Raw genomic sequence first — 144,179 nt, 5'->3', positions numbered from 1 at the left:
CTACTGCCTTCTCCCCATAGCCTTCCATGTCCTGCATAGTCAAGAACCTATTAACCTCTGTCTTAAACAGCTGTCTGTGGTAATGAGTTCCTGAGATTCACTATCCTCTGGCTAAAGAAATCCCTCCTCATCTTCGTTCTAAGTGGACGTCCCTCTATTCTGAGGCTGTGTCCTCTGGTCATAGACTCACCCTCGATAGGAAACACTCTCACCACATCCACTCTCTCCAGGCCTTTCAACATTTAATAGGTTTCAATGAGATCACTCCATTCTTCTAAATTCCAGTGAGTAGAGGCCCAGAGCCCCCAATCGCTGCTCATCTATTAACCCTTTCATTTTTGGAATCATTCTCGTGAACCTCCTCTGGACCCTCTCCAATGCCACAACATCCTTTCTTAAATAAGGCCCCTAAAACTGCTCACAATACCCAAGTGAGGCCTCACCAGTGCCTGATAAAGCCCCAGCAATACATCTTTGCCTTTATATTCCAGTCTTCTTGAAATGAATGCTAACATTGCATTTGCCTTCCTCACTCTCCAAATCATTCTACAAACATTTGTTTAAGAATCCTCCATGAGGATTCTCACGTCCCTTTGCACCTCGTATATTTTAATTTTCTCCCCGTTTAGAAAATAGACTATGCTTTATTTCTTCTACCAAAGTGTGTGACCATATACTTCCCTGCACAGTATTCCATCTGCCACCTCTTTGCCCACTCTCCAAATCTGTTGAAGTCCTTCTGCAGTCTCCCTGCATCCTCAACACTACCTGCCCCTCCACCTATCTTCATATCATCCATAAACTTGGCCAGAAAGCCATCAATTCCTTTACCCAAATTGTTGACATACAGCGTATAAAGACACATCCTTGTGCAACTCCACCAGTCACCACAGACAATCAGAAAAGGCTTCTTTTAATCCCGTTGTTTGCCTCCTGCCAATCAGCCAATGCTCTATCCACCCTAGCATTCTTCCTGTAATAACATGGACTCTTACCTCAGTAAGCAGCCTCATGTGCTACACCTCGTCAAAGGCCTTCTGGAAATCCAAGTACACAACATCCACCCATTCTTCTTTGTCTATTCTGCTTGTTATTTCTTCAAAGAATTCTAACAGATTTGTCAGGCAAGATTTACCCTTAAGGAAACCATGCTATGGCCTATTTTAGTCCCCCTGACATTAACCCTGTTTTCCTGTTTATAAGTTCAAAACCTCTGTGACATAGAAAGTCTACCTATTCCTCACCATTGACAGAAGAGAATTAATATCTCCATAGTGTTAACCGTTCCAAATCAAACTACAAATATACACCTGTTTTGCAGGTAGCTGTTTTGGGACACGTGCACCCTTCTCAAAGACACTCTCCCAGTTGAGAGCACACACACAAATGCGGCCCACTGCTTACAGTACAGGGTAGATAAAAGTGTGTACCTTCTCCCTGACGAAGTTTAACCTCAAAATGTAATTTCTTATCTATAATGGGCAGACGAATGTTATGAAGGTGATGTGATCCCAACTGGGTAATGAAATTGTGTGTTCACCAGAAGCAAAGAAAGCAGGGTTGGGGAAGGTTGCTGCGGTAACCAAAACCAGAACAATCCACCCGTCTGTGACTGCAGGCCGATTCTTCACCTTAGGCACTGGTTGCAGAGGGAGAGAGGGGGGGAGAGAGACAGGATAGGGAGGGAGAAGGGGAGAGGGGGAGGGAGGAGGAGAGAGTGGGATGGAGGGAGAGGGAGGGGAGGGAGAGAAGGAGGAGAGGTGAGGGAGTCAGAGGCATGAAGAGAGGGGAGGGGGAGAGGTGGGAGGGAGAGAGAGGGAGGGGGAAAGAGAGGGGGAGGGGAAGGGGATGTGGGAATGAGGAGAGAGGGGAGGGAGAGGGAAGGGAGAGGGAGAAGAGAGGGGGAGGAAAAAGGGAGAGAGAGGGGAGGGAGATAGGGGAATGGTGGGAGGAGGGAGAGAGAGGAGGGAGAGAGAGGAGGGGGAGGAGAGGGGAGGGAAAGAAAGTGGGAAGGGAGAGAGATAGGGAGGGTGGGAGGAGGGAGAGAGGGGCAGAGAGGAGGAGGGTGGGAGGGGAGAGGGGATGGAAGGAAGGAAGGAGGAGGGAGTGAGAGAAGGAAGGAGGGAAGGGATATAGAGAGATAAAGACAGACAGAGGGGGAGAGAGAGACATAGACAGTACTCCTCAACGAAATGTCAATCAGCCCTGCAGAAACAACAGTGGGCACAAAAATACTGATGATCCTCCCCCACCGAATGATTCACAAAATTCTGCACCTGCGAATTATTTCATTGGCCTGGTTCAGATTGCAAGGTAGGTGAGCTGGAGTGGGGCGGGGGGGAAGCAGAGGGAAGATGGGTTCCATGTTGGTCAATAGAAACCAGAAAAGAAATCCCAAAGCCTTCAATAAACAACACCAGCGGAAAAGAAACTCCACGCTTCGAGACTCAGTATTCCAGACGTAAAGGAGCCAGGCCAGTTCACGACCTTGTCCTTGAAACAGAGAGATGAACGGGCAGCTATGTCCCTACATAAACACAAGAAATTAGGAGCAGGGAAGGCCACTCGGCCCCTCAGACTGGTCCACAATTCAGTACGATCACATAACATCAACTGTACCAGTGACTCCTTCCTAACACTTTAAGCAACTTCAAGGCCTGCAACACTACACTGGCCACAGACGCTGCCCCTCCCCCAGGTGATCAGGCATTGTCCATAACAGCAGCAGATGTGAAACGGACTCTACAGAGAGTCAGTCCCCACAAGGCAGCCCGGCCTGACCGCACCCCAGGCCGAGTACTCATGGAGTGTGCACACCAGCTAGCGACATCTTCAACATGTCACTCACGTAGGCTGCAGTCCCGCATGATGATTCAAATCAACCACCATCACATCTGTACTCTACACCTCTGGAGCTAAACAACTACCGCCCGGCGCCACTGACTCCAGCCATTATGAGATGCTTTCAACAGATGTCGTCTATTTGTCCAGCTTCATCTTAAATAAATCGAGTGATCTGGCTGTGATGTTACCGAAAGAAAATCCTCTCCAAACCTACTGTCGGGGGGAGAGGGTTGTTAGCTACAGAGACACAACATTTATAACACTACCCTTCATGATCATGGCTACAGCCTATTAATGAGGGTGTAGAATTTTTATTTCTCTTGCTGGTTAACTTTCCTATGCTTGCTTATAATTCTTATTTTATCACCGATATACCTGTAATTGTTCAGGAATTTTCCAGTAATTCCTCCAAGAGAAGCACAGCCTTGTCGCAGGGTTTGGAGGCTTGTGTGCCTCAGTGACCCGCAGAGCTCTGTTGATGGAGTCAGCGCTTTATGCTTTGGCTCTTGGTAGGGTCACCCATGCCAAACAGGTCAAAGGGCAGAGGCCAGACTAAGAGGTCCACTAAGAGGTTCAGGGGTTCGGCTCAGGGCTAACAACTGTGACTGGTCAAACAAAGCTGTTACAGAAACAGCAATGAAGTATCCTTCCACATCTGAGTGGCCAAGGAAGATGGAGGACCCAAAATGCCAGCAGGCATAACGGGCAGTAAGTCAACAAGTTTCCAGTAACTGCAGTTCAGCTGCATCTGTATTTTTCTAAAAACTTCGTAGTGTTTCTGCAGCAGGTGTTAAGCCACTTGAATCTGCCTACATCCCTGCAATATTGTCATTTCTAGCTTGAGTATCAGGTGACTATAACTTCTTTTTCAGATTGCGGAGACATTAATGATGATCTTTCAAGAATCGATAGATTCTGGCATTGTACCAGATGACCGGAAAATTGCAAATGTTACTCCACTATTTAAGAAGGATGGGAGGCAGCAGAAAGGAAACTATAGACCAGTTCACCTGACGTCAGCGGCTGGGAAGTTGTTGGAATTGATTGTTGGAGATGAGATTACGGAATACCTGAAGGCACATGACAAGATAGGCCAAAGCCAGCATGGTTTCCTGAAAGGAAAATCCCGCCTGACAAACCTACTGCAATTCCTTGAGGAAATTACAAGCAGGGTAGACAAAAGAGATGCAGTAGACGTGGTGTACTTGGATTTTCAGAAGGCCTTTGACAAAGTGCTGCTCACAAGGTTGCTTAGCAAGGTCAGAGCCCATGGAATTACAGGGAAGTTACTAATGTGGGTGGAGCATTGGTTGGTCGGTAGAAAACAGAGAGTGGGAATAAAGGGATCCTATTCTGGCTGGCTGCCAGTTACCAGTGGAGTTCCACAAGGGTCATTGTTGGGACCGTTGCTTTTTACGATGTATGTCAATGATTTGGACTACAGTATTAATGGATTTGTGGCTAAATTTGCCGATGATACAAAGATAGGTGGAGGAGCAGGTAGTGTTGAGGAAACAGAGAGCCTGCAGAGAGACTTAGATAGTTTAGGGGAATGGGCAAAGCAGTGGCCAATTAAATACATTGTTAGAAAGTGTATGGTCATGCACTTTGGTGGAAGAAATAAACAGATAGACTATTATTTAGATGGGGAGAGAATTCAACATGCAGCGATGCAAAGGGACTTGGGGGTCCTGAAGGTTAAACTCCAGGTTGAGTCACTGGTGAAGAAGGCGAATGCAATGTTGGCATTCATTTCTAGAGGTATAGAATATAAGAGCAGGGTTGTGATGTTGAGGCTTCATAAGGCACTCGCAAGACCACATGGAGTATTGTGTGCAATTTTGGGCTCCTTATTTTAGAAAGGATATCCTGCCATTGGAGAGGGCTCAGAGAAGATTCACGAGAATGCTTCCAGGAATGAAAGGGTTACCGTATGAGGAACGTCTGGCAGCTCTTGGGCTGTATTCCCTGGAGTTCAGGAGAATGAGGGGGGATCTCATAGAAACATTCCAAATGTTAAAAGGTCTGAACAGGTAAGATATGGCAAAGTTATTTCCCATGGTAGGGGAGTCTAGGACAAGAGGGCACAACTTCAGGATTGAAGGATGTCCTTTTAGAACTGAGATGCGGAAATATTACTTTAGTCAGAGGGTGGTAAATCTGTGGAATTTGTTGCCACAAGCAGCTGTGGGGGCCAAGTCATTGGGTGTATTTAAGGCAGAGATAGATAGGTTCTTGATCAGCCAGGGCATCAAAGGGTATGGGGTGAAGGCAGGGAGTGGTGATGACTGGAAGAATTGGATCAGCCCATGATTGAATGGCGGAGTAGACTCGATGCGCTGAATGGCCTGCTTCTGCTCCTGTATCTTATGGTTTTATGGCCTTTTTCTTTCTCCTTCTGGAAATAAAAACCCTCCCCTCCCCTCTTCTTCTATTCCCTACTCTGGCCATTTATCTCTTCTCACCTGCCTATTCCCTCCACTGTGTCCCCTCCTCCTTGCCTTTCTCCCATGGTCCACTCTCCTCTCCTGTCAGATTCCTTCCTCTCTAGCCCGGTATCTTTCCCTCCCTACTTGTTTCATCTATCACCTCCTAGCTAACCTCCTTCCTCTACCCCTACCTTTTTATTCTGGCACCTTCCACCTTTCTTTCCAGTCCTGACGAAGGGTCTCGGCCTGAAACACTAATTGTTTATTCATTTCCATAGACGCTGCCTCCAGCATTTTGTGTGTGTTGCTTTGGATTTCCAGCATCTATAGACTTTCTTGTGTTCATTCCTTTTCTGTCTGTTTTATTGTTCATTCTTATATTGCAATATTTATCTACTTGTTGATTGATTACTTGATTGACCTAACACGGTAAATAAAACGATTGTAACCGCCAAGGTTTTTCTTGACTCCTGAGGAACCTTTGGATCAGTAATGCAGATCCAACCCTCCTCGGCCGGAGTCCGGGGGTCAGGCAGCATCGTGGACTGAAGAGACCTGTGGGTGTTGTAGATCAAGTCGCTGCATTGGGACTGAGAGTGGAGAATGAGTCACTCTGTAAAGGGGAGAGGGAGAGGGGAAGCAGTGAGACAGGAGTCAAGGTGGCAGGTGAACCGTGGTGTGTGAAGGACGATGGTGAGATGGAATCAGGGTGAGTGTGTGGTGAACTATGTGCCTGTCTGGACACGCCCCTGCTGACTGCTCCTGTGGCTCCTCCCACAGGCCCCTGTATAAAGGCGATCTGAGGCCTGACGCTCGGCCTCAGTCTCCAGGACGTAGTATGATGGTCACTCACTCCTGGTTCCTTCTTCCAGTCAATAAAAGCCGATATCTCGCCTTACGTCTCAGTGTGAGTTATTGATGGTGCATCAGAGTGTGACGATGAGACGGGGGTCGATGATCAGTGACATCACAAAGGTTACAAGTGTTGGGATCTGAATGTGTTCTCTCCCTCCTCCAGTCCTCCTATTAATGCCCCCTTTCCCATATCACCCTCCAGGCCCTCAGCACCTATTTTTCTACCCCCCCCCCCATTTCCAAATTACCTGCAACTCTGAGAATTTACCTTCTGATTCCCTCTCCCTCCCCCCATCCCAGCCTCACACAATCTAATTCCACCTACCTTTCACCAACACCTCTACTTCCTCAGGAGACAGGAAAGTCAGTATAGATTTTATTGATGCACCATAGAAAGCATCCTGTCCAGATACAACTCAGCTTGGTACGGCAACTGCTCTGCCTGTGATCGCAGGGACTGCTCAGCTCGTCACAGGAACCAGGCTCCCTCCCTCCCTGTCTACACTTCTCACTGCCTCAGTAAAGCATAATCAAAGACCCCCCCCCCCCACCTCCCTCATCACCTCTTCTCCTATCCCCCATCAAACAGAAGATACAAAAGCCTCAAGGTACATACTACCGGGCTCGAGGACAGCTTCCGCCCCCACTGTTATCAGTCTCCTCGTTTGATAAAATGGACTTTATCTCACCAGGATCCTGTACTTCATTGTTTACCTGTGGTTTGTCTGTAAATTGTACACCTTATTCTGCATTATTATTATTACTATTGTTTTATCATGGTTCTTTAAGGTTGTTATAGCCAGGGATATTAATGCTCCCTTTGCCTATTAAATGCTCCCAATGGCCTGCGTCTCAAATAGCCTCTGACAACCAAGTACTGCTCCTGGGCCTTCACATGTGGCTTAGCTACTGAGCCCAACAGAACTGTTTCTACTGACAGGAGAAGAGGCAAAGGTGGGTCACTGGCACCTTAAAACCAGTCACTTCGGGCAGATGGGGCTCGTCAGCCGTGGTTGGCAGCTCATCTAGGAGAAGGAAAACATTGATCTCGAACCTCTGCTGCCTTGTGGCTGAACCCACTCAACAGGAAGGCCAGGAGTAAAGCTCAAGGAAAAATCCGGAGTTGGAGTCCCTAAGGCAGTCCTACGTTGACTGGCAGCTTCAGTGATACCACTGATGTCAAATGGTATCAGTCTCTGCCGTTCCTTAGGATTCATCAGCACTGTAGAGACAGGGAGCCTGCTGTGTGGGCAACAGCTTGTTTTCCGTATCCTACTGCCCAGGCTTGTGTATCTAGCCAGCTAGGACTCAAAATCCATGGTCGACCCTGACCGAGGGAAGCTCTTATCATGCCATCTTGATTTACCTTGTTCTACCTCAATGCACTGTGTGATGATCTGATCTGTATGAACTGTCGTAAGACAAGTTTATCACTGTATCTCGGTACATGTGACAACAATAAACCAATACCTCTTCCCTAATGGCTCCGGGTATTAACTAGCAAGCTTATCAGCTCCCAACACTACAGAAACACAAGAGTGAACATCACGAGCAAAGTACACAAAATGCTGGAGGAGCTCAGCATGTCAGGCTGCCTGATCTGTTGAGATTCCAGCAATGGCAGCCTTTCTGTTCCACATCACCCTCTCCAGCAGCTGTCACAACCTTCTCCTTCCTCATCCCTACCGTCCTCCATCCTACACCCTCCTTGGTTCACGACTTACCCTCTGGAAATCCCGCCCTATTTGCCTCCCCCTCCCCCTCCTCACTAACTCCCTCTGCTGAGGCATTGGTCAGATCACACTTGGAGTATCACAAGCGGTTTTGGGGCCATTAACTAAGGAAGGATATGCTGACATTGGTGAGGTTTGCAGAAATGGTCCAGCAATGAAAAGGTTAACATTTGAGAAGCATTTGATCGTTCTGGGTCTGGCCTTGCTGGAGTTTAGAAGATTGAGGGGAGCTCATTGAAACCTATCGAGTATGGAAAGGCCTCGATAGAGCGGACGTGGAGAGGATGTTTCCCATGGTGGGGGAGTCTAGGACCAGAGGACACAGATAGAGTGGATGTGGAGAGGATGTTGCCTGTGGTGGGGGAGTCTAGGACCAGAGGACACAGATAGAGTGGATGTGGAGAGGATGTTTCCTGTGGGAGGGGAGTCTAGGACCAGAGGACACAGATAGAGTGGATGTGGAGAGGATGTTTCCTGTGGGAGGGGAGTCTAGGACCAGAGGGCAGAGAGAGAGTGGATATGGAGAGGATGTTTCCTTTCGTCGGGGAGTCTTGGACCAGAGGACACAGATAGAGTGGATGTGGAGAGGATGTTTCCTATAGTGGGGGAGTCTAGGACCAGAGGGCACAGATAGAGTGGATGTGGAGAGGATGTTGCCTGTGGTGGGGGTGTCTAGGACCAGAGGGCAGAGATAGAGTGGATGTGGAGAGGATGTTTCCCATGGTGGGGGAGTCTATGACCAGAGGGCACAGATAGAGTGGACGTGGAGAGGATGTTTCCTATAGTGGGGGAGTCTAGGACCAGAGGACACAGATAGAGCTGACGTGGAGAGGATGTTTCCTGTAGTGGGGGAGTCTAGGACCAGAGGACACAGATAGAGTGGATGTGGAGAGGATGTTGCCTGTGGTGGGGGAGTCTAGGACCAGAGGACACAGATAGAAAGGACGTGGAGAGGATGTTTCCCATGGTGGGGGAGTCTAGGACCAGAGGACACAGATAGAGTGGATGTGGTGAGGATGTTTCCCATGGTGGGGGAGTCTAGGACCAGAGGACACAGATAGAGTGGATGTGGAGAGGATGTTTCCCATGGTGGGGGAGTCTGGGACCAGAGGGCACAGATACAGTGGATGTGGAGAGGATGTTTCCTATGGGAGGGGAGTCTGGGACCAGAGGACACAGATAGAGTGGATGTGGAGAGGATGTTTCCCATGGTGGGGGAGTCTAGGACCAGAGGGCACAGATAGAGTGGATGTGGAGAGGATGTTTCCTGTAGTGGGGGAGTCTAGGACCAGAGGACACAGATAGAGTGGATGTGGAGAGGATGTTTCCCATGGTGGGGGAGTCTGGGACCAGAGGGCACACATACAGTGGATGTGGAGAGGATGTTTCCTATGGGAGGGGAGTCTGGGACCAGAGGACACAGATAGAGTGGATGTGGAGAGGATGTTTCCTATGGGAGGGGAGTCTAGGACCAGAGGACACAGATAGAGTGGATGTGGAGAGGATGTTTCCCATGGTGGGGGAGTCTAGGACCAGAGGACACAGATAGAGTGGATGTGGAGAGGATGTTTCCCATGGTGGGGGAGCCTAGGACCAGAGGGCACAGCCTCAGGGTTGAAGGATGTCCCCCTTAGAACAGACAAGAAGGAATTTCTTTAGCCGGAGGGTGGTGAATCTGTAGAATTCATTGCCACAGACAGCTGTTGAGGCAATTCATTGGGTATATTTAAAGCAAAGGTTGATAGATTTTTGATTAGTCAGGGTGTCAAAGGTTATGGACAGAAGGCAAGAGTTGAGAGGGATAATAAATCAGCCATGATTGAATGGCAGAGTTTACTTGATGGGCCAAATGGCCTAATTCTGCTCCTATACAATATACAGTCCCTCTCCACTCTCAATCTGAAGTGTTGACTGCCCACTCACCGGTCTCTCCACACCCACACAGTCACTACTGGACCTGACCTGAGATCCCAGCACGTTGTGCTGCTCCAGGGTCCGCCGTCTGGCTCCACAGCGCCACCTGCAGGAACTGAGCAAAACTGCATCCCATTTCAGATTAAAGTTTAGCTTTACTTGTCACATGGGGTGAAGCCACCAGCACAGTCCGGGGATGTGCTGGGGCAGTGTGTAAGTGTCTCCACTGCTATGTAGACATCTAACACGCCCACAACTTCCTAACCCTAACCCAAACCCATACGCTTTTGGACCGTGGGAGGAATCTGCAGCACCCACAGTCATGGGGAGAATATACAAGCTCCTTTCAGCTATGTCACTGGTGCTGTAAAGCATTATGCTAACCACTACACTACCATGCCAAACCAGCCAGCAGGGGCACAGAAATGCAATGTTAGAGCATTTCGAGAGGGGGTGAGGTAAGGGGGGTGGGAGATGGAGAGAGGGCGAGCAATGTTTTAAAACTGTGTGGATGAACAAATCACATTCCTGTGATCAAGGCAGACCAACATTACAATAATTAGTTTAATTAGTTAAATTAAAGAAACGTGAAAGTGACAGAAATTACACAAAACAAAATCGCTTCCGGGTCAGTGGCTGGTGCAGTTGAACAGGGCTGAAAATGTGCTTGTAGTGTTCTCGCTCGGTGTGTAAGATAACGCTGAACTAAACACCGAGGTAAACCGTAGTCAATGAAAACAGGATCGCAGTAAGATTAACCGTTTACTGTTCACTCTTCCTCATTAACGTATGGTGAAAAGGCATTGCTTCACTATGTTTCTAATGCGTAGAAAGACAACTTTTCTCGCGCTGATCCTGCACGTGCGCCCCCCACCTTCCTGTTTCTCCAAACCGGTATTTTCCCACAAGACGCAGTGAAACCGGATGTGACGTCATCGCATGCTGCGATATATCACAGACAACGAATTTACTTTAAACAATCCTAACTTTAGCTAGAAAATGCTAACAACAACTTACTAAAGCGAAAATATTATAAACTACATAACTGCCATAAAGGCAACACACTCCCCGCTTGACCTTCGTAAGGTCACAATGAACATAATACAAAACTTCAGTCTCTAATCAGTCCTTAGGTAGAAGTAGAATGACTTCTGTAACTGGCCTTTGGTAAATTTTCACATCACCCTGGTCGGTAGTTTTCAACTCAACCTCCCTGACATGTCCATCCCTACTAGGGAATATGGCAGTGATTCTGGCCATTGGCCAGCTGTTGCGGGTGATTTGCTTGTCCCTGAGCAGGACTAAATCTCCAACTTGAAGATTCCTGCAGGGTTCTGTCCACTTTTGTCTGTGTTGCAACAAAGGTAGATATTCATGTCTCCAACGAGACCAGAACCGATTTGCCAGAGCCTGGACCTGTCTGCACTGCTTTGTGTTCAGATCCTTATCAGAGAAGTCCCCTGGTGGAGGGGGAGCTCCTGCCTTCTGCGTAAGGAGCATTGATGGTGAGAGTATGAAGGGGTTTTCCGGGTCAGAAGACACAGGTAGGAGTGGTCGTGCATTTGTCATGGCTGTGACCTCTGCCATTAGTGTGCACAGTACCTCGTGGGTCAATCGGGTACATTGCTGCATCTCAGGTTTCCTTTTCAGGGTTTTTTGCAAGGACGTGAACTGCTTGACTGCCTGCTCTTTGTTGTTTGGCAGGCACTGGCGGGGTTCTCTGAAAGGTAGTGGGGCGACCCCATTATTTGCTTCATCTCTGAAGACCTTGGTGTCCTTTGTTTTTAAGAAAATGGCGTCTTGATCTGATGGAGCGAGTTTATTATCATGCTCAGTTTAAGCGAAGACTGACTGACCCAGCGTCTCATCAGTTACTTTACGTTTGTTAAAGCCTTGTTGTGCTTCTTTAATACACGTGACACTTGTGCGGGGTTGAAAAATTGAATGGCGGCCACTCTCTAGCACATTGGTCTTGAGTGTGTTAACCGTCGGTTTGTGTACATTGCCAGGGCACACCTCTTCTATCACCACCCCGCCCAGATCCAGGCGTTGCGCAAAGGGGGCGCCATGTGGTCCATTGACCTGCTGCCTAACCCTGTGCACACGGAGAACATCTCTTCCTAATAGCAGGAGTATTTCTGCTTTTGGATCCAGTTCTGGGATGTGCTTGGTGATGTGGTGGAGATGTGGCTGGTGTAGCACCGCACTTGGCGTCGGGATCTCAGTGCGGTTCTTCAAAATCTCATTGCACTCTAAGAGTGGAGGGAGACAGATGACGACTTTACCATCCAGGGACTCGAGCTGGAAGCCTTCTGCCTTCCTTCCATAAGTTTCCACGCTGCCTGAGCAAGTTCTAAGGTAGTATGGGAACTGATTACTCTCAATGTTGAACAAGTTAAAGAACTCTGGACTGACTAGTGAGCGATTGCTCTGATTGTCCAGAATTACATAGGCTTTGATGGCCTTGTCTTTGGCTCCTTTAGGGTACACCTTAGTGAGGCAGATCTTGGAACAAGAACGGCTTGACTGAGCTTGACTGCAAACTTCTGTACAGCTCGAGCTGACAACTGTTGTCCTGGAGTGAGCCTCTCCCTCCCCGCCGTCCTGTTGTGGGGGTGAAGGAGCGCTGTCAGTTTGTGGTGACAGGTCGGGATGCATGGCCCCATCATGATTAGTGCTATTACATTCTGGACACTTCACGGCGATCGTACACTCTCTAGCAAAGTGAGAGGTCAAGGAACAGCATTTAAAACATATTCTTTTCTCCTTGAGAAGGGCCATCCTCTCTTCAAAGGGTTTTTCCCTAAACGTTCTGCATTTTCTGAGGGGGTGGGGTTTGTTATGCAATGGACAATTCTTGCGAGGGTCGTTGTTAGTTGTAAAGGCTTCAGTCTTGAGCACTGAGACAGGTTTATTAATGTTGAAGTTATTCGAAGAGAATTTATCCAGCTTGGTGTAAATTGTACTGCTTCCTGGACCCATGAGGCTAGGGTCGTTTTGCTTCTTTGCCTCCTTGCACACAAACCTAGTGAAATACTCAAAGGGAGGAAATCGACCATTCTTGTCTTCCTTGTACTCTGAGGCAACAGACACCCACCTGTCCTGCAGCCCAAATGGAAGTTTGTCCACGATTTGTCTAATCCCGTATGGAGTATCTAGGTATACTAGACCAGTTGAGTAGCCATCTCCTTTGGCGCCTTGAATCTCCGTGAGTAACTCTCCGAGCTCTCTTAACTTAATGTGGTCCTTGGCTGACACCTTAGGAAAATTTTCCAGACATCAGTATAGTGCCACTTCAATAATTTCGGGGGCTGCATAGCCCTCCCAAAGTCTCTCCCATGCTTTGCTTAAGGCTAGCTCAGATTTATTGATGTACACTGAATGTATGCGTCTCACCTGTTCACATGATTCTTTTCCCAGCCATTTCGCCATAAGATCCAACTCTTGGGTTGCTGTGAGCTGGATTCTGTCGATAGCGTTGGTGAATGTGGAGTACCATGCACGGTAATTTTCAGGTTTATCGTCGAACTGGTATAGTCCTGAAGTGACGAGATCTCGTCATGCTAAATACTGTGCCATGGGTTCAACTGCAAGTGGCATGCGGCCTGGGGAAATATGTCAGCGGGTATATGACCGGGGGCGTACCTCTGTTATGGACTTTGCTGTTCTGAATTCAGCCTTTGCCTCTCTTCTTGCCAAATCTGGTAAGTTTGGTGTCGAGAAGTACTTGTCATGAGCCCTTTCATTCTTGAATTCATCGCTGAGTTGCAAGGGTAAATTGTCTTCCTCAGATGGATGTGATGCAATTGGGCCTCTCTGAGACTCCTCATGAAGTGGGGCGTTATCGAATAAGTATGGAGTGGAAGAACGAATCTTCCGGTCTATTTGAGATTGAACATAGTCGCTTGTGCGTTCCAATCTGATCTTTTCTGAAGTAGATTTTACCTCAACCAGATCGTGCGTTTCTTCAGCATCTTCTATGAACTCTGCTTCCACCCTGGCAGCTTCTTCTTCTCGTTCCAGTGCCAGCACTTCTAACTCTGCCGCTATCCTTGCCCTTTCCAACTGGTTTTCAGCTTCTCTGGCAGCCGCTTCCATTTTCAATTTTGCTTCTCGTTTGGCGTAGTGCACTCGCACCTTGGCGGATTCTGCTTTAGCTCTTGCATGGGTGGCCTTACTTGATGATGCCCTACTGCCCCTGTTGCTGGATGGCAACGACTAGATATTGGATCGAGTTGTCATTGCAGCACTTGAAACACCTGATAATGCCGCCTTTTCACTGTAGTGTTCTCGCTCGGCATGTAAGATAACGCTGAACTAAACACCGAGATAAACTGTAGTCAATGAAAATAGGATCGCAGTAAGGTTAACCGTTTATTGTTCACTCTTCCTCATTAACATATGGTGAAAACTGTTGATAAAACAATACAAGATTTGTACAGCATTTGTTTCCTTCTTGATATTACATTTACATCGTAAATACTTGCAAAAGTAAAACTACAACAACTACATTACATTAAAGTGCAGCATACAGTCAGAATCTACCTACGCCATTGACTGCTTTAAATACACTTCAATACAAACTATCCGCAACTCTTTAACTAACGAAAACATAAACCTTATCGACTGTCGTTACTTTTAACGGAATCGGCGTTAACATTTTAAATCAACATATAGATTATCTCATGACTTACGGCATTGCTCTGACTATGTTCCTAGTGCGTAGAAAGACAACCTTTCTTGCGCTGGACTCGCACATGTCAGCCCCCACCTTCCCATTTCTCCAAACCAGTATTTTCCCACAAGACGGGGCAAAACCGGATGTGACATCATCGCATGCCGTGATATATCACAGACAATGAATTTACTTTAAACAATCCTAACTTCAGCTAGAAAATGCTAACAACGACTTACTAAAGCAAAAATATCATAAACTAAATAACTGCCATAAAGGTAACACAGGCTTTTCAATTTAGTCTCAAAGTGTGTCAAAGAAACTCTTCCACCTTCCAGCCCAGCTTGTTCCCTGTGAGCTAGTGGCACTGCCTGCCTTTGGCTCCTTTCACTCGAGACCTTCCCTAACCTCGTACGTATCTGTAAAATGGCCTGATACAGATAAAAGGCAACACCAGTGAATCTGCAGATGCTGGAAATAAATAAAAAACACGAAATGCTGGTAGAACTCAGCAGGCCAGACAGCATCTATGGGAGGAGGTAGTGACGACGTTTCGGGCTGAAACCCTTCATCAGGAGTGAAGTAACATGGGATGGTTAAGGGGGGATAAGAAGTGGGGGGAGGGATAAAGTAGAGAGCTGGGAAGTGATAGGCTGGAGGGAAATGGGCTGGGGGAAGGTGGAGAATTATGGAAAATAAAAGAGAAAGAAAGGTAGGGCTGGGGGGAGAGATTATAGTGAGGGGGGAAAAGAGAGAGGGAAAGAGAACCAGACTAAAATAATAGATAGGGATGGGGGTAACAGTTGGGGGGCAGGGGTATCAACGGAGGTCAGTGAGTTGGATGTTCATGCCGGCAGGTAGGAGGCTACCTAGGCGGGAGATAAGGTGTTGCTCCATCGACCTGTGTGTGGCCTCATCTTGACGGTAGAGGAGGCCATGGACAGACATGTCGGAGTCATCGCTGCAAACGGAAGAAGTGCTGCACCTGCCCCCACACTTCTTCCCTCACCACCATCCCAGGCCCCAGACAGTCCTTTCAGGTGAGGCACCACTTCACCTGCGAGTCAACTGGGGTGATGTACTGTATCCGGTGCTCCCGATGTGGCCATTTATACATTGGGGAGACCCGCCGCAGACTGGGAGACCGTTTCGCCGAACACCGGCGCTCGGTCCTCCAGCAGTGGCAGGATCTCCCTGGCCATACACTTCAATTCCACAGACCACTCCCACTCCAATATGTCTGTCCATGGCCTCCTCTACCGTCAAGATGAGGCCACACGCAGGTCGATGGAGCAATACCTTATCTCCCGCCTAGGTAGCCTCCTACATGCTGGCATGAACATCCAACTCACTGACCTCCGTTGACACCCCTGCCCCCCAACCATTACCCCCATCCCTATCTATTATTTTAGTCTGGTTCTCTTTCCCTCTCTCTTTTCCCCCCTCACTATAATCTCTCCCCCCAGCCCTACCTTTCTTTCTCTTTTATTTTCCATAATTCTCCACCTTCCCCCAGCCCATTTCCCTCCAGCCTATCACTTCCCAGCTCTCTACTTTATCCCTCCCCCCACTTCTTATCCCCCCTCGACCATCCCATGTTACTTCACTCCTGATGAAGGGTTTTGGCCCGAAAAGTCGTCACTACCTCCTCCCATAGATGCTGTCTGGCCTGCTGAGTTCTACCAGCATTTTGTGTTTTTTATTTGATCAGATAAAAGCCTGAATTATCTGTTTATTCTCCTCCTCAGATGCAGCCAGATCCATTGAGTTCCTCCAGCAATTCCCATGCATTCCTCAATTCATTTGAGCAATATAATTGCTCCTGCCCTATCAGCTCCTCTCCCTTTGATTTCAGACTCCCCACCCTGGGGGAAGGCAATGACCATTCCCTTTCCCTATTCCCCTCATGATTTTAAATAACTCCACGAGATCACCCCTCAGCCTCCTTCCCTGCGTAGGAAATCCACAGCTTATCCTATGACTCCTCATGAGACGCCGTGCTAGCGTAGCAGTTAACATGATGCTATTACGGTTCAGCATTCAAATCCAGCTTCCTCTGTAAGAAAGTTTGTGGAATGTGTGGGTTTTCTCTGGGTGCTCTGGTTTCCTCCTACAGTCCAAATACGTACCGGTTAGTGGGTTAACTAGTCATTGTAAACTTGTCCTATGATTAGGCTAGGGTTCAGTTCGTGAGTTGCTGGTCAGCATGGGTCAGTGGGCCAGAAGGGCCTGTTCCGTGCTGTATCTCTAAATAAATAAAATTATAAATGAGTAAACAGTCGACGTGTGTAACATCAGTTGTTTGTTCATTTTCATGCCTGCCTGACCCGCTGAGTTCCTCCAGTGTTTTGACTGTGTTCCCCTGGTATCCAGCACCTGCGGAGTCTGATGTGTTCATAATCCAGTCCTGCCAGACCCGGTCACATCCTTACACCAGGAGCAGAATTAGGCCTCTTGGCCCATCGAGTCTGCTCCACTATTCAATCATGACTGACTGATCCTTTTTTCCCCTCCTCAGCCCCACTTCCCAGCCTTCTCCCCGTAATCTTTGATGTCGTGTCCAATCAAGAACCTATCAATCTCTGCCTTAAATACACACAACAACCTGGCCTCCATAGCTGCATGCAGTAACAAATTCCACAAATTCACCACCCTTTGGCTAAAGAAATTTCTCTGCATCTCCATTTTGAATGGATACCCCCTCTATCCTGAGGCTGTGCCCTCTTGTCCTAGACTCCCCCACCATGGGAAACATCCTTTCCACATCTACTCTGTCTAGGCCTTTCAACATTCAAAAGGTTTCAATGAGATCCCCCTCATCCTTCTAAATGTGAGTACAGACACAGAGCCATCAAACATTCCTTGTATGATAACCCTTTGGTTCACGGAATCATCCTTGTGAACCTCCTCTGAACCCTCTCCAATGCCAGAACATCTTTTCTAAGATGAGGAGCCCAAAACTGTTCACAGTACTCAAGGTGAGGCCTCACCAGTGCCTTATAAAGCCTCAGCATCACATCCTTGCTCTTGTATTCTAGATCTCTTGAAATGAATGCTAACATTGCATTTGCCTTCTCCCCATTTAGAAAATAATCTGCACATTTATTTCTTCTACCGGAGTGCATGACCATGCATTTTCCAACATTGTACTTCATTTGTCACTTTCTTGCCCATTCTCCAATATAAGTCCTTCTGCAGCCTTCCTGTTTCCTCAACACTACCTGCCCCTCCACCAACCTTTGCATCTCTAAAAACTTGGGAACAAAGCCATCTATTCCATCATCTAAATCATTGATATACAGCATAAAAAGAAGTGGTCTTAACACCGACCCCTGTGGAACACCACTAGTCACTGTCAGCCAACCACACAAGGATCCTCTTATTCCCACTTGCTGCCTCCTACCCATCAGCCAATGCTCTAACCATGTCAGTAAATTTCCAGTAATACCATGGACTCTTAACTTGGTAAGCAGCCTCATGTGTGTCACCTTGTCAAAGGCCTTCTGAAGTCCAAATATACAACATCCACTGCATCCCCTTTATCTATCCTACTTGTAATCTCCTCAAAGAATTCCAACAGTTTTGTCAGGCAAGATTTTCCCTTAAGAAAACCATGCCGACTTTGTCTTATCTTGTCCTGTGTCACCAAATACTCTATTACCTCATCCTTAACGATTGAATTCAACATCTTCCCAGCCACTGAGGTCAGGCTAACTGGTCTATAATTTCCTTTCTGCTGCCTTCCACCTTTCTTAAATAGAAATATTTGCAATTTTCCAGTCCTTTGGCACCATGCCAGAGTCCAATGATTTTTGAAAGATCATTGCTAATGCCTCCACAATCTCCATTGCTACCTCTTTCAGAACCCTGGGGTGCAGTTCATCTTGTCCGGGTGACTTATGTACCTTTAGGTCTTTCAACATTTTGAGCACCTTCTCCCTTGTAATAGTAACTGCACTCACTTCTCTTCCCTCGCACCCTTCAACACCTAGCACACTGCTAGTGTCTTCCACAATGAAGACTGATGCAAAATACTCATTTAGTTCATCTGCCACCTCTTTGCCCCCATTATTATTTCTCCGGCCTCATTTTCTAGCAGACCTATATACACTTTTATCTCTCTTTTATTTTTAACATACTTAAAAAAGCTTTTACTATCCACCTTGATATTGTTTGCTAGCTTGCTTTCATATTTCATCTTTTCCCTCCTAATGATTCTTCTAGTTGCTTTCTGTAGTTTTAAAAAGCTTCCCAATCCTCTACCTTCCCACTATTTTTTGTTTTGATGTACGCCCTCTCTTTTGCTTTTACATTAGCTTTGACTTCCCTTGTCAGCCACAGTTGTACTATTTTGCCATTTGAGTATTTATATAACCATATAACAATCACAGCACGGAAACAGGCCATCTCGGCCCTCCTAGTCCGTGCCGAACTCTTAATCTCACCTAGTCCCACCTACCCGCACTCAGCCCATAACCCTCCACTCCTTTCCTGTCCATATACCTATCCAATTTTACCTTAAATGACACAACTGAACTGGCCTCTACTACTTCTACAGGAAGCTCATTCCACACAGCTATCACTCTCTGAGTAAAGAAATACCCCCTCATGTTTCCCTTTAACTTTTGCCCCCTAACTCTCAAATCATGTCCTCTCGTTTGAATCTCCCCTACTCTCAATGGAAACAGCCTATTCACAATATCTATCCCTCTCAAAATTTTAAATACCTCAATCAAATCCCCCCTCAACCTTCTACGCTCCAATGAATAGAGACCTAACTTGTTCAACCTTTCTCTGTAACTTAAGTGCTGAAACCCAGGTAACATCCTAGTAAATCGTCTCTGTACTCTCTCTAACTTATTGATATCTTTCCTATAATTCGGTGACCAGAACTGTACACAATATTCTAAATTTGGCCTTACCAATGCCTTGTACAATTTCAACATTACATCCCAACTTCTGTTCTCAATGCTCTGATTTATAAAGGCCAGCGTTCCAAAAGCCTTCTTCACCACCTTATCTACATGAGACTCCACCTTCAGGGAACTATGCACTGTTATTCCTAGATCTCTCTGTTCCACTGCATTCCTCAATGCCCTACCATTTACCCTGTATGTTCTATTTGGATTATTCCTGCCAAAATGTAGAACCTCACACTTCTCAGCATTAAACTCCATCTGCCAACGTTCAGCCCATTCTTCTAACCGGCATAAATCTCCCTGCAAGCTTTGAAAACCCACCTCATTATCCACAACACCTCCTACCTTAGTATCATCGGCATACTTACTAATCCAATTTACCACCCCATCATCCAGATCATTTATGTATAGTACAAACAACATTGGGCCCAAAACAGATCCCTGAGGGACCCCACTAGTCACCGGCCTCCATCCCGATAAACAATTATCCACCACTACTCTCTGGCATCTCCCATCTAGCCACTGTTGAATCCATTTTATTACTCCAGCATTAATACCTAACGACTGAACCTTCTTAACTAACCTTCCATGTGGAACTTTGTCAAAGGCTTTGCTGAAGTCCATATAGACTACATCCACTGCCTTACCCTCGTCAACATTCCTCGTAACTTCTTCAAAAAATTCAATAAGGATTGTCAAACATGACCTTCCACGCACAAATCCATGCTGGCTACTCCTAATCAGATCCTGTCTAACCAGATAATTATTAATACTATCTCTAAGAATACTTTCCATTAATTTACCCACCACTGATGTCAAACTGACAGGTCTATAATTGCTAGGCTTACTTCTAGAACCCTTTTTAACCAATGGAACCACATGAGCAATACGCCAATCCTCTGGCACAATCCCCGTTTCTAATGACATCTGAAAGATCTCCGTCAGAGCTCCTGCTATCTCTACACAAACTTCCCTCAAGGTCCTGGGGAATATCCTGTCAGGACCCAGAGATTTATCCACTTTTAAATTTCTTAAAAGCGCCAGTACTTCCACCTCTTTAATTGTCATAGGTTCCATAACTTCCTTACTTGTTTCCCACACCTTACACAATTCAATATCTTTCTCCTTAGTGAATACCGAAGAGAAGAAATCGTTCAAAATCTCTCCCATCTCCCTCGGCTCCACACATAGCTGACCACTCTGATTCTCTAAGGGGCCAATTTTATCCCTCACTAACCTCTTGCTTTTAATATAACTGTAGAAACCTTTCGGATTTACTTTCACCTTATTTGCCAAACCAACCTCGTATCTTCTTTTAGCTTTTCTAATCTCTTTCTTAAGATTCCTTTTACATTCTTTATATTCCTCAAGCAATTCCTTTACTCCATGCTGCCTATATCTATTGTAGACATCCCTCTTTTTCCAAACCAAGTTTCTAATATCCCTTGAAAACCATGGTGCTTTTAAACATTTAACCTTTCCTTTCAACCTAACAGGAACATGAAGATTCTGTACCCTCATAATTTCACCCTTAAATGACCTCCATTTCTCTATTACATCCTTCCCATAAAACAACTTGACCCAATCCACTCTCTCTAAATCCCTTCGCATCTCCTCAAAGTTAGCCTTTCTTTGTGTTTGGAATAGATCTGTCCTGCACCTCCTTGTTTTTTCCCAGAAACTCAAGCCAAACTCCACTGTCATCCCTGCCAGCAGCTCCTTCCAGTTTACTTTGGCCAACTCCTCTCTCACACCACTGTAATTTCCCTCACTCCACTGAAATACTGCCACATCAGACTTCACTTTCTCCCTATCAAGTTTCAACTGGGTGAATCCACAACCTTTTTGTATGCAGATAGTTCAAGGATGTAATCATGCTTCTCTTGTACTGGAAGAATCCACCTACGAATTTTCAGAGTTAACCTAACATTTCCAACAAAGCACAGCTCAGCTCCTCAAGATGGAAGGACAAGCCTGGTGGTTCAATTGTTTCAGTCTTGACAAAGGCAGCAGCCACCCTGCAAATTCATTACTTTACTTTCTCCCTTTCAAGTTGAACTCAACCATGTTGTGATTTCCTAAGGGTTTCTTTACCTTAAGATCCCTAATCACCTCCGGTTCATTACGTAACACCTAATCCAGTATTTCTGATCCCCCAGTAGGCTCAACACAACTGCTCTAAAAAGCCATCTCATAGGCATTCAACAAACTCTCTCTCTTGAGATCTCTTACCAACCTAATTTTCCCAATTTACCTGCATGTTAAAATATCCCATGACTATCATAACATTGCCTTTTTGACACGCTTTTTCTATTTCCTGCTGTAATCTGTGGTCCACCTCCCAGCTATTGTTGGGAGACCTGTATATAACTGCCATCAGGGCCCTTTTACCCTTGCAGTTTCTTAACTCAACCCACAAGGATTCAACATCTTCTGATCCTACGTAACATCTTTCTACTGATTTGATGCTACTCTTTACCAGCAGAGCCACACCACCCCCTCTGCCTACCTTCCTATGTGTGTAACCTACAATGTGTAACCTTGAACATTCAGTTCCCAACTACAACCATCCTTCAGCCATGATGCAATGATGGCCACAACATCACACCTACAATCTGTAAAAGTGCAACAAGGTCATCCACCTTATTTCTTATACTCCATCCATTGAGATACAGTGTAACACTTTGAGTATTGAATTTTGTCTGATCATCTACCTGCCCTCCCTGACAATCTGACTGCATGCTATCTTTGCTTCTTTAACCATCTGTCCTATTCTGAATCCTGTCACTCCTGTTCCCATTCCCCTGCCAAATTAGTTTAAACCCTCCCCAACAGCTCTAACAAACCTGCCCGCAAGAATATTGGTCCCCCGCTGGTTCAGGTTCAACCCGTCACTTTTGTACCAGTCATCCCAATGATCCTGCCCCCTGCACCAGCTTCTTACTCACATATTAATCTGCAAAATCATCCTGTTTCTACCCTCACTGAAGCTTTTCAGCATCCTTTCCAGATTAATGATGTCCTTGCCACAGCCAGGCAATATGGTCTCACCAACACCTTATACAGTTCTAGTGTGATGCCTCAGCTCTTGTCCTCCGCACAGACACAAGACAGTAGACACTGCAGTCCGGTGCAACACACAATCTGCCAGAGGAACTTTGCAGTTTGAGCAGCGCCTGAGGGCAGGAGGGAGGGGAGGGAAGGAATTGTTGATACTTCTGCTTTCTCCTTGCATCAGGACTCTGACCTGGTGAAAGATCTCAGCTGCAAAACTGTTTACTCCTCGCCCGTGGACGCTGCCTGACCTGCCGAGTGAACATCAACTGTTTACTCCTCGCCCGTGGACGCTGCCTGACCTGCCGAGTGAACATCAACTGTTTACTCCTCGCCCGTGGACGCTGCCTGGCCTGCCGAGTGAACATCAACTGTTTACTCCTCGCCCGTGGACGCTGCCTGGCCTGCCGAGTGAACATCAACTGTTTACTCCTCGCCCATGGACGCTGCCTGACCTGCCGCGCTCCTCTGGTATTTTGTGTGTGTTGCTTGGATTTCCAACATCTGCAGAATCTCTTGTGTTTGTGATCAGGACACTCTGCTCTGACTGATAAAGACAAGTGTGCAAAACACCTCCTTCACCACCCAGTGTGTGTCACCTTTTTCAGGGAACTATGTACTTGTAGGGCTGTGCTCTACACCACTCCATCATTTACTGTGTAAATCTTCCTGGTTTAACTCACCAAAATGCAACATCACTGCCCTGTCTGAAAAGACTCCGGTTTTATATTTGGAATATTCCTTCATTACTAGGTCTAAATTCTGGCTGATCCCATCTCAACAGTAGCCATGTGGGCTTCTTCACTCCATGAAATACCCTCTGTCCATGAGTCCTGGGGTTGACACTGAGCGTTGTGGACCAAAGTTGGCAAGCCCAGAGTCAAGGGCGATGGTCAGATACTGGTGGGGTGGTGGGGGGGGGGGGGGGAACCATGTCTGGATGTCAGAGGCTGAAGCCTTGTGAGTCCACAGAAGACTGGAAGTGCAGAAGCGGCCTGTCCTGGGATCAGTAGGTGGGAATGGGGAGTAAGGAGAAAGGGCTTGTCTTGTTGTTGTTGCTGGTGATGTTCAGCTGAATATGGCGGGCATGCTACATTGGTGCTGGAATGTGTGGTGACACTTGCAGATTGCGCTGGTTGTCAACGTAAATGATGCGTTTCACTGTACATGAGATAAATAAATGGACCTGAATCTGAAATGCAGTGGGTCACACTCCAGCTTACCATCTTCCCACGGGCTTTCAATGCTGAGTGACTAATCATCCCCACCCACAAACTAACAAACATCAGTTTTTGTAAACTGTGTTTAACTTTTGTTTTCATTCTGAATGCTGCTTACTCGAGTCCTTGTGTCTGTGATGCTGCTCCAGATAAATACGTCATTACACCTGTGCCTGCTGGCTGGCAGTTAGCAGAACGTTATTACAGTGCCAGTGATTGGTGTTCAGTTCTGCCACTGTCGGTATGTTCTCCCCACCACCATATGGTTTCCTCCGGGTGCTCCGGTTTCCTCCCACATTCTGAAGACGTGTGGGTTAGGCTGAGTAGTAAGCTGTGGGCTTGAAACGTCAGTGCCGGAAGCAGCTGGCCTCACTGATTTGATTTGATTCAAACACCTCATTTTGCTGTTTCCAATGTACTGTATTTGTGGCAAATAAAGCTAATCTTGGTGCACATGACAATTGCCTCTGGTAACTCCCCCTCCAGATCTGAGGTTTCCATGAGAATACTTCATCCTTCTGAACTTCAGTGACTATCAGGCAAACCTTTTCAATCTCTCCTTAAGAGGCCAAACCCCCATGCAGTGGATGCACTGAATGGCACCATCACCAAAGCAGGTAACCTTCCTTCCCGAGACTGAATAAAGACCAAACGGAGAAATCAATTGCTGATCAATTTCAAATGTGCTGTTTCTTCAGCTGGCTCTGAGTCTATCTGTCTATTGAGAGGTACAGCAGGCCATTCCAGCCCAACAAGCCTCACCACCAGTTACACCCTGTGACCAATTAACCTACTAACCCATACACCTTCGGTGATGTGGGAGGAACCCATGTGGTTGGGGGAAAGCACAGAGACAGCAGCGGAATTGAACCTGTGTTAAAGGTGTACTAACCTGTGTACTAACAGCTACTGTGACACATGGCCAAATGGTTAAGGCGTTGGTCTAGTGATCTGAAGGTCGCTAGTTCGAGTCTCAGCAAGGCACCTAACCACACATTGCTCTGCGACGACACCGGTGCCAAGCTGTATGGGTCCTAATGCCCTTCCCTTGGAGAGGGGAGACTTGCAGTATGGGCAACTGCCAGTCTCCCAGTCTCAGTCATCATTGAAAATCGATGGACAGCCAACGGAGAAGAAGACTAACCGCTACACTATCATGCTGCCCACAGCCACAGCCACTTCAAAGGACTGCCAACCTCTACTGCATGGATGTGGGGTTACCCCTGACAGTGGTAGGGCTCACAGCCACTCAAGTCCACCCAGTGACTGAACCTGGAACACCCCTGGACTGCAGGCACAGGCAACCCAGGTGTGGTCACCTGATACTCTCATGTAATCTCTTTGACCCACTATTGTCAGGAAGGAGGTACAGGAGCATCAGGACTGGGACTGTCAGACTGGGGAACAGATTCTTCCCCCAGGTTGTGACTCTAATGAATACCCTGCCACCACTGAGGTCTTGTAACTAGGACATTTTACTAACTTAATTATGGTAATATTTGTTTATGTGCTGTGTGTGATATATGTTTTATAGGTGACGGAGGTCTGTTGTTTCATTTGATTGTATATACATAAAGCCAGGTGACAATAAACTTCAACTTAAGAACACTCTTCAGTCATGAATTCAATTGATCCTAGCAAGAAGCATTTGTCATCATCAAATCATGATCAAAACTGACACTAGGAACAAAGTGAACACTCCCAAGCTCAGATGGCCAACAGGGACCAGTTGGCAGTGGAGGACGTTGCCACCAGAGGGCAGCATCGGCCCGTTTCTGCTGACCCTCCGCTCACCTTCTCCCAGGGGCCGACACCCATCTCGACTCCCAATCATCTTCTCCAGATTTGCCTGTTTCGCAATAGCAGTCAAAGTCGAAATGCTGATTTTTAAAAACAAACACTAAGAATGCTGTTTCTCACATTCTGTTTACTCCTGGTGCCGGGGTTAGACGTTAGAAAAGAAGTAGGTTTAGGAGTAGGTTATAAAGACTATCGAGCCTGCTCTATCATTCAAAGTCATCATCTTCGCAACATTTTCCAGCGTTGATTCCCTTAACTTCCACATACCTATCGATCTCCCTGTTGAATGATTAGATTAACTTTATTTGTGACATATATATCGAAACATACAGTGGAATCTGTCATTTGCGTCAATGACCAACACAGTCTGAGGAGATGCTAGGGCAGCCCACAAGTGTTGTCAAATCAATCAAATCAAGTTTAATTATAATTCAAATATACATACATAAAGCTGAACGAGACAGCATTCCTCTGGGGTCCAGGTGCAAAGCATTCAAAATTAGCAAGCAAACTTGAAAATAGTGAGTAAAATTCAGAAAGCGAGTACATAATTCAAAAATAGTGAGCAAAGAGGCACGTTCACTCGAAGACAAAAGCCCTGACGGTGACGGACTGGCGATGGCAGTGTGCAGACGCAGGCAGTCACCGCTCGGACACGGGAGGGCAGCACCGACCGAGAGGCCGGGCTGTGTTGTTGTGCTGAACTTGCTATGGTCGTGCCGGGATGTGTGGCGACACTTGGGGGTGAATATGTTGTCTCCCGGGTGCCAGGGTCCGGGATATCCAGGATGGAGTCCCCAGCATTCTTAAGTGGGTGGGTGAACAGCCAGAAGTCGTGGTCCATTTTAGTACCAATGACAGTAGGAGGAGTGACGAGGGTCTGCAAAGGGAGTTCGGTGCAGGATCTCCAGGATTGTGATTGCTACCCGTGCCGATGCTAGAGAGGCCAGAACCAGGAAGACTAGGCAGTTAATACGTAACTAAGCGGTAGGTGTAGAAGGAAGGGCATGCGACTTCTGGATCATTGGACTCGTTTTCAGGGAAGATGGGACCTGTACAGAAGGGGTGGCTTGCCCCTGAACTGGAGGAGGACTGATAGCCTAGTGGGAAGGTTTGTCAATGCTGCACAATGGTGCAAGATTTGGCCCATCAAACAATCTGCTCTGTCATTTCATGGTGGCTGATCCGATTTTCCTCTCAGCCCCAATCACTTACCTTCCCCTCATGCCCTGACCAATCAAGAACCTATCAACCTCGTCCTTAAATATACATCAAGACTTGGCCTCCTCAGTTGCCTATGGCAATGAATTCCACAGATCTCCACTCTCCGGCTAAAGAAATCGCTCTTTGTCTCGGTTCTAAAGGTATGCCCCTGTATTCTGAAGCTGTGTCCTCTGGTCTTCGACTTTCCCACCACAGGAAACATCCTCTGAGAAGTCAAAGCCAACATAAAAGCCAAAAAGAGGGCAAAAACTTGTGTGAAGTTAGAGGCTTCTAAAAACCAGCAGAAGACAACCAAAAAATTAAGAAGGTAAAGATGGAATAGAAAAGTAAGCTAGCCTACAATATTAAAGAGGATACCAAAAGTTCTTTCAGATACATAAAGTGTAAAAGAGAAGTGAGAGTGGATATCAATGCTGGAGAGGTAGCAATGGGGGACAATGAAATAGCAGACGAACTGAGTAAGTATTTTGCAACACTCTTCACCATGGAAGACACAAGCAGTATGGTGGAAGTGCCAGGTGTCGGGGGTACAAAGTGCATGCAGTTAGCATAACTAGAGAGAAGGTACTTGATAAAGGTCTGAAGGTAGATAAGTCACCTGGACCAGATGGTGTACACCCCAGAGTTCTGAAAGAGGTGGCTGAAGAGATCATGGAGGGATTACTGATGATCTTTAAAGAATGGGTCTGGAAGGTTGAAAAATTGCAAATGGCACTCCACTGTTCAAGAAGGGAGAGAGGCAGAAGAAAGGAAACTATGGGCCAGTTAGTCTGATCTCAGTGGTTGGGAAGATGTTGGAGTGATTAAGGATGAGGTCTCAGGGTTCTTGGAGGCACAGGATAAAATTAGCCGTAGTCAGCATGGCTTCCTCAAAAATCAACAGATCTGTTGGAATTCTTTGAGGAAATAATAATCAGGATAGACAAAGGAGAATTGGTTGATGTTGTGTACTTGGATTTTCAAAAGGCCTTTGACAACGTACCACACGTGAAGCTGCTGAACAAGCTACTAGCCCAGGCATGGGCAAACTACGGCCCAGGGGCCATATGTGGCCTGTTAAGCTTTTTAATCCGGCCCGCAGAACTTGATGGAAATTATATTAATAAACCTTGTTAACCTTTTTTCCCCACAATTCTGGCGTTTTCCCAATAGATGACGCACTCTATATACATTGACCTTTGTTGAGGTGCAGCGTATTACTCCACATTTGTGCTTTACTCTTTGTTCGGCTCGACTTATTTGTGTGAACAGGCGTTCAGCATCATGAACATCAACAAAGCCAGCCACAGATCCAAGTTAACTGACCAACACCTCAGATCCATCCTGAGAATCGCCACAACAAAACTAAATCCAGACTTTGATGCGCTGGCTAAAAAGGGAGACCAACAACACTGTTCCCACTGAAATTAAAAATAAGTTTCTTCGTTGTGTTATGTAAAAAATGCATTTGAAAATATTTTTTTCAATAAGCCTTACATGTTACATGTCATTTCTGTTAAGTGATGGACATGAGTAGTGCGCAGGTGCAGTAACGTTCTCAAAATAAAAAATGCACTCCAGATCAAATAACGCACTCCGCATACTGGCGCGCTGTCACTGTTCTGTCCTTGTGCTAGTCGTTGTTGAGTTTTGGCACAGGGGACAATTGAATAAGAAGGAGCAGGACAAGTAGACCTGCATCTCCTACTGTTTTTGAAATAAAGACAGTCAGGAGGAGAGTGATGATGATAATATCTTGAAGGATAACAGAATTTTCAGTGCTTTATAATAATAACTGTTACTATTTAAAAAAGCTGTATTTTATTCATTTAATTTTCAGTGTTTTAAAAGTCACTTCAATAAATAGCTAAATACCATGGGACTTCAAAGACAGATATTTTGTTGTAATGCATTTGTTCATTTTCAATCGAAATTAAAGCACATGTTTTCTACATATCCCATGATATTTTATTTTCTCTTATGAGGTATATTACCAAAACACTCCGTCCATCTGCTCCTGGTCCGGCCCCCCTGTCAAATTTTAGAACCATTTGTGGCCCACAAGTCAAAAAGTTTGCCCACCCCTGTACTAGCCCATAATATTACAGGTAAGATTCTAGCATGGATAAAGCAGTGGCTGACTGGGAGGAGGCAAAGAGTGGGAATAAAAGGAGCCTTTTCTGGTTGGCTGCCGGTGACTAGTGATGTTCCATGGGGGCCTATGTTGGGACTGATTCTTTTCATGTTACATGTCAGTGATTTGGATGATGGAATTGATGGCTTGGTTACAAAGTTTGCATACGATATGAAGATAGGTAGAGGGCCATGAAGTAGAGGTGTGATGTTGAGACTTTATAAAGCAGTGGTGAGGCCTCACTTGGAGTAAGTGAGCAGTTTTGTGCCCCTCATGGATGTGCTGAAACGGGAGAGGGTTGAAAGGAGGTTCACAAAAATGATTCCAGGATTGAATAGCTTGTCATACGAAGAACATTCAATGGCTCTGGGCCTGTTTTCACCAGAATTCAGAAGAATGAGGGGTGATCTCAAGTGGTGAAAGGCCTTGATAGAGTGGGTGTGGAGAGAATGTTTCCTGTGGTGGGAGAGTCTAAGAATGCAGGACACAGCCTTCGAATAAAGGGACGTCCCTTTAGAACGGAGATGAGGAGACATTTCTTTAGCCAGACAATGGTGAATCTGTGGAATTCTTAGCCACAGGCAGCTGTGCAGGTGAAGACTTTTATGTATATTTAAGGCAGAGGTTGATAGATCCTTGATTAGTCAGGGCAGGAAGGGATATAGGGGGAAGGTGTGTGCAATAGTAGGCCAATTGCTCAATCTAAATCATCCTGTGATTAGACTAATGTTGGATAGGTGGGTTGTGGGACGGCACAGCTGATTGGGCTGGGAAAACCCATTCTGCACTGTATCCCTAAATAAAGAGAGAAATAATAGATAGGCAGGCTGCCAGTCGGTGATTGGGAAGCCATCACTCTCCACAGAAGGACCGAGCTCGAGTCATCTCTCTGATGCGGACGGAGGATGTTTTCGTAATTCTGAGATTTATGGGGTTTTTGGTGTGGACTGTAGTTTATCTTGCTCTCCCTTCAGTTTTCTGTATTTTCTTTCTTGTTGGCAGTCGGCGGGATGGGGTTTGGGAGTCCGACGTCCTTCTTAGTTTTTGTGCGGGGCGGGGTTGGGGATTTGGGGCTGATGTTCTTGAGGTGTTTTTCAGTGTTTGTTGTGTGCAAGAGAGGGGCTTGGGGTTTGATGTTGTTGTTGCTGTTTTTGTTTTCCTTGTTGATTATGTCAGTTTTTTTGTGGGGGAAGGGTTCGGAGGTTTAGGATCTGATGTTCTAGCTGCAGTTTCCAGTGTGAGTGATACATTAGTTTTTTTTGCGAGGGAGGGTGTTTGGGGTTTGCAAGTTTTATTTCCTTTACGTGGGGGTGAGTGATGTCTTTTCTTTCAATGGCCTCCATGTTTTTTCTGTATTTCATAGTAACATAGAAAACCTACAGCACAATACAGGCCCTTCAGCCCACAAAGTTGTGCCAAACGTCCCTGCCTCAGAAATTACTAGGCTGACCTTTAGCCCTCTATTTTTCTAAGCTCCATGTACCTATCCAGGAGTCTCTTAAAAGACACTATCATATCTGCCTCCACCACCATTGCCGGCAGCCCATTCCACACACTCACCACTCTCTAAAAACTTACCCCTGACATCTCCTCTGTACCTACTCCCCAGCACCTTAAACCTGTGTCCTCTTGTGGCAACCATTTCAGCCCTGGGAAAAAGCCTCTGACTATCCACATGATCAATGCCTCTTATCATCATATGAATTTCGTGGCTATCTGGAGAAGATAAATCTCAGAGTTGTATTTTGCGTACATGATTTGATAAAATGGACATTTAAACCTTTGAAATAGATAAATGATAGATAGATAAATAAGCAAGCACAAACAGCACATTTCACTGTATGTTTCCAAGCACCTTTGATAAATAAGTAATATAATTCCATTGCGTGGGAATGACAGCAGAGTTAATGACAATGTCCACAACATCGATCATGAACATTCCTTGTAATTACCTCAGCATTCCCAAAGACATCTTTTACTCCTTTCATGGCTGACAAGAAACTGTATGCTGAGCAGCCGCTTGAAACTTGTACTGACTGTATTTATGCAGCTAATCCTCTGCCCAGACACCAGACATTGTTTCTAATTCATGTTCTAATCCAGTGTGAGATTAAAGGAAGCTTTCTTTCACATGATGTCTTCAGGGAAACTCAGCAGGCCAGACATCATCTATGGAAAAGAGTAAACAGTCAACATTTCAGGCCGAGGCCCTTCATCAGCACTGGAAAGGAAGAGTGAAGTCAGACGAGCTAGGGAGAGGGGAGGATGAGGTACAAGGTGGCAGCTGGTGATAGGTGAGACTGGGAAAGGGGCAGGGGTGAAGTAAAGAGCTGGGAAGTTGTTTGGTGAAAGAGGGCTGGAGGAGGGGGATTCTAATAGGAGAGGGTGGAAGATCATGGAAGAAACGGAAGGAGAAGGAGCACCAGAGAGAGATGATGGGCAGGTAAGGGTAGAAGATGTGGGAGGGAAACAAAATGGTGAAAGGAGGGGGCAATTACCAGAAGTTTGAGAAATCAATGTTCATGCCATCAGGTGCAGTTGGAATATAAGGTGGTGTTACTGCAACCTGAGGGTGGCCTCATCATGGCAGTAGAGGAGGCCATGGACTGACATGTCAGAATGGGAATGGGAAATAGAATGAGAAACCCTGCTTTTTGTGGCAGATGAAGCTAAGGCGCTCGACAAAGCAATATCCCAATCTACATCAGGTCTCACTGATGTACAGGAAGCCACATCAGAGGTACTGGATACAGTAGCTCACCAATATACAGAAACATAGAAAACCTACAGCACAATACAGGCCCTTCGGCCCACAAAGTTGTGCCAAACGTCCCTACCTCAGAAATTACTAGGCTTACCTATAGCTCTCTATTTTACTAAGCTCCATGTACCTATCCAAAAGCCTCTTAAAAGGCCCTATCGTTTCCACCTCCACCACCACTACCAGCAGCCCATTCCACACACTCACCACTCTCTGAGTAAAAAAGCTTACCCCTGACATCTCCTCTGTAACTTCTCTCCAGCACCTTAAATCTGTGCCCTCTTGTGGCAGCCATTTCAGCCCTGGGAAAAAGCCTCTGACTTCATTAAGCACTTTCACTCCATCCTTATATTTTATCTGGGTAGCCTCCAACCTGATGGCATGAACATCGATTTCTCAAACTTCTGGTGATTGCTTGCCCCCCACCACCCCCTTCATCATTCCTGTTTCCCCTCACTCAGCTTATCTCCTTACCTGCCCATCACCTCCCTCTGGTGCTCCTCCTTCTTCCTTTCCATGGTCTTCTACCCTCACCTACCAGATACACCCCTCCTCCAGCCCTGTATCTCATTCACCCATCAACTTCCCATCTCTTTACTTCATCCCTCTCCTCCCAGTTTCACCTATCATCTACCACACTGTACTTCTTCCTCCCCTACCCCACCCTCTTACTCTAACCTAATTTTTTTCACCGATCTTGACGAAGGGTCTTAGTTTGAAATAGCAACTGTTTATCCCCCTCCATAGATGCTGCCCAGTCTGTTGAGTTCCTCCAACATTTTGTATGGGTCTTGCTTGGATTTCCAGCATCTGCAGACTTTCTTGTGTTAATGTATTCAGGGAGATGTTGCTCTAACACTGGGTAGTTATTTACACCCTGTCCAAGTGTAAATAGATGTTCCTTTTAGTTCCTTACCTTTGCGTTCTATAGCCTATTGAAGAAAACGAGATTTAGAGATGCCCCATTACCATGGGGAGAGGGGGAGGTATAGCTCCCAGAGTTCAGGACTTTGGTAGTTAATAACACTAGTGCGCTGCCCAACATTCAGCCTCTGATGACAGTGAGTTGTCACCATTCCCCACTCACATTCCCTGCTGCAATACAATGAAGTATTTTGCGCTGTTCTGATAGGGACACCTGAAACGCCATTTATAAATTGTTGACAGAATACCAGATGGTGATGAGGAGGCAGACAGGAGCAAGACAGATCAGCAGGTTGAATGGTGTCGCAACAACTACCTTTCACTCAACAAGACCAAGGAATTGATTGTGGACAAGGGGAAGTCCAGGAAACATTCACCAGTCCTCTAGGGATCAGCATTGGAAAGGCTGATCAGTTTCAAGTTGCTGAATGTCAAATTCTCAGTTCAATATATTGAATCAATCGCAAAGAAAGCACAACAGAGATCATATCTCAGTAGGAGTTTGAACAGTCTAGGTCAACAAAGCTTGCAAATGCCCACTGCTGTACCATGGGGAGCATTTTACTGGTTGCACCACTGCCTGGTATAAAGGGTCAACTGTAACGGTGCTGACTCAGCTAACTTCATCAAGGGCACTACCATGAGGACAACTTCCACCATTGACCCCGTCACCCAGGACATGCACTCCTCTTGGAGAAGGTACAGGAGCCCAGAGGCATATACTCAATGTTTCAGGAACACTTTCTTCCCCACCATAAGATTTCTGAATGGACAATGAACCCATGTACACTATTTTCTTCCTTTTTTGCTCTCTTTTTGCACCATTTGTCTAATTCATTTTTATATATACTTATTGTAATAGTTTTTATTATGTATTTAAAAGTAAATTTTATTATCAAAGTACATATATGTCACCATATACCACAATGTGGTTCGTTTTCCTGGCACACTCAATAAATTTACACAATAATCACCATAACAGAATCAATGAAAGAGCACCTGCACATCCAGAGTGTAAAAGAAACTGTGTGAATACCAAAAGGAGAAATGATGATAATAATAATAAATAAATGGATAGATAAATAGATAAATAAATAAATAAATGAAGAAATAAGCAAGCAATAAAATCAGGGACATCAGATGAAGAGTGTTTGAAAGTGAGTTCATAGGTTGTGAAAACATTTCAATGATAGGGCAAGTGGAGTTGAGTTCAAAAGCATGATGGTTAAGGGGCAATAACTGTTCCTGAACCTGGTGGTGAGGCTCCTGTACCTCCTTCCTAATGGCAGCAGTGAGAAGAGAGTGTGTCCTGGGTGGTGGGGGGACTCTGATGATGGATGCTGATTTCCTGCTACAGCGTTTCATCAGCTCAGATACCTAAAGCACAACACGTGCCTGGCTGTGCCTGGCCAAACCTGGCAATCTTCTTCATTATTTAACTAACTTTGGTTTCCATTCACCATTTGTTCATTTCCCTAAAACTGGTTACAAGAAGTTTACATTATATCACTGTTATTGTTATTTACTATTCAGCTAGGTCTTCTAATAAAAAATAACAAACTACAGCAAGTTATACCACATTATTTTACTTGCAAGGGAAGTTCTATTTTCCAGCCAAGTACCATCCAGAAAATATCTTCAATCTTGTGTCTCAAACAAATCAATTTTATATATTTTACAGAAGACAGTATATAAGTTGCTCCATTCCATAACATTTCTCCGTTATCTTCATTCCTATCTGGTTCTGACATTCGTTCTTTAGAAGCTCTGTCGTGTTTATCTCTGTTGTCAAAACATCCTCCAGCCATAAAACAAATCTCCTGTCAAAAAAAAACACACTACAGGTTCCCATCATAATCCTCCCATCCAAACCAGCAAAGCACCTTGGGATTTCATAGGTTCCATTTTATTATATTACATTTTACAAGGGTTACAAATTCATAAAGACTTCAGGGTTACAGATATATTTCCACATTATGGTTTGCACCGTTGAGTACTGGACAAAACCATTTGGACCCGGATGTTGTGCTGACCTTGATACCGATTTATACTAATCCTCCTCTTCCCATGTATCCTCCATTCCCTTCAAACTCATGTGTCCATCTGAAAGTCTCTGAATCCTACAGAACTGCCTGCTTCCTTCACCAACACAGTAACCCTTTCCAGGCACATACCATATAACCATATAACAATCACAGCACGGAAACAGGCCATCTCAGCCCTCCTAGTCCGTGCCAAACTCTTAATCTCACCTAGTCCCACCTACCCGCACTCAGCCCATAACCCTCCACTCCTTTCCTGTTCATATACCTATCCAATTTTACCTTAAATGACACAACTGAACTGGCCTCTACTACTTCTACAGGAAGCTCATTCCACACAGCTATCACTCTCTGAGTAAAGAAATACCCCCCTCGTGTTTCCCTTAAACTTCTGCCCCCTAACTCTCAAATCATGTCCTCTCATTTGAATCTTCCCTACTCTCAATGGAAACAGCCTATTCACGTCAACTCTATCTATCCCTCTCAAAATTTTAAATACCTCGATCAAATCCCCCCTCAACCTTCTACGCTCCAATGAATAGAGACCTAACTTGTTCAACCTTTCTCTGTAACTTAAGTGCTGAAACCCAGGTAACATCCTAGTAAATCGTCTCTGCACTCTCTCTAATTTATTGATATCTTTCCTATAATTCGGTGACCAGAACTGCACATAATATTCTAAATTGGCCTTACCAATGCCTAGTACAATTTTAACATTACATCCCAACTTCTGTACTCAATGCTTTGATGTATAAAGGCCAGCGTTCCAAAAGCCTTCTTCACCACCCTATCTACATGAGACTCCACCTTCAGGGAACTATGCACTGTTACTCCTAGATCTCTCTGTTCCTCTGCATTCCTCAATGCCCTACCATTTACCCTGTATGTTCTATTTGGATTATACAGCTCTCTGTGTAAAAAAAAACTTTAAACCATGTCCTCTGGTGTTTATCATCTCTACCCTGGGGTAGAGATGATCATGATTGTCTATGACTCCGTCGGGATTCCCCTCAACCTCTGGTGCTCTGGGAGAACAACCCACGTTTATCCAACCTCTCCTTATAGCGCATACACTCAAATTCGGGCAGCATCCTGGTGTCCTCTTCAGAATCAGAACCAGGTTTAATATCACTGGCATATGTCATGAAATTTGCTGTTTTGTAGCAGCAAAACATTGCAATGCATAATAGTAAAATCGATAAATTACAATAAGTATATATATACACACATTAAATTAGTGCAAAAATAGAGGAATTGTATGTAGGTTCATTGTCCATTCAGAAATCTGATAGCAGATGGAAACAAACTGTTCCTGAAATTTGAGTGTGTGTCTTCAGGCTCATGCAGTTGGTAGCAATGAGATCGTATCCAACTGCAATCAGACTGAGGTTTTTTAGAATATCAATTTGTATTAATTTCCAGACAAATTTAAAGCATTATTGTTTGAAGCTTCCTCACAGGCACAAATAACTCCAGGCACCATATTTCTATATGACTATCCCATAGTTCAAAGCCACAAGGTAATGTTGCAGCTTCATAAAACCCTAATTGTCCATACTTGAATATTGTGTTCAGTTCTGGTCACCTCATTTTTGGAAGGAAGTAGAAACTTTAGGGATGGTGCAGAGGAGATTTACCAGGATGGTTGCTGTCTGTATTAGGCAGCACGTCTTATGAAGATAGGCTTTTTTCTTTGGACAGGAGGAGGAGGAGATATGACTTGGTAGAAGTGTACAAGATGTTGAGGCAAAGATAAAGTAAACATAGAACCACAGAACATTACAGCACTGAAACAGGCCTTTTGGCCCTTCTTGGCTGTGCCGAACCATTTTTCTGCCTAGTCCCACTGACCTGCACCTGGACCATATCCCTCCATACACCTCTCATCCATGTACCTGTCCAAGCTTTTCTTAAATGTTAAAAGTGAGCCCACATTTACCACTTCATCTGGCAGCTCATTCCACACTCCCACCACTCTCTGTGTGAAGAAGCCCCCCCCCAATGTTCCCTTTAAACTTTTCCCCCTTCACCTTAACCCATGTCCTCTCGTTTTTTTCTCCCCTAGCCTCAGTGGAAAAAGCCTGCTTGCATTCACTCTGTCTATACCCATCATAATTTTATACACCTCTATCAAATCTCCCCTCATTCTTCTACGCTCCAGGGAATAAAGTCCTAACCTATTCAACCTTTCTCTGTAACTCAGTTTCTCAAGTCCCGGCAACATCCTTGTAAACCTTCTCTGTACTCTTTTAACCTTATTAATATCCTTCCTGTAATTCGGTGACCAAAACTGCACACAATACTCCAAATTCAGCCTCACCAATGCCTTATACAACCAGGTTATACAAACTGGCGGAGATGATGGCAGAACTTACGGGAAGTTAATGTACAGGCTGAGCCTGTATAATGAAGGCAAATGCAATATTGGCATTTCAATGGGAATAGAATATAAAAGCAAGGAGATAATGCTGACACGAGAGAATCTGCAGATGCTGGAAATTCAAGCAACACACACAAAATGCTGGTGGAACACAGCAGGCCAGGCAGCATCTATAGGGAGAAGTACTGTCGATGCTTCGGGACAGTGCTTCTCTAACTTTTCTAACTTCTCTAACTCCTCTAACTTTTTCTGTTAGTCCATCAGGACTAACTGAAAAAGATACTAAGAGATTTGAAAGTAGGAGGGGGAGGGGGAAATCCGAAATGATAGAAGTTGTATTATTTAAGGTAAAATTGGATAGGTATATGGACAGGAAAGGAGTGGAGGGTTATGGGCTGAGTGCAGGTAGGTGGGACTAGGTGAGATTAAGAGTTCGGCACGGACTAGGAGGGCCGAGATGGCCTGTTTCCATGCTGTGATTGTTATATGGTTATATGGTTAAGACAGGAGGGGGTGGCGTGATTTTGCCAATCACCTTTCCAGCTCTTAACTTCACCCCATCCCCTCCTGTCTTCTATCATTTCAGATTTCCTCCTCCTACTTTCAAATCTCTTTAAATTGGTATATATTACCATATACTAACCTGAGATTCATTTCTTGCAGGCATTTATTTACAGGAAGAACTACTGTATAATAAAAAATATGAACTGATAAAGCCTGGTGCACACCAAAGTACATTGTGCAAAAAAAGGAGAAACTGTCCAAATAAAAATAATACTGAGAGCATGAATTGTGAAGAGTCCTTGAAAGTGAGTTTGCAGGTTGTAGAATCAGTTCAGAGTCATAGCAAGTGAAGCTATCCCCGCTGATTCAGGACCCTGCCAATGAAGGACCTTCTGCACCTCCATCGGACTTCCGAACAGTCAATGAACCCATGAACAATGCCTCAATATTTTTCAAAACACAAAATGCTGGCAGAACTTAGCAGGCCAGACAGCATCTATGGGAGCAAGTAGTGACGACATTTCGGGCCGAAACCCTTCATCAAGAGTGAAGTAACATGGGATGGTCGAGGGGGGATAAGAAGTGGGGGGAGGGATAAAGTAGAGAGCTAGGAAGTGATAGGTTGGAGGGAAATGGACTGGGGGAAGGTGGAGAATTATTACTATTTTTACTCTCTTTTTGCACTACATTTCAAATTCTAGATATATTTTATTGCAATTTATAGCATACATGTCAATGGTAATAAACCTGATTTTGATTCTGCAGGGTAATAAACTTTCTGAACTTGGTGGTGTGGGATCTGAGACTCCTGTTCCTCCTTCCTGAAGACCACAGCAAGACGAGAGCATGGCGTGGACAGTGGGGTCCCTTGATGATGGATGCTTTTCTTGTGGTAGCATTCCTTGTTGGATCGTTAAGTGCCCAACTGTAGACAGTGAAAGCCACTTGATCAAGTTTGATTTATCTTTGTGATTACACAGTTTGATAATGTCTCAGCTTTGCAAAATTCAAAGTTCAAAGTAATTATTAAAGTACATGTATGTCACCATATACAACCCTGAGATTAATTTTCATGGGGGCATTCACAGTGAATACAAAGCAAGACAATAGACTCAATGAAACACCACAAACACGGACGAACAACCCATGTGCAAAGGACAAGCTGTGATCAAATGCCCAACTAGCTCATCCCTTCTGTCTATACAATGTCCTGTCTTTCTTCTCCCTGCATTCATTTCTGATAAGATTGTGCCTGAAAGTCCTTTATCAATAAAAAGTAGGAAAACAAAACCTTATGGTGCTTTTTAAAAAGACAACTTCCCGAGAAGATGACTTTGCGGTGTGTCTCCCCAGCGTTGAAGTCGCAGCAAGTGAGAGAAGCAAATGCCGGCACCGCCGGTGCAGTCGGAGCGCCCGCCGCGGGAGCGGGCCGGCTGAGGCGAGCGGGAGCGGGCGCCGGGCCGCGGGCCGCCATGTTGGCCGCTGCCTGACAACGTCACGACACGGAGCGGAGAGAGAGGGAGGCCGACTCCATCGGCGTCCATCCGCCGCTTCACCCAGCTCGCCGACGGACCGCCACCACACGGGCAGCACCATGAGCGGCGGGACTCCGTACATCGGCAGCAAAATCAGCCTCATCTCCAAGGCGGAGATCCGGTACGAGGGGATCCTGTACACCATCGACACCGAGAACTCCACCGTCGCTTTAGCCAAAGGTAAATGGCGCAGAGCGGGAGGCGCCGGGCCCAGCGAGCGGGAGAGGGGAGAGGGGCCCGTGGCCGGCTCACAGCCTCCGACTCTCCCCTCACACCACCCCAGCGAGCTGCCCCGTGCAAACCGGCACCGACGGCAGCCGCACTCAGGGCGCTCCCGAGTTACGGAATAGAAAGGATATTATTTAAAATGGCGGGTTTGTCAACAGGATATTGTGTCCTTTCAATTGCATTTCGTTTTGTCTCCCTGAGTTTTACCACATTTTGATTTCTGGATTGCCTGGTTTAACGATTCTCAGTTGGTCTGTCGATCGGGAAACTCCAATTTCCATCTATAAGAATTTTTTAAAAAAACAACTTTTTCCTCTGTCAAACTTAATGGTTGAAACACTTCGGGCTTTTTGGATCTCACTGATCAGTTTGTGAAATCAAATGTACTGCACCTTGTTCCAAAGTAGACGAGCGGATTATCTTAGCTTGTTTTAGGAAGATGAATTAAGTTGAAATTTGTGAATAAATTCTGTTTAAGTGCAGGGTATTTTCAGCAGAGTTTTTTTTTACGTTGAAAAGACCTCAAGGTGCTGTTTACAGTTGGCTCAAGTCGTAAACTTGGTTTCAAAGATACTGACCAGTTCGTTGGCAATGCACTGGCTTTTACATTGTTAAAACAAACCAGTGCAATATTTGAAAGAATTGTTTAGTTACTAAAGGCAGTTTTGTCTGCTAGTGTTTTGTTATGAAGGGGGAGGAGTTTGAGAATTGTGCCTGATGTGTAGATAGGGATATTACTGGTAATTATAGTGTCCTGTCTGATTATCTGGCTTGCAGACTGGCCAGGTTTTGTATTGAAAGAGGGTGATAGTGTATTTATATTGGTCTCCTAAAATAACTTTTGTTATTTTGCCAAATACACCCGTTGTGTTATCCACTATTGATTTTAGGTTGGGTTCCAAGTTCTATCAAATAATGTCTGAGATTTTACATTACAAATATTATAAAGTAATTTTTAATGTAACACAAAACTGTCAAATTCAATACCAAAAACTATAAGGGATGCAAACTCAGCTGACATTTTAAAACACCTGCTCAAACCTAAAAGCAAAACACAAAATGCGAGAGGAACTCATCAGGCAAGGCAGCATCTATGGAAAAGAGTAAACAATTGATGTTTGGGTCCGAGACCTTTCATCAGGACTGGAAATGAAGGGGAGGTCAGATTAAGAAGATTTGGGTAGGGGAGGAAGAAGTACAAGGTGGCAGGTAATAGGTGAAACCGGGGAGGCGTGAAGAAAAGAAATGGGACGTTAATTGGTGAAAGAAATCAAGGGCTGGAGAAGGGAGAATCTGATAGAAGAGGGTAGAAGACCATGGAAGAAAGGGGAGGGGCGGGCAGTTACTGGAATTTCAAGAAATGTTCATGCCATCAGGTTGGAGGCTACCCAGACGGAATATAAGATGTTGCTGCTCCAACCTGAGTGTGACCTCATCGTGGTCACAGAGGAGGCCAGAATGGAACGGAAAGTGGAAATGAAATGGGTGGCTACAGGAAGATTCTGTTTTTTTCTTGCAGAGGCTGGCTACTCAGCAAAGCAGTCTCCCAATCTATGTTGGGTCTCATTGATAAACAGGAGGCCACACTGGGAGCGCAGGATACAGTAGATGACCCCAACAGACTTACAGGTGAAGTGTCACCTCACCTGGAAGGACTGCTTTGGCCCCTGAATGGTAGTGAGGGAGGAGGTGAAGGGGCAGGTGTGGCGCTTGTTCCACTTGCATTGAATTGAATTGACTTTATTTCTTACATCCTTCACATACATGAGGAATAAAAATCTTTACGTTATGTCTCTGTCTAAAATGTGTAATCATAGCAATTTATAATAAATAGAACAGTCAGTGTAATATAGAGTACACTCAAATCAGTGTGAGTTCATCAGTCTGATGGCCTGGTGGAAGAAGCTGTCCCGGAGCCTGTTGGTCCTGGCTTTCATATAGCGATACCATTTCCCGGATGGTAGCAGCTGGAATAGATTGTGACTGGGGTGACTGGGGACTCAATGATCCTACAGACCTTTTTTACACACCTGTCCATGTAAATACCCTGAATGGGAAGTTTCACAACTACAGATGTCCTGGGCTGACTGCACCACTCTCCAACGATAGAGGGAGGTACAGTTCCCATACCAGGCAGTGATGCAGCCAGTCAGGATGCTCTCAATTATGCTCCTGTAAAAAGTTCTTAGGATTTGGGGGCCCATACCAAACCTCCTCAACCATCTGAGGTGAAAGAGCTGCTTTTGTGCCTTTTTCACCACACAGCTAGAGTGTACAGACCACGTGAGGTCCTCGGTGATGTGGATGCCGAGAAACTTGAAGCTGTTCACCCTCTCCACCCCAGTTCCATTGATGTCAATAGGGGTTAATCCGTCTCCATTCCTCCTGTAATCCACCACCTGCTGCTTTGTTTTTGTGACATTGAGGGAGAGGTTGTTTTCTTGACACCACTGTGTCAGAGAGATGATTTCTTCTCTGTTGGCCACCTTGTTATTGTTTGAGATATGGCCAATCAATGTAGTGTTGTCAGCAAAATTAATTAGCAGATTAGATCTGTGGGTGGCGACAGCCATGGGTATACAGGGAGTAAAGGAGAATACTCAGTACACAGCCCTGAGGGGCTCCTGTATTGAGAGTCAGAGGGCTGGAGGTGAGAGAGCCCGCTCTTACCACTTGCTGGCGACCAGACAGGAAGTCCAGGATCCAGCTGCACAAGACAGGGTCAAGGCCAAGGTCTCTGAGCTGCTTGTTGAGCCTGGATGGAACTATGCTGAATGCTGAACTGTAGTCCAAGAACAACATTCTCACATAAGCATCCTTCTCCAGATGTGTAAGGATGGTATGCAGAGCAGTGGCTATTGTGTCATCTGTCGATTGGTCAAGTTGGTAGGCGAATTGTAGGGGGTCCAGTTTGGGTGGTAGCAAGCTGTAGATAAGTACCAGGAGAGAGATTAGTGGGGAGGGACAAATGTACAGGGCAGGCTCGTAGGGAGTAATCCCTGCAGGGGAGAGGAAAAGATGTGTGGGATCCTGTTGGAGATGGTGGACGTTAGGGAGAATTATGTCCTGGACATGATGTGGTAGATCGTATGGTCAAAAGTCCATATCAGGTCTGTTAATTTAACATCATGTCTCCCCTTTGCTCTATTGGAGCTGCCTTCCCTATCCAGTTTACCATGAAAAGATGCAGTTGAGCTTAACTTGTTTTTATGGAAGAGAGTTGTGGGAGAATACTTGTCTGAATTTGAATTAAAATGCTTTTTTTGAATACCTTGTAAATTTCAAAGTTTGATCAATCTTCATGTCTCTGTAGTCAAATTGTTTCATGATTAAAATTTCTCTGAGCATCTGTTGCTTTTCTGTCAAGCAATCCGTGATTACACCTTTACCTATTACTTCACCAACCTCTACCAGTACATTTCTTTAAATCATTAAGTTCAACATATGTTGCATTCTTGCACTTGTTGCAGTGAGAGAGACTTGAACCTGTTGCCCTCAAAGGGCTTGTAGTACAGTTCACTTTGAACCAGTTACCTCAGGTTGCATCATCAGCCCCCTTTTCTGCTGACTGTGTGGTCACATTCTGCCCTAACTCTGTCTACAAGTTTATAGGTGATATAGTTGTGGTGGGGCGTATCTCCAAAACATTGAGTCAGAGTACTGAAAGGAGATGGGGAGTTTAGTGATGTGGTGTCCTGACAAAAACCTTTCCCCTCGATGTCAGCAAAATGGAAGAGCTGCTCATTGGCCCTAGAAAGAGGTGTGTTGCACACGCATCTGTTACACCAGTGGTGTTGAGCTGAAGAGCTTCAAATTCACTAAGAGCTCGCACTGGTCCAAATAGTTTGAAGTCACAGCCAAGTAGAAAGCTATCAATGCCTCTGCTTCCTCAGGAGGCTGAGTAAATTCAAGTGTCCCTATTGACTCATAAGTTTTTACCAATGCACCATAGAAAGCATTCCGGTTGGATGCATAAAGTCGTGGTATGGTAACTGCTATCTGTCACTTTAAGAAACTGCAGAATTGTGGACATGCCACAGAAACCAGCTTCCCCTCCATGGACTCTGTCTACACACCTCACTGCCTCACTAAAGCACAGCATAATCAAAGACCTCTCCCCCTCAGACATTCTGTCTTCTCACCTCCCCTCGGGCAGAAGGTACAGTAGCCTAAAAGCATATACCATTAGGCTCAAGGACAGCTTCTATCCCACTGTTGTTAGACTCTTAAATTGTATTTATTTAAATCTTACATCTGTCCCACAACATGAGGGAGTAAAAATCTTTGCATTGTGACTCTGTCATAATGTACAAACATGTGAATTTATGTCTAATGGTTTGTAGAAAGAAGCTGTCCTGTAGCCTGTTGGTCCTGGGTTTAATGCTCTGGTACCGTTTGCCTGACGAAAGCAGCTGAAACAGTTTATGGTTGGGGTGACTGGTGGCCCCGATGATCTTCCAGGCCTCCTTTATGCACCTGCTGCTATAAATGTCCTCAATGGAGGGAAGTTCACATTCACAGATGCGTTGGGCTGTCCATACCACTCTCTGCAGTGCCCAGCGATCAAGGTTGGTGTAGTTCCCATACCAGGCGGTGATATAGCCGAACAGGATGCTGTCAGTTGTAGAGACCTCGAGGATTTGGCGGCCCATGCCAAACTTCTTCAGTCGCTTGAGGTGAAAGAGACTTTGATGTGCTTTTTTTAGTCACACAGCCGCTGTGTACAGTCCATGAGATTTTCGATGATGTGTATACCGAGGAACTTGAAACTACTCATCCTCGAGGTCGACTGCAGTCCCATTGATGCTGATTGGGCTGAGCCTGTCTCCATTTCTCCACATTCAGCTCTTTTGTTTTTTGGACACGGAGGAAGAGATTGTTATCTTGGCACCACTGTGTCAGGGTGTTAACCTCTCCTTTGTAGGCTGTCTTGTCAATGCTAGAGATGAGGCTGATCAATGTCGTGTCATCTGCGAATTTGATCAGCAGATTGGAGCTGTGTGTGGTAGCACAGTCATAGGTGTAAAGGGAGTAGAGGAGGGGACTCAGGACACAACCCTGGAGGCACCTGTTTTGAGGGGCAGAGGGGTGGAGGTGAGGGAGCCCATCCTTACCACCTGTTGGCAATAGGGCACAGCTTCAGAATAGAGGAGTGTGGATAGGAAGTCTGGGATCCAGCTACACAAAGTGGGCTGCAGGCCGAGGTCTCTGAGCTTCCGGTCAAGTCTGGAGGGAATTACGGTGTTGAATGCTGAACTGTAGTCCAGGTAATGCATCCTTCTCCAGGTGAATGAGGATGGTGCGTAGTGCAGTGGCTATGGCATTATCAGTAAGTGGGAGAGATTAAAAATGTCCAGCTGTTCCACACACACTTTGAGGACCTGCCCTGGGATGCCTTCCTGTCCCGCTGCCTTGCGGCTGTTGACACTTTGGAATGTTCTAAGTACCTCAGCCTCAGAGATGACTAAGGAGCAGGTCTCGTCAATGGCTCTCCTTGGGGATTCAGTTTTATCAACCTCGAATTGAGTGTAAAAAAAAATTTAGCTCGTCCAGGAGTAAGCCAGCAATGTTGGCTTTACTGCTGCATTTCCTCTTGAGTCTGCAATGATGTGCAGTCCTTGTTATATGCTGCATTATCGCAGGGTTGTCCCCATTTTGCCACCTTGATGGCTCTATGCAGATTATTGTGGCATCTCTTGAGCTCCTAGTGGTCTCAGGAAGCGAAGGCCACTTTTATGATAAAATTGACTCTTAGCCTCACTGAGAACGCCCAGTATTCTTAGTGCAGTTTAGAGTTTTTGGTACAGTATTTTGTAAAAGACTCGTTGGAGTGTGTGTTTGAGGGGGAATTTTGGGATGGTCTGGAAGATCAGAGGGAACTTTCCACAGCTGTTTGTAAAATAGTTGAGATGTCTAAAATGTTGCAAACTTTTTGCTGCGACATAGTGAGCAGCCCCAGTCTAATCACAATTCGGTTTACAAGTTCTACATCTGTAGAAAGAGAAATAGGGCAAAGATAACACATAGAAGAAGAATTGGGCTATTCAGTCCAATGAGTCTGCTCCACAATTCCATCATGGCTAATTTATTAGCCCTCTCAACTGCACTCTCCTACCTTTTCTCTGTAACCTTTTATGTACTGACTAATCAAGAACCTATTAACCTCTGTTTTAAATATACCTAATGACTTGGGCGCCACAGGCGTCCTTTGCAATGAATTCCACATTTTCACCACCCTCTAGCGAGAGAAATTCATCCTCATCTCTTTCTAAGTGGACATCCCTCTATTCTGGAGCTGGTCCCTGGTTCTAGACTCCCCCTACTATAGGAAACATCCTCTCCACACCCACTCTTATCTAGGTCCTTCATCAGAACATGGACTTGAAATGTTGATTCAGCTTCATTTTGGAGTATTTTTGAGTTTTTTTCCTTACTTTTGATAGCAAACTTGATTCCTACTGCTCAGGTTTTGATTGTACAGCACTTGGAGGATTCAGTGCAGTTCATTTGCCAGTAGATGGAACATAAGTCCACCAGATCACCACAGAGATGGGAGGCTAAGTAGTACAATTCTTTCTTTGCAGATGAGTAGAGTGATTCCAGAAGTATTTCTTTATTTAAAGATACAGCACAGAACGGGCCCTTGCAGCTCTTCAAGCCACACTGCTACCAACCCAGTGATTTAACCCTACTCTAATCACGGTACAATTTACAATGACCTATTAACCCACTAACTCAAAGGTCTTTGTACTGTGGGAGGACACCAGAGCACCTGGAGTCACTGGGGGAACGTACAAACTTCCCTACAGAAGACACTGGGATTGAATTCCGAACTCTGATGCCCCGAGGTGTAATAATGTCGCACTAACCATTAAGCTACCAGCCTCCCCATAACATAGTGTTATAGTCTAGGGCGGGGGTCGGCAACCCGCGGCTCCGGAGCCACATGTGGCTCTTTTACGTCTGTGCTGCGGCTCCCTGTTGCTTTGGGAAATAATTGGTCAGTATTTAATTAAAATGTATTTTATGTTAGTTTGTTAGTTTTTGAAATGTAATTCTAAATTTGAAGATTATGGTGATCTTGTACAATCTAATTAAGACGTTGTGGCGACCCATTTCCTGACACATCCGAACCGGCTCACAATTAGCCAGCGTTCAGGCTAAGGGAGATAGCCTACGGGGGTTTGTGAGTACATGTCTTTTGCAGCATCCGCGCCCATGGGGGGCGGGTTGAGGGAGGCTTAAAAGCAAGGCTGTTTAGTTCGAATAAAGCTATCTTTGACTGCAGTTTACTGACTGCGTGTAGCACACCGCTACAACGTGTTTTTATCGCTGGCTGTCCAGAGGGAAGGTGCTGAAACGCTTTGTCGCGTGTCTGGAAGAAGTGAAAACTTTCCTGGGCAGCAAAGGGCCCACCTTTCCTGAGCTGGAACAGCCAGAGTGGCTGGAAAAGCTACACTTCATGGTAGACATGACAGCGCACCTGAACACGCTGAACACAGCTCTTCAGGGGTAAGGACGTACAGCCCTGCACATGTTGGAGGATGTTTTGGCATTCGAGCGCAAGTTGACAGTGCTTGCCAGAGATTTACAGAAAGGCACATTGTCTCACTTCCCCAATTTGAGAGAGTTCAAACAAGGTCACGACATGATAAATTCGGAGTATTTACATTCTGCAATCATCGCAATGCAAACATCGTTTGGGAAACGCTTCTGTGAGTTCAGAGAGGAAAAAAACACATTATCCTTCCCGGTCACTCCCCTAAGCATCGATCCATCCCTACTGAATACGACTGCTTTGTCAGGTGTGAGTCAACCTGACCAAGTATGATAAATATTTTAATTGCCTATTATTTTACGTATATTCATATGTTTTCATTGTTCAGTGAAATAGTCCTTTTATTTTTCAGGTTGACAGCTGGCTGACGTTATTTTTGGTTTGCTGCTGGCGGCAAATTTAAGTTTGGCATTTTTCATAAATACAAGAAGGACTCAAATAGACGTTGAGTATTTTACTTAAAAGTAACCTTCAACCCAACGTCTTTTTTTCGGAGTTCAAAATGTTTTTGTTGCATGCAGAAATGTAATTTCGTTTTCTCTGCAGGAGTTCATCAATTTCATAAATGCAACACATTATAGTTTATTTATACATAGCATAAAGGCAAAACAAAATGTTGTATGCAGTGTTATTTCATTTTAAATGTCAAACGGGTTTTGCGGCTCCCAGTGTTTTCTTTTCTGTGGGAAACGGGTCCAAGTGGCTCTTTCAGTGGTAAAGGTTGCTGACCCCTGGTCTAGGGGAAAGAGGTGGTCCATTTTGGACATGACGGATTTTTTAACTGTGACTGCTATTATTCTTTAGAATTATCTGTCTTTTGGACTAAGGATGCACAGTTTTTGAGAATTTTCATGACTTGGACTGATAGACTTTGTATATGAAGGGGATCAAGGTTTGCATGGGAATTAGATCAAAAGGTAGTTGTGGATCATTCAGAATCTTACTGGTGCAGCTTGTTTGAGAGATGCATTAGTTCGAAGTAAAATTTGTATCCAGTTTACATATACGTCACCCTGAGAAACCTACTTAGCAGATCTATAGAACAGTAACTGTAAGCATTAGGAGCAATAAATTGTAAACAGTGCAAATGCAGATATAAATAAATAGTAATAAATAATGAGTATGAAATAACAAGAAAAAGAGTCCTTAAAGTGAGATCGTTGGTTGTGGCAACACTAGAAGTGGAATGAGTGTAATCATCCCTTTCAGGGCAGGCAACAAGGCAGCCCTAACAACAGCAAGGGCCAAACTGTCGTGGGCCATCAGAGAGGCAAGGTGTGCACACACCCAGCGAATCCACAGCCACTTACAGGACAGCGGCGACACACAGCACATGTGGAAGGGCATTTAGTTCATCACCTGACTGTGCGGGTGATGCCTCCCTCCCAGATGCACTGAACAACTTCTATGCTCATTTTGAGGCGGAAAATGATGTGGCGACGAGGAAGTCCACCCCTCCTCCAAATGACCAGGTGCTCTGTCTCAGCGTGGCCGATATGAGAAGAACCCTGTGCGGGGTCAACCCACAGAAGGCTGCCGGACCAGACAATATTCCCGGTAGAGTGCTCAGAGGATGTGCAGACCAGCTAGCAGATGTTCTCACTGACATCTTCGACATCTCCCTGAGCAGTGCCATCTTTCCAACATGCTTCAAGGCCGCCACCATCGTCCCCATGCCGAAGAAGTCTTCAGTGTCCTGCCTCAATGACTACCGTCCCATTGCACTCACATCCATCATCATGAAGTGTTTTGAGAAGCTCGTCAGGAGGCATATCAAGACCCTGCCGCCCCCCTCACTGGACCCCCTGCAGTTTGTGTACTGTCCCAACCGTTCAACAGACGACGCCATTACCACCACCCTCCACCTGGCCCTAACCCACCTGGACAAAAAAGACATGTACGTTCGGATGCTGTTCATAGATTTCAGCTCAGCATTCAACACAATCATCCCTCAGAAACTGATTGGAAAACTGAGCCTACTGGGCCTGAACACCTCCCTCTGTAACTGAATACTAGACTTCCTGACTGGGAGACCTCACAGTCCGGATTGAAGGCAACACCTCCAACACCATTACACTGAGCACGGGGCCCCCCAAGGCTGTGTGCTCAGACCACTGCTGTTCACTCTGCTGCAACACACAGCTTGAATTTCACCGATGGCACGACCATGCTGGGTCTCATCAGCAAGAATGACGAGTCAGCATACAGAGAGGAGGTGCAGTGGCTAACAGACTGGTGCAGAGCTAACAATCTGTCCCTGAAGGTGAACAAAACAAAAGATGGTTATTGACTTTAGGAGGGCACGGAGCGACCACTCTCCACTGAACATCGACGGCTCCTCGGTAGAGATCGTTAAGAGCACCAAATTTCTTGGGGTTCACCTGGCGGAGAATCTCACCTGGTCCCTCAATACCAGCTCCATAGCAAAGAAAGCCCAGCAGCGTCTCTGGGCTGAGGAAAATCCATCTCCCACACCCCCATCCTCATCACATTCTACAGGGGTTGTATTGAGAGCATCCTGAGCAGCTGCATCACTGCCTAGTTCGGAAATTGCACCATCTCGACCCTGCAAGACCCTGCAGCCGATAGTGAGGTCAGCTGAGAAGATCATCGGGGTCTCTCTTCCCTCCATTACAGACATTTACATTACACGCTGCATCTGCAAAGCAAACAGCATTATGAAGGACCCCACGCACTCCTCATACAAGCTCTCCTCCCTCCTGCCATCTGGGAAAAGGCACCAAAGCAATCAGGCTCTTACGACCAGACTATGTAACAGTTTCTTCCCCTCAACCATCAGACTCCTCAATACCCAGAGACTGGACTGACACCAGCTTACTACTCTTTACTGTGCCTATTGTCTTGTTTATTATTTATTGTAATGCCTGCACTGTTTTGTGCACTTTTTGCAGTCCTGGGTAGGTCTGTAGTCTAGTGTAGTTTTTTTTTTCTGTGTTGATTTTATGTAGTATTTTCAGTATTTCTGAAGATTACTGGCTCAATTTCCCTCTCCTGAAGTCCACAGTCATTTTCTTGGTCTTATTGACATTGAGTGAGAGGTGGTTGTTATTAAACTCAGCCAAATTTTCGGTCTTCCTCCTGTATGCTGATTCATTACCACCTTTGTTACAGTCCACAACAGTGGTGTCATCAGCAAACTTGTATATGTTGTTGGGGCTGTATTTTACCACACAGTCATAGGTGTAGAGCAGGCGGCTAAGCACACATCCCTGCTGTGCTGATGGAGATTATGGAGGAGATGTTTTTGCCAATCTGAGCTGATTGGGGTCTACTAGTGAGGAAATCCAGGATCCAATTGCATGAGGGTGTATTGAGGCCCAGGTCTTGGAGTTTACTGACTAGTTTTGAGGGGATGATGGCATTAAATGATGAGCTGTAATCGATCAAGAGCATCCTCATGTATGCACTTTTGCTGTGTTCTTCTTTCTGGACTTGTGTTCTCCTTTCTAAAAACTGAGGAGTCTGAGCTTGGTGTCTACTTGTTTTTATGTGTTGGAAATGATTTTGTGCTTTACAAGCCAGCCCAGGCATAGTCTGAGCCTTGTTTCAGATTAGATTTGTTGTTGCAAATGCTAGAGAGGAGATGAGTGACAAGAATTACTGAAATTGGTTTTATGAAAGTCTCACAAATTAAAACAGATTTATTTCTATTTTTTCTGCAGGTAAATGTTGTTGAATAATTGCATTTATAGACCACTTTGCTACAAATTTTAAATTTTATATTCATTGAATTAATTGCTGGTTCATGTGCATATTAACAAATTAGTTATTTTCTGCACTATTTAATCACTCAAAGCTTTGGAGCAATAAAAAGTTCTCTAGCCTTTGGTTCTGTTGATAGAGTGGAAAGTGACATTATTGGAAATGTTCTACCCTTTTTGTGATGTGCAGTTTTAATCCTTGGAGAAAGCTTCAAGTCTCCATGTATCAGCTAAAAATATGAATCTATATTAGCTGGAGTAATATTAACCAGCGATCTGATTATGATATAAATACAGAATATGTCAGTTAATGTTTCAGATCAGTAAGCTTTCCTGATAATGCTCAAATTGTGATATTTGTAAAGCAAACTTAAGTGAACAAAGGAACTGAGTACTGTATTTCTGGTATTGTCTTTAGTTCAGATTCTGCTGGATTTTATAGCCCTTTGCCCTCTGCTTGTGATGGTGTGTTTAAAATTGGAGTCCCTATCTTTCTGGGAGATAGCTGTTTATCTCCTTAACCTAGGCCAGATCAGTATTCAGGGCAGGACCAATAGGTCAGAGATAATGTTTGAACTGTAATGTAATTAATATTTCAAATAGTAATCACCTCCCATTAATGCTCAGCCATCCAGCTTTTGTGCATTCACCATCAGGTTAATTATCATTGACATATATGAAATTTCAAACATGAGAAAATCTGCAGATTCTGAAATCCAGACCAACACACACACACACACACACAAAATGCTGGAGGAACTCAGAAGGCCAGGTAGCATCTATGGAAAGGAATAAACAGTCAACGTTTGGCCAAGACCCTTCAGGGCTGGAAAAAAGATGAGAAGTCAAAGTAAGAAGGTGGGGGTGAGGGGAGGAGGAATTACAAGGTGATAGGTGAAACTGGGAGAGGGGGAAGGGTAAAGCTGGGAAGTTGATTGTTGAAAGAGATAAAGGGCTGGAGGAGGGGGAATCTGATAGGAGTGGGTAGAAGACCATGGAAGAAAGGGAAGGAGGAGGAATGGGGGGGGGGGGGATTGATGGGTTGTAAGGAAAAAGGTGAAAGGGAAATGGGATTGGTGAAGGTAGGGCAATCACTGGAAGTTCAAGAAAATGTGAAATTTATTGTTTTGTGACAGCGGTACAGTGCAAGACATTAACAAGCTATAAATTACTGCAATCATTGTAAGACAGTAAAACAATACTGTAAGTTCCAATTTTAAAAACTGAAATAATTAGTGCAAGAGAGGTAGTATTTGTAGGTTCATGGCCTGTTCAGAAAACTGTGAATGGGGAAGAAGCTGTTTCTAAAACATTGAATATATGTCTCCACGCTCCAGTATCTTCCTCTCCGATGATAAAAATGATCAGAAGAGGGTATGTCCTGCAGTCTGCAGTGCCATCAAGAACGCATTTGAATTCTATCAACTCAGCTAGAAAACTGTATCTTCAAAAAAATCTTCCAAATTGATTGGCACCTATTGACCCCAACCCCAATCCAAACTTAACTCCTTTCATATGATGTATTAAAGCTTCTTCTTCAACATTAGTTAAAGATGCAACTTTATTTCTCTGTTTAGAGATACAACTCAGTAATAGGCCCTTCTGACCCAATGAGCCTGCACGTGCTCTATTGCACACACATGAAAAATTAACCTACTAACCTGTGCATCTTTGGAATGTGGGAGGAAACTGGATCACCTGGAGGAAACCCACGCTGTCACGGGAGAACATACAAACTCCTTACAAACATTGGCACGAATTGGCACTGTATTGCTGGCACTGTAATAGCAACATGCTAACTGCCAAGCTACCGTGCTGCCCCATTGTAATGACTTTAATCAAATGTACAACATGTAACACGAAGGATTACAAGGGTGGCAAATGTTTAGAAAAACTTCTATCATTAAGTTTCAATGTGCCACACAGCATTTTAATTTGGAAATCTATTGCCATTCCTTCAAACTTGCAGTCAAAATTCTGGAACTGCCCACTTGATAATTCTGTGGTGATACCTTCAGCACAAGGACGTTTGGTTTATGACAGTGGTTCACCTTCACCTCAAAGGCATCTCGGGATGGGCTGGAATATCCTAGAAAATGAAAGCCTGAACTAGTTCTTTACTTCATTCTGCTGAATGCTGTGTAAATATTCAAGATTGTTCAATGTCATTTCCAGTAGATAAGTGTAAAAGATAATTATTACATCAATTTTGATGCAGCACAACAAAAAAGCGCAATAAGATGATGAAAACTCAAATATAAATACGTAAGGTAGCTTGCATCAAAGGTTACGGGAGAAGGTGGGAACTGGGGTTGAGGAGGAGATTTTAAAAAAAGGATTAGCCATGATTGAATGGCGGAGCAAACTCAATGGGCCAGATGGCCTAATTCTGCTCCTATATCTTATGGTCTTAAATACATTGATTGCATGTCCATAAGTTGACACTAGGCACAGGAGTGTCTCTATACAGGTTCCCCCCGCTATTCAAAGTGTTCCTATGAAATGGTTTGTAAGACGGAATGTCGTAAAGTGAAGAAGCAATTATCATTTATTTATATGGGAAAAATTTGTGAGCATTGGCAGACCCAAAAAATAACCTACCAAATCATGCCAAATAACACATAAAACCTAAAACAACAGTAACATATAGTAAAAGCAGGAATGATCTAGTAAATACACAGCCTATATAAAGTGGGAATACTTTTCTACAATTATTGCAGCACTGTCCACCGTAGCGAAAATCTCACGCAAGCGCTCTCGGCGGAAAGACTCAGCGCAAGCACTCTTGGCAGAAGCACCCTTTCGAGTAACCTTTAAGCTATGAAGCTGCCAAATCATACCAAATAACACATAAAAATACACAGCCTATATAGAGTAGAAATAATGTATGTACAGTGTAGTTTCGCTTACTGGAGTCGGGAAGACTGAGCACACTGATGAAGGTGTGTTAGGCTGAGTCGTCGGAGGTTGAGGTGGTGGAAGACTGGGGTGTCATCCCATCATCGTCTGTTTCCATCAGGGCAGGTAGGTCATCTTCTATGTCTGCCTGCTTCGATGTCAAAGGTCAAGTTTTGTCATCTGCTGTGGCTGATGTGGAAGGCTTGAAAAACGACAGTATGCTTGACTGCTTAATCTCGCGCATTTTTCTATCATACAGTTCTTTGTAAGCACTCAAACCATCCTGCAAATATGCCCTAAACCTATGTACCCTTTCAAAATTAAAGTCATATTTTTCTGTACTCATTGCAGCGTTGTCAATCTCTCACACAATTGCTTCACGTTCAGTTCCTGGACGACTTCACTTTTGGTCTGTTCGCTACTGTGTTTGGTTTCAATTGTCATCCTTTCCTCTTCATCTGTCAGTTCCTGGTCATGGGATGCCAAAACCTCTTCAACATCAGCTTCGTCAACTTCCACAAACCCTTAGCCAAACTCACTATATCCTTATTCTGTTCACAATTGAAGCACTTAATTATGTCTAGTTTTACGCTAAGTTTAACACCCTTACGCACTCTTTTAGGCTTTTCCGATACCTTAGAACTCATCTTGCTAACGGATACGCAAAATAAATCGACATAAAGCACAGATGCTCACAGACACGTGTTTAAGCAATGCCGGCTAGAATGCAGTTCCAGGGGAGTAGCTTGGCTACTCGGCGCGTGCGCTGCCTTTTTTCGTAATAGTGAAAACACCTTCTGTTAGCGAAAACAGGTAACTAGTGTAGGTCTTTCATAACAGTGAGGTGTTGTAAAGCAAACGTTCGAAAAACGGGGGACACCTGTATAAGGTGACTGACCGGAAATGATAAAATAGTGGAGGTTGGGGATGTGGAGGGGTGGATTAGTGGGTTAAGGTATTGATCAACCCTTCTGCTTGGGGAAGGTAACTTTTTGAGTCTGATTGTTTTGGCTTCAGTATCGGTGATTTGTCCTCATTTCAACGTAATTCACCTCCTAGGGACAGTTTACAGCTCGCAGCTTTGACTCGTCATCTCCCTACATGACTTTTTGGCTTAAGACTTCAATGTGTGGTTCTATTGGTGGCAGTTTCTGGTGTCTTGAATCTGAGGAGGAGCTCATTTGATGCACTCTACTGAAAAGCCCTCGTAGCCCTAAATCTTCATCTCCTTCCATTGTCTCTCTCATATTGCGATAAAGCACCATAGTAGCTTAGCACAATGTTATTATAGCTCAGGGCATTGGAGTTCAATTTCAGTACCATCTGGACAGCAAAGATGTATACATCAGTATGCTCTTTATCAACTACAGCTAAGCATGTAATACTATCATCCCCTCAATACTTATCAATAAGCTTCAAGACCTTGGCCTTAATACCTCCTTGAGCAATTGGATCCTCTATTTCCCCCATTGCAGATCCCAGATAGTTTGGATTGGCAACAACATCAGCTCCACAATCTCCATCAGCACAAGTGAACCACAAGGCTGTGTTTTTAGTCCCCAGCTCTACTCACCTTACACTTATGACTGTGTGGCTAAGCACAGCTCCAATTCCATATTTAAACGATGATGACATCACTGTCATTGGCTGACTCAAAGCTGGTGATGAATCAGCATATAAGAGGAAGAATGAAAATCTGGCTGAGTGATGTCATAATAACAATTTCTTGCTCAACGTCAGCAAGACCAAGGAGCTGATTATTGACTCAAGGAAGAGGAAATCAGAGGTCTATTTTTCATTAGGGGATCAGTGGTGGAGAGGGTCAACAAACTTCAAGTTCCTAGGTGTTATCACTTCAGGGAATCTACTGGGTTCAGCACGTGTGAAGAAAGCACGGCAATGTTTCTACTTTCTTAGAAGTTTGCAAAGCTTCAGCATGTTATCTAAAACTGTGACGAACTTCTATAGATGTGTGGAGAGTATATCGTCTGGTTGCATCACAGCCTAGTACGGGAGCACTAATGGCATTGAATGGAAAGGCCTCAGAAAGTAGTGGATATGGCCCAGTCTATCACAGTTAAAGCCCTCCCCACCATTGAGCACATCTACATGGAGCACTGCTGCAGAGAAGCAGCGTTCATCATCAAGGGCCCTCCCACCCTCCAGGCCATGCTCTCTTCTCGCTGCTGCCATCAAGGTGAAGGTACTGAAACCTCAGAACCCACACCACCATGTTCAGGAACAGTTATTACACCTTAACCATCAGGCTCTTTAACTAGACAGGATAACTTCATCATTGAACTGTTCCACAACCTAGGGGCTCACTTTCAAGGACTCTTGGTCTCATGTTCTCAATGTTGCTTATTTATTACTATTATTATTTTTTTTTGTATTTGCAGTTAGTTCTCTTTTGCACGTTTTTTTTTGCCCTGTTGAGTGTGGTCTTTCATAGATCCTATTATGTTTCTTGGATTTATTGGCTAATTATTGTGTTATAGCACGGAGTAGTCTTTTCGGTCCTTTGAGCCACACCATCCAGCAACCCCTGATTTAACCCAAGACTAATTATGGGACAATTTACAATGACCAATTAACCTACCAACTGATACATCTTTGGACTAAGGGAGGAAAGTGGACCACCTGGAGGAAACCCAGACAGCGGCTGGAATCGAACCTGGGTTACAGGTCCTGTAAAGCGTTGTGCTAACTGCTATGCTACCATGCCACCCAGATCTCAGGAGAGATCTGTAAAGGGTTAGTATTTCTTGCCATGACCACTAAAGTCTTCTATGGGTGCTCTGGTTTCCTTCGACAGTCCAAAGACATATTGGTTAGTTGGTTAATTGATTATTGTAAATTGTCCAGTGATTAGTCTAGTATTAATCAAATAGGTGAGTTGCTCTGCGGTGTGGCTTACTGGGCCAGAAGGGCCTGTTCCATACTGTATTTCTAATTAACCAAATCCATGCGCTTTGGTTACTGATACACTCTTTACATCAAAATCTTAATTTTGATGACCTGGTTTAAATCTTGCACTAGTCACTACTCGAAGGAGAAGATTCCATTTTTTTCATTATCCTGTGTGCTCCTCCTGACGGTCATGGTATTCTTCCTAAAGTTATGTCTTTACCTGTACTCTTTCATTCTTAGCTGAAGCTGAACTCAAGTTAAATAATGGTTGTGCATAGCTTCCCAATTTTCTTTGCATTGTCCATTTGCAAAGCAACGTTCATAACTCCAATCCAATCTGCCATGCTGTCGTATCAGATCACAGCAATTCCAGCATCTACAATTTTTTAAAAACTCACTTTTAAAATTACATTTTTCCCAAAACAGCTTCCTTTGACTTTCAGCAAAACCAGAGAGCTGATTATTGACTACAGGAGAAAGAAACCAGAGGTCCATGAGCCAGTTCTCATCAGGGGATTGGAGCTAGACAGGGTCAGTAACTTTAAATTCCTTAACATATAAGAGGTCTTTCATGGACCAGCACATAAGAGTTATCATGAGGAAAGCACGGCAATGCGTCTACTTAGAAGTTTGCAAAGATTTAGCATGTCTCAACAATGATGACATAACAGTGCTTCTATTTCCTTAGAAGTTTGTGTAGATTTGGTATGTTACCAAAAATTTTGACAAACTTCTGTAGGTGCACAGTGAAGAGTATCCTAACTGATTACATCATGGTCTGGTTTAGAAACACCAATGCCCAGGAATGGAAAAGCCCAGTACATCAAAGGCAAAGCCCTTCCCTCCAGTGAGCCATTTACATGGAGTGCTGTCACAGAAAGCAGCATCTGTCTCTTCTTCCAATGACCATTGGGCAGGAGGTACAGGAGCCTTGGGTGCCACACCACCAGGTTCAGGAACAGCTATTACCCTGCAACCATCAGACTCCTGAACTGGCATGGATAACTTCACTCACCACAACTCTGACTGATTCTGCAACCTATGGACTCACTTTCAAGAACTCTACAACTTATGTTCTCAGTATTATTTCTTTTATACACATAATTTTTTCTTCTTTATGTTTGTCAGTCTTTTTTTGTAAATTCTGTTATATTTTGTTATTTTTCCTGTAAATGCCTACAAGAAAATTAATATCTGGGTTGTATATGGTGACATATTCATACTTTGATAATAAATTTACTTTGATGTTACGTCCATGTCCTTTGTTGTGATCAAGTCTAATTTTCTCTCGGTGCAATTGGGTTTTAGAGCTAAATTCAGTCTATCACTACAAGCATATTACTTGCCTTTTTCTCTAAATTATTGCTTTTTTTTGGGTTGAAATCTCAATGCAGATCCCTGTACTTAATAGTTGATGAAATATCAAGTGGCACACAGCAGTAAGTACAGTGTGTCTGAGATATCTGCCCTTGTGATTGGTGGGGAGGGGGTGATTCCATCCTGTTCAGAAAAATGTCTCCTTAACCAGTTATGTAGGTGAGGAAGTTTTCTTTTCGAGGTCAGAGTACAATAAGTATAGTGAAGGTCTCAGTAGCATTTGAAGTTGCTGCTCTTGCTGTGCGCACAAATTGCTGTGATTGTGGGAGGAAATTGTTTCATTTTTGTTCAGTAAGTCTTGGCATGTGCACAAAGCTGCCTGATTAGCAGTTATTGTCCAGTCAAAAGGCTGGTCATGGACTGCTTTTTATGGTGTGTTCTTTGCTATTGTTAGATGTACATTGGCCTCTACACAGTGAAGTTCATTATGATTTTGAAGAGTCAGGCTTTGGCTGGACAGGAAAACCATTGACTGGGTTTCTTTCCTCAAAGCAACCGTGCACTTGCACTGACATCAATGCTGACTCAGTGGCCACTTTATTAGGTACAGCTGTACACCTGCGCATTAATGCAAACATCTAATGAGCCAATCATATGACAATACATAAAAGCATGCAAACACAGTCAAGAGGTTCGATTGTTGCTCAGACCAAATGCCAGAATGGGGAAGAAATGTGATGTAAGTGACTTGAAAAGTGGAATGGATGGTTTGAGTATCTCAAAAACTGCTGATCTTCTGGGAGTTTCATGCACTCTAGAGTTTACAGAGAATGGTGCAGAAAACAAAAAATATCTAGTGAGTGGCAGTTCTGGGGATGAAAATACTTTCTTAATGAGGGAGGTCAGGGGAAAATGCTAAACTGGTTCAAGCTGACAGGAAGGCAGCAGTAAGTCAAATAACCACATGTTACAACAGTGGTGTGTAGAATCACATTTCTGAATACACAACATGTCGAAACTTGAAATGGATATGGACTACAGCAGCAGGTGACCACACCAGGTTCCACTCCTGTACCACTGACTGTATATCACTATATACTACTCTGAGATTCACTTTCTTATGAGCATTTACAGTAGAACAAAAAAAGAACAATAAATGAAAAACTACATATCAAGATTGACACAACCAATGTGTTTTTTTAAAAAAGCAATTTGTGCAAATACAATAAATAGATATCTAATACTGGTAATATGAGTTGTAGAGTCCTTGGAAATTACTCCATAGGTTGTGAATTAAGTTGTTTGATCTTCTGGTCAATATGGCACCAGCGAACATCAATTCTATGGGCGATATTTTCCAGATAGCAAAACTTCCTGATTATTTCATGTTCTCTATGCCTTCTGCTTATTTTTTGTGTCTTGTTTTTGTTACGGAAACTGGTGGAGCCTGTGATGTACAATTTGAATCTTGATCATGGGATCCAGTACAGTGCCGTGCCCGGAGAACTGCCCAGTGGAGATCAGAGACAAGGGGCAGAAAAGGTCAGAGAACACAAACTGACTTATAGAAAAGACCAAAGATGAGGTGTAGGGTCAAGAATTCCGATATCCAGGCATTCTTTCTTTCTTTCTTTTTTCTTTTTTTTATATAGGGATATGTTTGGGGGGAGGGGAGAAGGGTTGATAATTTTTTTTCTTTCTGTAACCTATTTGAAAATTCAATAAAAAAAAATTTTTTAAAAAGAATGACTCCATCACAAAGTGGTGAGGAAGACTGAAGCATCGAGCTGAATGCTGAGGGGGCCAGCAATGGATCATCGTGTTCAGCCCGGATCAGCATGGGCAGCATTTGGTCCTGGGTTGGTGGTGTTAGAACCCAGGTCGCCAGTCACACTTTACAGAAGTACTGAGCTTGTGTGTCTGCTCTCGTTGTATGCAGCGAAAAGGCATTTCCCATATATTCTGAGATTTATGTGATTATTGGACTGTACTCTATATTGATTTCAATAAGTACATTTAATGTCAGAAATATATGCAATAAACTGAAGTTCTTTTTAAATTTTTCAGTGTTTTCTTTCTTGTGGTCAATTAGCAGGTGGGTGATCTGTTAATTTTTTTGTGTGTAAGGGGTGTTAGAGATGTGGTGCTACTGTCACTGTTCTTTGCTGCAAGTGGGGGGGCAAAGATTGTTAACGAGTAGAGAATCATTGATTGTTTTTGTGGCTGTTTTTTCACTGCGGGTGAGGGAGTGATTTTGGGGTCTGTGAATTTTGCTGGGGGGGCGGGGTTGATGTCTTTCATCCACACCCATGTTCTATATTTAATGGGTATCTGGAATAGACAATTATACATGTATACTTTGACAGTAAAATTAAAGTTCAGAGTTGACATGGGTGAAGTTATCCCTTCGGTTCAGGAGCCTGATGATTGAGGGGTAATAACCAGATGGTGTGAGTCCTGACACTCCTCTACCTCCTGCCTGATGGCAGCAGTGGGAAGAGAGCATTGCCTGGATGGTGGAGGTCGTTGATGATGGGTGCTGCTCTCCTGTAGCAGTGCTGCTTGTAAATGTGCTCAGTGGTGTACAGGGCTTTGCCCGTGATGTACCAGGATATATCCACTACTCTTTGTAGGCTTTTCTGCTTTTGGGCATTGGTGTTTCCACAGTAGGTCGTGATGCTACTGTTCAGGATACTCTCACAATGTATCTAGCGAAGTTTGTCAAAAAAAACATGCTGAAGCTGCACAAGCTTCTAAGAATGTAAATCTACTGCTGTGCCTTCTTTGTAATTGCACATGTGCTGGTCCCAGAAAAGATCCTTTGATATAACAGCAAGGAATTTGAAGTTACTAACCCTCTCCACCTCTGATTCCCTAATGAGGGAGGACTAGCTCATAGACCTGTGGTTTTTTCCTCTTATTGATAATCAGCTCCTTGGTTTGGTAGCTAACTATCACCTCTGATTGTGATCTGTTGATTTGAGTCCAGAAACAGGACCATCAGAGCCTGAGCTTTTTGGAGGCAGAGGTCATTTGCTAATAATGGCTCGAGATAACTTGTTATTGGAGTTGAGAGTGAATTAGAAGAAAGCCAGTTTGCTTTTATTCACTTTGCATCTGGTTTCCTTTTCCTGAAAGGTGCTCTTCTAAAAAATAAACTGCTAAAATCATGACTTGTTACATTTCCCTCAGTCTTAATGCAGTGATCTTGTTAAATTCTGAGTTTGCGCTTAAGTTTAATGTAAAATTGTTGTGCCAATGTTATCGGGAATGGTGGTGAGATCGTGCCCTATGGTCAGAGTTCATTGTGTTGTACATTTCCCATGTCAGTATTGTGGAGTGGTGTGTGCTTGCAACTGGTTCTCAGTTGGGAGAGAAATTGGTGTGTTAACCAGTCGATGTTAAATTGTCTTTTTATAATAAACGTTCTAGGTCTGTTTGTTTACTTATTTAGAGATACAGCACGGAACAGGCTCCACTGGCCCAATGAGCCACACTGTCCAGCAACCCAATTATTTAACTCTAGGCTAGTCACGGGACATTTTACAATGACCAATTAACCTATTAACCAGTACATCTTTGGACTGTGGGAGGAAATCAGAGCACCCAGTGGAAACCTACTCGCACATGGGAAAGAACATACAAACTTGTTTACAGAGGGCGCTGGAATTGAACTCCCAAACTCCAACGCCCTGAGCTGTAATAGGGTTGTGCTAACTGCTATGCTACCATGGCACCCCTTGCCATGGTGTTTTTTTTAAATATAAAATTAAAGCTGTGCCCTAAAAAAGAATCCCAATTCCCTTAACTTAAATTATTTGAGATCCTCAGTTGGTCAAGCCTCATTCACACAGTGATTGCATGACTTTTTCTGTTCATGGCTACTTCCCAGGAAGGTTCATTGACTAAAATACTCACTGGACTGAGTTGACTGCGCCTGGCCAGTCCCAAAGGGAATACTGGTATTCAGCTGTTCCCATTTGTGGCAATGTATACCACAGTGGAAAATTGTCTTCATGCATCTCCTCCCTTTGGATCAGAGATAGTCCAATGGGAATTCTCAATTTAGAGGTTTATAGTGGTAAAACAGGTTGAATTTTATGTATTTAATATTTTTATGATTTGGTTGTTTAACTTGTTGCATAAGGAGTTAATTATTTTTTTAAAGAGCAATGAGCCATCTAACAGTTGAAAAGTTTATTGAAACCTGACCAAATACCGCAATAAAATGATACAATTATAACAAGTATTGTGATATAAAATGTTACATAACTTTTCATTAATATAACTTCCTGCATTCTATATCTTACAATGCTTTAAACTTTGACTGTAGTTCCTTTACCAGCTACCGTTTAATTATTATTTTTCCATTATATCCTGGTGAATTTAGACAGAACTCATGATGATGACCACTCAAAAATGTTTTGAATTTGACAGGTATTGGTTAATCAGTTATCTAAAACTTGTTAATGACTATTTTTCTAAATACAGTGGATTCTGGTTAATCAGGGCAGCTTCTTATTTGGGACAATTTTTAAAGAACAAGAACTATTCAAGAGAATAGCTGGGATTCCCTTTGTTTATTTGGGAAAGTATGCCATTTAATTAGGACAGGAAACAATTGCCAAACAGTTTCAAACTAGCATCAGTTGTATGCAATGGAGTGGCTGTTGGACACTACACCATGCTCAGAGCAAACTGTGACATCAGTTATGTATGCTTGTGTGAAGTTAATCATTTGGGCTAATGGACACTGAATTAAAAAGCAGTGATTTTTGGCACTGTTTCATACAGGAAGGCATTGAAGGCTGTCCATTATCTGCACTAGGTGTCTGCAGTGATTTTGTTCATTTAAAGAACACGGCAGCGTACACTGGATGAGTTCCTTTGTCTCTGACCATTAGGAACTAATACAGTTTTATAGTATTGTAGTAGGATTGGTAGTGTTCTGTACATAATTCTTTTGTACTTAGTTAAATGATAGTTTGTCTTTTTTATACCTTTTTAACAATTTCTTTGAAACTTTGGCTAATTGGGGCAGCTGCTTAGTTGGGCCAAAATGCACTAGTCCCAATGTGTCCCAGTCAATCCACTATATATAGCAAAATGATCACATTTTTCACAATTCGCTGCCATAGTAATTTACAATGGTGATGATACTTCATATACTTCATTGATTGTACAGTAGTTTTGAATGTCACAAGGTCATGATAGATGCACAAGAAATGTTCGTTTTGAGTTTCAGGCACTTTCATGGCTCTAGCAACCAAACCTTCTCATTTTGCTTGCATAACACAGGACACAATTGGTTTCATTTGGCCCGGGTTATAATTGGGTCAATTATCTTGTCTGCCCTGTATATTTCTGTTTAGGGCAACAATGAAGGGCCTCCACCTTTGGCAGTGTTCAGGGCTTCCTTCATCGTGCCAGCAGCTGCCTCTCAGTTTTCACTACTGTCAGCCACGCAAGTCCCAGGTGAAGACTCAGGAATACAGTTGCATTCAGATGCAGGGGATTTTTCATTGTTGATTCCGTAGCCATTTTGTTTGAACAGTCAGGGTTGTTAGCCCTGAGCTGACAACCAGGAGGACCAATGGACCACTCTTAATCTGGCCTCTACCCTTTGACCTGTTTGGCAAGAGTGATACTACCAAGAGCCAAATCATAAAGCCCTGACTCCAGCCAACATAGCTCTTTGAGTTATTGGAGCACGCAAGCCTCTAAACTATTACAGGGTTGTGGTCCTCGTGGAGGTCATCTATGGTTACATGTGGTAATTCCCTCTTTGTATTTATGGTTGAATTAATTACACAGTTTGGTATAACAGGCTGTTTTATTGCTGACCTCACTATGACAGTGCTACAATCAACAAATCTTTTGTTCCATAAGAAGCAGGAGCAGAATTAGGCCATTCAGCCCATCAAGTCTGATTTATTACCCCTCTCAGCTCCATTCTCCTGCCTTCTCCCCGTTACCTTTGATGCCCTGATTGGTCTAGAATCTATCAACCTCTGCCTTAAATATATCCAATAACTTGACCTACACAACTGTCTCTGGCAATGAATCCCACAGATTCACCATCCTCTGGGTAAAGAAAATTTTACATATCTGTTCTAAATGGAGACTTTTTTTACACTGATTTTTAAGACTCTGAGTGCATCTGCACCTGTAAAGCATTGGGCCAACAGACCTACATTATAAAAAGCACTGAGAGGACCTCGTTCCTCCCCTGTTTGTGACTTTTACCAGGAATGTTGCAGACTACCACTCATTCCACAATCTCTTCAACTGACTGCAGTCAGGAAGGAGGTACAAGAACATCAGAACTAGGGCTGCCAGACTGGGTTACAGCTTCTCCTTCAGACTGAGATTAATGAATACCCTACCACCACCAAGGTTTCATCACTAGGGCAGCAAGCTGTTTACCGTTTACATGTGCTGCACAATACATACATTTTGAATTATATTTTATTGATTTATAGTAATACAGTGGATTCTGGTTAATTGGGCTATCAGTTAATTGAAACAGCTCCTTATTTGGGGCAGAAGACTCACTGAACAGGTTCTAACTAGTGTCAGTTGTGTGCACTTGTGTGGCCGTTAGATGCTGTACTGTGCCTGGAGCAAACAGTTTTTAAATAGTATTGGTTGCATGTATTTGTGTTCAAAAAGCAATGTTCTTTGTCACTAATAGTTGGCAGTACACCGCTTCAACAGATGGGCTAAACAAGGTGAGTATAGCCAGTGGATCTCATACCCCAGAGAGATGGGAACATGCCCTTCCTAACATGCGAAGTCAGCTCCAGTAGATTTGGCGGATGAAATCTACAGTTAAATCCAACATCCAGGAAGGTGGTTCCGCAAAGCTCCATGGAGAGCAAAGGGCATGACAAGACACAGAAGAAGTCATGGTCATCCACTGAAAGACCCCAGTTGTGATGTCTACTTGTACCACTGAATTTAGACATCTGAGGTTGAGAAGGTGGAACTGACCCAGTGCAACGGCTTTTCCACTTTAAAAAAAAATTTCCGCGCAGGTTTCATGCCATCGTTGGATATGACAGACAACCACCAGTGGTTTTGGTAGCATTCTAATTTGTTCTATATTTAATTTAAATGTATTATTTGTTACTCAGTTAAAGGGTAGTTTTTTTCATATTTTAACCATGAAACCACTTAATTGGGGCTGCTGCTTAATTGGGCCAAAATGTACAGATCCAGGTATGTCCCCATTAACTGGAACTCACTGTATTTTGATTTATCTGTGGGTTATGCTATGTTTTGTGGTACATTGTGGTCCGGTGGACCGTTGTTTCATTTGGTTGTATATATGTACAGTCAGATGACAATGAACTTGAACTTGAATGTTTGAGTGCATCATTTGATTGCTGGTGGAACTTTTTGATGGCCTAACATTTTAATTCCCATTCCAATTCCAGCATGTCAGTCCATAGCCTCCTCTTGTGCCTAGATGAGGGCCCCCTCAAGGTGGAAGAGCAACACACACAAAATGTTGGAGGAACTCAGCAGGCCAGGCAGCATCTAGGGAAAGATTACAAGCGGAAACATTGGCTGTACTCTTTTCCTTGACGCTGATGGCCTGATGAGTTCCTCCAGCATTTTGTGTGCTTGGATTTCTAGCATCTGCAGATTTTCTTTTGTTTGTGACCCTTATATTCCATCTGGGTAGCCTCCAACCTGATGACATAAATAACGATTTCTCCTTTCAGTAAAATATTTGTTCCCTCTTCTTCAATTCCCTTGTCTGGCCTCTTGCCTTTTCTCCTCACCTGCTATCACCTCCCCTTGGTGTCCCTCCTCCTTCCCTTTCTCCTATGGCCCACTCTGCTCTCGTATCTGATTCCTTCTTCTCCAGCCCTTTAACTTTCCCACCTATCATCTCCTAGCTTCTTACTTCATTCCCTCCGCACCCACTTGGCTTCACCTATCACATACTAGCTTGTCTTCCTTCTCCTTCCCCCATCTGTTTATTCTGGTGTTTTTCTCCCTTGCTCTTAAGTCCTGATGAAGGGTTTTGGCCCGAAGCATTGACTCTTTATTCCTTTTCGTAGATGGTAGCCTGACCTGCTGAGTTCCATCAGCATTTTGTTTGTGTTGCTGTGTGTTTCTCTGGATTTCCAGCATCTGCAGACTTCCTCATATTCGATTCCTGTGTTGTGTAGAAGCTTTGTCCTCCTACTTTGCAGATCTCACAGGAGAGTACTGACAAAAATGTTTTAGTTCCTGCTGCAGGGGATGCTGAATAGTACTGGATCACTCTTCTTTGGTGCTCTGTGATGAGTTACCTTGACATTTTATTGATATTCTGGATTACACCTTACTAGAGAGTGCATTCATCTGTCAGACACCTGGGGACTTCATGTCAGATGTTATTTTTTTTTCGTGAAACAGTTTGTTCGTTCTTTCTCGGAATGATTGATCATCTGTGACTTGGATTTCTGTTCCCTGTTATTAAAGGTTAGCATCATCGTGGTGCAGCATTGGTTGTGTATGTATATTTTACTCCTTTAGTGTTCCAGATTACAGATACATCAATTCTTCGTATTGCAGGTTTATTGTCATTCAACCATGCATATGTATACAGCTAAACGAAGCATTATTCCTCCAGAGCCAAGGTGGAAAACACAGTATACACAAGAGATTCTGCAGATGCTGGAAATCTATAGAAACACATACAAAATGCTGGAGGATCTCAGCAGGTCAGACGGCATCTGAATAAACAGCTGATGTTTTGAGCAGAGACCCTTCATCAGGACAGTCACACACAGTACATATTGTTACGATCCAGCACATAGCCATCAAATAATATTAGCTCAAATCCCTGAGTGGTCTGGCTTGAAGAGTGGCCTGACATCACTAAAGTGTGATGTGTATGTTTATCTAGACAGTATAATGTTACTTGGCACAATTATAATAAAATATGCAGTCATATCAATATGTGAAAGAACAGCAATAAAAAATGAAAAGTGACCAGTGCAGGATGAAAATGTGTCTGTGAGTCAGTGAATGATGGGGTGGGGGGGTGGGAAGTAGCAGCAGGGTGTTAAGCTTGGGGGTATAAGCTGTTACCCAACCTGACGGTTCTGGTTCTTAATGCTGCAATACCTTCTGCCTGATGGCAAGAGGTCAAAGAGCTTGTGGGAAGGAGAGTGCAGCGCTCCTGATATATGTCTTGCTGAGCCCTTTGACGACCACCTTCTCAAACCAGAGCTCCTGATTTTCATATTGTCTACAACCTTATTAATTGGTCGAACTACACATATGCATTCAGTGGCCACTTTATTAGGCAAACCTGTAAACTTCATTGATGCAAGTATCTAATCAGTTCGTTGTGTGACAGCAACTCAATGCATGGTCAAGAGGTTCAGTTGTTATTCAGGCCAAACATCACAGTGGGGAAGAAATGTAATCTGTGACTTTGACTGTGGAATGATTGTTGGTGTCAGATGTGTAGATTTGATTACCTCAGAAACTGCAGTCCCTTGTGATTATCATACACGAATTTCTGGAGTTTACAGAGAGAGGTGCGATAAACAAAAAATGTCCAGTGAGCAGGGTTCTGTGGTCAAAAGTGCCTTGTTAATGAGAGAGGCCAGTGGACAATGGCCAGACTGGTTCAAGCTGACAAGAAGATTGACAGTAACTCAAATAACCACACGTTACAACAGTGATGTGCAGAAGAGCATCTCTGAAGGGGTTACCGTGGCAGAAGACCACAAGCATACACTCAGTGGCCACTTCATTAGGTACAGGAGGTACTTTATTAGATATTGGTGATCCTAGTGGAACACCATTAATTACAGACCTCTGCTCAGAGTAACATCACTCCTCTGCCACAAATTGTTTGGCTAGATTAATTTTGAGTCCTATTTGCCCGATCTCCATGGATTAATCTTACAGGACAACCTGCCATAAAGGAAGTCCAGGTAGGAAACATTGACTGCCCTACTTCCGATCATCTTTGCAGCATTTTGAGCTGCACCTTGAACCAACTTGATTGCCAAGGTTAGTTCTGTACAGCTATCGCTTTTTGACCTCCTACGACTTCAGGGTGTTCAATTCAAAAACCTAGTTATTATCTATGGACTGTGAGTGAACATTATTTGACATTCCCCTTATTTTATTCACCTTTGGCAACAGAGACTTCAGGCTTTTTTTGTCACAATATGACACAATTTGAAAAGCCCCTTCTGCCTCACCCCACTGTTCACTTTTCACCCTCAAAAGCTTAGAAATACCTTGCGTATTAATCTTCATTTACTTTATCTAATTGTGAATTATGTGCCTTATTATTGACTTTAAATAAAGGCTTTTAATTTAATCTTATTAACATGTTGTAATATTTATATTGAAAGTGATCATTAGGAGTCACTGTCACTTCTTTTTTACCATCCTTAGAGTTAATACAGAACAAAACTTGAATCCTTCCCCAAAGCTCATCCCCTGCTGAGTGCTTCTGCAACACTTGTGTAGTTGGTTGAGAGACATTGCTAGTGTCCTTTGTCTGACCATCCAACTGTTGGATTCAATGGATATAATTTCAGAACACAGCAAATTTCTGATTAATTCTATCCCTCATCTAGGACAAGTACTTTGAATCAAAACATATTTTGGGCTTTTACTTGGTTTTAAAGGTATTGGAATATTTAATTTTTGCACAATAGATCAGATTAGCTTTATTTGTCACAGGCATATTGAGACATATGGTGAAACGCATTGTTTGTGCCGAATCAACTCAGCATCCAGGATTGTGCTAGGCAGCCCAGAAGTATCACCATGCTTCCAGCAGCTTGCCCACAAATTAATAACCCTAAATCATATGTCTTTGATATGTGATACTGCTGTCACAAAATCTTCGTGAATCAATCAGAATTGAATTTATCATTAAATGATGTGAAATTACATGGATTTCCATTTATTTAGTGAGCACGTGGGGAGCAGATCACAAGAGAACAAGCACAGGAATTTCAGGAGTCAGGGAGACTCATTGGACCAAATGACGTAGCAGGCCAGATTTCCGATTCAGATCGATTTACCACATAAACATCTAAGCTTACAGTGAAATATATCGTTTGCATGACAACCAATAAACCTAAGGATGTTCTGTGGACAAGAGTCACTATACATTTTGGTGCCAGCATTGCGTACCAACAGTGTTCAGCGGAACAAGCCATTCATTATATGGGAAGCCTAGCTAAACCAATGGCTTAATTAATAAATAGGATTAGTCTTGGAAGTGTTTGAATAGTTTAAACACCCGTATAGTCCATGATTGATTGTCCTTTTCCTGTGTTGAGTATTATACCTGGTCCTGTGTGTAAGAACTTAGAAGTGGTGTTCATTCTTTACATTATTTTATCAGCTGTTCAACTAATACATTATTTCATTTGTTCAATTGAAAGTAAAGTGAAACATGAGAAAGATCAATAGGGTGATGGATTTTAGAGGAATCAAGGTATGTGATAATACCAGTAGACGGTTGCGCTTAGCCCATGCTTTTGGTAAATGTTGGACCCACTCATACTATTGCTGTACACAAAAAAAAAGTACTGGAGGAACTCAGCAGGCCAGGTAGTAGCTATAGAAAAGAGTACACAGTCGGCATATCAGGCCAAGATCATTCATCAGGACAGATGAAGTGTCGCTGTCCGAAATGTTGACTGTTTACTCTTTTCTACTGATGCTGCCTGACTTTTTTTCCTCCCGCATTTTATGTGTGTTGCTTGGATTTTCAGCATCTGCAGATTTTTTTCATCTTTGTCATACTACTACTGTTGTTCCTATACCTAAAGTACAGGAGTAATTTGACTCATAATTTAATCTTGTGCTCAAGCAGTTGAAGGAGAAAAATAACCTTGGGTCATTTGGGGCAATGTTTGTGCTGCTACCATGGTTAATTTTTATCTGGCTCTGATTTGAACTTGCAATCTTTTAGGCAGCACAAGTGTGGGATGTAGAGTGCCATCCAAAGTTGAAGCCCGAGGGGTGTTCTCAGCTCCATTATTGATCAAATGCAGCTGTCACTGTTAATTTAGATGCCAGAGTTAACTGGTTCCTTGAAGCTCTACACCTGTAATGATTGAGAACGTCTCCTAAACCAGAAGTTTTTGTTTATTTGCTTATCCTGATTGATGTTCCAGATCCTGGCATTTTCGAGAAAGTATTTGAAAGTGGTGAGGTGATTGACTGTGTCAGCACAGTCCCTTTAGATGAGAGTCTAGTGATGTAGTTTGATGTGGATGCATGTGTAGTTAACCACTACAGTAGGAAAGGGAAGATTTTATTTAAATTGGAATTCCCAACTTTTTTTTATGCCATGGTCTCCTAACATTAACCAAGGGATCCATGGACTCCTGATTTAAATTGTGATAGATCAGGAAGTGTTGCTGTATCAGGTACTTAATGGACTTGGTATACAGGTCTTTGAGAACAAATATCCAGGTGCAGCATAATTAAGAAATGAAATGGTAAATTGGTTGATGTGGCAAGAGGTTTTGAGTACGTGTAACTCCAGTTTCACAGCACCAGCATTATTGTGCGCAAATCTGGTGTTCCAACTTCAGAAGAAATTTTAGACCCAGGGAAATACAATAAAACTATGTTAAAAATGACTTATTCTGGAGGAATAAGGGGAGATTTGATGATATACAAAATTGAGGGGTGTCATCATTATGTGTGTGACTATGATGTAGGCAATCCTGGTCTACGTTCTGGACAGTGTCTTTACAAGATGGATGACCCCCAGCCATTATCAATACTTCCTTCAGAGCTAGTCTGCCTGGCATCAGTGGTCTCATAACCAGGACTTGTGATATGCACCAGCTGCTCATACAACCATCCAGCACCTGCTCCCATAGCTTCATGTGACCCTGATCAGAGGGCTAAGCAGGTGGTACACCTTGCCCAAGGTTGACCTGCCAGCTAGTGCCTTGCACCTCTGTGGTAAAGACATATCTCCACCTCACCACCCCAAAGGGTATAGATAGGTTAACTGCCTGGTGAGAATGTGGAATGAGCTGCCAGGGGTTCAGGTGCAAGATTTAAGAGAAGTTTATAATAGTAGATGCACAAGGTATGGAGGGTTATAGTCCAGGTGCAAGTAGATAGGAGTAGGCAGAAAACCAGGCCAGCAAGGACTAGATGGGCCAAAGGGTCTGTATCTTACACTCTTATGACAAGCTGATTGTTGGTGTTAATAATGAGGTGGGTATGAGCATAAAATGAATAGAGCAATGGCAAGTGGAAATTAAACGTGAAAAGTGTGAGGTGATGCATTATGTGAAAAGTCTGTAGAGCATATACACAGTAAATGCCAGGCTGTACTGAGTAACAAAGGGATCTGAATGTACAAGTCCAGGCATCCCTGATGAGCTTGTTAGGTAGGTCTGTGAGATTTCCCTGAATTAGCCATGTAGGCAAGTTTTGGTATACAGGTGGCCCCCGTTTTTCGAATGTTCGCTTTACAACAGCTCGCTCTTATGAAAGATCTACATTAAGACCTGTTTTCACTAACCAAAGAGGAATTTCACTTTTACGAAAAGAAACGCCTGCTTTATACGTGTGTTTACCCCAAGAAAGACTACAATGACCGTGAAGCGTTGTGCGGGCAGTTGTGTGCACATGTGTGTACGTACATATGCATGTACATGAGTAGGCGTGTACGTGCTCATGCGCGTACGTGCCGATTTTTTTTTCTCCAAATCAATTTTGGCTCGCTGTCTTCCCGATTTTGATAAGTGAAGCTACACCGTACATACAATATTTCTACTTTATATAGGCTGTATATTTGTAATATAATTCCTGCTTTTACTATATGATAGTGTTATTTTAGGTTTTATGCGTTATTTGGTATGATTTGGTAGGTTATTTTTTGGTTCTGGGAATGCTCAAATATTTTCCCATATAAATTAATGGTTATTGCTTCTTCACTTTACGACATTTTGGCTTACAAATGGTTTCATAGGAATGCTCTACCTTCGGATAGCAGGGGAAACCTGTAACTATCTGCAGTTGGAGCACTGTCCAGGTTGATGCGGCTAGTCAGCTGTGGTTGGCAGCTCATCTAACAAAAGTTCAAAGCAGATTTATTTTCAAAGTATGTGTACTTTATACGACCTTGAAATTTGTCTCCCAAGCAGCCACAAAACAAAGAACCCCAATAGAACCCATAATGTGCAGGAAAAAAAGAGCAAATCTTGCAAACAATAAAAGTAAGCAAATAACATTTAGAACTGAATTTCACAACAATGAGTCCACAGTCATGAATCCAATCTCAGCAAATCCAGGAGCCTGTTAGTTGTAGGCCACAACCTGAATTCAGTGCAGAGATGAATAAGCCTTGCAGAAGAGCAAGCTGCACACTGTCCCGTCCCTCTCCTCTGGCACTGACACTCTGACCTTTTCGTTTTTCCCCGCACATAAATCAGCCAAACCCCAAGTTGTTCCTCACTCTTGAGTTTTCTTTGGCCCAGCTAGGGAAAGCTCTGATCTCAAATCTCTGCTGATTTACAGCAGTGCCCACTCATGGGGAAGGCTTCGAGAGTAAACTCTAAGGAAGAGTCTGGGGCTGGAGTCCTATGTTGAGTTCAACACTGACTGGCAACTCCTGCAACACTGCTGGTGCCTATTAGTAAACTGTATTAGTTTCTGCCTTTCCTTTGGATTTATCGGCTGCATAGAGAGGGGGAGTCTGCTGCATGAGCAGCAGCTTGCTCTCCATATCGTACTGTTCAGGCTTCTGAATCTAGACAGCTAGGATGTAACATCCATTGTCAACCCTGACCAACAGAGGGCCTCACACTGGAGAGGGTGGAGAGAAAATTAACTGAGGTGTTGTCTGGGGTGGAGTTTCAACTATGGGGGAGACAGAATAGACTGTGTTTGTTTTCAGTGGTGAAGACTGATGGAACCCTATTGATATATATAAGATTGTGTGGCATAAGTGGATAGAAAGTAGAAATTGTTACTGCATCACTTTGTAACAGCAGTGATCAGTGATAGGGTTCAGTTCCCACCAGTGTTTAAGAAGTTTGTATGTCCTCCCTATCACTGATGGGTTTCCTCCAGCTGGTCTGGTTTCCTCTTTCATTCCTAGGACACGTGGGTTAGAGTTAGTGAGTTGTGGGTTTGCTATGTTGCACTGAAAGTGTGACATTTGCAGACTGCCCAGCACAATCCTCACTGATTTGATTTGACACAAACCACATATTTCACAGTATGTTTTGATGTACACATGACAAATAAAAACAATTTTTCCCCTTTATTAGAGATGACTAAAGTTAGAGGGCATGGATTTAAGTCAAAGTATCTATACATTGTACAACTTTGAAATTTGTCTCCTGTGGCCAAATTTATGGATAGCCACAAAACAAAGAGACCCAATAGGACCCATTTTTTTAAAAAAAGACAAACACCCAATTTTCAGGGATAAAAAAAAACAAATTGTGCAACAGCATTCGGAACAAAAGTGAGTCCATAGGCTCAAAGCTGGAGCAGGCTCACTATTTTCTCAATCAGTTTTTGTTCTTTAAGAGTTATCCCAAATAAACGGCTGTCCTGATTAACCAGTAGTCCAATTAAGTGGAATCCACTGCGTAACCTTCCAATACGGCTTGCAGTCAGCAGTGGGCAGCCACTGGCTTTCTACCCCAGATTCTTCAATATAACCACTGTCTTCAGTGTGATTGGAACAATTCATGGGTGCTTTGTACTAAACCAAAGCACATTTTATTTTATGTAGAAATACAGGCCCTTCCAACCCAACATGCCCACGCTGTCCAGTTATAGCCATATGACCAATTAACCTACTAACCCACACTTCTTTGGAATTTGGGAGAAAACCAGAGCACCCGAAAGAAACGCATGCAGTCATGGGGAGAATATACAAACTCCTTACAGACAGTGATCAATTGGATCCAGGTTGTCAGTGCCATAATAGCATTTTGCTAACTGCTACACTACTGTGCCATCCCAATTTTATCCATAAGCTCAAGAAATTCTGCAAATGCTGGAAATCTTGAACAATGCACACAAAATACTGGAGGAACTCAGCAGGTCAGACAACGTCTATGGAGGAGAATAAACAGTCGACATTTTGGGCCACTGGCTGGTGGTATAGTGGCATCTGCACCGGGCTTCGAGGCGAATGCTCCCAGGTTCAAATCCATCTGCCTCCTTGCACACTTTCCAACCATGCTGGGTTGAGCATCGAGCTAGCAACATGGCCTTGTAAGCAAAAACAAACAAATGGTAAAGAAACGACAAGCTTGCTGCCCAGTGCGCCACAACGGACTCAAAAAACATTTGGCCAAACCCCTTCATCAGGACTGAGCTCTGCATCCTTCCTCTCCAGTTCTGATGAAGAGTCTCAGCCCAAACTGTTGACTGTTTATTCCCCTCCATAAATACTGCCTGACCTGCTGAGTTGCTCCAGCATTTTGTGTGTGTTGCAGATTTTTTCCAGATGTCTTTCAATGTTATACTGAGAAAATAGCACAATGGTTTGCTGTAATGTAAGTGTTACTGTCTTGCAGTTCGCTCATTTGGGACAGAGGATCGGCCTACGGACAGACCAATCCCACCACGCGATGAAGTGTTTGAGTACATCATATTTCGGGGCAGTGATATCAAAGACCTCACAGTATGTGAGCCTCCAAAGCCACAGTGTTCTCTGCCTCAAGATCCTGCCATTGTTCAGGTAAGTTACCATGCATTTAAAGAGCTATAAAAGCGTTGCAGATTGAGACCAGCAATCTCCTGTGCTTCTGGAGGTAAGGTGATGCATTTAAGGAAGGACTGTCTATAAGCACCATTATGGAACATCTCATCAACTACAGTTGACTTCACTGGCAAGTAGTTTTGTCCATGATGTTTGTCTCTGACTGTTTAGGTATACACGACATGTTACTAGTTAATTTGTTATTTATTTAGGGATACAGCATAGTAACAGGCCCTGCTGGGCCAACAAGCCCGTGGTGTCCAATTACATCCATGTGACCAATTAACCTACTAAGCCGTACACCTTGGAATGTGGGAGGAATCCGGAGCAGCCAGGGGAAAGCCACACGGTCACAGGGAGAATGTACAATCTCCTTACAGACAGCGGCAGGAATTGAACCCGGGTAACTGATACTGGTAACTAGCATGACGCTACTGAGCTGCCCCTTGTTCTTTGAAAATTATCCAAGCAGGGGAATAGAGAGCTCAGAGAGGCTGGAGTGTGAAGTTAGAAATATTTGTTCTTGAGGTTGCTGACCATCAAGCTGTTTGGTTAAGAGTGCATGACTGACAAGCCCGTGCCTATCTTTGCTGTATATCTGCACTTGTAGTAAGTCTGTGTTTTATGCTGATCTGAAAAGCTTGTTGAAAGTAAAAGTTGAGGGGATACAGACAGGAGAAATAGATTAATGAGCATATGAGAGATAAAATGTGATGTGGAAAATGTGAGATCAGCCACTGGTTTTGGTTTATTTGCACAAGGGTATGTATCATTGTGAAGCAGCCCCTCAGTTATACAGGTATGGCAAGCCATTGGAAGGTAAGTGCACTGTTGACCTTTGTCACTAAGAAAATTGCTGGGCAGTACTGTCGTGTTGTGACTAGCATAAATTTGATGGAGATTTCTCCGTGCTTGACCAGGGGTTGCGTTCTCAAAACTAGGCGTTTATCCATTTAGGACAGAAGTTTCTGTCCTAAAGAAGTAATTTCTGCACCCAAGTGAGCTCTGGCGGCTCAGTTACTGTGTATATTCGAGACCAAGATCGGTAAATGTTTATATGATAAAGCAATGAAGGTGTCTGTGCAGGGGAGTGGAGCATGGGTGAAAAGAAACTAGGCATGTAGTATCGGTACAAGGAGCCGAATGACCTCCATCTTCTTTGTGCTTCCTTTCAATGACTTGAGGTAGTGATGAATATAGATGGTTACGATTGTGACTCTAATGCACACCGGCCACTGCCCCTCTTATCTTCCACAGCAGATCCTGGAATCCAAGTAAAGATTTGATAAATTGACTCCTTTCTGTCCCAATATGATTTTAACACAACTCCCTGATAAACAGTTGATGAACTTTGATTGGTGTTCGGAATATTTCCCAGATAGTTGTAACCCCTTGGGTCGCCTCAGGCTCGCTCAGCTCGTTTCTGTCTAGGGGGAGCAGCCTTCGGCCCTGCCAAACTGGGTAATCAGCTGGTGTGGATGCTGTGTGATGTCCCCGCCTCGCCCAAAAACAGACAGTACACCATATGCGATTAAATGAGTACAATTTATAAAGGTTACTATAACTAAGTGATTAATAACGATACAGTATATATGAAGAGAAAATTAAAGAAAAGGCGCCAAACTTATCAAAGTCCAAACCACTTCGTGCACAGCCGTTGGAGCTCAATTACTGAAGTCTTCTGCCACCATTCGATCCCCTCCGAACTCCTCGACTCGCAGCTCAGGACCCTCCAAACTCCTCGACTCTCCAAACAGCTCAGGACCCTCCGAGTGGTCAACCAAACACATCTAGCTTCATCCCCATTTGGTTTACAAAGGAATACCATTCTCGTTATCAGTAAATTAGCATTCCTGCTAGTTAACAAAAAGAAGAAACCCTCTTTACACTCTCCCTCCACCAAATAAAAGTCATGTCCTCATGACTACTAAATAACTCGCCACCTTTCCTGCCAACACACCGTAACCCAAGCACAAACAGTGACATCTCCTCCCCACACAGTAACCCTCACGCCCTGTTTTTCAGGTGCTACTTAGGCCAACTATCTGGGAATTCCCTAACCCTTCTGAGACCTCCGTACCCCCTCACCTAAACCCTTCAGGCTCGGACACAACTGGGGATACCTTGGGCCCACTACCAACTCCTCTCTCAACCTCTCACTCATGCCCCACACTGCACACAGCTAACCCTCCCCGCTACACCTGAGTCAATGGGAGAAGGGCCAAAGGTCTCTTCCTCAATCGAGGGAAAGTCAGCAAAAGGCAGCATGTACCACACATCCAGCACATCATCCATCGAATCTGTATTCTTCCTCATTCCTGTGATCGGTAGCTGCTGTTTGATCTTCTCCAAACGGAAACACGTGGCCTGCACTGCTCCCGCAGTTTCTTCAGCCTCCTGTTCAGTATTCACTGCACTTCTCTCCAGCTTTTTCTTCCTCATGACTTCTTCCAGATCAACTTTCAGGTTTTGCACTTCATTTGAACTGTCGATGGTCACCTTCAGGTTCCCTTCAAACCTCCGCTTCTCTCTTCTGAGATTTGTCTGTAATTTCTTCACCTCCGCAAACTCCCCTCTCCGGGTTCTCAGTTTGCTATTACCCTCAGTCAGACAACTTTCTTCATTCTCTCCAACTTGTAAGTCTTCCGAATGGTTCCAGATCACTTTCTCCAGTCTCTCCGTCTTCATTTCAAACTTGATTCCGTAGAGACAGTCACTCACGAGCTGCGACCTTCGCCAGCCCTGGCACGTGTCCCGAAAACACTTTAACTCGGTAGTTCTCAGCTGCTCCTGCAACGACCTCACTTCATATTCTCCTGAGGCAAATCCAAACACCAAGAGATCATCCACATACACCAAAACTCCAAACGCCTCCACATCCCCTATGGTCTTCCACCTGCCCCGCAGGAAGGTTGCAAGGGCTCCAGACATGCCCTGTGGCATCTTTTCGGACCCGAAGACTCCTAGGGAATTTATAACGGCTGTCTTCTCCTTGTCGGCCCCAATCATCGGGATCTGACAACATCCACTCCTCAGATCCAGCACCTTAAACCATTTCGCACCACTCAGACAGGCCATCGCCTCTCCGGCCCTCAGGGCCATATTCTGGTCACTTGACAGTGCGCCTCTTCAACGCAATACAATCCACACACACGCTGCCTACGTCTTCCATGGCTTCAGGGGCCAGTCGCCGCAACCACTCTCTCTCCGAGGTGTCTTCAGCAGTCAACTCCGCTCCCTCGTGGTATTTCGCAGCGTCCACTAGGAGGGTCTCACCCTCAGATACTTCCCCCAGGCCGTACCGCCAATGGCTCTTGTTTGAATTCAGTATCAGCCCAATGCTGCTACACACGTCCACACAAGCAGCTCGAAACTCTGGGTGCATCGACAATGCCTCCAAACAACGCTCACCCGCCTCCTCCAGGCAGGCCACCAAGCGCACCAGCAGGATATTGGTTCTCTCTAGAACAGAAACGCTGCCCGTCTCAACAGGGTCCGGACACATCAGCATTAACGATTCATGAACCTCAGTCTCCTCCACATTTGCCTCTAAGAACTCCATTTTCACTGACCAATAACCGTCGTCTGGATAATCACCGGCACTGGTACCCCGAATCTCCAGTGTCCTCAATGTCATCAAGGGTAAATGCTTCCAATAACGGTTATGAAACAAACTGTACAGCAACTTAACCGGCGCCCCGGTGCCGAGGATGGCTTTAACTTGACTTCCATCCATCCGTAACAACACCTGTGCGCGTGGCCCCTCTAAGCCTTCAGGAATAGAGTCTGTTCCTTTCGGGAGTTCCTTGGTACATTGCTGGGAACGTGCTCCCCCAGAGACCCCAAGCCGTTCCCCCACTGGGCCTCCTCTAAGTTTCCCGACACCTCTCGAAACAACGGAACAACTGATCCCCTTGACAGATCCCCTTGGCACCACAAGCAATTTATCTGCCCCCCTAGGCAAAAAGAGATACCCTAAAAACTTCCCACCAATCTCCTGCCACGGATATGATAAGCCCCCCAGCTGCGGCATTTGACTTCCAGTCGAGCCACACGCATTTTCCCACACCTTCCCAGAACTGGCAGCGGTCACTTCGAGGTAATTGCGCCCGACAGTTCTAACAAAGTCACCAGCCTGCCTACTCAAACTTTCAACCCGTCCCTGTCGCTTTCCCTCAGCCAAGCACTGCCACTCACCCAACAAATGAGGGGTCCGCTCCGCCCACGCCTCCGCCCCTTTAGGGCTGGACGTTATTCCAACAACCAGGCGGACTCACCACTGCTGAAACATCCCAACCTGTCACTCCTCACTCTCCAAACAGTACGGACAGCCCATGGTCCCACCACCATTTCGTCAGCACTAGTCGGAAATCGAACAACGACCTCCAGGCTAGCAACAGCAGCCACCCCACCCAACACACACGTAGCGATAACCAGCAATCACACACCCACAAAGGCACACCAGCTCTTCGCCGCAGACACAATCCAAAGAGGGCGATCCCACAGCTTCCACAGAAATCAATCCCGGACGAGCACCCCACAATGTAACCCCTTGGGTCGCCTCAGGCTCGCTCAGCTCGTTTCTGTCTAGGGGGAGCAGCCTTCGGCCCCGCCAAACTGGGTAATCAGCTGGTTTGGATGCTGTGTGATGTCCCCACCTCGCCCAAAAACAGACAGTACACCATATGCGATTAAATGAGTACAATTTATAAAGGTTACTATAACTAAGTGATTAATAACGATACAGTATATATGAAGAGAAAATTAAAAGGCGCCAAACTTATCAAAGTCCAAACCACTTCGTGCACAACCGTTGGAGCTCAATTACTGAAGTCTTCTGCCACCATTCGATCCCCTCCGAACTCCTCGACTCGCAGCTCAGGACCCTCCGAACTCCTCGACTCTCCAAACAGCTCAGGACCCTCCGAGTGGTCAACCAAACACATCTAGCTTCATCCCCATTTGGTTTACAAAGGAATACCATTCTCGTTATCAGTAAATTAGCATTCCTGCTAGTTAACAAAAAGAAGAAACCCTCTTTACATAGTCTTTCATGGACTTCTGTGGAGTGGCATGGTAGCGAAGCAGTTGGCATGACACATTTACAACGCCAGCAACTCCACCATTTTCTGTAAGGAGTTTCTTCATTCTCCCCATGACCATATGTGTTTCCTCAGGTGCTCTGGTTTCCTTCCGCATTCCAAAGATGCACAAATAGTAGGTTAACTAGCCATGTGGGTGTAATTGGACGGCTTGGGCCAGGAGGGCCTGTAACCATGCTGTATCTTTAAATAAAACAAAATTAATAAATATAAAAAAGCAGCCTTTTAGCGCAGCTGGTCTACACCCATGTGAGTCTACTTCCCCCCCTGTTCTATATGGTTGTTTCTTCTGAATCTCATGGATTTAATAGCCACTTTTATTTAGGTTTGGGTGCATTCATTTAAACATCTTCTGCTTTCTACTTCTATTTTTTCAAAACCTCCAGTGATCTTAAACCTTGATCAAGCCACTCCTCAGCTACTTTTTTTTCGTGCAGAAGGATTGAAAAGTATAGCTTTAGAACTCTTAGTTCAATTTGCCATTGGCAAATAGTTTAGGTGTTAAGGGAAGATTTCACAGCAGGAGAGTAATCAGAGAGTTTCATCTGGCTCTTGATCTTTTCAAGGAAACGCTCTTGATCTTTTCAAGGATTTCTGGTTCCCTGGCCCCCATCATCTTATTTTTACTATGGATGTCTAGTCCCTATGCATCTCCATCCCCCACCAGGAAGGCCTCAAAGCTCTCCCATTTCTTTCTGGACACCAGACCCAACCAGTTCCTCTCCTCCACCTAGCGGAACTTGTCTTCAATCTAAATAATTTCTCCTTTGGGTCCTCCCACTTCCTTCAAACAAAAGGGGTTGCCTTTGGCACTCGCATGGGTCCCAGCTTTGCCTGCCTGTTTTTTGGCTATGTGGAGCAGTCTAGGTTCCAAACCTACACTGGCAATGGTCCCTCACTTTTCCAATGCTACATCAGTGACCACATTGGGGCTGCTTCCAGCACCTATGTTGAACTCGCTGATTTCATCCACTTTGCATCCAACTTCCACCAGGTCCATTTCCTTCCCTTTCTCGATCTCACTGTCTCTATCTCCAGAGGCAGCTTATCCACCGATGTCTTTGATAAACCAATTGACTTTCACAGCTACTGAGACTATACCTTGTCCCACCCTGCTACTTGTAAAAATACCATCACCTTCTCTCAGTTCCTCAGTCCGCTGCAAGTGCTCTAACGATGAGGCTTTTCATTCTAGAATGAAGAAGTCCTTTTTTCAAAAAAAAAGAGGCTTCCCTTTCTCTACCACCAATGCTGCCCTCAACCAAATCTCTTCCATTTCACGCACGTCTGATTTTACCCCATCCTCCCGCCACTCTACCAGGGATAGGATTCCCCTTGTCCTCACCTACCACCTCACCAGCCTCCGCATCCAGCACATAATTCTTCACAACTTCCACCACCTCCTACTGGATCCCACCACCAAACACATCTTTCCCCTCCGCAGGGATCCCCCATCTTTCAAATTTACTCCTCAGCTTTTTTTCTCCAATCCTGCCAAAGGGTTTCGGCCCAAAACATCGACTGTACTTTTTCCCATAAATGCTGCCTGGCCTGCTGAGTTCCTCCAGCATTTTCTGTGTGTAGGTGATGAAGGCTTGTGTGTGGTAGTTGACTTGGCTATCCAGCATGTGAAATGATTGGGAGTCTTGAAGAGTGGTGGGGGATGCTTTGGAAGAGAAGTGCTTCCTTCCAGCAGATCTCAGAGTACTGTGGGTACAATATCCCTAACTTATTTTCCTTTGTTTCTGCAGTCTTCCCTTGGCTCGTCCTCAAACTCATCTTTTCAATCAGTTGGTTCCTATCCACCGTTCAACAGAATGCCAGCGTACAGCCAGTTTGGACCAAGCCCACTCGTGACGCAGCAGTACAACGCAGTGGGTGTTGGTAAGTTTAGGATCGATTTTGCTCTAAGCTAGAAAGTAAAATTTCAGTCCAACTTAGAGGTGTTAATATTCTATTGTTACTGAGTCTTTCAACTAATATTAACAACATTAGAGCTATCATGTTTCCAGTGAGATGCTGACCCTGTGATCACATGCATAAAATCTGAGGGCTTGTGGAGGTCCTGTAGTACAGTTTGAATGACAAGTGTATTCCAGGTGTTGTACTCATTTGTAAATTTATAAGATATAGGAGCGGAATTAAGCCATTTGGCTGTAGTGTCTGCTCCATTTCATCATGGCTGATCTGATTTTCTGCTCAACCCCTATCTCCTGCCTCCTCCCCATATTCCTTCATGCTCTGAGCAATCAAGAATCTGCCAATCTCTGCCTTAAATATACATTAAGACGGCCTGCACAGGCACCAGTGGCAAAGAATTCCGCAGATTCACCACTCTCTGGCTAAAGTTGTTCCTCCTTGTATCCGTTCCAAAAGGACGCCCCTCTATTCTGAGGCTGCGTCTTAATTTATCCCACCATAGGAAACATCCTCTCCACATCCACTCAGTCATGCCCTTTCACCATCCGATAGGCTTCAATGAGGTCACTGCTCATTCTTCTGAACGCTAGTGAATACAGAGCCAGAGCCATCAAATGGTCATATGTGACAAGCCATTCAATATGGGAATCATTTTCGTGAACCTCCTTTGAACCCTCTCCAGTTTCAGCACATCCTTTCTCAGCTTGAGCTTTTCGGTTTTTTTACTTTCTCTTACTGAAGCCTCAAGGACCTAAAGCCTGAACATCACCACTCTGACTCTGTCCAATCAGACGATGGCTGCTGCGCTTCCCCATCTTCCTTTAATTTGCTTTTGCTAATCAATCCCAAACACTGATTTGTTACAGGAAAAAGCTCTTTTTTCAGTGTAGTGACCAGCTGCTGGCTTTTCTACCCGGGCAGTTGACCTGAATGAGATTCCTTCCTTCTGATATCTAGGTTGGTCGCTGGTCAAAGCTGTTTTAGCTGTAGCAACCTGTTGCTGGCTTTTCTACTTGGGCAGCGAACCTGAGTGAAATTACCCCCTTCTGATGTCTGGATTGATCGCTGGTCAAAGCTCTTTGTCTGTCAAAACAATTCTGAACAAATTAAATAATTGTGTGCTTCATTGATGGTTTGATGATTTGTGATGTGCAAACCGACATCAAGTTATGAGCATGCTTCAAAATAAAACGTAATATTTGTGAAATAAGCCTTATTCATTTATTTGGAGATAACTGCGTGGAATAGGTCATTATAGCCCTTTGAGCTTTGCACCCAGCAACCCACCGATTTAACCCTAGCCTAATCAAGGACAATTTACAATGACCAATTAGCCTACTAATTAGTACATCTTTGGACACGAGCACATGTGCACACGAGCAGAATGAGGATGCTGGAATTGAACACTGAACTCCTACGCCTGAGTTGTAATAGCATTGTGCTAACTACTTTGCTACCATCTGCTTCTTTATTTGTCTTAATGGTGTCTGATGCAAGCCTCAGCTTGTGTAGGGAGTGGAGATGTGGTTTTTTCCCCTCAGGTGGATGAAGGAGGAAGTTGTTGCCTTTGTCCCACTAACTGCTGCAGGACAATCAGTGGGCTTGAAAATCTCAGAAGTTAAGCTATGAAGTGAAATTGGAAATGTTGAGAAGTGACAAGCAAGATTTCCCTTGAGAGAAATCTGTTGATTGATCTCCATTGATTGAAGTTACTTGACATTATGATTGGAAATGAGACAATTTGACTAAATAGAATTTGAATGTATTTATTCATTTTGTCATTTCCTTTAATTAAAGCCCAGCCAGGTAAGGGCTGTATATATTTCTGCACTCAGCCACGACATCACCTAGGACATTGCTACCATCAGGAGGGTCGTACAGGAGCCTGAAGAGACACACTCAATGTTTTAGGACCAACTTCTACTCCTCCACCATCAGGTGTCTGAATGGACAATGAACCCTCAATATTTTTATTGCTCTCTTTTTGCACATATAGGCAAGTATATGTGTGTGTATATATAAAGGGCTGGAGAAGGGGGAATCTTATAGGATAGGACAGAAAACCATGGGAGAAAGGGAAGGAGGTGGAAGTGATGGGCAGGGAAGGGGATATTGTGTGAGAGGGAACCGTGGATAGGGAATGATGGCAAGGAGGGGGGCAATTGCCAGAAGTCTGCAAAATATTCCAATCTAAGTGCAGCCGCATCGTGGCAGTAGAGGGGGCCATTGACTGACATGTTGGAATGGGAAGTAGAATTGAAATGGGTGGCCACTGGGAGATCCCGTTTGTTGTGGCAGGTGGAGCGAAGGTGTGTGTATATATTTCTTATTGTAATTTAAAAAAGTTATTTATTGCTGATGTTAATTTTTTTTGAACGGTTTTTTTCCTCACTACCAGACTTAAACTCATACTCTCTTATACTGGGTGGTGACTTTAATTGTTGGTTAGATCCCAATTTGGATCGATCGTCCTCTGTTACTAGACCACCTACTAAATCTGCCTTAGCTATCCAATCATTTCTCTCTAATTATGGTATCTCTGATATATGGCGTTTCCTCCATCCTACAGAGAGAGATTATTCTTTTTTCTCACATGTTCACCATACCTTCACTAGAATTGATTATTTCTTACTCGATAACCAACTTATTCCATTTGCCCACCCTTGGGACTATCAGAGTATACTGATCTCTGACCATGCCCCAATTACTCTCTCTCTGAATTTGCCTGGTCTCCCTCAGAGGAATAAACACTGGCAGTTTGATTCAACTTTACTATCAGATGATGTTTTTTTAAAATTTATTAAGGATCAGATAACCTTTTATTTTAACACTAATACATCACCTGAAGTGCCATCCCAGATTGTCTGGGATGCCATGAAAGCATATCTGAGGGGGCAAATAATCTCTTACACAGCAAATCTCAACAGAAGATCCCGTGCAGATCGATTAGACCTCATTAACCAGATTAAAGAATTGGATCAAATATATGCCCAAACTAAGAACCCTGAATTATACAAGAAGCATGTTGAACTCCAAACTAAATTTAACCTTCTGTCCACTCAATCTGTCGAACGCCAACTTCTCGAAAGCAAGAGTCGCTTTTACATTCATGGGGATAAGTCTGGTAAATTCCTAGCCAGTCAGCTGAGGCGTTCCAAAGCCAAACAACATATTACAAAGATCCGGAAGGAGAACGGAGACTTTACATCGGATCATTTAGAAATTAATGACACATTTAAAAATTTTTATTCTTGGCTTTATTCCTCTGAATCTCTGAATGACAATATCTCTGTTGATCAATTTTTACAGAATCTGAATATCCCCTCACTTCCATCTGATTTCAAAGCCAAACTCAATGTGCCTATGTCATTAGAAGAAATATCTACTGCACTGTCCTCAGGGAAATCTCCTGGACCTGATGGGTTCCCTGTAGAATTTTATAAATCATTCTCTTCTCTTCTTTCTCCTCAGTTACTTTCAGTATTATCTGACTCGTTTAATTACGGCAAATTGCCACCCTCTTTCAGTGAGGCATCTATTATTCTTCTTTTAAAAAAGGGCAAAGACCCAACAGAGTGTTCCTCGTATAGGCCGATCTCTCTGCTCAATGTTGATGTAAAGATCTTAGCTAAAGTTTTGGCTCATAGATTAGAAACCGTCATTCCCTCCATTATCTCTGATGACCAAACAGGCTTTATTAAAAACCGTTTCCCTTTTTTTAACATTCGGCATTTATTTAATATCTTATACTCGCCTCCAACTGGGATTCCTGAATGTGTTATTTCCCTCGATGCGGAGAAAGCATTTGATCGTATAGAGTGGAACTACCTTTTTGCGGTTTTAGAAAAATTTGACCTTGGCCAAAGTTTCATCTCTTGGATCCAATTGCTGTACCTGTGTCCTACTGCCTCTGTTTTAACCAATTTTCAGAAATCCCAAGTATTTAAACTCAAACGTGGCACCTGCCAGGGATGCCCCTTAAGTCCCTTTCTCTTTGATTTGGCTATGGAACCTCTGGCGATAGCATTTCAAAACTGCCCTGAATTGACTGGGATTTGGAGAGGGGGTGTTGAGCATAAAGTTTCTCTCTATGCTGATGACTTATTACTCTTTCTCTCAAATCCATCTACATCCTTACCTCTAATGTTTTCACTTCTTGACCAGTTCAGCCAGATCTCTGGCTATAAACTTAATTTACATAAGAGTGAACTTCTCCCAATTAATAAAGAAGCACAAGAACTAACATTTCATGATCTCCCTTTTAAAGTAGTCCATAATCAATTTACTTATCTTGAAATTACAGTCACAAGGAAGTTTAAAGATCTCTTTCATGAAAACTTTGCCAGTCTTTCATATGCTATAAAACAGAGTCTGGTACAATGGTCACCTCTATCTATGTCTTTGGTAAGTCGTATTAATGTTGTTAAAATGTATGTTCTCCCCAAATTTTTATACCTATTTCAATCTATCCCAATTTTTATTCCTAAATCTTTTTTTGATTCTTTAGACTCTATTATTTTGTCATATCTGTGGCAGAACAAGCGCTCTAGAATTAATAAAATCCATCTCCAAAAATCTAAAAAAGAGGGTGGCATGGCTTTACCTAACTTTCGTTTATATTATTGGGCAGCTAATATACATTGTGCTACCTTCTGGTCTTTCTTCCATGGCCAACCTGAGTGCCCTAACTGGGTGGCAATGGAGCTGAGCTCCACTAAAGAATTATCTATCTCTGCACTTCTTGGCTCTGCACTCCCTAGTAGTCTGCCCAGATCAATAGCTAATCCTCTTGTTAGACACACTTTGTGTATATGGGCTCAGATCAGGAAATGCTATGGTTTCCAGGGGTTTTCCGTTTCCAGCCCTATTGCTCATAATCACCTTTTTTTACCTACTACATATGATTCAGCATTCCAGGTTTGGTATAGGAAGGGCATTAGACATTTTGAAGATCTTTTCATTGATAATCGCTTCGCTTCTTTTCAGCAGCTCTCTGTTAAGTTCAATCTGCCCAATGCTCATTTTTTCAGATATCTCCAAATCCGACACTTTATTGCTCCTTTAATTCCTAACTTTCCTGAAATGCCTGCGAAAAATGCTATGGACCTATTTCTTTCCATGAATCCACTAGGTAAAGGCTTAATATCAATCATCCGAGATAAACTAGCAGCCTTACGACGGGCCCCCATGGATAAAATCAAAATGGCCTGGGAGTAGGATTTAAATATCTCCTTATCTGAGGAGAGCTGGGATTCAGTTCTCAAATCGGTTAACTCAACCTCTCTTTGTGCTCGCCACTGCCTTTTACAGTTTAAGATTGTTCATAGAGCCCATTTGTCTAAATCTAAACTATCTCGATTCTACCCTAGCGTTAGTCCGCTCTGTGATAAATGCAAGAGGGGCGTGGCCTCTCTCATCCATATGTACTGGTTCTGTCCTAGCTTGGAGAAATTCTGGAAAGATGTCTTCACTACGTTATCGTGTATTCTGAATCAGCACCTAGAACCAAACCCCTTAATTGCTCTGTTCGGTTTTTGGGGCGAGACAGATTTATGTCTGGGTCCGACCAAATGCCGAGTATTATCCTTTGCCTCTCTCCTGGCTAGACGCTTGATCCTCCTCAGATGGAGAGATGTTGCCCCGCCCACTCATGCTCAATGGCTTAACGACATCATGGCCTGCTTGGACCTTGAAAAAATTCATTATTCAGTTCTCAATTCGGATCTAAAGTTCCATAAGGTCTGGGGACCTTTTATCGAGTACTTTCATAACCTTCCTCTTGACTAGGGGTTTTTTTCTTTTCGGTCCCTTGCTTTCAGCTCCTCTTTTTTTTCTGGTAGAAGGCATTATTACCCTCTGTTGCTGAGTGTATTCACAGTCTGGGAGTTTGACTGTCCTGACTTATACTCTCTATATTGTGTTGTGGTTGGTCTGGAGTTGCTGTTGTTTTTTCTTGTGTTGTGGGGTTTGGGGAGGACACTAAGCTTACTTGTCTTTAATTTAGGTGCTTTTTTTTTGCTAAATTCTCTTCCTTTGTAGCATATTGTTACTGTATGCTTAATTTTGCACTGTTTTAATGTTCCTCATTGGGATTTGAGGTTTTTAATTTGTAAAATATTTTGAAAAACTAATAAAAAAAAATTTAAGTTATTTATTGCACTGTACTGCTGTTGCAAAACAACAAATTTCATGACATATACCAGTGATATTAAACCTGATTCTGATTCTACAGCATGTTATGCACACTGCCAGTAGAAGTGGTGAATGTGGGTTTGATTTCAACATTTAAGTGAAATTTGTACAAGGACATGAATTGGAGCGATGTGGTTCAGGTGTAGGTCAATGGGACTAGGCAGATTAATAGTTTGGCATGGACTAGATGGGCTGAATAACCTGTGGTGCTCTATGACTCTATTGCCCTCCAACAGAGGTAGATAGAGATAGAGATAGACCCCTGTAGGGTCTATCAACATTCATCAGACCTGACTTGCATTCCTTTGTTAAACGTTGAAACAAAGTAAAAGTTTGCTGTTCTGCAACAATCTCGTGCTATGGACAGATGCTCATCAATATTTATGCCATTAGTTTTTATCTCAGATGCACGCAAACCAACTGGGACTGATGCAGAGCTAATGTGAGAAGCTTGTTCTTCAGTGTGGATTTATGAGTTGCTGGAATTTTATTTCTGAAAAATAAGCAGTGAAATCAAAGTGCTGACATGAAAATACTTGAAGCTATCCAGTGTACAGGGGCGATATCCCATGAACGTTCAGGTAGATAAACAACTTGTAGTAGAAGATAGAACAGTTCAACACAACAGGAATGAACCACTCACAATAACCATACAGACCATATCAGTTTGAACAAATCCCATCTGCCTGCTGGTGATCTATGTCCCTCCATCCATACCCTGCCTGTTTGTGTTTCTGAATGCCCTTTAAATGTTGCTATCTTATCTTCGTCCACTGGTGACACAGTCCACCTTCCACTCAAGTTCAAAGTAAATTTACTATCAAAGTACATCTATTTCAGTACATACAACCCTGAGATTCAATTTTCTTGCAGGCATTCACAGTAAATACAAAGAAACACAGAAGCAATGAAAAGTTGCACACAACAAAGATGTTACTTGAAAGAAAATTACAGGCTACAGATTGCAATGATAGTTCAGAAGTACAGTGCATCCAGAAGTTTTGTGAGCTGTCCCACTCTGTGTGAATGAAGATGTGTAAAAACCTTACTTTACACATCTTCATACTTCTCTGCTCTCCTCCTTAAGCTTTCCTTTTGTCCATTCACCTGAAGTGTGTACCCTCTAGTATTTGATATTTCTACACCTGCACCTTGTGCCACCTCAAGTAAGTTTATGTTTTTGCTGTCGGCACCATCTCTCTTCCTGTTCCTTCAGTATTCACACGGCTGGAGAATGACTATTTTTATTTTATATGCTCTCTTTTTTTGTCTCTGACTTTCTTTGGCAGTTTGGTTCTTAGATGTTCATTGTTTTGCATCAGTCATGTTTGTTTTTCTGGTTGGTTTAGCCCTGTATTTTGTTTTGGTCATCTGGGGCCCTCTGACGTTATTTTCCCTTTCAATCTCTGTTCTAGTGATGTTTCTGAACTCTGGCTGAAACACCTCACCTTTAAAACCTCCAGAGATTTATCACATTGATTATTGCAATGTGGACTTCATCCTTTAGTGAGGGGAAATTTCTTCACTCAGAGGGCTACAAGAATGTGGGATGAGCTGTGCACAAGTGGTACATGTAAGATTGATTTCATCATTTAAGCAAATTTTGGATAGGTACGTGGGTAACACAAGTATTGTTGGATATGATCCTGGTGCAGGTCAGTGGGTGTAGGCAATTTAAATGGTTTTGGCATGGACTAGATGGGCCAGTTTCTCTGCTGTACTTTTCTATGACTCTGACTTTACTGAGGTGTACAAACTGCTTAATCACTTTTCAAAGTTTAGAAGAATGAGGGGTGATATTATATCCAGTAATGAGAGGTGAATGAGGTACCATGGTAGCATAGCAATTGGCACAGTGTTATTTCAGCTTGGGGCGTCATTGTAAATTGTTGAGTAATGAGGCTAAGGTTAAATTGGTAGGTTGCTGGCAGCAAAGCTCGAAGGGCTGGAAATGCCTGTACCACACTTTATGCCTAAGTAAAATAAAAATATGGCCATCCTCAGCCCTATCAGTCGAGTTCCTGTACTCCTGCCAACTTAATTTAAGCCCTCCCCGACAGTTCTAGCAAACCTGGCCGCAAAGATATACATCCCCCTCAGGTCCTGTTGTAACCCGTCCTTTTTGTACATACTTTCCCCAGAAGAAATTGCAATGATCCAGAAATCTGAAACCCTGCTCCCTGAACCACTTCCTAAGCTTCTCTTTATCATCCTATTCCTGTCCTAACTTGTATGTGGTACTGGGAGTTATCCACAGATTCAGCCTTTTTCCTATCTCCCTATACTCACTACGCAGGATTGCTTTTCCTTTTCTACCTATGTCATTGGTGCTAATGTGCACCACGACCTCTGACTGCCCATCCTCCCTCTTCAGAATCTTCTGCAGCTGCTCTGAGACACTCTGGACTCTGGCACTTTGGAAGCCACATACAATCTTGGCCTCTCTTTCACAGCCACAGAATCTGCTGTCTATCCCCCACCTATCAAGTCTCTTATCATTGCCTCCCTGCCTGACTTTACCCTTCACTGCTGACTTTTTGCTGAGGGGATTGGCCACGAGGGAACCCTGCACTGTCAGCTTACTCCCTTGCATCTCTTGCTGGTCACCCATATACTATCTGAAGCCTGCATTCTAGGTGTGACCACCTCAGTAAAAGTCTGTATGATGTTTTCAACCTCCTGGATAATCTTAAGTGCATTCAGCTCCAGCTGCAGTTCCTTGACCTTGTCAGTAAGGAGCTCAAGTTGGGTGCACTTCCTGCAGATGTATTCATTGGGGAAACCATTAGGTACCCTGAAATCCCACATCTCACAGGAGGGGCATTCTACCACCATAACCCCCATCCTGCCTTCACTTGTTATACCTCTAACTTCTAAAACCCAAGTTTTAGCCTGTGTCTGTTCTCACTTAAGCCTCTTGAGCCAAAGCCTGTCCACTCCTCACAAGTCAAGTCAAGTCACTTTTTATTGTCATTTCAACCATAACTGCTGGTACAGTTCAAAACGAGACAACATTTTTCAGGACCATGGTGCTACATGAACAATATAAAATCTACACTGAACTGCATAAACCAACACAAAAACTTCACAAGACTACAGACCTACCCAGGACTGCATAAAGTACACAGAACAGTGCAGGCATTACAATAAATAATAAACAAGACAATAGGCACAACAGAGGGCAGTAAGTTGGTGGTCCGATAGCTTGGGAGAAAATCTGTTACATAAATAAACAGCTGAATGACACCGTCCAGGATTCCATCCTTTTCTGTACTCCTGCTGATAATTTCATTGCCACAGATGTAGTCCAATTTAATGTCCATTGGAGAGTGGAATGGACGGGAGAGCTAGCCGGCTAGGGCTTGCTTTTTTCCTGGCACAGACTGCTGCCCGCTCGCCTTGCTTCCACTTCCTCGCACACTGCTTACAACATCCCCAACTCTGGCCACCAGCATCAGGCGACTCCAAGGACTGCAGGCCCGATTCCCTCAGCAAGCTGAGGTCGCGCAATCTAACCAGCAGATTTCTATTACGGTTTGTTTTTGGGCGATCTCTGTATTGTAGCGGTACCCGGCGATGGTAGATAGTCGCTCTGTTATCCATTGCCCTAAGCCCTAATTGTGCCTTAAAATTAAATTAAAAAACTAAATTAAAGTAAACTAAAGCAGCACAATGGTCACTCCACTTAATCCTTGCTTCTTTTTAGTTATCATTATAAGTTACTATTAACCTAAGCAATTTCCTGCTCCACAGACAAGTCTCAGCAAGCACAGCTTGCTTTTTAAAACTAATGCGTGAAGTCCACAAGGAACTTTCTCCAACTTGCTCACCCTTGGCCAGAGTATCAAGAGTAGTGGTCAGAGGCAGTTGGTTAGGCAGGAAAGAGATGAGAAGAAATGTTTTTACTCAATGGGCAGTGATCTTTCAACTCTTTTACTATGATGGCTCAGTCATTGAGAATATTGAGGACCAAGATTGGTGGAGTTTTAGGTATTTAGAAAATTAAGGGATATACTTTTGATTCAGGAAAGACCCTGAGCTGGAAGATCAGTAATGGCTGTCATAAAGGTTGGTGTCAGTTGAAAGAACCTCCTGCTGCTTCTCTAAGTTATTTTGTTCAGTTACTGTTCTTCATATTTCCCCCTCCCCTTCCCTCTTCTTACATTCCCCAGTCCAGCGTCTTACCACTTCCCCTCATCTGCCTATCACCACCCCAGTGCTCCTCCTCCTTCCCTTTCTCCTATAATGCACTCTTTTCTCCTATCAGATTCTTTCTTTCAAGCCCTTTACCTTTTCTACCTATCACCCTCCCCCACAGCTACTTAGTTCATCCCCCCTCCCCCATCTCCTTATTTTGGCATCTTTCGCCTTCCTTTCCAGTCATTGATGATGCCCTGAAACATCACAAACAAGAGGGTTCCTCCAGCATTTTGTGTGTGTTGCCTGAAACACCAACTGTTTATTCATTTCCATATACACTGCCTGACCTCCAGCGTTTTATGTGTTGCTCCTCTGTGCTATTTTTTTGCATTTCACCCAAGCCGCGTCTGTTCTCATTCATTGTTGGGAGTTTTCTGTGTTTTACACAGAAATGATACAAAGTGTGGAATTTGGTTCCCGTTCCTATTTGGCTTGCATCACAGAGTTAAGTCTAACAATCTTGTCTTCCTCTTTGGGTCAGAAACATATCAGTCAGAAAATTTGCCGTGAACTTAACGCAAAAGCTCTTTTCAGTGGTTTGTCCTTCATTATCACTTGTCTTTGGGTTTTGTGTACCGTGGGTTCTGGTTCATTGGGACACATCAGGACCAGTACATTGTGGTCCAATTAGCCAAAGTTTCTTGGAAATAGTTAAAAGAGTATAAAAAAGACAAATTACCATTCAACTAAGTAACAAATTATGTACTTATTGAAATACAGAACAAATTAGAACACTAACAATACTACTAAAGTATTATAAAACTATATTAGTTCCTAATAGTTATCAACAGAGGAATTCATCCATTGTGCACTGGCATGTTCGTTTGATTGTAAATGAACAAAATCAGCGCAGACACCTACTGCAGATAATGGACTACCTTTTATAATTCTCCAAATCTTCATTTTCATTGTATTACTCAAGATGATTGTGGATACCTTAAAATTCTTCGTAGTACCTAACCTGTTGATGTTGTGAAATCGTTTCATTTTTCACTACTGGCCTTTCTTGGCATCTCCAAGCCTGAATGCTTAAACCCACCAGATGTGATGCTGTGGTCTCACCTCCACCTGTCCCTCCTAAATATTCTTCATGTTCTCAGAGAAATGGAGACTCTGCTTGAGTCAATTCTTTAAATCCAAGTATGGTCAAACATGTTGCATATCAACCCAGTTAAATACTGCCCTTTGGGTGGTGGGTTCACTGTGTAGGTGAGTTTCATTTTGCAGTGATAATCTCCAGGAGGGGGCAGTTAGTATTGTGATGAGAACAAACTCCAGGCTATCAAGCAAGCCAAGGTGATGCCAGTGGTAATCAGAATCAGGTTTAATAGCACTGGCATATGTCATGAAAATTGTTGTATTGCGGTAGCAGTATATTGTAATACATAGTGATAAAAGGCTATCAAATACAATTAGAAATATATACGTATGTAATTAAATTAAGTAAGTGGTGGAAAACAAAGAGAGAAAAACAAAACTATTAAGATGGTTGTTCGTGGGTTCGTTGTCCATTCAGAAATCTGATGGCAGAGTGGAAGAAGCTGTTCCTGAAATGTTGAGTGTATGTCTTCACGCTCCTGTACCTCCTCCTTGATGGTAACAATGAGAAGACTGCATGTCCTGAGTGATGAGAGTCCTTAATGATGAATGCTGCTTTTATAAGACATCGCCTTTTGAAGGTGTCCTGGAGCTCGCCTTTCTTAATGTCTGGGAATATTAAACTTTCTTGTTTCAAAATTAGTTATGATGTATTTTTTTTAAATTTCTGATAGTGGGAGATTAAGTGTTTTTGAGTTTGCATGTGATAATCCCAAAGTAGATTTTTACATTTGTTAAAAAGCTGGTCTGAATGGTGGGTTATATTTAGTTCTTCATTGTCAGTATTGATGAGTTTTAATGTGCCAGACTGGACAGACTTCATAATCATTTTTTTTTTAATTGACTTTCTTTCCTTGTTTTTGTTCCAAAACCACAAACAGGAGGCCCCTCGTCTTCTTTCAACAGCAACAAAACCAGCTTCGCATCACTTACACAGACCAGCTCACTGGGTTCGACCATCAAACCCGATTCGAGCTCTCTGAAATTGCAGTTAGCTTTTCAGGGTAAAGTCTTTCACATTTTCAGTCTTTCTTTGTAAAAAAACAAATAAATTCTTTCCAAAGCATAATTTTGAATTTAAAAGTTGATTTAGAGATGATCTCCCTAGTCATTGCCCAAGTTGAGCAATATGATTTAGAAATGCTTTGTCTGCGTTTGCTTCGGCAGCACATATACTAGAAATGCTTTGTCTTCTCTAGATTCCAGCATAAGCAGTAAGCTTCAGCCAATCTCCCTATCTGAATGGTTCTCCTCAAGAATGGTTCTGACCTGCACTGCCTGCAGTTTTGTTTGTCTTCTGGCCAATTTTCATTGTTGTATTCAGTTGGTTGCATTCTGTATACATCAAACAGAATGATGCTGTCTGCCATTTCATTCCTGATGCTGGTCTTGCCATATCCTGTGTCCTGTAATTGGGAATGGAAGCCTGATTTTCTCTTACTTTCCACTCTGCTTTGCCTAAAGACCCAAGGTGAATGGTATTATCCCAAGAATAATTAACAAAGGCAGTATTGAGGGACTTTCAATTCTGGGAGCTTCTAATTTTGGGTCTACAGGAACCAGTAAGCTTTACCAGGATGTGTGTCTTTCTAATTATTTTTCTTGGGAAGGTTAAATTTTTGCTCGTGAGCAAATGGAATTAGATTTTGAATTCAAGACAATTTCAGTATTATTGTTTTATATTCAGTGAAAACTCTTTTTGCTTACCAAAATGGGAGCCTTGAGCTTTAATGCCATTGTTTGAGAAATCAGTGTTTACCACAATACTAAAGAACTCCTGTTGTCCTCTTTGAAGCTAGAACTGATGATCTTTTACATCCTTCTGACTGTGCTGATGGGTCTTTGATTATCACCTTTATCCCAGAGGCTGCATCTCTTGTATCCTTTCCTCAGTACTGCACTGATGGGTTTACCAGGATTTTTCTGCTTGGCTTCTGGAAAGAGACTTGAACCAGGAACTGCTGACTTGTGTGTGAGTGCTACCAACTGAGCCACAACTCTGTCCTCTTATCATCCCACTGATTGGAGCTCCTGCCTGACCTCCTTAATTCCATTCCGAACACTAATGGGCAGAGGACTCCCTGCAATGGCTTCCCTTAATAACCCCTACCTCATTGTCTCATGTATTCTACAATGGTCACTGGTGGGCTGTTCCATGTTTGTCAGCTTGTCTTCATCACCTTCATCTTCACTGAACGATTACCATATCTTTCATTTGTCCACCACTGTGTTGCGCTACTTCCCTATGTCTGGCATTGAGACCATAAGATACAGGAGCAGAATTAGTCCATTCGACCCACTGAGTCTGCTCCGCCATTCAATCATGGGCTGATCCAATTCTTCCAGTCATCCCCACTCCCCTGCTTTCTCCCCATACTCTTTGATGCCCTTGCTAATCAAGAACCTATCTATCTCTTCCTTAAATACACCCAATGACTTGGCCTCCACCGCCACTCATGGCAACAAATTCCACGGATTTACCACACTCTGACTAAAGTAATTTCTCTGCATTTCTGTTCTAAATGGATGCCCTTCAATCCTGAAGTCGTGCCCTCTTGTCCTGGACTCCGTACCATGGGAGATAACTTTGCTCTATCTAATCTATGAGATCCCCCCTCATGCTCCTGAACTCCAGGGAATACAGCCCAAGAGCTGCCAGACTTTCCTCATATGGTAACCCTTTCATTCCTGGAATTATTCTCGTGAATCTTCTCTGAACCCTCTCCAATGTCAGTATATCTTTTCTAAAATAAGGAGTCCAAAACTGCACACAATGCTCCACGTGTGGTCTCACAAGTGCCTTATAGAGCCTCAACATCACATCCCTGCTCTTATATTCTATACCTCTAGAAATGAATGCCAGCATTTGCCTTCTTCACAACCAACTCAACCTGGTGCAGAAATTGAATGAGCAGAAAAATCTGTCCTGGACACGTCTGTTTCCTACTATGGGTTCTGTTCCTCTTCCTGGCAACTGTCTGGAATTGTCCATCACTAAGACTCCCTTTTAATGTTGGCAGTATTGGTCCTTGGCCTGGTCATGTATTTATTACCTCCAGACCTCAGTACTTTCCTGGTCTTATGTCCTCTGATTTGAGCTGATTCAAAACATTGGTTCTCATATCTGTACTTGCATCAGGTAGGCAGGGCCTCATTTTATCATCAGAACATGTCATTTTTCATATTCTCTCAGTAAGAAGCAATAGGCTCTTTGCTTAGATTATTGCCTGTTGTAGGAGTGTAAAGGTGTAACCTTAAAGAATGTGACCATACAATGATAATTAACTTTACCGTAAATTATACTTTTAAAATGGTGTCTGCATTTTCATGCCTTTCTCTCCATCTTCCTGCCCCCCCCCCCCCCCCTTGTTACCAACTGTCTCTTTGAAAATGAAAACAGTGCTTCATTTTAAATATCAGACCAGGGGTTCAGGGCCCTGAGTCAAAAATCTACACAACCCTTTTGGATGATCTGATGCATCTCCCTGTTGGTCATTTTAGGAATACTTTTTTGAGTTTGTGAAGCTTCATGGGCAGGCAGGGAGCCCTGGAGATGGCTAAGTTCTACATTGATGTAGTTCAAAAGTTGTCTTTCAGAAACCCTAAATACCAACCTTTGGTTAGATGCTCTCTGATTCAGTTACAATGATTGCACTGTGCAGCCACTTTCTGCATCTCAATTTATTTAATCTGTGGATTATTTTTCAGGCCGATCGAGTCCAAAACTAGAGCCCTTAAGAAAAAGTCCAACAATGGAGCAGGCAGTGCAGACGCACACTTCTCAAGCACCTGTAGGGAGGAGGAGCCCTGTGCTAGCTAGGCCACTGCCGTCGGTTCAGCAGAAACCAATGGATACTCATGATACAAGGAAAGGTAAGACAGGTAATCCATGAACCACATGGGTGGCCCACAGTTGTTGAATCAAGTGGATCCCTTTAATTCATTGAATAGTATTTTTTGAGCATTAACTATCACCATTTGTACTAAAAAATATAGCTCTGGTTTGCTCTGGAGAGCAAAGTTCATATCAGTTCATGTCGTCACTACCTCCTCCCATAGATGCTGTCTGGCCTGCTGAGTTCTGCCAGCATTTTGTGTTTTTTATTCATATCAGTTTCATCATTTCATCGATAGAATGGCAGTGTGGCATTTAGCATAATGCTATTACAGTGCCAACAACCTGGGTTCAGTTCTGCTGTCTGTAAACAAATTGTACATTTTCCCCATGACCATGTCAGTTTCCTCTGGGTGCTCCAGTTTCCTCCCATGTTCTGAAGACTTTTTTTTGTGCTGACTTCTTGGGCCAGAAGAGCTTGTTACTATGCTATGTCTCCCCCCTCTATACATATAATTTTTTTTTCTTTTTTAATTCCTAATCTTGCCCATCCACTTTGATATTATTTATACCATCCCTCCCTGTCAATAAGGTCAGTTTTCACTGGCCTTGCAGTTATATCTTTTGAAGGATGCAGTTAGAATGAGCTGGTGGGAAGTGGAAGTGTGGTAGTTAAGTGTAAGTAAAGGGGAGAGTGGGATTGGTCACATGAAGGATTACAATGAAAGTGTTGAATTCCGTGGATGTATTGTGAATTTAGCATTACGTTTTGAACATATATTGACGTGTTTCAAATTAGAAGTATGTTTAAGGGAGATCAACTATTTACAAAAAATTAAACAAGATCTGCAGATGCTAGAAATCTTCAACAACAACAACAACTCAGAGGATGGTGGAGGAACTCCGCAGATCAGGCAGCATCTATGGAAGGGAATAATCAGTTGATGTTTCTGACTGAGACCCTTCATCGGTGCCCTTCCTTTCCAGTCCTGAAGAAAGGTCTTGGCTCAAGACATCAACTATTTATTCTTCTCCTGCTGAGTTCCTCCAGTATTTTACAAAGGATTGTGACTTCATTTGGAGACAGCTAATCAAAATTGCTAATATTCATTAAAAAATTGCAGATACAACTTGTGAAAGGTTACCTTTTTTAAGAAGTAAGCACCTTTCAAATGAGAAAGAAGTATACACTCAGTGACCTCTTTATTAAGTACCTCCTGCTTCAAAGTTCAACGTGTTGTGTATTCAGCGATGCTCTTCTACACATCACTGTTGTAACGTGTGGTTGAATTACTGTCAGCTTGAACCAATCTGGCCATTCTCCTCTGGCTAGATGTTTTTGCCCACTTAGCTGCTGTTCACTGGATGTTTTTTGTTTCTTGAAGCAGTTTCTGAGATAACCAAACCCTGTCTGGCAACAACTATTATTCCATGGTCAAAGTCACTTAGATCATATCTCTTTGCAATTCTGATATTTGGTTTGAACACCTGAACCTCTTGACCATGCTTTTCTCATTGAGTTGCTGCCACATGATTGGCTGATTAGATATTTGCATTAACGAGCAGGTGTACAGGTGTACCTCAAAGTGGCCACTGAGTTTGTGTGGTGCATTATTCCTGCATACTGATGTAACAGCATATGAGAGACAAGGATCACATGGAAATAACCTTTGCTTGTTGGCTTCAAAAAATTAATTTATTTCAAAAAATTGAAGTATAAATGCAGAACAACTTTAATAGTTGTTTACAATTGCTGGTATATTTCATGATAATTCTTGAGGATAGAGACTTTGATAATCAATTTGAACTTTGACTTTTGTGTACCAAGCAAAACTGGTGATAAAATGTCATTGCCTAACTATAATTTTTTTTGTGTGTTTTCTTTTGTATCTTAATCAGCTTTTGAGTCACAGAAAGCTCTGCGGCCAGAGAATGATCACTTTAAGAATGAAAATCGGGAACCAAACAAGAGGCCATCAGGTATGGTACTTTACATCTGTACAAAACAGGCACTTTGTTCTGTGCAACTAATGTACTGTTAATATTTACACCTGAGAGGATGTGAATGCCAAGAGGAAATACTGTGGTGCCCATATCTGACCTCTGGGGCTGATTTGCTCTGCAGGTCTTGCAGAGTATCAACTGCAAGTCAAATTCTTTTTCTCCAGGGTAGATATAGCAAATATTAGAGTATATAGGTTAAAAGAAAGAGGGGAAAAGTTTAAAGGAGATTTGCAAATTTTTCTTTAAACAAGTTCAAGTTTATTGTCATCTGACTGAATACATACAGTTGCAAGAAAATGTCTGTGAACCCTTGACATGGTTTTCTCCATTAAATACTCAAAATACCAAGGTATACCCCAGGCTACTGTGGGAGATGAGGGAGGAGATTGCTTAGCCTCTGGCAATGATCTTTGCATTATCAGTGGGGACAGGAGAAGTTCCGGGTGATTGGAGGGTTGCAGTTGCTGTTCTCTTATTCAAGAAAAGGAGTAGAGATAGCCCAGGAAATTATAGATAATAATTGAGTCTTACTTCAGTGGTTGTTAAGATGATGGAGAAGATCCTGAGAGGCTAGATTTATGAACATTTGGAGAAGCATAATATGATTAGGAATAGTCAGCATGGCATTGTCAAAGGCAGGTCGAGACCTGACGAGTCTTGACGAAGGGTCTCGACCCGAAACATTGACTGCTCATTTCAACAGATGCTGCTCAACCTGCTGAGTTCATCCAGCTTGTTTGTACGTCTTGATTTGACCACTGCATCTGTAGTGTACTTTGTGTTTAGGTACAGAGGAGATGTCGGATAAGTTTTTTATGCAGAGAATGATGAGTGCATGGAGTGGTCTGCTGGTGACAGTGGTGGAAGCGGATACAATAGGGTCTTTTAAGAGACACCTTGATAGTTACGTGGAGCTTAGAAAAAATAGCGGGCTGTTGGTAACCCTAGGTAATTTCTAAAATAAATACATGTTCGGCACAACATTGTGAGGCAAAGGGCCTGTATTGTGCTGTAGGCTTTCTGTGTCTAAAAATACAAGTGAAGAGCGCAGCACAGGTAAAAAGTACAGTAAACAGCTCACTGTCCTAGTGATGAGGCCTGGGTGGTGACACATTAGTCCCACAGCCTGAGGGAAGAAACTATTACCCCGTCTGGCAGTCCCAGTCCTGATGCTCCTGTACCTCCTCCCTGATGGTAGTGGGTCAAAGCGAGAGTGGGAGATGCCTGGAATGCCCCATCAGGACATACAGTAGGTGAGGCATATAGACAGACAATGAAGGGATACAGACCATGTGTAAGCAAAACAGATTAATTTTTGCCCATGATGGGCTAAAAACTAAGTGAAACAAAGGCTATTCTGGGTAAGAGTTCAAAATCCAATGAAAAGAATTTTCATGTCTGAGTAACCTTGGAACTTCAGGATGTTTGTCTGTTGATCATCTGTCCAAATCAAATATTTAATGATTAAACACGCATCATTTGGTTTTAGTTTTTTTAAAAAATCATTGGTGCTTAATGTATCATGGTTGTCCATCATGTTCAATGACAGGAAGCCTGTGCAGGAAAGTTTTTAAAGTAGAAAAGCCATTACATTGGGGCAGTTCCACTCTCGACCTTAGAAGAGTCCATAAGACTATAAGACATAGGAGCAGGTTTAAGCCATTCAGTCCATCGAGTCTGCTCCACCATTCCTTCATGGCTACTCAACCCTGTACACCTGCCTTCTCACCATGTCCTTTGATGCCCTGACCGATCCGGAAATGATGAGCTTCTGCCTTAAAAATACCCATGGATTTGGCCTCCCACTGCAGTCTGTGGCAGAACATTCTACGGATTTACTACTCTCTGGCTAACAAAATTCCTCCTTACCTCTCTTCTGGAGGGTTATCCCGCAATTTAAGGCTGTGCCCTCTAGTTCTGGATACACTGACCATAGAAAACATCCTCTTATCTAGTCCTTTCAACATTTGGTAGCAACAATGAGATCCTCCCTGCATGCTTCTAAATTCCTATGAGTACAGGCCCAAATCTGCCAAATGCTCCTCATGTGTTAACCCCTTCATTCCTGGAATCATGCTCATGAACCTCCTCTGGGCTCTCCAATGCCAACACATCCCTTCTCGGAAAAAGGTCCAAAACTGTTGTCAATACTCCAAGTGTAGCCTGACTGGTGCCTTATAAAGGCTCAGCATTATCTCGTTGCTTTTATATTCTATCCCCTTGTAATGCCAATATTGCATTTGCCTTCTTTTCCACAGACCCAACCTATAAATTAACCTTCTGAGAGTCTTGCACGAGGACTCATAAGTCCCTCTGCACCTCTGATGTTTGCACTATTGTTCCTTTTACCAAAATACATTATCATACATTTCCCAACAATGTATTCCATCTGCCACTATTTTTTTACCAATTCTTCCAAATTTTTCTAAGTCCTGCTGCAATTATATTGCATCCTCAGCACTATTTATCCCTCCAGTTATCTTCGTATCATCCACAAACTTTGCCACAAAGCCATCAATTCCATTATCCAAATTAAATGACAAACAATCTGAAAAGTAGTGATACCAATAATGACTCCTGAGGAACATCACTAGTCCTTTGTCCACCTTGCTTGTTCTTGAAGAGCTCTAACTGATTTGTTAGGTAGAAACCATGCTGACTTTTACTTATTTTAGCATTAGTCTCCAAATAGCCTGAAACCTCGTCCTTAATAATGGACTTCCAACTCTTTTCCAACCACCAAGGCTAACTGGCCTATAATTTCCTTACTTTTGTCTTCCTCCCTTCTTAAAGAGTGGAGTGACATTTGTAATCTTCCAGTCCTCCGGGACCATGCCAGAATCAAATGATTCTTGAAAGAGCATGACCAATGCATCCGTTATCTCTTCAGCACCCTCCCTCAGGACTCTGGGATGTAGTCCATCTGGCCCAGGTGACTTATCCACCTTAGGACCTTTGTGTTTGTCCTGCACTTTCTCTATGCATAAAAAAGCTTACCCCTGACATCTCCTCTGCGCACTTACTTCCAAGCACCTTAAAACTGTGCCCTCTCATGTTAGCCCAGGCATGGGCAAACTACGGCCCGCGGGCCATATGTGGCCCGTTAAGCTTTTTAATCCGGCCCGCAGAACTTGATGAAATTATTTTAATAAACCTTGTTAACGTTTTTTCCCCGCAATTCTGGCATTTTCCCAATAGATGACGCACTCTATATACATTTGTGGCGACCCATTTCCTGGCACATCCGAACCGGCTCACAATTAGCCAGCGTTCCGACTAAGGGAGATAGTCTGCGGGGATTTGCGAGCACAGAGCTTTGGAGCCTCTGCGCCACGGGGGGCCAGGTTGAGGGAGGCTTAAAAGTCAGGCTGGGGATTTCGAATAAAGTTTTTTTCTTCAACTGCAGTTACCGACTCCGTGTCATAATTTTAGCGCTGCATGTAGCACACTGCTACACATTGACCTTTGTTGAGGTGCAGCGTATTACTCCACATTTGTGCTTTACTCTTTGTTCGGCTCGACCTATTTGTGTGAACAGGCGTTCAGCGTCATGAACATCAACAAAGCCAGCCACAGATCCAAGTTAACTGACCAACACCTCAGATCCATCCTGAGAATCGCCACAACAAAACTAAATCCAGACTTTGATGCGCTGGCTAAAAAGGGAGACCAACAACACTGTTCCCACTGAAATTAAAAATAAGTTTCTTCGTTGTGTTATGTAAAAAATGCATTTGAAAATATTTTTTTCAATGAGCCTTACATGTTACATGTCATTTCTGTTAAGTGATGGACATGAGTAGTGTGCAGGTGCACGTACATTCTCAAAATAAAAAATGCGTTCCAGATCAAATAACGGGCTCCGCATTCTGGCGCGCTGTCACTGTTCTGTCTTTGTGCTGGTCGTTGTTGAGTTTTGGCACAGGGGACAATTGAATAAGAAGGAGCAGGACAAGTAGACCTGCATCTCCTACTGTTTTTGAAATAAAGACAGTCAGGAGGAGAGTGATGATGATTATATCTTGAAGGATAACAGAATTTTCAGTGCTTTAAAATACTATTAAAAAAGCTGTATTTTATTCATTAATTTTCAGTGTTTTAAAAGTCATTTCAATAAATAGCTAAATACCATGGGACTTCAAAGACAGATATTTTGTTGCAATGCATTTGTTCATTTTCAATTGAAATTAAAGCACATGTTTTCTACATATCCCATGATATTTTATTTTCTCTTATGAGGTGTATTACCAAAACACTCCGTCCATCTGCTCCTGGTCCGGCCCCCCTGCCAAATTTTAGAACCCTTTGTGGCCCACAAGTCAAAAAGTTTGCCCACCCCTGTGTTAGCCATTTCAGCCCTGGGAAAAAACCTCTGACTATCCACTCAATCAATGCCTCTCATCATCTCATACACCTCTCATCCTCCGCCACTCCAAGGAGAAAAGGCTGAGTTAACTCAACCTATTTTCTTAAGGCATGCTCCCCAATTCAAGCAACATCCTTGTAAATCTCCTCTGCACCCTTTCTATAGTTTCCACATCCTTCCTGTAGCGAGGTGACCTGAACTGAGCGCACTATCGAAGTAGGGTCTGACCAGGGTCCTATGCCTTATGCCTTCTTAACCTGCACAGCAGCTTTGAGTGTCCTATGGACTCGGACCCCAAGAACCCTCTGATCCTCCACACTGCCAAGAGTCTTATCATTAATACTATATTCTGCTATCATATTTGACCCACCAAAACAAACCACCTCACACTTATCTGGGTTGAACATCTGCCACTTCTCAGCCCAGTTTTGTATCCTATTGATGTCCCGCTGTTACCTCTGTCAGCCCTCCACACTATCCGCAACACCTCCAACCTTTGTGTCATCAACAAGTTTACTCACCCATCCCCCCACTTCCTCATCCAGGTCATTTAGAAAAATCACGAAGAGAACGGGTCCCAGAACAAATCCTGAGGCACCCCACTGGTCATCGACCTCCGTGCAGAATATGACCCATCTGTAACCACTCTTTGCTTTCTGTGAGCAGCCAATTCTGGATCCACAAAGCAAGGTCCCCTTGGATCCCATGCCTGCTTACTTTCTCAATAAGCATTGCATGGAGTATCTTACCAAATGCCTTGCTGAAATCCATTTACAGTACATTTAATGCTCTGTCTTCTTCCTCTGTGGGACATATCTATCCTGTGCCTTGTGAACTATTCCCAGAAACTTCAGCCATTTCTGCTCTGTCATCATCCCCACCAGTATCTTCATCCTGTCCACCTGAGCAAGTTCCTCTCTCATGCCTCTGTAATTCCCTTTATTGCACTGCAATACTGATACTTGTGAATCGTAGTATGAATTCAATCATATTATGATCACTGTCTCCTAAGGGTTCCTTTACATTAAGCTCGCTAATAAGTTCTGGGTTATTACACAGCACCCAATCTAAGATGGCCTTTCCCTGAATATGCTCAAGCACAAGCTACTCTAAAAAGCCATCTCTTAGGAATTCAACAAATTCCCTCTCTTGCAATTTAACACCAACCTGATTTTCCCAATTCCCTTGCATATTGAAGTCCCCCATTACATTTGTGTCATTACCCTTATTTACATCCCTTTTCCAGTTCCCTTTGCAATCTCAACCCCACGTCTTGGCTACTGATTTAGAGGCTTGTATATGATTTCCACAATGGGTTTTTTAACCTTGCAATTTCTTAACTCCACCCACAAAGACTCAGCATTCTCTTGACCTCTTTCAAAAGACGACCACCTTTGCCTTCCTGCCTGTCCTTTCAATACAAAGAATATCCTTTGATATTAAGCTTCCAACAACGGTCTTCTCTCAGGCACGACTCAGAGATGCGCACAACGTCATACTGACTAATCTCTAGTTGCGCTGCGAGTTCATACTCCTTATTCCAAAAAGTGATTATTGTGTTTTTACGCTGAGGTAGTGATGGGGGTTATGCAGGTTGGTTCAGGGACTGATGGTTGAAGGGAAGTAGCTGCTCTTGAACATAATGGTGTTCATGAATCCCATTTCAGTCAGGAGTTTATCACTTTTAAAAGATATATGGATGTTTATGGTGCCTCCATCTCTTTATTCATGCACTGGGTTCCAGACCTAAAGTACTAAAGGGTGGATAAAAATTCCCTCCTCATCTTTCAGTTAAATCAGTGTCCTACACTAATTTAACTTTTTGCTAAGAAAATTAGCTTTTTACCAGTCACCCTGTCTAGACCCTAAGTCTTCCCTCAGAGGCATCATGGTCAAGTAGTGGTTAGTGCAAGGCTATTAGAGCTCAGGACATCAGAGTTCAGAATTCAATTCCAACAGCACCTGTAAGCATTCTTATTTCCTCCCTAAGGAATGTGTGAGTTTCCTCCCAGCATCCAAAGATGTACTGTTTGGTAGGGTAATTAGTCATTGTAAATTGATTAGGCTTGGGTTGTAGGGGTGGCATGGCTCTCAAGACATAGTATTCTACACTATATCTCTAATTAAGTAAAAATAACCAAGTTTGTCATCAAACCATGGCACCATAATTTCCTCTTTAACTGAATCTAAATTTCTTAATAAATCTGCCATGATCAAATGGTAGAGAAGTTTCAGTGAGCCAAGCGGCCTAATTAGCTCCTCTGTCTGTTTTCTGGTCTTATTGTGTATTCCTCTCCAAATTCATCTTTACTGCTCCTTGGTGAATCTAGCCTGTCCCTTGAATAGCTGCCTAAACTATCCAGGCAACTTGCTTAAATCTCTGTAGCCACGCCGCCAGGTCCATCAGCAAACTTAATTGTGCCACCCGCATTCCATTCCAGATCTATGACACCACAAAGAATATTGGTCACAGTGCTGAGACCTTCAACCTTCCGGTTACTGAAATTCCAGCTGATTAAGACTCTTATTTCTCCACTCAGATCTCAATCCCCTGTGCCAATCTCAGTGGGTTCCCATTAGTTTTTACTTGATTATCCAATCTGCTTTACATATTTCAAATCTTTAACTGAAATTTGTACTACCTCCATCAACCCTCTTTTTAAGCTCCTGAATGTTTGTATTTGTCAGACATGGCCTTCCCTTGACAAGACTGTTCTCAGAGTTATTGTTTCACAGTGAAAACAGACTTGATGGGTCAAATGGCCTAGTTCTGCTCCTGTGTCTTATCTTGGGTATCTGCATTTTGAATAATATTTTTCCTCAATAATTTTAGAGGGAAGATTAGCTTTGTCACGTGTACATCAAAATTTCAAAACATACAGTCAACTACGTTATTTGCATCAACAGCCAACAAACAAGCATGTGCTGGTAGCAAGTGTCACTTCTAGTGCCAACTTAGCATCCCCACAACTTACTCACCCTGGCCCGTACGTCTTTGGAATGTGGGAGGAAACCAGATCATCTGAAGGAAAACCACATGATCACAGGGAGAATATACAAACTCCGTACAGCCAGCACTGGGAATTGAACACTGGTCATTGGCGCTGTAAAGTATTATGCTCACCGCTACACTGTCGACAGAGACAGCCAACCGTGCCTGGACAGGAAACCTGGCTCAGCCAGACCAGAAACTAAATGAATGGTGCTGCTCCGAACCAAGTCTGACTGAAGTACAGATTCATCACCAGAACATCCCTTTAATATTCTGCCCACCAAACGCTATCAAAATCAGCGTACCTGAGAACATTTACAGCAATGCAAACTTAACAATTAAAAGAAAAGATAAATTAATTACAGTACACTCAGACCCCGCTTAATACTGAGGATGTGTTCCTTGGAGGTGGAGCACTATGTAAATCAGTGTAGTGTGGGTCATTATAACATTACACAATCAGGCTTGTGTGCCTGATTTAATTCGAGCTATGTGAGATTTTATGTAAAAACAGTAATTTGTAGAGTAACAAACAGGCACATAGGTCTAGCCTGTACATCAGTGGAGCAGCAACACAGTGGAGGGAAATGGGTGGTCGTTACACTTAGAGGAGGGATCAGGCTGTGGGTCCCCCTCTAACCTTGGCTGCTTCTTCAAGCAGGCATTGAGATTTGACTGCAGTTTCCTTTCATGAAGCAGTTCTCAGTAGCAGGAAATCATGTGAACACCTCTCTTGGCCTTTTTGCTTTGCTCCCAGTCAGGGTCATTCTGTCCCTGTTCTAAACTGACACCTCCAAGTTCAAGTTCATGATAATTTAATATCATTTCCAGTACACAAGTGTAAAGGAGAACAATATAATTGTTACTCTGGATCCGATACAGCACAAAAAAACGCAAGATAACACAATAATAATTTTAAGAAACAGAATAAATACGTAAGATAGCTTTTATATATATATATATATATATATAGATTAATCACATGTTCATAAAGTGACACAGGAGTGTCTGTACATAAAGTGACTGATAGGAAATGATAAAGTGGTGATGGTTGGGGGTGTAGAGTGGTGGGTTAGTGGGTGGAAGTGTTGGTGAACTGTACTCAAAAAAAAGTCTGGTGGTCTTTACGTGGATGCTACATTGCCGCTGCCTTTGAATTTCAATGGTGGGAAGGGCTTTACCCACGGATGGACTTTTTGTAGGATTTTCCATTCAAGGACATTGGTGTTTTCATCCCAGGCTGTGATGCAACTGGTCAGTATACTCTCCACTGCACTTCTATAGAAGTTTGTCAAAGTTTTAGGTGATATGTTGAACCTTCGTAAACTTCTAAGAAAGTAGAGGTGTTCCTGTGCTTTCCTTGTAATTGCACTTGCAGGCCCAGATCAAATCCTCTGAAATTATAAAACCAAGTTGCTGACCCTCTTGACCTCTGATTCCCCCAATGAGGCAATGAAGATTGGCTTATGGAAGTCCAATTCCCTCCTCCTGAAGCCTATAATCAGCTCCTTGCTCTTGTTGACATTGAGAGATTGTTATAGCAGCTAGATTTCTATGTGTGTGTGTCTTCAATTTGGCCAACTACAGTGATGCCATCATCAAATTTAAAGATTGAATTGGAGCTGTGTTTAGCCTCACAGTAATAAATGTAAAGCAAGTAGAGCAGGGTGCAGGGCTAAGCACACAGCTTGTGGTGCACCTGTACTGATGGAGATTGTGGAGGAGATGTTGTTACAAATCCGAACTGACTTGGGTCTGCAAATGAGGAAATTGAGGATTCAGTCGCACAAGGAGGCATTCAGGCCAAGGTCTTGAAGTTTATTGCTCCATTTTGAGGGAATGATAGTACTGAATGCTGAATTGTAGTCAGTCAAGAGCACCTTGATGTTATGTATCTTTGCTGTCCACGTGTTACAAGGTTGGGTGAAAAGCCACTGAAATAACATCTACTGTTGACCTGTTGTGACGGCAGGCAAATTGGAGTGGATCCAAGTCACTTCACAGGCAGCAGTTGATATGATTCATCACCAACCTCTCAAAACACTTTCATCACTGTGGATGCAAGTGCTACAGGACAATAGTCATTGAGGCAGGTTACCATGTTCTTCTTGGGCACTGGTATAACTGAAGCCTGCTTGAAGCAAGTGGGTTCCACAGACCGCTGAAGCAAGAGGTTAAAGATATTGGTGAACACTCCAGCTTTGGGATGGGAGTCGGGCAAACAGTCTATGAGCACAGTGGGTAGAAGCTTTCATAATGTTTTTGGCCCTTTAACTGCACCTTTTTGTATGTATAGATACAATATATATTGACCTTCCTTTTCCTTGTCACCAGGTGGCCAGGCTGCCAGAAGAGGCCGTGGAGGAAGTCGAGGAAGGGGTAGGTTTGCTGTCAGGCGAGACGGGCCAATGAAGTTTGAAAAAGACTTCGACTTTGAGAGCGCAAATGCACAATTTAACAAAGAGGAGATTGACAGGGAGTTCCAGAATAAGCTGAAATTGAAAGGTAACATTCCATTTTGTTCTGTGCACTTAACGCACCTGAGACCAGGTGACTATCTGTAAGAGCTTATTTCTTTTGGGTCAAATGATGGGTTTGAGTCATTGAATTACCAAATTGTTAAAACTAAGACAAATGTTCCATATTGACAGAAGAAACTTACCTTCATTTGGTGCTTCATGGTAGCGTAGCAATTGGCGCAACGCTATTTCAACTCGCATCAAAGTTCAAACCTGACGTCCTCTGTAAAAAAATTTGTACATTCCTATCTATGTGCTCATGGGTTTCCTCTGGATGTTCTGGTTTCTCCCCACAGTCCAAAGACATACTGGTTAGTAGGTTAATTGGTTGTTGTAAATTGTCCTGTGATTAAGCTAGTAATAAATCAGTCGGTTGCTGGGTGGCATGGTTTGTTGAGGTGGAAGGGCCTGTTCCGTGCTGTATCTCTAAATAAATAATTTAATCCAGAAAGACATTTGCTGATTCAGCACTAACTGGGTTGAGAAAGTGTAGTTGGCAAGGTAGTGAATGAGAGTGAAATACCGAGAGTTTTCCACTTGATTTATTGAAGATGCAGTTTATGAATCTTGTGCATTTGTGTTTGGGATAAATCATAAATATTGGATTGCTGAGAAGATGTAATTTACTGTGGAAACAAGAAAGAAATGAGAGGAATTTAATGCAAATTCCTGAACAGTGAAGGAAATTGACTCAGTGGCACTTTTAATAGAGAACTATGAAGTGCCATGTTCCTTAATGTTGTCAAAACCGGAGGAGGAGTGTGTGGTGTGAGTAGTGAGGATAATCTTTCACTATCTATTCAATGCTCCCAATGGCATGCATCTCAAATAGTCTCTGACAACCAAATCCAGCTCCTGGCCTTCACATGTGGCTTAACTACTAAACCCAGCAGAACTGACAGGAGAAGAGGCATGGCTGGGTTACTGGTGTCTTAAAACCAGTCTCGGAGTGTAGAAGGCAAAAGGATTCCTTGGTAGCATAGTAGTTAGCAGGACACTGTTACAGTTCAGTGCATTATGGAGCTCTGACACAGCCTATAAGGAGTTTGTGCTTTCTCCCCACAGAATACATAGGTTTTCTCCCACAGTCCAAAGATGTATTGCAACTCTACAAATCTCTGGTGAGACCGCACTTAGAGTATTGTGGTCAATTCTGGTCACCTCATTAAAAGAAGGATGTCGAAGCTATGGAGAGGGTGCAGAGGAGATTTACCAGGATGTTGCCTGGTTTGGCATATGGAGCAACATTAGCAGAGCTGGGACGTTTCTCTTTGGAGCGTAGAAGAATGAGAGGGGACTTGATGGAGATCTACAAGATTATGGGAGGCATAGATAGGGTGGATAGTCAGTACCTGTTTCCCAGGGCACCAATAGCAAACACCAGAGGGCATATGTACAAAATTAAGGAAGATAAGTTTAGGGGAGACATCAGGGGTAAGTTTCTTACACAGAGGGTTGTGAGTGCCTGGAATGACTTGCCAGGGATGCTGGTGGAGGCTAAAACATTAGGGGTATTTAAGAGCCTCTTGGACAAGCACATGGATGAAAGAAAAATGGAGGGTTATGGGGTAGTGTGGGTTTACTACTTTTTTTTAAGGATTATATGGGTCAGCACAACATGGAGGGCTGGAGGGCCTGTACTGTGCTGTAGTGTTCTATGGTTCTAGGGCAGGGGTGGGCAAACTTTTTGACTTGTGGGTTCTAAAATTTGACAGGGGGGCCGGACCAGGAGCAGATGGATGGAGTGTTTTGGTAATACACCTCATAAGAGAAAATAAAATATCATGGGATATGTAGAAAACATGTGCTTTAATTTCAATTGAAAATGAACAAATGCATTACAAGAAAATATCTGTCTTTGAAGTCCCATGGTATTTAGCTATTTATTGAAATGATTTTTAAAACACTGAAAATTAAATGAATAAAATACAGCTTTTTTTAATAGTAACAGTTATTATTTTAAAGCACCGAAAATTCTGTTATCCTTCAAGATATTATCATCATCACTCTCCTCCTGACTGTCTTTATTTCAAAAACGGTAGGAGATGCAGGTCTACTTGTCCTGCTCCTTCTTATTCAATTGTCCCCTGTGCCAAAACTCAACAACGACTAGCACAAGGACAGAACAGTGACAGCGCGCCAGTATGCGGAGTGCGTTATTTGATCTGGAGCGCATTTTTTATTTTGAGAACGTTACTGCACCTGCGCACTACTCATGTCCATCACTTAACAGAAATGACGTAACATGTAAGGCTTATTTAAAAAAATATTTTCAAATGCATTTTTTACATAACACAACGAAGAAACTTATTTTTAATTTCAGTGGGAACAGTGTTGTTGGTCTCCCTTTTTAGCCAGCGCATCAAAGTCTGAATTTAGTTTTGTTGTGGCAATTCGCAGGATGGATCTGAGGTGTTGGTCAGTTAACTTGGATCTGTGGCTGGCTTTGTTGATGTTCATGACGCTGAACGCCTGTTCACACAAATAGGTCGAGCCGAACAAAGAGTAAAGCACAAATGTGGAGTAATACGCTGCACCTCAACAAAGGTCAATGTATATTAGAGTGCGTCATCTATTGGGAAAACGCCAGAATTGCGGGGAAAAAACGTTAACAAGGTTTATTAATATAATGCCATCAAGTTCTGCGGGCCAGATTAAAAAGCTTAACGGGCCGTAGTTTGCCCATGTCTGTTCTAGGGTATTGGTTAGAGATTAATTGGTCATTGTAAATTGTCCCTTGGTTATGATAGGCTTAAATCAGTGGGTTACTGGACGGCCTGGTTCGTTGTGTGGAAAGGGTTTGTTCCGTGCTGTAAGATGCATTCCAGGACCTATGCATTTGAAGTGTACTGATCTCCAGTGCCATATCATTGCAGATGAAACTGACAGCCACCTCCTATACTTTTCAAAGAAATATCACACAGTCTGTCTCCACAAGGAAGGGAAGCTTAAAACTAGAGGGTACAAGTTTAAGGTGAGAGGTAAAAGATTTAAAAGTTGCCTGATGGGCAACTTTTTCACAGAGAAGCTGATACATATTGGAGCCCGAGAGTGGTTGAGGCAGGTACAATAACAACATGTAAAACATTTGGATAAATAGACAGATAGGAAAGGTTTAGAGAGATGTGGGCAAATGGGACTAGCTTGGGCATCATGTTTGGCATGGATGTGTTGGACAGAAAGGCATTACTCTCTATTTATACTGGAGGTTGATAGGTTCTTAATTAGTCAGGGCATCAAAGGTTATGGGGAGAAGGCAGGGGAATGAAGTTGAGAGAGATAATAAATCAGCCACAGTGGAATGGTAGAACAGACCCAATGGGCTAAGTAGTCTAATTCTGCTCCAATGTGTTATGGTCTTATAACACTCTGACCTGAACACTATTCATCCAACCAGCATTGCACAAAATGTGTTTATTGGTCATTGGTCTCCTTTTTGAAATGAAATGAATTGGGATATTTATTTTTTTATTTAGCAATACGGTGCAGAATATGCTCTGACAGCCTTCCAAGCCACGTCGCCGCAGCAACCCCCAACAAACCCGATTAACCCTAACCTAACCACAGGACAACTTACAATGACCAATTCACCTACTGACTGGTACGTCTTTAGACTATGGGAGGAAACCGGGGCACCCGGAGAAAACCCACGCATTCCATGGGGAGGACATACAGAGACTCATAACAGCACACTCCGTAATTGAACTCTAAACTCCAGAAGGCCCCAAATTGTAATAGTGTCGCTGTGCTGCTGAGGCATCCATGTGGCACCATGAAAAATCAGGGGCTGGAAGTACGAGTCTCAGCTAATTTCTCTTTCACCATTTCTAATGTAAAGCTTAACATTTTAATTAAAGACACTCAGCAAAACGGTGAGAGGTAGTAGGACAAAGCAACTTACAGTGAGACAGGCAAACCCCAAATAGTGGTGGTAATTGGTAATAAACACAAGAAATTCTGCAGATGTTGTAGATCCAGAGTAACGCATACAAAATGCTGGAGGAATTCAGCAGGTCAGGCAGTGTCTGTAGAAAGGAATATATCGTCAACATCTTGTGCCAAGACCCTTCATCAGGACTGGAAAGGAAGGTAATGGGGAGTGAAAGTAAGAAGCTTGCAGGTGATAGGTGAGACTAGCTGAAGGCGTGAGTGGGTGAGGGAGAGGGGTAAAGTAAAAGAGCAAGAGGATAAGACATGAGAGAATAGGACCAATCAAATGTGACAGTGGAAAAATATGTGTTTGGAACCAGAGGAGATAGTGGAGCTTCAGTGTTCACTACAGAAAAGGACCTTGGCGATTGTAGGGATGACTTACAGTGGACTGAAATGCTTGAGAATTTAGACATTAAGGAAGAGGATGTGCTGGAACTTTTGGAAAGCATCAAGTTGGATAAGTCACTGGGACCGGACAGGATATACACCAGGCTACTGTGGGAAGCAAGGGAGGAGATTGCTGAGCCTCTGGCAATAATCTTTGCATCATTAGTGGGACAGGAGAGGTTCCAGAGGATTGGAGGGTTGCAGATGTTGTTCCCTGATCCAAGAAAGGGAGTAGGGATAGCCCAGGAAATTATTGACCAGTGAGTCTTACTTCAGTGGTTGGTAAGTTGAAGGAAAAGATCCTGAGAGGTTGGATTTATGAACATTTGGAGAGGCATAATATGATTAGGAATAGTCAGCCTGGTTTTGTCAAAGGCAGGTCGTGCCTTACAAGCCGATTGAACTTTTTGAGGATGTGACTAAACACCTTGATGAAGGTAGGGCAGTAGATGTAGTGTATATGGATTTCAGCAAGGCATTTGTTAAGGTACTTCATGCAAGGTTTATTGAGAAAGTAAGGAAGCATGGGAACCAAGGGGACCTTGCTTTGTGGATCCAGAACTGGCTTGCCTACGGAATGGTTGTAGATGGTCATATTATGCATAGCAGTGCTGTGCCTCAGGGATCCGTTCTGGGACCCCTTCTCCGTGATTATGACAAGGATGAGGAAGTGGAGGAATGAGTTAGTAAATTTGTTGATGACACGTAGGTTGGTGGTGTTGTCATAGTGTGGAGGACTGTCAGAGTTTACAGCAGGACATCGATAGAATGCAAACCTGGGCTGAGAAGTGGCAGATGGAGTTCAACCCAGATAAGTGTGAAGTGGTTCTTTTTGGTAGGTCAAATATGATGGCAGAATATAGTATTAATGGTAAGACTCCTGGCAGTGTGGAGGATCAGAGGGATCTTATGGTCCAAGTCTATAGGACACTCAAAGCTGCTGCGCAGTTTGACTGTGTGGTTAAGAAGGCATAAGGTGCATTGGCCTTCGTCAGCTGTTGGATTGAGTTCAAGAGCCGAGAGGTAATGTTTCAATTTCACGCAGAAAGTGATGACTGCATGGAATGGGCTGTTGGCGGCCGTGGTGGAGGCGGATACAATAGGATCTTTTAAGAGATACCTGGATAGGTACATGGAGATTAGAAAATAGAGGGCTATAGGTAAGCCTATGTAATTTCTCAAGTAAATACATATTCGGCATAGCATTGTGGGTCAAAGGGCCTGTATTGTGCAGTAGGTTTTCTATGTTTCTAAAAAGCTGGGAGATGATAAGTGAAAGAAGCAAAAGACTGAAGAAGAAGGAATCTAATAGGAGAGTGAAAGAAAGGGAAGGAGGAGGGACACCAGAGGGAGATGAAGAGCAGGTGAGGAGAAGAGAAGACATAAGAGAGGAGCCAGAATGGGGATCGATGGGGGAGGGGGTAGAAATTACCAGAAGATAGCATGATCCTGCTTCAGCCTTTGCTGCTCCAAGGAAATCAAACCAGACTTTTTGAGCAAACCCAAGGAAATCTGCAGATGCTGGAAATTCAAACAACACACACAAAATGCTGGTGGAACACATCAGGCCAGGCAGCATCTATAAGGAGAAGCATTGTCGACATTTTGGGCCAAAACCCTTCGTCAGGACTAACTGAAAGGAAAGGTAGTAAGAGATTTGAAAGTAGTGGGGTGAGGGGGAAATGCAAAATGATAGGAGAAGTCCGGAGGGGGTGGGATGAAGCTAAGAGCTGGAAAGGTGATTGGCAAAAGTGATACAGAGCTGGAGAAGGGTAAGGATCATGGGACGGAAGGCTCGGGAGAAAAAAAGTGGGGGGGGGGGAGCACCAGAGGGAGATGGAGAACAGACAAACAACTAAATATGTCAGGGCTGGGGTAAGAAGGGGAGGAGGGGTATTAATGGAAGTTAGAGAAGTCAATGTTCATGCCATCAGGTTAGAGGCTACCCAGCCGGTATATAAGGTGTTGTTCCTCCAACCTGAGTTTGGGTTAATTTTGACAGTAGAGGAGGCCATGGATAGACATATCAGAATGGGAATGGGATGTGGAATTAAAATGGAATTAAAACCTGGACTATTCCTCATCCCACCCTGTCTCTTGCAAAAATGCTATCCCCTTCTCACAATTCCTCCATCTCCACTGCATCTGCTCTCAGGATGAGGCTTTTCATTCCAGGACGAAGGAGATGTCTTCCTTTTTTAAACAAAGGGGCTTCCCTTCTTCCACCATCAACTCTGTTCTCAAACGCATCTCTCCCATTTCACGCACATCTGCCCTCACCCCATCCGCCCTCCACCCCACTCTGGATAGGGTTCCCCTTGTCCTCACCTACCACCCTACCACCCTCCAGGTCCAACGTATAATTCTCCATAACTTCCGCCACCTCCAACAGAATCTCACTACCAAGCACATCTTTCCCTACCTCCCTCTTTCTGCTTTCCACAGGGATCGCTCCCTACGCGACTCCCTTGTCCATTCATCCCCCCCCACCCCCCCATCCCTTCTCACCGATCTCCCTCCTGGCACTTATCCCTGTAAGCGGAACAAGTGCTACACCTGCCCTTACACTTACTCCCTCACCACCATTCAGGGCCCCAGATGGTCCTTCCAGGTGAGACGACACTTCACCTGTGAGTCGGCTGGTGTGGTATGTTGTGTCCGGTGCTCCAGGTGTGGCCTTTTATATATTGGTGAAATCCGACGCAGACTGGGAGACCGTTTCACTGAACACCTATGCTCGGTCCTCTAGGGAAAGCAGGATCTCCCAGTGGCCACACATTTTAATTCCACGTTCCATTCCCATTCTGATATGTCTATCCATGGCCTCCTCAATTGTCAAAATGAATCCAAACTCAGGTTGGAGGAACAACACCTTATATACCAGCTGGGTAGCCTCCAATCTGATGGCATGAACATTGACTTCTCTAACTTCCGTTAATGCCCCTCCTCCCCTTCTTACCCCAGCCCTGACATATTTAGTTGTTTGTCTGTTCTCCATCTCCCTCTGGTGCTCCCCCCCCCCCTTTCTTTCTCCCGAGGCCTCCCGTCCCATGATCCTTACCCTTCTCCAGCTCTGTATCACTTTTGCCAATCACCTTTCCAGCTCTTAGCTTCATCCCACCCCCTCCAGTCTTCTCCTATCATTTTGCATTTCCCCCTCCCCCCACTACTTTCAAACCTCTTACTATCTTTCCTTTCAGTTAGTCCTGGCGAAGGGCCTCGGCCCGAAACGTCGACAGTGCTTCCCCTTATAGATGCTGCCTGGCTTGCTGTGTTCCACCAGCATTTTGAGTGTGTTGTTCAGACTTTTTGAGTGTCATGATGTAGATGAAAATCTCCATCTCAGGCAATGTCCTAGTGAATTTCCTCCAGCACAGTCATTGAGCACTGCAGCTTAGAAAAGGGCCCTCGGCCCATCTAATCTCGGCCTACACCTGGGCCATAGTGCTCCATACTCTGTCATCCATGTACCTACCCAAAACTTGCCTTTAATATTGCAATTGAACCCACATTGACCTCTTCCACTGGCAGCTCGTTCTACACCATTCTCTGAGTAAAGACATTCCTCCTCAGGTTCCCCTTAAGTATTTCACCTTTCACTCTAAACCTATGAGTCTAGCTCTAGTCTCACCCACCTCACCTCGGGGGGGGGGGGGGAATTGCATATATTTACCCTATCTATACCCTTCATAAATATACAACATCTTATATTGTATATTTTTATAAGATCTCCCTTCATTTTGCTACACTCCAGGGAATCAAGTCCTAACCTATTTAACCATTCCTTATAACTCAGGTCCTTAAGTCCTGGCAATATCATTGTAAATTTTCTGTGTACTCTTTTGATCTTATAGACATCTTTCCTGTAGGTTGGTGACCAGAACCACACACATACTCCAAATTTGGTTTTCACCAATGTCTTTTACAACTTTAAATAATATCCCAACTCCTGTACTGGATACTCTTACTTATGAAGGCTAGTGTACCAAAAGCTCTCTTTACAACCCTATCTGTCTGTACCTATGATGACACTTCCAGGGAATTATGGATCTGTATTCTACCACACACCTCTGTGCCCTACCATTCACTGTGTATATTCTACCCTGGTTCTTCCTTCCCCCCCCCCCCCCCCCAATGTACAACACCTCACACTTGTCTGCATTAAATTCCATCTGAAATTTGTTACCCTATTTTTCATGGAGCCATCGGTTTTCCAATGTGTGATGATCAGAACAGCCTTAATGTAAACCAGGTTTTATATCATTTTATCATTGGTGCTAATTAAGGCACCAATACTGTACATATTCTTCACATGAATTTGCGCAACACCCTTCAGGGCACTATTCCTCTAAGCTGCGTGAGTGCCTGGCCACACAGTAACCGAAATGCTCCTACGCACATAGTCTTTGTTGCTGCACAGCTGGTATAAAGACAGATTGGAAAAAGTTTGAAATGTGGAAGATTTTCTGTAGTACTATAGTTCATTATATCCTTCAATTAATAAATAAAATATATGACTTTTCAATTTTCATTCTAAATATTCACAGTATGCATAATTATAAAAAAATATTTAAAGTGGCATGCAGTATTTAGGCTGCCTTTTTTTTTTAATTCCTGTTCTGGACAATAGATAGTCTGTGCAACTGGTTTAAAAAAAAATGAAAAGGATCATAGTTTCATGGATCCTTGGATATCTGCTCCTCAATACTTCCCATCTTGTTAACAGATGATAAGCAACCAGATAAAGCGGAAAAGACGATAAATGGAGAAGATAAAGGCGACTCGGGGATTGAAACACAAAACAGCGAGGGAAATGCTGATGAAGAGGATACTTCAGGACCGAAATGCTACTATGACAAAACCAAATCATTTTTTGACAACATCTCCTGTGATAATGAGACAAGGTATTTATTTGTTACAAGCTCCCTCACTTGCCCCAGCTCCTGACTTCAATTCCAAACTGGCCCTCTCCTGTGATTTGGCCTCATACTTCAAATACATGCGTTGGGACTTGATGCTTGGTTGCTTGGAAACAAAATCTTAGTAGAATACTTAAGAATCAGGTTTAATATCACTGGTATATGTTGTGAAATTCATTGTTTTGCAGAAGCAGTGCTTTGCAATACATAATAAGAATTATAATAAGAAAGATGTATAAATAAAATAAACAAGTATTATAAATGAGAACAAAAATGGGGAAAAAAGTAGTGAGTTAGTGGTCATGGGTTCATTGCCTATTCAGAAATCTTATGGTGGAGGGCAAGAAGCTGTTCCCTGAAAAGCTCAGTCTCCTGTACCTCATCCTTGATGGTAGCAATGAGAAGAGGGTGTGTCCTGGGTGATGGATGCTGCCGTCTTGAGGCATTGCCTTTTGAAAATATCACTGATGCTGGGGAGGCTAGTGCCCATGATGGAGGTGGCTGTAGCTTTTACTGTTCCAGTGTAGCATCCACTCCATACCAGACAGTGATGTTAGAATGCTCTGCATTGGATCATTTGGGGCTTAAGATGTTTGAGTGTGCAGGAATCATGGGATGTTACATCAAAAATGGGTACTTGAAGCCCCATCTATAAAGATTTATGTGATGACAGGGTACAATCCAGGATCGGTATAGCCTTCTCTAATGTTAGATACGTATGGAAACTTCTGTGTTCATTGAGAATTCAGTTTAACTCTCCCTTCAGCTATTTTTCTTCCAGGGATCGGAGACCCACCTGGGCTGAGGAAAGGAGGATAAATGCAGAAACATTTGGAATCCCGCTGCGCCCAATGCGTGGACGTGCAGGCTACAGAGGCCGTGGTGGCTTTGCATACAGGGGTGGGCGGGGTCGTGGCGGGAGAGGAAACTATGGACCTCCCCGTGGTGGTTTTCGTGGAGGATTCAGAGGAACCCGTGCTGGAGACAGAGAGGTTTCAGACTTTGAATACAGGGTAACTCTTCCCAGTTTTTCTTTTCAAAACATTCAAAAGTTCATTTTATTGTCAAAGTGCACATGTACAATACAACTCTGATATTCGTCTTCTCTGGATAGCCATGAAATACAGGACAGTCGTGGGCTGGAACATCAAAAACCCCAAGCCCCAAAAACAAAAGACAATAGCATGAAACCCCCCCGCCCCCAACCGCTCCTCTCCTCCCCTGCAAAAGAAGTGACAATTTAATTGTTCATATCCTGCCAGAGATTAAAATGACAGATTTACTGGCAGCTTTCCGAAGGTTGTTTCAGATAAATGTCATGCATTCTAAGTTTGCTATTCTTGGTGACCTATGATGTTGGACCATAAGATATAGGCTCATCAAGTCTGCTCCATCATTCCATCATGGCTGATTCATTATCCCTCTCAATCCCATTCTCCTGCCTTCTCCCCATAACGTTTGACACCCTGACTAATCAAGAACCTATCAACCTCAGCTTTAAATATACCCAATGACTTGGCCTCCACAGCTGTCTGTGGTAATGAATTACACAGATTCACCATCCTCTGGATAAAGAAATCCCTCATTTCTATTTTAAATGGATGTGCCTCTATTCTGAGGCTCTGCCTTCTGGTCCTAGACTCGCCCTCGATAGGAAACATCCTCTCTACATTTATTCTATCTAGGGTTTCCAATATTTGATAGGTTTCAATGAGATTACCCCCCCCACCCCCATTCTTCTAAACTCCAGTGAGTAGAGAACCTGAGTCATCAAACACTCCTCATATGTTGCTGGAATCATTCCTGTGATCCTTCTGTATACCCCCTCCAATGCCAGCACATCTTTTCTTGGATATGGGGCCCAAAGCTGCTCACAATATTCCAAGTGGGATCTGACCAATGCCTTAAAGCTTCAACATTGCATCCTTACTTTTACATTCTAGTCCTCACAAAATGAATGTTAACATTGGATTTGTCTTCTTTACAACTGACCCAACCTGCAAGTCAACCTTTAGGAAATCCTGCAGGAGGATCTCAAGTCACTTTGTACCTCCAGTTTTTGAATTCACTCCCCAGAAAGAAAACAGAAAATACCACAATGCATGACTATACACTTCCCTATATTCCATCTCCTGTCAATTTCCCCTTTCTCCTGTTCTGCTTCCACAGCACTATGACATGATGGACTCTTGGCCTCACAGTCTACCTTGTTATGGCCTTGCACCTATTGTCTGCCTGCTCTGCTTTTTCTTTGTATTTGTAGCAGTTTATTTTGCATTTGTGTATTAAATCAGTGCACAGTTGCAATGAACTGACCAGTATGGATGGCATGCAAAAATAAGGTTTTTTGCTGTACCTCAGTACATGTGACAATAATAAATCACATTACTAAGTGTTACTACAGCATGAATTCTACCTATCACCCTACACACTGGGTGATAGGTAGAAAATGGCCATTTGACCTCCCGATATCTGTTGAATTCACTACCACAGACAGCTGTGGGGCCCAACTCAATGGGTATATTTCAAGTGGAGGTTAATATGGTCTAATCAAGAACCTAAGACATAAGAGCAGAATTAGGCCATTGAGGCCTGTTGAGTCTGTGCCTCCGTTCAGCCATGGCTGATCCTTTTTTCCCCTCCTGAGCTCCACTCCTCAGCCTTCTCCCCGTAACCTTTTATGCCGTGTCCAGTTGAGAACCTATCAAGCTCTGCCTTAAATACACTGAAGGACCTGGCCTCAACAGCTGCCTGCAGTAATAAATTTCACAAATTCAACACCCTCTGGCTAAAGAAGTATCTCCGCACCTCTGTTTTAAATGGACGTCCCTCTATACTGAGGCTGTGCCCTCTTCTCCTAGACTCCTCCACCATGGGAAACATCCTTTCCACATCTACTCTGTATAGTCCTTTCAACATTCGAAAGGTTTCAATGAAATTCCCCCCCCCCCCCCCACCTCATCCTTCTAAATTCCAGCAAGTACAGACCCAGAGCTTTTAAATGTTCTTTGTGTGATAACCCTTTCTTTCCTGGAATCATCCTTGTGAATCTCCTCTGAACCCTCTCCAATGCCAGCACATCTTTTCATAGATGACAAGCCCATTACTGTGAGGCCTCACCAGTGCCTTATACCTCAGCATCACATCCTGCTCTTGTATTCCAGACCTTTTGAATGAATGCTAACATTGTATTTACCTTCCTCACCGCCGACTCTTATCTGCAAGTTAACCTTTAGGTTGCATTTCAGATTTTTGGGTTTTTCCCCATTTAGAAAATAGTCTGCGTATTTATTTCTACTACCAAAGTGCATGATCATGCATTTTCCAACATTATTTTTTATTTGCTATTCTCTTGCCCATTCTCCTAATCTGTCTAAGTCCTGTATCTTACCTGTTTCCTCAACACGACCTGCCCCTCCACCAATCTTCATATCATCTCTAAACATCAACAAAGCCATCTATTTCATCATCTTAATCATTGATATGCAGCATAAAAAGAAGTTATCCCAACACCGACCCCTGTGGAACTTTAATAGTCACTGCCAGCCAACCAGCAAGGATCTTTAATTCCCATTCACTGCCTCCTGCCAATCAGCCAATGCTCTAACCATGCCAGTAACTTTCCTAAAATATCATGGCCTCTTAACTTGGTATGCAGCCTCATATGTGGCACTTTGTCAAAGGCCCACTGGAAGTCCAAAGACATAAAGTCCTCTGCATCCCTTTTATCTATCCTACCTGTAATCTCCTCAAAGAATTCCAACAGTTTTGTCGGGTAAGATTTTCCTTCAAGGAATGCTGACTTTGTCCTATCTTGTCATGTGTCACTCCATAACCTCATCCTTAACAATTGACTCCAACATCTTCCCAACCACTGAGGTCAAGCTAACCGGTCTATAATTTCCTTTCTGCTGCCTTTTCTCTTTTCATAATGAATGGAGTGACATTTGCCATTTTCCAGTCTTCTGGCATCATGCCAGAGTCCAATGATTTTTGACAGATCGTTACTAATGCCTCCACAATTTCTCCTTCTACCTCTTTCAGAACCCTGGGGTGCAGTTCATCTGGTCCAGGTAACTTATGTGCCCTTGGGTCTTTCAGCTTTTTGAGCACCTTCTCTCTCGTGTTGTAGTAACTTCACTCACTTCTCTTCCCTCATACCCTTCCAACATCTGGTACACTACTGATGTGTTTCACAGTGAAGACTGATGCAAAATATTCATTTAGTTCATTTACTATCTTTTTGACCCCCATTATTATTTCTCTGGCCTCATTTTCTAGCAGTCCTACATCCATTTTCATCTCTCTCTCTTTTATTGTTTACATATTTAATTTCACTTTGATATTGTTTGCTGGCTTGCTTTCATGTTTCATCTTTTTTCTCCTAATGATTATTTTAGTTGCTGTCTGTAGGTTTTTGAAAGCTTCCCAATCCTTGTCTTCCCACTAATTTTTGCATTGTTGTATGCCCTTTCTTTTGCCTTTACATTAGCTTTGACTTACCTTGTTAGCCAAGATTGTACTATTTTGCCATTTGAATATTTCTTTGTTTTTGGAATACTGTATATCTATACTGCACCATCATCATTTTTCCCAGAAACTCACGTCATTGCTGCTCTGCTGTCATCCCTGCCAGCATCTCATTCGAATTTACTTTGGCCAACTTCTCTCTCATACCACTGTAATTTCCTTTACTCCACTGAAATACTGCTACATCAGACTTTACTTTCCCCCTATCAAATTTTATGTTGAACTCAAATCATATTGTGATCACTTTTATATGGATCCTTTTATCTTAAGTTCCCTAATCACCTCCGGTTCATTACGTAACACCCAGTCCAGTATAGCTGATCCCCTAGGAGGCTTAACAACAAACTGCTCTTAAAAAAAAACTATCTTGTATCATTCAAATAGCTTATTTTCCCAATTGACCTGCATGTTGAAATCTGCCATGAGTATCATAACATTGCCCTTTTGACTCGCCTTTTCTATTTGCCATCGTAATCTGTGGTCCACATCCCAGCTACTATTGGGAAACCTGAATTACCTGCCATCAGGGTCTTTTTACCCTTGCAGTTTCTTAACTCAACCCACAAGAAATCAGCATCTTCTGATCCTATGTCACATTTTTCTACTGATTTGACGCTATTCTTTACCCGCAGATCCCCTCTGCCTACCTTCCTATGCCTCCGATACAATGTGTAACGTTAATCGGGTATCAAAGGTTACAGGGAGAAGGCAGAAGATTGGGATTGAGATAGATAATAAATCAGCCATGATTGAATGGTGGAGCAGACACGATGGGCCTAAAAGAGCACCCGGGGTGGGGGGGGACTATGTAATCGCAGGGAAAACATGTAAACTCCACACAGACAGCACCAGATGTCAGGATTGAACCTGGTTACTGAAGCTGTGTGACAGCAACTTCAGCTTAGAATTCAAACTTCAACATTGTTTAATGTAATTTCCAGTACACAAGTGTAAAGGAGAATAAAATAATTGTTACTCCAGATCTGATGTAGCACAAAGAAAACACAATAAGATTAAAGAACACAATAAATATGACTAAATGAGATAACTTATATATATTAATTGTATGTCTATAAAGCGACACTAGGCACAAGTGTGTTTTTAGTGTAAGGTGACTGACAGGATATGATAAAGTAGTGGTGAAGTTAGTGGGTGGAGGTGTTGATCAGCCAGCTGCTTGCTGTCTTTGAGTCTGGTGGTCCTGCATGGATGCTATATAGTCTCCTCCCTGATGGGAGTGGGACAAACAGTCCTTGAGCAGGGTGAGTGGGATCCTTTTCCAGCACCTTTCTGTATATATGTCCTCGATGGTGGGTAGACTGGTGCCATTGATGCGTTGGGCAGTTGGGAGAACTAAGAACAAAACTGATTTAACCACAATATAAATCTTTTATTAATTTCTTTCCATTTTTTCCTCTACAGAAGGACAATAAAGTTGCTGCATAGTATACAAGACAGCGTTTGCAAAAGAAGGACTTTAGATCTACTTGGTTCAGAGAAAGTGTTTAGTTTTAAACTTATTTTTGACAGCAAGAATGAAGAAATAAATTTGCTGTTCATCTGTCACCAGCACTGGTATCTACGTGCTTGACTTCAAAGGGGGAACACGCAATGTCTTGTTGTGGAGAAGGTCTGTCTTTATGATGTTGAGCATTAAATATTTGTCTTTGAAATAGAAGGAAAATTTGTAAATGTATAGATGAGACAAAAAAATACGACTAGTATGTTGGAGCTTTCCAGTATTTTTGCATTGATAATGAGAGCGCTTTCTTATTACTGAAAATGTTTGATAAAATGCTGTCAGTTGCAAGAAATACTGTATGCAGCCGGCCATCTACTGTGATTTGCATTTTGACTCGCTCTGATTCACAAGAAATTACATTGAAAACTTTTAAGATTTATTTTTTTCAGTGAAACAGTAAAACAGCTTTATTGTGCGTAGGATATATATAAAAAAACTCAAACTTAACACACGGCTGTGCTTATCTTATAGAGGAGAAAGATGGAATCAGAAATGTTTTGTGACACACTCCTCTCTGGAGATAGCTAATCTTCACCACCTTCACTCCCAACCCAGTTGGGTGGGGATGATTTACAAGATTCTGCTTTATGAAGATGTTCCCCAATAGAATTTTTGATATTGAACCAAAATATGAGGGGGAGATACAATACATAGTGTTTTTTTTTAAAAAATCAGTAAATTTAGCTATAAGGCATATAAAGCATAAAGGGATCCAAAGAGGAATAATTTTTGATTAATGTAGATATTATGTGAACAGTTTCTGAACTCTGGTGTTTGCAAGTAATATATAGTGTATGATTAGTCCCCCCCCCGATAACATATTTACCAGAAATTGAGGTTGAAGGTGCAGGAGATGAAATTTCTCTGTTGTCCTTGTTCATCTTTCATCCACTTCCTTGCTATATATGCCATGTATCAATAAAAGTAACTCTACACTAAGTATAATTGAATGATTAACAAATATCAGTCATGAGCTTGACAAAGTACTCACAGGAGATTTCCTTCTGTGCGTCATGAGATCCAAGCTGCTTGATTTGAATTATTTTTGTGGTACTTGCTGCCGATTTTATTTGAATTTTTCATACATTCTTTGTGGGGAGGGGTGGAAATCTTTTAGGTCAGGGGTGAGTGAGGGTGTTCAAGGAATCCAGGTAACTAGATAATCACTAACTTCATGCTTATCAGCGTGGTGGAGTTGTCCGCAATCTGGCCACAGGTTCGTTTGAGTTTGTTTCCTGCTGCACCATACATGAAACAGTTGTGAAACAGAAATATATAAATAATGCTTAGGAATAGCATTAGCAAGTGTGCAGTTTCCAGTGAATTTTATGGGAAGGGGTAGATGTTTGAGAACACATTATTTAAGAGAAGGTGAGGATGGGACTTTTATTTTAATTTTACAGTTCAGAGATGACTCCCACCAAAAACCAAGTCCAACTTTGACCTATGGGGTCTTCATTGTTATTAGTTCATACACATGACAGGACATTTATTTTTGGTAGATACCATTATTATCCCCCAGAGTTGCACATTAGGGTTATCTGGCTCTTCAATCACAACTCAGTGTCATTTTTACAGAATGAATCCCAAATATAATTTGAACTGACTGAGATTGTCCTGACCTGTGGATGTCATGATATACTAACAACGGTCTGGAAAGATGCCGTGGACAGGCTGACGACTGGTGACAATATGCCACTGTTCAAGTGGTACCTCCTGTTTATTTGAATCAAACTGTCCCTTTTTGGCATTTGACTAAATGGGTCAGAAGCTGTGAAGGAAGAATTTTTCTATTTTTTCAATCCTCCTTACCTCTCAATATTAATCAGATGCTTTCATTATTTACAGCACGGTATTTCGATGTACCTTCTTTATACCTCACTGACCTGACGTGCAGTTTTTATTGTAATAATAAATAAACTATTGTTCAGTAAATTCAGCTGCCTGTTTGTAGGACTGCATTTATTGAAAAAGAAACAAATCAATTAGTGGTTGAGAAGATGCCGAGACCCCTGATGAAGGGTCTCGGGCCAAAAAGACCACTGCTGATTCATTTCTACAATGCTGCCTGACCTGCTGAGTTCCTCTAGCATTTTGTGTGTGTTGCTCTAGATTTCCACCATCTACGCAATCTCTTGTGATTCTGTTGTGGAATAAATCCCCTTACTGATCCTCAGTGCATTGGCTCTGCTGAAGTAGGAATGAGCTACAGGAGAGTTATTAATTTCACTTTTTGTAACACTTCATGAGTGTCGTGGGTGGGGAAGTATTGAAACCTATACATTGACTTGTACCCTTCAAGGGTGATGAGCCAAATGACCTGCTTGCAATAAGCTGAATGATAATTTTCTTCAGTTACAGAGAACTCTACTGTTAGTCATAAACACAAGAGATTCTGCAGATGCTTCAAATTCAGAGTAACCCTTACAAAATGCTGGAGGAGCCTAGTAGGTCAAGCAGTATCTGTGGAGGGGCATAAACTGATGTTTCAGCCTGGAACAGCAACTGTTTATTCCTTTCCATAGATACTGCTTGATCTGCTGAATTCATCCAGCATTTTGTTGAGTACTCTATTATTAGTACTGTGATTCTACGAAACTAATGGGTTGAGTCACTCAACCTCTTACTGAGACTTTCTTTGTTTTCCCAACTTGGATTTGTAGAAGAGAAAGCAACTCAATAATTATGAGCCTTGTCGAGTAGACGACCAGTATAGTGAACTGTTGCAGCTGTGTGCAAAATTCAGTGGTAGCTAAGTGCAGGGAAACGCTGGTAGGAGATCTGCATGAACACATCTAGAGGCAGCTGGGTAGAATTGAGAGATCCTACAGTTTCTTAACCAAAGTATGAAACCTGAGATCCAGTCACTAGTATGGCTAACTCCACTGTCTTCTCTCTGGAAGGAACCCATAGGAACTGACTATGGGTGCCACAGTAGCATAGCAGTTAGCACAACGCTATCACAGCTCGGAGTTCAATCCCAGCACCCTCTGTAAGGAGCTTGTACATTCCTCCAGATGCTCCAGTTTCCATCCACGTTCCAAAGACATACTGGTTAGTAGGTTAATTGGTCGTTGTAAATTGTCCCATGATTAGGCTAGGGTTAGCTCAGTGGTTTGCTGGGCAATTCACTCAAAGGGCTGGAAGGGCCTGTTTTGTGCTGTATCTCAAAATAAAATTGATTATTGATTTTAACCCAACTTGTGAGGCTGTGCACTGCACTGCAGACGTCTATATGGTCATCACTGTAGCGATGTCTGATAAAGAGGCTGGAAGAAGTGCCAATTGATTTATTGGAGTTGGAGTTGTGCAGAGAGACCCTACATTTTGTACTGAATCCTTGCTGAACTTTTATAAATAGTCAAAATTGTAGTTCTGATCTGATGAAAATCGCTGTCCCCGGTGAAATCAGATTCAGAATCAGGTTCAATATCATTGGCATATGGCATAAGATTTGTCCTTTAGTGGCAGCAGTACATTGCAATTAACAATAATGATAAAAGTATCTATAAATTACAGTAAGAATATGTTACAAACTAAATTAGTGAGTCATGCAAAAAGAGGGCAAACAAAAATATAGTGAAGTAGTGTTCATTGTCCATTCTGAATCTGATCACAGAGGGGAAGAAGTTGTTACTGAAACATTGAAAATGTATCTTCAGGCTCCTGTACCTCTTCCTTGATGGTGGCAATGAAAAGAAGGCATGTCCTGGGTGATGGGGTTCCTTACTGAGTGTTGCCCTTTGAGGTTGTCCTCGATGCTGGGGAGTTGAGTGCCCATGACGAAGCTGGGTTTACCTAATCATTTATTTAATAGTCTACATGGTAGGCTTGCATTTTGTTGATCTGTTTGCCCCTATATATTCACAGCTGAAACCTCATATTGATTATCATCGTTCAGTAACATTTTGGTAGAGACATTTAGTTTCTTGCCTTGCTTTTTAAGATTTGGGTAGCTTTGTTTCTTATATAGATGTTATCAGGTAGGTTTGCAATGCATTTAATCAGGTATTGTCTTTGATATTGTCTCAAGATGCTCCTTCATTTAGATTATATACATACGCACTAATGTAAAGTATCCATGTTTTTACTTTCGAGTGGAGCCACAGTGGCACAACAGTTAGCACAACAGTTAGCGCAACACTATTACAGCTCATGTCATCAGAGTTCAGAGTATAATTCTGGGGTCCTCTCTAAGGAGTCTCTGTATGTCCTCCCACAGTCCAAAGATGTACCGAGTAGGTTAACTGTAAATTGTTCTATGATTAGGTCAGGGTTAAATTGTGGTTGTTGGTGGTTGCTGGGGTGGTATGGTTCAAAGGGCCTAAAGGCCCTATTCTGTGCTGTATCTCTAAATAACATTTTAAAATTATTTAAAATCTGTAAGCTTTAAACCAAGTGGCTTTGTCAATCTTACCTGAATATCTGAACTCTCAAATGCCTCACAGATGGAAGCAAGATTTAGATATTAGCTTTAATGTTACTGTCATTTTAAAATTGTAAAATAGCTGAATTGGGGTGTATGTGGAATAGAGCTGCAGGTTAACAATTGATCTGAAGGAATAGAAATGCAGAGTTGTGAACTTTTGTAAATGGCCTGGGCTTTGCAAGTATTTTAATATTCATCTTTTGGATTTCATTGGAGTCACAGCATATTGCTCCTTGATTCATTTGTGTTTATGTCATTTAAGTCCAAATAGATGTTCAAATAATGTACAAGCTATGGCAATGGAAGAGAGTCTGATGTTGCACATGGTAATTGCAAGAATTGCAATGCCTATTTTTTTCTGGTTTCAATTAGATGGACAAAACATACATCTATTTATTTATTTAAACTTTTTTGTGTACTTTGTTATAAGACAATTAGAGATGGGAGTAGGATTGCATCATTTGGCCTATCAGATCTGCTCCGCCATTCCCTCATGCCTGATTATTTATCCCTCTCAACCCATTCTCCTGCCTTCTTGCAGTAACTTTTCATGCCCTGACCAATCAAGAACCTATCAACTTCCACTTAAAATATATCCTGTGACTTGGCCTCTGCAGCACCTGTGGTCTCGGTTCAAAAAGGACATCCCTCCATTCTGACACTGTGCCCTCTGATCCTGGGATCAGGATTCCCTCCATATCCACTTTACTGAGGCCTTTCAATATTTGATAGGTTTCAGTGAGATTCCCCCCTCCCCTCATTCTTTTAAATTCCTGTGAGTACAGGCCCAGAGCCTTCAAATGTTACTCGTTCATTAATTAATAAATATAACAATGAAGGTTGAGGGCCTGTTGTCAGTGCTGAATTTTGTTGTCATCAACAGGTAGATTCCAACAGGATCTAACTTGACTAGAGGCATATATGATTATCACCTGTCCTCACAGACAACAAACATCTGGGAGCAGTGGGTGGAAGCTAAATCAGTTCACGTAAAAAGGGATCTGGATAAATCACAAGCAGGATTGAAGACTAACGGGCAGAGATAGGATCTGAGCTGTTCTAATGTCCTGTGAAGGTTCATGGTTCAGATGTCAATAGTGTGACAGGAGGAAGTTGTAAATGGATTGTCTGTGATGGTAGAGCCACTATTTGATGGTCCATTTCAAGTTTAGGCCATCACTAAGTTTGTCTTACTTTTAATATAGATGTTTTTTCAGAAGAAAATCTAGTTCTTTGGGAAATGAAAACATTTTATATGGAATGAACATTTGAAGGTGAAACACAGCTTCTGAGTCGGGTGTAGAATTCCTATCAGAAACAGTGCCTTGTTCCGGCTTTTGATTGAGGAATTCACAATTATGTATAAATTGTGTGCTTTGAAACATGTCCATGATGACTCTGAGTGTAGCAGTGACTGAACTCATTTTAACATGTGAATGGAAAATATGGGCTTAAATACACCCATTAACATTAAAGCTCATGATGTCCTTTCTGTATGTAGGATGGCTCCCCATAAGTTGAATCGGGTTTGAGAAGGGAAAACTCCATGACTTTTCCACAATGGGTGTGCAGGAACCTGTTTATATTTGACAATTTCATGTTCCTTGACATTCAGTTAAGGGACCATAAAATTTTAGACTTGAGACATAGAAGCAGAATTAGGCCATGCGACCCATTGAGTCTGTTCCACCATTCCATCATGGCTAATTATTAACCCTCTCAACCCCATTCTTCAGCCTTCTCCCCATAACCTTTGACACCCTTATTATATGTGAAAATTGTTTAATACCTACTTTTATTGAATTGAGGATTTGTTAAATCTGTTCTTGGTACTTTTGAGATGATGAGGACTTACAGCACTACTCATTATTTTGGTATTTGTCTAGATTTTAGAAGATCTCTGTTACCTTTACAATCCTTTCCTGTTGGGCTGCCTTGAAGTTGTTGTTTGCCGATTTCTATAATGGTGAAGAGTGAAGGCAAACCAAGCCAGAACTTCCTCAGTCATCCTCCATTGCCTTTTCAGGCTAAGAGAGTTCAGTTGCAGGAGATGGCATATACAGTACTGTGCAAAAGTCTTGCTACTTACTGCCTGTTAATGCCAGCCGGCATTTAGGGCAGTAGTGAAGGTCCTCAGTATCTGTTTGTCCACCATCGCATACAGATGTTGGAAAACTTCTTCATTGCTGTTTGTGTAACAGTTTTGTTTGACCAGTCAGGGTTGAACCCCAAACCTGGAGGATCAGTGGCCCACTCTTAGTCTGGCCTGTTTACCCTTTGACCTGTCTGGCATGTGTGACCCTACCAAGAGCCAAAGCATAAAGGCCTGACTCCAGCTAGCATAGCTCTTCAGGTCATTGAGGCACATAAGCCTTCAAACCACAAGGCTGTGGTCCTCTTGGAGGTGTGCAAAAGTCTTAGGCACTGATAAATTTGGCTAGGATGCCTAAGACTGTCGGACAGTACTGTATTTTATGCCTTTCCAGTTACCAAATAACACCTAATATTACTGGGCTAACACAAAGCTGAGTAGTCTTATTTCTGTTCCCAAACCTATTTTAACCAATGTACAGAAATGTGCAAATGTCTTAGCCACCCTGGCTATGTATATGTACCTAAGACTTCTGCAAAATACTGTATATTTGATTTGCAAGATTTAAACATTAGCCAGATCAATTTTCCTGCCATCAAAAGGGGCTTTCACCCTTTCTGATAATTGTACAGGGATTGTGGGGGAGGGACATCTATAAATCTTAAAGTACTGGATTGCAGTATCCTCGTCTAGAAGGATTTTCTTGTAATCCATTTTCAAGTCAGCAAAATAAGTATTGATAGGGCTGGATGCTTGAAAATTGTATCTGTGGCTAAAGATGGTTTCTGTAACTACTAAGAAAAATTTTGTACAATCACATCTAAGGCATGATCAAGTAGCAATAATAGAATTACTGGGTGGTTCTACTGAAGAGCTGACAATCCTGAGGTTGCAGGCTCTGGTTTGTACACATTTGTTCCTGAAGCACCAGCCCCTTGTTTCTCCTGTCACCGGTGCATCAACCCCTCACTGTGCAGCATAATTAAATCAAGACAGATCGATTTTCCAATTTAAAAAAAACTGGGCATTAATGGACTGACTGACTTGAGAGCATAACATTTCCTACTGAGCTTTCTTGAATAATTGTACTTCTGTGTCTATGTATGTACTTCAAATACCTTAATAATAAAAAAGTTAAATTCACCAAGAGTTGCCAGGTGTGAAATTTATGTATGATTGCTTGATAGGTAACTTGGTTTTGTTGGAAAATTGATGTTTATCATAAACACAAGATTCTGCAGATGCTGGAAATCCAGAGCAACGCACACAAAATGTTGGAGGAACTCAGCAGGTCAGACAACATCTAGAGTAAACAGTTGATATTTTGGATTGAGAACCGGGACTGGAAAGGAAGTGTGCAGAAGCCAGAATGAAAAGGCAGAAGGAGTACAAACTGACAAGTGAGTGGGTGAAGGAGGAGGAATGAAGTAAGACCATAAGACATAGGAGCAGAATTAGTCTACTCACCCCATCTCAACTGCCCCACCATTCCATCATGACTGATTTGTTCCCCTTCAACCCCATTCTCTTAACTTTTCCCATAATCTTTGACACATTGACTAATCAAGAACCTATCAAACTCCACTCTAAATATACTTAATAACTTGACTATACAGCCAAACGTGGCAATAAATTCCACAGATTCACTGCCCCCTAGCTAAAGAAATTCCTCCTCGTCTCTGTTCTAAATGGATATACCTATATTCAGAAGTTGTGCCCTATATCCTTCCCACATCCACTCTATCTAGGCCTTTCAATATTCAATAGGTTTCAGTGTAATTTCTCTCCACCACCACCATTCCCCCACTCCCCCAACCATTCTTCTAAAGTCCAGCAAGCACAGGCCTAGAGCCATCGAATACTCCTCATACCTGGTATCATTATCGTGAACTTTCTCTGGACCCTCTCCAATGTCAGCACATCATTTCTTAGATAAGGGGCCCAAAACTGCTCCCAATACCTGCAAGAGCTCTGACCAGTGCTTTATAAAACCTTAGCATTACATCCTTGCTTTAATATTCTGATCCTCTCAAATTGAATGCTAACATGGCATTTGCCTTCCTTACCACTGAATCAACCTCAATCTAAGGAAAAATAGGGGATGGGTGACCAACAGGAAGAGTAGTAGCAGGAAGGTAGTACAGGAGTCTCCTGCGATCATCTCCCTCCAAAGCAGATATACCGCTTTGGAGTTTGTTGGCTGATCACCAAATTTTGCCAGCTTGGTATCAGCTCATCTCTCTGCAATTGGACTTTCTGACTTAACAGACCCCAATCTGTTAAGTTAGACAACCTCTCCTCCTCCACTCTCACCCTGAACACTGGTGTGCCTCAAGGCTGTGTGGCTGAACCCTCTTCTGTACTCCCTTTTCACCTATGACTACATTCCTGTACATGGTTCAAACTCAATCAAGTTTGCAGATAACACCACGGTGATTGGCCTGATCAGAAGGGATGTCAAGATGGTCTACAGGGACAAGGTCCAGCACCTGGCCACGTGGTGTGCAGACAACAACCTGGCCCTTAACACCCAGAAGACCAAGGAGATCATTGTGGACTTCTGGCATGCTAGGAGCCACACTCACGTCCCCATCTACATCAATGGAGCTGTAGTGGAGCGTGTATCAAGCTTCAAATTCCTTGGTGTCCACATTTCCGAGGATCTCACCTGGTCCCTGAACTCCTCCATCCTGATCAAAAAGGCACAACAACGCCTTCATTTCCTGCGGAGCATCAAGAAAGCTCACCTCTATTCCAGGATACTGACGGACTTTTACCGTTGTACCCTTGAGAGCATAGTCACCAACTGCATCTCAGTGTGGTATGGCAATTGTCCTGTATCGGACTGCAAAGCACTCCAGTGTGTGGTGAAAACTGCCCAGTGGATTATTGGCACCCAATTGCCCACCATTGAGAACATCTACCATAAAGGCTGCCTGGGCAGGGCAAAAAGCGTTATCAAGGATGCATCTCACCCTAACCATGGACTTTTTACGCTCCTCCCATCCGGTAGGCGCTTCAGGAGCCTCCGCTCCCACACCAGCAGGCACAGGAAGAGCTTCTTCCCTGAGGCTGTGACCCTGCTGAACCTCACATCACAGCACTAAGCAGTATTGCACCCATATTGTACTGTCTCAGTACTTTTATATTTGTGTGCTGTAGCACTTTTTGTTTGCAGTTATTTTGTAAATAACACTATTCTTTTCATTTCTTGTTAGAGGCTAACTGCATTTCATTTGGCTTTATACTCGGCACAACATTGAATCTAATCTAATCTCATCAGGTGAAGGCAGTGGTAGCCAAGATCATGGCACCGTGGGTGGCTCTGCTGCACAATAGGGCAAGAAAAAAAGTGGTAGGGGATTCCATGGAAAGGGGAATAGAGAGGAGCTTCTGTGGCTGCAAACGGGACTCCCGTATGGTGCGTTGCCTCCCAGGTGCAAGGGTCAGAGATGTCTCAGAGAGGTTGCAGGGCATTCTGAAAGGGGGCGGTGAGCAGCCAGCTGTTGTGGTGCATGTAGGTACTAACGATATAGGAAGAAAGCAGGATGAGGTCCTACATGCTGAATTTACAGAGCTAGGAGATAAATTAAAGAGTAGGACCTCAAAGATAATAATCTCAGAATTATTACTGGTGCCATGTGCTAGCCAGAGTTGGAATAGCAGGATAGCTAGAATGAATATGTGGCTTGAGCGGTGGGGCAGGAGGGAGGGTTTCAGATTCTTGGGGCATAGGAACAGTTTCTGGGGGAGGTGGGACCAGTATCATCCGGACAGTCTACATCAGGGCAGGGCTGGAATCAATATCCTAGGGAGGTTTTTTCGCATGGGTCACTAAATTCTAAAAGGACAATGAGTATAAGGGCACTTTATCTAAATGCCCGTAGTATTAAAAACAAGGTTAGTGAACTTGTGGCACAGATCAGTACCAAGGCATACTGTATGATTTAGTGGCCATTACAGAAACCTGGTTGCAAGGTGGAGATGACTGGGAATTAAATATCCAAGGGTATCAGGTAATACGGAGAGATAGGCAGGAAGGCAAAGGAGGTGGGGTGGCACTCTTAATTAAGGATGCGATCAGGGGGATTGTGAGAGCCGATGTAAGATCTACATGGCAGAGTGTTGAGTCCATCTGGGTAGAGATTAAGAATAGTAAAGGGAAAAACATCACTGGTGGATTTATCTATAGGCCACCTATATTGCAGTGGCAGAGGCAATTAACCAAGAAATAACTGAGGCTTGTGAGAACAGAATGGCAGTTGTCATGGGGGATTTTAACTTCCACATAGATTGAATGAATCATGTTGGTCAAGGAAGTCTTGAGGAGGACTTTATCCTTTATGGCTTTGTTGAGCAGCATGTTAGTGAACCTACAAGGGAAAATGCTATCTTAGATCTAGTCCTGTGCAATGAGACAGGTAAGATTAACGATCTTATAGTCAGAAATCCTCTTGGAAAGAGTGATCATAGTATGAGTGAATTTTGCATAAAGATGGAGGATAGAATAGATCTAAAACTAGTGTATTATGCTTGAACAAGGGAGACTACAGTGGGATTAGGGAGGAGTTGGCTAATGTGGATTGGGAGCACAGGCTATTTGGTAGGACAGTGGAATACTTTCAAAGAGATTTTTCACAGTGCTCAGCAAAAGTATATTCCAGTCAAAAGTAAGGACAGTAAGTGTGGAGAGAGCCAGCCTTGGATAACTAAGGAAATAAAAGGTGGTGTCAAATTAAAAGCTCATGTATATAAAGTCGCAAAGAGTAATGGGAGACTGGAGGATTGGGAAAACTTTAAAAAGCAACAAAGAACAACTAAACAAGAAATAACGAAATGGAAGATAGAGTATGAAAGTAAATTAGCACAAAATATAAAAACAGCATAAGTTTTTATAAATATATAAAGCAGAAGAGAGTGGCTAGATTCAATGTAGGTCCCTTGGAAGATGAAAAGGGGGAATTGATATTGGGTTATAAGGAAATGGCTGAGGCATTAAACGACTATTTTGTGTCAGTCTTCATGGTGGAGGACACGTCTAATATGCCAAAGAATGATGTTATGCAAGAAATGGGAGGTGAGGACCTCAATAAAATCACTGCCACTAAGGAGATAGTGATGAGCAAACTAGAGGACCTGAAGGTAGGTAAGTCCTGATGGGATGCATCTCAAGGTGCGGGAGGTTATAGTAGACACTTTGGTAATCATTTACTAAAACTGTAGACTCTGGGCAGGTCCCAGCGGATTGGAAGACAGCAAATGTCACGCCACTTTTTAAAAAAGGATGTAGGCAAAAGATGGGCAACTTATAGGCCAGTTAGCTTAACATCTGTAGTCAGGAAAATGCTTGAAGCTGTCATTAAGGAAGAAATAGCGAAACAGTTAGAAAGGAGTGGTTCCATTAGACAGATGCAGCTTGGATTCAGAAAGGGCAGGTCCTGTTTAATAAACTTACTGGAGTTCTTTGAGGGTATAATGAGCGCAGTGGGTAAAGGGGAACAGGTGGATGTCGTATACTTGGATTTCCAGAAGGTGTTCGATAAGGTGCTGCACAAGAGACTTATAAATAACACAAAATGCTGGTAGAACTCAGCAGGCCGGACAGCATCTATGGGAGGAGGTAGTGACGACATTTCAGGCCGAAACCCTTCATCAGGAGTGAAGTAACATGGGATGGTTAAGGGGGGATAAGAAGTGGGGGGAGGGATAAAGTAGAGAGCTGGGAAGTGATAGGCTGAAGGGAAATAGGCTAGGGGGAAGGTGGAGAATTATGGGAAACAAAAGAGAAAGAAAGGTAGGGATGGGGTAAGGGGAGGGGGGCAGGGGTATCAATGGAGGTCTGTGAATTGAATGTTCATGCCAGCATGTAGGAGGCTACCTAGGCGGGAGATAAGGTATTGCTCCATCGACCTGCGTGTGGCCTCATCTTGACGGTAGAGGAGGCCATGGACAGACGTTGGAGTGGGAGTGGTCTGTGGAATTGAAGTGTGTGGCCACGGGGAGATCCCGCCACTGCTGGAGGACTGAGCGCCGGTGTTCGGCGAAACGGTCTCCCAGTCTGCGGCGGGTCTCCCCAATGTATAAATGGCCACATCGGGTGCACCGGATACAGTACATCACCCCAGTTGACTCGCAGGTGAAGTGGTGCCTCATCTGAAAGGACTGTCTGGGGCCTGGGATGGTGGTGAGGGAAGAAGCGTGGGGGCAGGTGCAGCACTTCTTCCGTTTGCAGCGATGAGTGCCCGGAGGGAGGTCGGTGGGGAGGGATGGGAGGGGATGAATGGACAATGGACAAAGCCGAGAGTGGGGGGGGGAGGGGAAGATGTGGTTGGTGGTGGGATCCCGTAGGAGGTGGCGGAAGTTACGGAGGATTATACGTTGGATCTGTAGGCTGGTAGAGTGATAGGTGAGGACCAGGGGGACTCTATCCCTGGTGGGCTGGCAGGGGGATGGGGTGAGGGCAGCCCACCAGGGATAGAGTCCCCCTGGTCCTCACCTATCACCCTGATGAAGGGTTTTGGCTCGAAACATCATCACTACCTCCTCCCATAGATGCTGTCTGGCCTGCTGAGTTCTGCCAGCATTTTGTGTTTTTATTTATTTCCAGCATCTGCAGATTCACTTGTGAGACTTATAAATAAGATACAGATGCATGGAGTTAGAGGAAGTGTATTGGCATGGATAGTGGATTGGTTAACCAATAGAAGGCAGAGAGTTGGTATAAATGGGTGTTTCTCCGGTTGGCTGTCTGTGGTGAGTGGGGTACCGCAGGGGTCGGTGCCGGGCCCTCAGCTGTTTACCATTTACATCGATGATTTGGAAGAGGGGGCTGAGTGTAGCATAGCAAAATTTGTTGATGACACTAAACTGAGTGGAAAAGCAAATTATACAGCGGATGTGGAGAGTCTGCAGAGGGATATAGATAGGTTAAGTGAGTCAGCCAAGGTCTGGCAGATAGAATACAACGTTTATAAATGCAAGATCATCCACTCTGGAAAGAATAATGGAACAGCAGATTATTATTTAAATGGTAAAAGATTGCAGCATGCTGTTGTGCAGAGAGACTTGAGAATGCTTGTGCATGAATCGCAAAAAGTTGGCTTGCAGGTACAACAGGTTATTAAGAAAGCAAACAGAATGTTGGCCTTCATTGCTAGAGGGATTGAATTCAAGAGCAGGGAGGTCATGCTGCAACTATACAGGATACTGGTGAGGCCACACCCGGAGTACTGTGTGCAGTTCTGGTCTCCATACTTGAGGAAGGATACACTGGCTTTGGAGGCTGTGCAGAGGAGGTTCACCAGGTTAATTCTCGGGATGAAGGAGTTAACCTATGAGGAGAGATTGAGTCGCCTGGGACTCCCTGGAATTCAGAAGAATGGGAGGGGATCTTATAGAAACATACAAACTTTTGAAAGAGATAGATAAGATAGAAGTAGGAAAGTTGCTTTCATTGGTAGGTGAGACTAGAACTAGGGGACATTGTCTTAAGATTTAGGGTGGAGGTGAGGAGAAATTGTTTTTCCCAGAGAGTGGTGAATCTGTGAAATTCTCTGCCCAGGGAAGCAGTTGGGGCTTCTTCACTAAATGTATTTAAGATACAGTTAGATAGATTTTTACATAGTAGGGGAATTAAGGGTTATGGGGAAAAGGCAGGTAGATGGAGCTGAGTTTACAGACAGATCAGCCACAAACCTATTGAATGGCGGGGCAGGCTCGATGGGCCAGATGGCCTACTCCTGCTCCTATTTCTTATGTTCTTATTTAGGCCATTCAGCCCATTAAGTGTGTTCTGCCATTTCATCATGGCTGGTTTATTAACTCTCTCAACCCCTTTCTCCTGCCTTCTCCCTGTAACCTTCCTGACTAATCAAGAACCTATCAACCTCCATTTTAAATATACCCAATGACTTGGCCTCCACAATGAATTCCACAGATTCACCATTCTCTGGCTAAAGAAATTCCTCCTCATCTGTGTTCTAAAGGGATGTCCCTCTATTCTGAGGCTGTGTCCTCTGGTCCTGGACTTCCTCACTACAGGAAACATTCTTTCCACATTTTCTTTACCCAGGCCTTTCAATAGTTGATAGGTTTCAATGAGATTCCCCCCACATTCTAATAAACTCTAGTGAGTACAGGCCCAGAGGCATCAAATGCTTCTCATATGTTAACCCATTCATTTCTGGGATCATTCTCATAATCTCACACTACCGTGCCACTCACAATGGACACAAATTATGTCAATTATGGTAGGCAGAAACCCTGCATTAAGTGGGAAAACATTGCAGAGGCATGTGTAGGGCAAGTCTCCTCGCCAAATCAAATAGAAATTGTTCATTATTTTATTATTAAAATACAGCGATAATATTGTTTTGCAAGCTATACACAGATTATTTCCTCACATCAGTGCATCGTAACAGAAGGGAAAAACAGTAACAGAACTCAGAATAAAACATTAGTGATCGAGAAAGTGCTGGCAGACAATGAGGTGCAAGACCTAATTAGGTAGACTGTGAGGTCAAGAGTACATCTTGTTGTACAAGATGATCATTCAAGGGTCTTAGAACAGCAAGGTAAGGCTCTCCTTCAACCTGGTGATACATGCTTCCAAAGTTTTGTATTTTTTGCCCGATGGGAGGAGGGGGTGGGGGTGAAGAATGGCAATGGTAGGTGTGGTCTTTGATTGTGCAAGATGCTTTACTGAAACAGTGAGAAGTATAGACAGTCCATGGAGGGGAGACTAGTTTCTATGATGTGATGTTCTGTGTTCATAACTTTCACAATGGAGTTGAAGTGGAAAAATGGAATGAATGTGGCCTAGGCAGAAGTGCCCATGTTATAGTGAGAACGATTGGAATTGTCAGCAAATGCAATAAAATCATTTCTGTCTGAGGAAGCAACATCAATGCAGTTGTTGGTGTACCAGAAAAAGTGTTGAGCTCACCAATGCCTCTACTTTCTTGAGAGGCTGAAGAGGTCCGGACTTTGCACATTTATACACATCATTTTACGTTGCACAGTAGAGAGCAACCTAACAAGTTGCATCGCTGCATGGTATGGAAACTGCACTGCGGTAGGCAGGAAGGTTCTACAACAGGTAGTCAAAATTTCACAATGATTCACCAGCACCAGCCCACCTGCAATCAAGGACATCTATAGAGAAAGGTGCCAGGAAAGGGCCAGTAACATCATGAAGGGTCACACCCACCCTGCTCATGGACTGTTTGTCCCTCTCCCATCAGGGACGAGGCTATGTAGCATCCACACCAGGACCACCAGTCTCAAAAACAGCTACTTTCCCCAAACAGTAAATCTGATCAACACCTTCATCCACTAACCCACCTCCTCCACACCCCCAACCACCACTACTTTATTCCTGTCAGTCACCTTATGTACAGACACTCCTGTGTCTAGCATCACTTCATGGACATACAACTAATCTACATATACAAGTATTTATATTTATTGTATTTTTATTATTGTTTTCTTTATCTTACTGTGCTTTTTTTTGGTTGCATTGGATCCTCAGTAACAGTTACTTCTTTCTCCTTTACATTTGTGTACTGGATTTTCACTCTATGTGTTGCTGGTATACTGGAAGGAATTCAGAGGCGGGCTTCCAAGCGTCTTTGAAACTTCGACTCTCACTCTGTTCCAAAGGAAGAGGTGTGACCTGAAGTTGTGTGACTTCTCTCAGCTACACCTTCGTTCTGTAGAAAATGAGAGAAATTGGAGACTTGAGGGACGAGCAGGTGCTGGGATCAGGAGTGACAAATTATCTGCTGGAGGAACTCAGTGGGTCCAGCAGAATCTATGTTGTGGGGGGAGGGATGGGAATGTCAACAAGATCTGGTAGTTGTGGAACAATATGAAATTGACAACACACAAGATTCTGCAGATGCTGGAAATCCAGAGCAGCACACAGTGAAGGAATTCAGCAGGTCAGGCAGCATCTATGGAGAGGGCTGCACCCTTCATCAGGACTGGAAAGGAATAGAGAAAAAGTCAGGAGATTGAGAGTTTTACAAAATGATGCTAAATTAACTAAATGGTATAAGATTCCAGAGCCCTGAAATACAAAGAGGTCTATAAGACATGGGGCCATTCAACCCATTAAATCAGTGCTAGCTCTTGAAGCAATCCCATCACATTTTAGGGATCACAAAGGTAACAGCTTTACTAATCAAGAACTAATCAGGAAAGTTCAAAGTAAATTTTATTATCGAAGTCACATATGTCACCATATACATATACATTTTCTTGCAGGCATTCACAGTAACTAAAAGAAACACAATAGAATCACTGAAAGACCACACATATAAGGGGTGATTGATAAGTTTGTGGCCTAAGGTAGAAGGAGTCAATTTTAGAAAACTGAGCACATTTATTTTTCAACATAGTCCCCTCCTACATTTACATACTTAGTCCAGTGGTCGTGGAGCATACGGATCTTGGACCTCCAGAAAGTGTCCACAGCATGGGTGATTGATAAGTTTGTGGTCTAAGGTAGAAGGAGATGAGTTATACAACTTTCGTCACATGCACATGTGGTTCAACTCTGAGTGATTATGCAGAAAGTTTGAAGTTAATAACATCATTCTACCTTAGGCCATGAACTTATCAGTCACCCGTCGTAACAAGATGGACAAACAACCAGTGTAAAAAAACTGTGCAAATACAAAAGAGAAAAGAAATAATAATAATGTGTAAATAAGCAATAAGTATCGAGTACATGAGATGAAGAGTCTCTGAAAGTAAGTCCATAGGTTGTGGGAACAGTTTAGTGTTGGGATGAGTGAATTACCCCCCACTGATTCAAGAACCTGGTGGGGTTGAGGGTAATAACTGTTCCTGAGCCTGGGGGTATGAGTTCTGAGGCTCCAGCACCTCCTTTCTGATGGCAGCAGCAAGAAGAGAGCATGGACTGGATGGTGGTGGTGGGGGGGGGGGTCCGTGATGATGGATGCTGCTTTCCTGTGACAGTGCTCTGTGTAGATATGCTCAAAAGCTGGGAGGGCTTTACCTGTGATGAACTGGCTCATATCCACTACTTTCAACCTCCATTTTGAATACTGTATACCCAATAATTTAGCCTCCACAGCCATCTGTGGCAATGAATTTCACAGATCCATCATGCCCCAGCTAAAGAAATTCCTCCTCATCTTTGTTCTAAAGAGAAGTCCTTCTATTCTGAGGTTGTGTCCTCTAGACTCACCCATTACCATTCTATGTCCACTCTATCTAGGCCTTTCAGCATTCGATCGGTTTCAATGTGATCCCACCTCATTCTTCTAAATTCCATTGAGTACTGGCCCAGAGCCATCAAACAGGCCTCATGCATTAACTCTTTCATTCCCAAGATCACTTGTGAACCTCCTTTGAACACATCCCAAAGCCAGCACATCCCTTCTTAGATAAGAGGCCCAAAACTCTTCACAATACTCTACGTGCAGCCTGAACAGTGCTTTTTAAATTCTTAGCAATACATTCTTGCTTTTATATTCTCGAAATGATAACATTGCATTCGCCTTCCTTACCACCGACTGAACCTGTAACATAACCTTTAAGGAGCCCAGCATGAGGACTCTCAAGCCCATTTGTACTTCCAATTTCTGAATTCATTCCCCATTTTGAAAATAATCTACACCTCCATTCCTTTTGCTAAAGTGCATGATCATACAATATATTCCATCTGCCACTATTAGTTGGTGCAAGAAATGAGAGTGAGGCAAAGTCTCATCTGTAACTGGCAGGGGAAAGATGTCAGAGTGATTACTGGTGTGGAATGGAGAAAGATGGGGAGGGACGGTGAGAGTGGGAGGGAGGGAAAGGGAGTGATGGAATAGAGAAAGGGAGTGCCTGTGATAGTAAGGACAAATGTAGGAGGGAAAGTGTCAGGATGTCGGAGAATGAATGATGTGTGATTGAGGAGAGCGAGTGCCAATGAAGGAGGAAGGATTGAGAGGGGCGTAGTGACTAGAAGATGAAAGGAGAGGGAGTCAGAGTGATGGGGGAGAAAACACAGAGGGAGGGATAGAGGGTCCTAGTGACAGGGGGACAGCTTGGAGGGAGAGTCAACAGGATCGTCATGAGGATGACGGGGTGGGAAAGACAGTCAGAGTTATGGGGGGGCAGCTTGGAGGGAGGGACAGAGTCAGAGTGATGGGGTGGGGTTGTGGGAGAAGAGAAGGTCATGAGTGATCAAGAGGGAGGAGGAAAGAACGAGGGTCAGAATGATGGGAGGGGTAGGAATGTGTCAGAGTAATGACAGGGAGTGTGATAGAGAGGAGGGTAGGAGTGACGGGAATGTGATGGAATGGAGGGAGGAGAGGGGTCAGAATGACAAGATCAGAGTGATGTGGAGGAAGGGAAGGAGATGGTGGGGGGCAGAGAGGGGACAGGATCAGAATGACAGAGGAGGAGGGAGAGGGACAGGATCAGAATGATGGGGAGGAGGGGAGATGGTGGGGGCAGAGGGGGGGACAGGATCAGAATGATGGGGAGGAAGGGAGATATTGGGGGCAAATGGGGGCCAGGATCAGAGTGATGAAGATGGAGAGGAACAGGATCAGAGTGATGGGGAGGAGGAGTGACTGGGAGGGAGATGCGGGAGGAGGGGGAGGGACAAGATCAGAGAGATGCGGAGAGAGGGAGATGGTGGGGGGGCTGAGAGGGGACAGGATCAGAGTGACGGAGGAGGAGGGAGATGCGGGAGGACCGGGAAGGACAAGATCAGACTAATGCAGAGGGAGGGAAGGAGAGGGACAGGATCAGCTTGATGGGGAGGAGGAGGGACAAGATCGGAGTGATGAAGAGGGAGAGGGACAGGATCAGAGTGATGGGGAGGAAGGGAGATGGTGGGGCGGAGGGGGACAGGATCAGAGTGATGGGGGGAGGAGGGACAGGATCAGAGTGATAGGGAGGGAGAGGGACAGGATCAGAGTGATGGGGAGGGAGGGAGATGGGGGCGGAGGGGGACAGGATCAGGGTGATGGGGAGGGAGGGAGATGGGGACGGAGGGAGACAGGATCAGTGATGGGGGAGGAGGGACAGGATCAGAGTGATGGGGAGGGAGGGAGATGGGGGCGGAGGGGGACAGGATCAGTGATGGGGAGGGAGGGAGATGGGGGCGGAGGGGGACCCAGGATCAGGGTGATGGGGAGGGAGGGAGATGGGGGCGGAGGGGGACAGGATCAGTGATGGGGGAGGAGGGACAGGATCAGAGTGATGGGGAGGGAGGGAGATGGGGGCGGAGGGGGACAGGATCAGTGATGGGGAGGGAGAGGGAAGATCAGAGTGATGGGGAGGAAGGGAGATGGTGGGGCGGAGGGGGGCAGGATCAGTGATGGGGGAGGAGGGACAGGATCAGAGTGATGCGGAGGGAGAGGGAAAGGATCAGAGTGATGGGGAGGAAGGGAGAGGGGGGCGGAGGGGGACAGGATCAGGGTGATGGGGAGGAAGGGAGATGGGGGCGGAGGGGGACAGGATCAGTGATGGGGATGGAGGGAGATGGGGGCGGAGGGGGACAGGATCAGTGATGGGGAGGGAGAGGGAAGATCAGAGTGATGGGGAGGGAGAGGGAAAGGATCAGAGTGATGGGGAGGAAGGGAGAGGGGGGCGGAGGGGGACAGGATCAGGGTGATGGGGAGGGAGGGAGATGGGGGCGGAGGGGGGCAGGATCAGTGATGGGGGAGGAGGGTCAGGATCAGAGTGATGGGGAGGGAGAGGGACAGGATCAGAGTGATGGGGAGGGAGGGAGATGGGGGCGGAGGGGGACAGGATCAGGGTGATGGGGAGGGAGAGAGATGGGGGCGGAGGGGGACAGGATCAGTGATGGTGATG

General features: G+C 43.5%; 1 protein-coding gene across 2 annotated transcripts; it reads left to right on the top strand.

Moving 5' to 3' along the window:
• The first annotated feature begins 38,308 nt into the window (after window positions 1-38,308).
• LOC132407076 (protein LSM14 homolog A-like) lies at window positions 38,309-125,755 on the top strand. Of its 2 annotated transcripts, XM_059993344.1 has the most exons (10): window positions 38,309-39,106; window positions 74,113-74,276; window positions 81,151-81,283; window positions 93,691-93,813; window positions 96,518-96,682; window positions 98,544-98,624; window positions 108,341-108,511; window positions 117,572-117,749; window positions 118,531-118,777; window positions 123,717-125,755. In XM_059993344.1, exons 1-10 carry the CDS (start codon window positions 38,686-38,688, stop codon window positions 123,738-123,740), a joined length of 1,707 nt encoding a protein of 568 aa, XP_059849327.1. In that variant the 5' UTR covers window positions 38,309-38,685; the 3' UTR covers window positions 123,741-125,755. The 2 variants fall into 2 exon arrangements, with proteins under 2 accessions (XP_059849327.1, XP_059849328.1); XM_059993345.1 differs by lacking the exon at window positions 93,691-93,813.
• Window positions 125,756-144,179: the final 18,424 nt, after the last annotated feature.

Source organism: Hypanus sabinus, chromosome 17, assembly GCF_030144855.1.
Source record: "Hypanus sabinus isolate sHypSab1 chromosome 17, sHypSab1.hap1, whole genome shotgun sequence".
NCBI lineage: Eukaryota > Metazoa > Chordata > Chondrichthyes > Myliobatiformes > Dasyatidae > Hypanus > Hypanus sabinus.
This window is presented reverse-complemented; position numbering and strand designations above follow the sequence as displayed.

Excerpts from the sequence above, each read along its gene's own strand:
- LOC132407076 (XM_059993344.1), top strand. The coding sequence starts at position 38,686 with ATGGTGCTTTTTAAAAAGACAACTTCCCGAGAAGATGACTTTGCGGTG. Across the intron at positions 96,683-98,543 it reads TACTCATGATACAAGGAAAG|CTTTTGAGTCACAGAAAGCT; the intron begins GTAAGACAGGTA and ends TATCTTAATCAG. Across the intron at positions 98,625-108,340 it reads ACCAAACAAGAGGCCATCAG|GTGGCCAGGCTGCCAGAAGA; the intron begins GTATGGTACTTT and ends CCTTGTCACCAG.